The sequence below is a fragment of the Diadema antillarum genome, unplaced genomic scaffold (genome assembly GCF_040938485.1).
Source record: "Diadema antillarum isolate AM-2024a unplaced genomic scaffold, OU_Dant_1.0 seq00001360_RagTag, whole genome shotgun sequence".
Taxonomy (NCBI): domain Eukaryota; kingdom Metazoa; phylum Echinodermata; class Echinoidea; order Diadematoida; family Diadematidae; genus Diadema; species Diadema antillarum.
This window is the reverse complement of record NW_027272123.1, coordinates 1-144,179: the sequence shown is the minus strand read 5'-3', so window position 1 is coordinate 144,179 and position 144,179 is coordinate 1. Positions and strand designations below refer to the sequence as shown.

General features: G+C 37.8%; 5 protein-coding genes across 8 annotated transcripts; 3 read left to right on the top strand and 2 right to left on the bottom strand.

Annotated features, from left to right (window-relative positions):
- Positions 1–5,696: 5,696 nt before the first annotated feature.
- LOC139708641 (protein FAM228B-like) lies at positions 5,697–13,215 on the bottom strand. The gene is made up of 6 exons (XM_071620580.1): positions 13,051–13,215; positions 11,869–12,084; positions 8,153–8,230; positions 7,247–7,438; positions 6,588–6,756; positions 5,697–5,974 (listed from the first exon to the last, which is right to left on the bottom strand). Exons 1-6 carry the CDS (start codon positions 13,156–13,158, stop codon positions 5,697–5,699), a joined length of 1,041 nt encoding a protein of 346 aa, XP_071476681.1. The 5' UTR covers positions 13,159–13,215.
- Positions 13,216–21,527: 8,312 nt separating this feature from the next.
- LOC139708638 (profilin-4-like) lies at positions 21,528–37,977 on the top strand. The gene is made up of 5 exons (XM_071620577.1): positions 21,528–21,723; positions 30,861–30,989; positions 33,812–33,946; positions 36,982–37,087; positions 37,949–37,977. Exons 1-5 carry the CDS (start codon positions 21,622–21,624, stop codon positions 37,975–37,977), a joined length of 501 nt encoding a protein of 166 aa, XP_071476678.1. The 5' UTR covers positions 21,528–21,621.
- Positions 37,978–49,877: 11,900 nt separating this feature from the next.
- LOC139708640 (chloride intracellular channel protein 2-like) lies at positions 49,878–81,824 on the top strand. The gene is made up of 5 exons (XM_071620579.1): positions 49,878–50,232; positions 72,502–72,637; positions 73,533–73,713; positions 77,964–78,174; positions 79,549–81,824. Exons 1-5 carry the CDS (start codon positions 49,948–49,950, stop codon positions 79,684–79,686), a joined length of 951 nt encoding a protein of 316 aa, XP_071476680.1. The 5' UTR covers positions 49,878–49,947; the 3' UTR covers positions 79,687–81,824.
- A 17,878-nt stretch (positions 81,825–99,702) lies between these two features.
- LOC139708637 (uncharacterized) lies at positions 99,703–118,264 on the bottom strand. Of its 4 annotated transcripts, XM_071620576.1 has the most exons (8): positions 118,176–118,264; positions 115,739–115,915; positions 114,684–114,919; positions 112,887–113,005; positions 111,995–112,039; positions 109,555–109,674; positions 108,727–108,837; positions 99,703–100,258 (listed from the first exon to the last, which is right to left on the bottom strand). In XM_071620576.1, the coding sequence occupies exons 2-8, from the start codon at positions 115,861–115,863 to the stop codon at positions 100,160–100,162; spliced, it is 855 nt and encodes a 284-aa protein (XP_071476677.1). In that variant the 5' UTR covers positions 115,864–115,915; positions 118,176–118,264; the 3' UTR covers positions 99,703–100,159. The 4 variants fall into 4 exon arrangements, with proteins under 4 accessions (XP_071476677.1, XP_071476674.1, XP_071476676.1 ...); XM_071620573.1 differs by lacking the exon at positions 108,727–108,837; XM_071620575.1 differs by lacking the exon at positions 109,555–109,674.
- A 247-nt stretch (positions 118,265–118,511) lies between these two features.
- LOC139708639 (ubiquitin carboxyl-terminal hydrolase 16-like) lies at positions 118,512–143,547 on the top strand (the record flags this gene model as incomplete). The annotated part of the gene is made up of 9 exons (XM_071620578.1): positions 118,512–118,618; positions 123,087–123,240; positions 128,262–128,347; positions 130,792–130,908; positions 133,086–133,189; positions 138,855–138,967; positions 140,486–140,595; positions 142,354–142,401; positions 143,401–143,547. Coding segments are annotated over exons 2-9 (831 nt in total), but the record flags the coding sequence as incomplete, so codon positions are not given.
- Between the last annotated feature and the right edge of the window lie 632 nt (positions 143,548–144,179).

Below are 144,179 nucleotides of genomic sequence, written 5' to 3'. Positions count from 1 at the left end.
TGTACTACACAAGCATTCAATTTGCCAGATATGTGCACCCTTTCCTCGTATCCTTCCGTCCAGAAAATCTACCTAGTAGACAGATGCTTTGTAAATTTTAGATGTTGGGGAGCAGAGTTAGAGTAGATGAGCATATTGAGGTGTGTGCTTGCTTGCCTGATGAGGAACATCAAAGCAACTGAAGTTCAGATTGACTGCATGAATTAGTGCATATACAGTCAACCTTGCCTACAATGTACGTCATATCAATTTGGACTGAAAAAAAGTAACTTCAACTTAGAGAAAATTTGATTTTTAAGGGATTAAAATCAATTAAACATAAAGAGAAGAGGACTCAAAAAGACCTTCTACTGAGACGATTATTCGACTTATGTGAGGTCATCTTAAGCAAGGTTGACTGTACTCTCCGATGCAAATTCATGCCTGAATTCTTGCAGGCCTAACATTCCAATTGCACATGTTCTCACATTCCTACTTTATAGTATAACCTTACCCTCTTTATGCCTGGGACTTTAAATGTTATTGGGTTTTCTGTGCCAATCGCAGACCTCCCAACCATACTGATTTTGGAGGAAGGAATCTGACTTTTGACCATTCCAAGCTCTTGTTTCAACAGGAGTTTCCTATTTTTCTGGATGATTTTACTACACACTGCTATGGGAACTGCTCTTTCTTTCCTACTTTTGAGCAAAGGTTTGGAGTTCTGCAATCGGCACCCAAAGTACAGAGAGGATTGATAATTCCTTTTGTCTAGACTCATGCATGATGTAGTTGAAATAGGGAAAAATCCTTCTTGAGTGTTGCTATGTATCTTCTTACTGATGTAGTTGTGTACCAAGTCCACTGATTGGTCTCGATAGTATGATTTTTGTGTTCTGTTGTGCAATGAAATCTGATGTTGTATTCAGTCCTGTGATAAAATGTTGCAAAGCACTGTATTGCAAGTTACTTTTGATGCTCCTGACAACATTGTAAGGAAAGCAGTAATGAACGATATTGATGTTTGTAAAGTGTCACCCTTTGCGCTCAATATAAATCTTTGCTCCAACTCAGCTTGATGAATCATTCTCATCAATGCAAAGTTCTTGTGAATACGAAAACTGCTGACATTGTGTAGCAAAGGACATTATCAGAATTGAGTGATTTTAAAAGTGATGTAAATTAGAGTGAATGTTGCTAATACTGCAATTTAAAAACATCTTCATTCAAAGAGGAAAAGAATGTGTGTGATCCATTTTAAACACTTTTGCCTTTTCTTATTACAACAGGAGTATACACTAGTAAGGAAATTGTAAGAGCAGAAAAAGAGCTACTAGATACAAAACTTGCTGCAAACTTTCGTATCGTGTATTCATACAAACAAAAAATGGAGAAATATAATGACTGCCCTCTTTTCTGTGTGCATTTGTTTTGTAATTTATAGGCAAGTTGATCGAAACTTAATTAAGAAATATGAATCCAGTTTTTAATTAAATTATACTTGATGATTCCTCAGTATTTACCAAAAATTTGGAAAACATGAAGTAATCATCTTCGATCTGTTGTATCTTTGCATTTTCTGCATAGTGAATGTGCTGTAAATCATCATAGAATGTCTAACTGTACAGAGAATTATAGAGTAATAAATTATGGCTGACTAGTTTTCAACATGCAAGTCATGTCTGCTTTTTGTCATTTTTCTTCACTTTGCACGATCAGTTCTGTAAACACAAACCACACTGTACCCGATCACCCTACCCACCCTTCGAGCTGCTATGATAGTTACCAAGAAAACAAGCATTATACCAAATGGCCTATTGCCCTCTGACTCACCTCCACACAACATCTCAACTTTTTAACAATGGTTATTCAGGAAAATACTGGTTGAGATCATTAGCAGCAGCACTTCTCCTAAAATACTAGTCCATTGGCTTTGAATGCTTCATCCAAGTATTGAGTATTCAAGATAGCATCGAGTTGAATCATTTTTTTGGATGCATCGCATGACACAAGGAATGCCAACTTTTGGCAATCTTTGATCCCTGACTTTCTACACATGGATCTTTGAACCCACATGAGTTTCTTGTCCTGCCATAACTTACAATTGCATGTAGTTCAATTCCACTGAATTTGTGTAAAGTTGGAGCCAAAATTGGAAGGAAAAAAAATGCAAACAAAACCAAATGAAATCTATCTTTCTATCATACAGAGGAACCTCAATATAACAAGGACCTAGAATCCGTGACAATTCCCTTCAGTTCTCCCAAGATCCATCTGCGAATGCCTGAAATGCCTTATCATGTCATTGTATGTGTTTGTATGTATGTTGGCGCAAAATTGTTTTGATTTTCATGAAATGCTCCTCCTCTACTACATTATCACATTTCTTGTGAGTTGTAGGGCTTGAATTTTTTCCTTGCTATTGTCACGGATATATACATACACAAGTTTCAATCCCAATACCAAGCTTTTCTGGTATCTTGGTCAAATGCTAAACTAAACTTGCATAGACAGACAAATGAAATAACAAACAAAAAACATGCAACTCCTCTTGCACGACCAAAGAGAAAGGAAAGAAAAAAGAAATACACAGAATGCAGTATATCTATTTCAATCTGGCATTTTTTTTAAGTGAAATTTATTTTCATCTTGTCCTTGATATGTCACACAATGTACAAAAGAGTGCAGCTAACTTTACACATTCCATCTAAAAGCACCTTTTTCTCTTGTATATAATACAGAAATATTGCTATCAGGACGGCAGAGCGAAAAGAAAGTCTTTAAAATCCAGAACCATTCAAGATTATATTGATAACTTACGTTTGATTCATCAAACTTTTTAATTGAATGAGAATATTCAGTTGTGTGTGGGTGTGTGTGTGTGTGTGTGTGTGTGCTTACAATCACTCCCAATTCAAAACATTTGGTTTACACTGAAGGTGCATTTTGGTGTCTACATTACTTTTGTATCACAGAAGTCAAGTGGACGGATTTAATACAGAATCCATAAATTACTAACTCCGACCTGCTTTTCATGAAAGACATTTTGACAACATTTCTCTGAGTAGGAATTACGGTAATATGCCATCTATTTTGCGGGGTTTTTATTTTCCCGAATCTCGCGAGTTGGGAGCTATTTACCAGGCATTCAGTTACTAACTCTCCTGGAGGAGTCTACGCCACTGAATGTTTTTAAACAGACAATTGGCACCACACAAATGCTGTAAACCATCATCATCATCATTCGTGAATTTAACAACACATGAAAATATCACCTTTTATTCCAGTACGAATGTAACATGCACATGTGCATATCTCCATCCATTTCTGTACTCCACACCATCGTAAATTTAAATATTCGCGAAATTGTTGGGGAGTCCTGTTTCTCTAAAAATTTGACTAGTTTGTATATATGGCGTATACAGTAATATATGGTCTCTCAAAGATGGTTTGAGCTTCATGCTCATTGTATGAATGTCTAACGCCGGTTCACTTTGTGAAATGTCATTATACTTAATTCATACATGGTGTCATAAAATCTTCTCACAAAATCTTGATTGCCAGCAGCATACGAAAGTGAGAAGATCATCAATTAAATTTCTAACCAATAAACACAGCTCAGCATTTTGTGGTGAAAAATACACACATCCTTCTAGATTTCCTCTTCTACTTCTGTAAAGACTTTGGAAAATTACACAATTATCTCGTCAGTGATCACAATTACCAATGATCCCCCTTTCAAGTGAATAACATGTTACTGCACAAAAGTAATGTTCAATTCTGATTTGTATACTTTCTAATCAAAGGTATCAATATACTTCTTTCATTGTGCAGTCTCTGACATCTTACCCTAAGCTTGGTCTGCAGTGAAGGCTATGTGATATATCTGTAATAACATTCAAGAAGTTCAAAATAATGACAAATGCTGTCTTTATTAATGACCCTGTGATCTCAACAGTATACATGTATGTCCCACACCATCTATATTGCTTTGTGTTGAGTAAAAATGTCCACTAGCAAAATGCTGCTAAGTCGTACAATGTATACCACACACCTCTGATTTAACATTAATAATACAGCAAAAGTCTTTGATATTGACATAAACAATTCATATCAGATATTCAATGTTGAGCAGCTTGTGTATTTTCATATTAAAATATGCATAGTAGAAAAACATGTACTCCAGAAGTGTTGACTGCTTTTGCATAATTCTGTGTTTCAAAAAAAAAAAAAATCCTGTCCACTGTAAATACATGGCACTTTCAATGACAAAAAGGACACTTGGACATCATATACAGTATTTGGAGGTGAAAAAGGCATATGTTCAGGTAATTCTAAATAGAGACGTGCTGATTTTGTTCTTTTGGCTACATAAAGGAATTTTTCTCTTCATCCACAATGAAATGTAATTAGCATCACATTTTAAGACTCAAGATTGGCAATAACATATCATTTACACTCTTTGTTTACTTGTGCAGACTGAGTAAAGAATGCTGTAGAGGGCTTGAGTGTTTTACAGCAGGTCTCAAAGACATGTAGTGATAGATGAAGAATGTGTAATTATAGCCATGACAATGAATGATCCTCATCCATATCAATCAATTAACATTTTATCGACACGTGCTAGGGGACACAGTGGTATATTTCTAATTTTATAGCTGATCTTTCAGCAAAAAAGCACACAGAAATATAACCTTGAGTACCAGTACACGAAGAAATATCTAATGGCAATGGTATCAGTAATACCAGAACAAGGCTCATTTTAATCTTTCGCTTGATAGTACAGCCATGTTTGCAAAATGAACCATTTTAGAGGCATTTTACACATGTGGGATTCCCATGAAAGGAAGAAGACTATACATGAAGCACAGATATTTGAAAATGACATCATTTAGCACATGTTATGAATTCCGAGAAGGTATTTTACTTAAACTTACATATATCTCGAGTTTAACTATAAATTTTGTACCATTTACTCTTTATATTACATAGAATATTCATACAAAAAGCACATGTGTATGATCATACATACAGAATGTAATATTTACACACCAAAAAATAGTTATAGAGTGCATATTAAAGTTGATTGCATTTGCATAATATTTCGAGTACAAAACTCCACCTATTTGTTCTGCTACTGATTTTTTTTTTTTTTCGCAAAGAACGTACCACAAACATGGACACACTTACATTGAAAAAATGAATGCATCCATGGCTTTGCATAGCCAAGTGTTCAAAAAAGTGCACATTTAAGTAGGCTTCTCACAGTGCAGCATATCTGCATAGAGCAATTTTTCATCTCCAAACACATTCTTTTTACATCACACAGGAACATCAATTTGGCAGCTGACCATTCAGAAAAAAAAAAAAAATGTCTCAAACTGCAGAGTAACACATTTATCACTCAACAACATCTAGACAGAAAGAGACAAAGTAAATTCACTCCAGTGTAATGTGCTTGTGAGTGTTGTGTCTTTTCCACTGGAATGGCTTCAAGAACACGCACACAGTGTACATGAGTTCTGGCGATAAACAACTTGTGGTTTGTCTTGATTGAATTAGTCTCATCGTGTCAGCTACAGAAACTTGTGCCTTCTGAGTGGTCGTGTCAATAGAGGAATAAAATCAAGGGAAAAACGGGTCAGGATGATGGTAATGTAAAATTCATCATTTCAGAATAGAGGGATGAGGAGACAGTGCCCATGCTGTTGCTATGGTTACGTTGATACCATGGCTGCCTGTGGAGGACTGGATGGCTGTAGAGAATTCTCCAGCAGCCGATTCTCGGGGCTGTACAGCGGTTGTGAGAAGTCGAAATGGGTATCGTTGAAGGCAGGGTTCATCCTCCGCCGACTGGCTAGCCTGACCGGACTCTCGATGTCGTGGAGAGGCATGGCCAGCCACGTCGCACACTCGGTACCATGGCGACCGAGAGGAACCAGCGGCAGCGGTGGCAAGCGATGGCGCTCTACAGCCTTGTCCTGCAGAACTTCACCTGAAATGGATGAAGAAAAGATTACGACTTTGTCATATTGAACTCATATACTTACCACACAAAAATAGAATAAAGCCACTATCATAAGCTGTGTCTGAAATTCCATGCAATACTATATGAAAAAGGCATTACAAACTGCTTTGCCTTATACATATTTTCCTTAATTTTAAAGAATTCATTCTTCTGTTTTAACACAGCCACAGTTATCAGAACACATGCTCAGTGTAATTCTTTGACATGATAAAAGGATTCATTTTCCTATATTAACCAAAGCAACAAAACATGAAGTTTTACTCTGAACAAGTATGGCAAAGTGGTACAACATTAAAAGTCAAATGGGGGAGGGGGATGCAATCTACAGATCAGAGTTCCGTTTCATAAAACTTTTTATCAGAGACAACTCCCATATTCCTGTGACAAACTTGCTCCATAGCCAATCAGATGCAAGGATTTCAGTAGCTTGTAACAACTATGAAAACTTGTCACTGATAACAAATTTTATGAAACGGGGCCATATAATACCAGAGGAAGATAATTCTAGCAGTCTATTCACAAAGAATTAGAGCATATTATGCTATTAAGCCAGGAGGACCAGGGGTAGTAGGACCGTTACCTGTTTGGCAAGCTAGGATGGTCCTGTCCTCATTGTTCCTCTCCCTCTCCTGGTGCAGGGTTGGGTCTTCCTGGGTGTTTCGGTGAATTTTGAGGGGAGCTGGCCTTGGAACAACCAGCTTCATGGGATCATATTCTTCCTGGTCATAGGTGTCCAGGAACACAAAACCCTGGAATGGCAAATGAATAAAATGGTCAAAATATGAACATTCTCAGTTCCATAAGAACAACAGAACAACGAGTAAAAGAACTTTCAGTGTTAAAAGGCATGTGATCATATGGTTATGACTATAATATATTACATAAACATAAGCTGTGTGGTCTTCTTAAAGCCTGAACTTCAATATAGTCTCAGTTAACTTTGATGAATAGCGTACGGTCATACTAAAAGGCCAGCAAAAGTCTTGTCAAATCTAAGGCAAAAGGTTACAAAGTTACAGGCTATGAAGTCTACTGTTCTGGCAGATGTTGGTTGCAGATATGCCAAACAAATGAAGCAATCATGTTATTACAATATTTGTGCAGTATCTGTGCACTTTGTTTATGATGCTGCACAGTGTTTATCATAAAACCTGTCACTTTTTATGTTACTTTAGGATAAACTATTTAAAAAAAAAAAACATGTTGTCTTGATCTGTTTTCCTTCTCCTCTCCTCTCACCTTCCTGTTGCCATGGCGAAGATATTCCTTGTAGATGTTGCGCTTCCTCCGGTCCACCTTGGGGTAGTTCTTCATCTCGCGGTAGATGCTGCCGTCGATTGGCTCCCAGATTCTCTCGCTCCACTTCTTGTACAGCATTTCCTTTTTGCGCAGGTCCAGGAAGGATTTGTTCATGAGGTAGTGGTCTACGTCCTGAGATGAGGTGATCGGGAAAAGAAAAACAGGATGCATCATCAGTCATGAGTCTGGATAACAATTCTTAGGATGTGGTATCATTGCTTTGGAATCCATAACTAAGAGAATTACTGTAAAACCAGAAATGTTCGCACGCATTTTAATTTCCTGAATTTTGCAAGATTCAAGACTCGGGAAATTAAAAAGCACTGAAAGTTTTTGTCTACACTGTAATGCATTGGATGCCAGTGGCAATTCGCGAAAGTTTCATGCTGCCAAAAAGGCTGATTCATTTCATTTACATACAATCTATTATATTCCTTCTGGCATGATAAGATTTGCTTCTTGTTGTTGTTGGGTTTTTTTTTTCCAATATCACAAATAACCCCTGGGCATACCATGGGGGGCATTATCTGTTTTATAATTTTCCAGGTGTTGTGTGTACAAGCATGATATACCACTTCACTTGGGCTGCACCCTGCTCTTTGAGAGAACTGAAGTGGGATTTTGTGCATTCTTAGGCTCTTACTCTCCTAAAAGTATTGCAAGTACAGAGTACAAGTACATCTGATAAATTTGAGAAAACACACTGTGTACTGTAACTTTGCACCCGTGAAACATCCAGTATAGAAAACAATGTAAGCGCACAATTGGTGTATGTTTTTATCTGGTGTGGAAGTCGGAACTTGGGACAACATGCAGCTTTGCATGTATTGCAGTTATGGGACTTACTTTGACAAATGTCTTCTCTGTATTCAGCACATCCATGTACATCTTCTTCGTTTCCTTGGATTCAGGATCTGCCTTCTCCTGAAAAGATAGTCATGGAAGAAAAATAGTAATTGCATACAATGTTAACACTTCAAACAGTAATTAAAGACTTCTAAATTGAAAATTCAAGTTATCATGAGAACATATGGAACTGGGATCAAAATATCAACTAGATCTTACCAGTCCCTTTTATACAAGGCAAATAATTCTTTTCTTAACAGAAATGAACCGGTTATCTAAACACTTAAAAGCTGAACATTCCCTTCAATTTTTGGTCCAACAACTTGTTTTGACTGGAGCCTACTTTTAATATTCCCTACAGGGACTGTAAAACCATACACTGTTTTTCTTCCTTTTTTTTTTATTCCATAAGCAATAAATAAATTGCAGATGCCAGACACACTCTACCCAGTAGTTGACAATATAACCATGTACCGTGTATCATATATACAGAATCTGCACGCTAATTAGTGAGCAGTTCATTACACAATGGGTTGCTACGACAACCGCAGAGCAGCCATACATCTGACTGCACCAAGGCTGCGTTCATTAAGCCACTGAACTACTTGTAGACTCTAGTGCGTTTGCAAACAAACCTACACCATTAGTGAAGTAGACAGCAGAAGAGTAAATAGAAAAACATCACCTACCCTCCAAGGACCCTGTATACCTTAGTAGCCACACATGCAGATATTCATGAGGTATCTCTTCTTAGTTTGTTTAGAAATGGACCAATCAATTATACAACCTTACCAGGCAATAAACCAGAATCAGTAGCTTCATATCCCTCAAATATAAACCTATTTTACGGGAGGCCTGTTATAACTCAGCAACCAAGGACACCAGCAATAAATAGTGGCCTATTCCCATGATCACCATTAGAATCCATGTTACCAGGAAATGCCAATCCTACACTAAATGTCTCTCTTATCCATGCTTCAAACTATTTGATATTTCCCTATTCTTACAAGAAATATCCTCATCCCTCCCCCCATCCCTCCCCCCATCCCTCCCCCTTCTACAGTTGTATTTGCTAAGTTATCTTTGATTTGCCTATGTACTGTGAACTTCATACTGAGTTCATGGTCATGTTTGTGACCTGCATTTAAAGATAATTCTACACAAAATATGTACACCAACACAGATAACATGTCTCCTGCAGATAAATTTGCTCAAGCTGGATGCGTGCCCTCCTCCTTGTTTCTCACAGCAACAGAATCCTTTGACCCCTCCCCTCCCCCCCCCCCCCCCCCCATCATCGCCGTCACAATTGTTGATCTCCCTTTAACAATGAGCTCTAATATTGATTAATGACCCAATCAAATGAATCTCGACTATTGTCTATGCTATAGATTGGTGGATTCTCTTGTACTGGCAACCTCCATCAATGTACAATCCCTATCCTCTGATTTCGGATTATCATGGGAAGATCTTTCTCCAGAGGTAAAAATATTGATTTTTCAAACCATGTAGAGAGAAGACGGTCTGTCTAGGAGTCATAACCAATGCAATGATGATTCCTCAATGGAGATCTCATTAAAAATTCAGTGAAAAGGCCTGTAGGACTCATGTGAACCAGTGTCCAACTCAACAAACAGCCTGTTTTCTGGCCTTCACTCAGATTACAAGCGTATGTAACACTTATTTGTCAGACCTGTGTGACATTTGAATAGCATCATCAGCAGTTTTAATATCATCTCATCTTTCATTTCTTCAAGGATCTCCTGAGTATGAAGAGCGGATAAAGGAATACTAAGGAACACACTAGCAAGCCTGTGGTTTGATCTTGATATCGGAAAACACAAGAAACTAGTGTGTATAGTAATTACAAGCAAAATGTGTGGAAATTTGAAAGGTTCAAACCCAGCAAAGATCTCTATCGCACAAGTAGAAGTGTGACATATTATGCCGATGACATTTCTTACACGTATAACAGCTGTGTCTTGAAACTTTTCCTGCTTTCAGGATTCACAGAGCGAATTTATGTACACGTATTCTAAACTAAAAAACTTCAAACTTTACGTGAAACTTCTATAGAATTGCTTGTCCTTGAAAAGTACAGTGGGGCTGAGTGAGTTATAATGAAATATTTTAGGCAAGTTGAATTGCAATGAAAGAACTGTATTTTTGATGACTACATAAAATTGTGCAAACATATGTGCCATGTCTTGAAAATACCCTTCTCTAAAATGTTACTCCTATCATCAAATCTTTTCATCTTCACAAGTAGATCCTCCCACGAGAAGGCTACAGAAATTTTAAGCCCACTTCCAATCAAGTAGCGTCAGAGAACAGAGGGAGAGCAATGGAGTGTTGTTCATGAAGTTAATTGTTTGTGAAGAGTCCTTTACAAGAAGGTATCTGATTCTTCCCTCCTAGAGCAAACAAAGAAGCAACAGCCATATTGTCCTATGCGACAAAGGAGAAAGATCTTTTGTAAGTTGGCTTTTCACACCGTGTAGAATCAGGGCAAGCTTGAAAATTCTTCTCACTGTGCAGTCAAATACAGTTTATCATCAAATACCAATCACTGAAGTCCTGGTGGTATTGGACAGTGCTGTTTATTGGAAGTATCCGCTTCTTTAATACTCACTCTCAAATATTTCCTATTCAAAAGTGCAATGTTGTCTGGCTCATTCTTTGGGATGAAACACTTCAAGTTTCAATTTGTACAGTGTACCTCCTTTAAGAGTTCTGAAATCTGCATCAAGTCGAGTAACACAATTGACTTGCTGTCGAGGACTCAAGTTAAGAAAAGGAACTTCGATTGCAGTGAGTACAGTACAAAAACTAAACATTGCAATTGTTACTACACCACTACTTATCACAACAAGCTGACACATGTGTGCCAACTGAATTGTCTTTGCATGCAATGCAGTTGACAGTGCTAACAAAGGCCATCAAAACCTCAGATCAATATGGGCCACATGAGAGAAATAATGCTAAATCAATGCCCACTGCAATCCAATGACAGGCATTCCTCTCCTTTTGTTTTGGATTGGATTTGTTGATTCAATGTAACCTATTCATCTGGCCTTTTTCATCTTTTGTATTATAAACATTCAAACTTGCATCTTTTCACTTCACACAGTGTTGTTTTTCTTTCTGCTTTCCTCACCCCTTCCCTTCCTCTTATATTTGAAAGTTTGATCAATTGATCTCTGTCAGCCCATCTGTCTATCCATCTACCAAGAAAAGTGAGAAAAATATGCTTTTCTGCATACCTTCCTACTTTTGCATTCAAAATCACTAAAAGAAAATAGATCAACAACATATTCTTTTATGAATGTGATCTTCTTCATATAAAAGTGAATATAATACATTTATTATGTGAGAGCCATATTCAATCAAATAACTTCATGTGACAAAACAATCCATGATTGACAAGATCAAAGAGCAGCAGAGGTTCATTCCTTAAACAACCATGTTACATAGGGTCATAAATAAGTTTGTTTTGTTTTTTCTAGGACATTATTTTACCAAAAACGCATGTGGTACGCACACATGTGTAACCACAATTATTTGCCTTACAAATGATTCCTGCCTTGGATAACTCTTTTTTCATAAAGAAAGGAAAAAATAAAAACATCTAAAGACTAAAGAATTCAAATGTTATTGGTGTCCTCTCTCATCTCAGCTAAAGCAAAGCAAACCTGCTAATAATTTAGTCAACTCACCTGGACATGTCTGACAGCCTTCTGGCAGAGCCAATTCTGAATGTTGGTCGTCTGGTCCAGAGCAGACCGTGAGCTGCCTGCTGAGGCCATGCTGGCCCTACTCGGGACCGGAGTGCTCCAGGGCCGCCTGTCTACCAGCGCCTGCGGGGATGATGCTGGCTCTGTCTGCTCAGGTAGCTCCTCTAACTTTCTTCTCCAAGCATACCTCCTGGTGAACTGTTAGGTTTCAAAGAAGGAAAGCCAACATTGATATTTCACAATTTCTTTAGTGAGGATAACCTTTTACATAGTCACTTGCAGAGTCTGAAACAGAATTGTCAAGTGGAATAATCGAAATCCTCCTCATTTAAGAAACAGATGAATATTGAGAAAAGAGGGCTGCTTTTTTTAAAACCAACTAGACATCTACTGTATATACAATACATTATATTAGATGTAGTTAATCTAAATGATTCTAATGTCAATGGTAGATTAGAACATGGAAAAAGGAGAAATAAAAGAAAAGAATAGGCCCTAGACACTAAGTATGTATAAGCCAACATATCATCAGATAAACTCATATCACGGCCATAGTCAATTGGTTTAACGAGTTAGATGACTGGCATATCATCAAATGTGTGCATATAAATTCTACTTGGACAATAATCAGGTTAGTTGGGTTCTTGAAATTAAATAAAAAACAAATCTAATAGTAATAGTAACAGGCCCAGGCCTAGGTCTATAAAACTTCTAGACCTAGTCTACAGTGACAGAAAGGTAGGGCCCATTTCAGAACATCAAACATTAACCAAGCAGCCCCTCAACTTCAAGTATTAAAAAAAAAAAGTGGCATAAAGTAGTCTATAAAGAGTAAAAGCCAATTATAGGAAGGCTACAGTCACAGGAACAAACCTCTGCTGCAGGCTTCACACTGATCAGAAGTGTCAGAATGTCCATGCACACACACTGCCATTCACACCTCACTTCCACCATTCAGTCGATCACTGCTGTCCGTGTAACCGCCCACACTCCACCCAGTATTCCTTATCAAAAAACAAAACTAGTGTCCATATCATACTAAATGAGAGCTCTAACTATGACTATCACAATAAAATTTGAGGAACATTGACTCTAAAATCTGAATCTCTTCTTACCCGAATTTTCGGGCATTCTGGTTACATTTTAAACTCTGTGTGTACTTACCACCTTCTGGGTATCGTTTTCTCTCGCATCATCCAGTAATTTGTCGCGCACTTCGGGGGAATGAATCCTCACATTTTCCAGTCGATCCCTTGCTTTTACTGTCTGCATTTTCTTTTATATTATTTGATGAGATTCTGTATCATCAAAGAGTTCACTTCATTCTACTTCAAGACTTAGATTTGGTATAAACTGTTCGTGGTATTTCACACACGCGACGTCTCGGCCCTTCAACTTGAAGAAGCTAGAAGGCATATAGGCACGCACCCACCCACGAAGCTACCTGTAGCACAATACCTCGCCGGAATTTCTATTCACGGGGACGGGCCAAACTCGGGTAGTTGGTGCTGGTCGCACCGATGGTAAATGTCAGGGCTTTTCTCCACTGTGTGCGGTGTGCTATCCAGCACTGTTGTTTACCGCTCTTGTTGAATCACCGCTTGACAACAACACACACATGCTTCCGCGTAGCATGCAATGTGGTCGTGATCCGGTCTATTGTTACGCTACAAGTTTTTTTTTTGAAAGTACAATTCTACAGATATTTTCAACAAAGATACCTTTTTGAATTAACCCTAAATTAGTCTTTGTAAAATACGTGACTAAATATTGCTCAGCAGGTTAGGACTAGAAATTAAGCGAGGCTAACCATAGAACTAAATTTTTAGGCAGTGGAACAACGCAGCGCTTCGCCCCAACTTTTTTGCGTGCGATCTCCTTGGAAATAACCTTTGACCGAACGGCCAATTCTGCGACCACCAACTTCCGAGTGTACATGAGAAAATGCTGTCTGCTGCATCAATTCTCTATAGAAGCTTTTCAAAACTTGGGCTGTTGTCAGGTTGCCAGATATATTGATAACAATTTTGTCGGTAAGTTTGATGTGAGGTTTCCAATTTTGTGTGTCTGTAGTTATACTACGGCAAACAGTTAAATCATATTGTTCAGTTTGTCGAGTGGAAAATGATAGGTCTTGTTGAATGTCATGGGCAATCCATAGAGATCTGTGTAGACGTTCTATGGATGGAGCTGCTAGCTGCAGCATGTGCAGGGAGGTGCCACCACCGGCTCCTGCCTACTAGTACTAGTATTATGCTGTGGCTGTTAGTGTGACCGAGCGAGAGCGAGAGTTGTCATGCCCGGGCGCGCTGCCCGGGCTAAGTAACTGGGGGGCTGGGCCCAGTACAGACAGCTAGTGCTGGCCCCGTGTGAGCTGCGGCACTCTTTAACTGACTTCTAACATACCCACTACTTCTAACTTCTGAAACTGCGCTGTAATGCGTAGCGAACTTTTTTCTTTCTCTTGGAAAAACAAGGTGCGGCTTATGTACTGTAGCCTACACGGCTACGGAGTGTAGACTAGGCTGTAGCAATGTAAAACTTTATGTGAGACTATATCTGGATGATGCCTGTGACAAATTGATATAAATGATACCATTCCCCATTGGCAATGGGTATTTATAATCCAACTTTGGTCCAAGGCTTTCAGAATTACCGTACCAATCACTACCATATAATATTCTAATTTCTATGACCACGTGGTAGGTATGGCCAGGTTCCACGGCAATGTGATGCCTTTTAAAATGACGTATATGATGACCATGCATGGCATGCATCCATTGCTTGATTGCTTTGACATCTACTTTTTATTGATATTGATTGATTTTTCAATTTGAATACTCCAAAAATAATTCATTGCTATTCTTTCCTCTGAGATAGAATTGCCCTTTATTTCACTTCTTTAATGTTTAACAACTCTATTATTATACAATCCTACATTATGAATGTCATACACATGTATTTTCAAGTGCTTGCTTGATACATTCTTATTAGAAATCGAGGTTTAGAGTAATGCATCTCAAGGCTGAAAACTTATTCATGTGCAGTATATAGAGTTGGCAAAATGTGTTGGCAGAATAGTTTCATTGGTATGGCTTCAAAATGTTTGAAGGATCTGTTTGGGTGGAAAAAAAAGAAACTTTGTATCCACTTTTGGTATGGACGTCCAGCTACCGGCAATTGTATTCAAAGAGAAGTGTTGCCTTTATTTTTGCCTCCACTTGCCAGGGGTCGCACTTAACTTTTTTTTTAAACTAGCCAGGCGGACTACTTAGAATCAATTTTGACACTGAAGCAATATTTTGGCTAGCCAGACGGACTAGTTACTTCAGAATTTTATGATTTTTAGCTAGTCCGACATGATTTTGGGTGGCCAATGGCCAGCGGACCATCGCCAATTTCGAACCCTGCTTGCATACTATGCCAAAATGTTGTCATGCGATTTACCCCAGAGGAATATGAGATAGCAATGGAGATTACATTCTAATGTGGATACTGTGTGTGTACTGCATGGGTCTGCTGTGCAGCATCTGCATTCACAGGATAAATCTGCATGCAGTTCAAGCCTGATGTTGTAAAGTGTATTTGATACCACCTTGGTGCTAAAATAGAGGGCAAATTTACAGTGGGAAAGGACAGCAAACATTGCTTCTTTTTCTTTTTCTTTTCTTTTCTTTTGCTTTCAATTGTATGTACATTGTAGGATTAACTATCCTGCAACTTGGGAGATGTGTCACAGCTTATTGTTCTACAATTAGTGTAGGCCCTAATTTAAGTGCAAGAGATAGGTGACTTGAATTTTTAAAGTTATTTTATGACAAATTTCAAAGCATTTTATATTTAGTTATCAGTCGATGACATCACTGCTTGAAATGTTCCTTCATGCTTCCTTTCTGACTCAGTACAATCACAAGAAGTTGTCCTGACAGTGTTGTAACAGAGAAAAGAGATTTCTTCTAGGCATGATATTTGTGATGCACATGTAGTGTACAAGTCATGAAGCAAAATTAGAAAATTGTTTAGAGAGATACAAAAATGTAAAATTGTTTAGTGAGATACAAAAATGTACAGTATGCAGCATGTATGCTATCCCCAGGTCCCACACTCCTACATTATAAGTAGATGTTTTACTGTCTTCAATTGATGCACAGCATTCGACAATTTTTACTGTCCATATTCCCCCAACTTATTGTGTGTGCTGCCACAAAGATAAAATGGAATTAAATCATTAAATTTCTTGCATGTTTACCAACATTTTCATTTGAGAAAGCAGTAGAATCCAGGCTGCTTATGCAAGCAGCGCTAGCATGAATACTAATGAAATCTCTCAAAAGTGGTAGTCTACCGCCAAATACGGTAAAGTTGGCAAACTTGTATGTTTCATGTTCGATATGATTATTCAGAAATCTCAATTGCCATTCATGATAACATTGATCCTGTTATTTTGAATTGAATGTATTTTCAAGTGATGCATTAAAAGTGTGCCTTTGCAGTTAGTTTTCAAAAAGATGCAAGAAAAAAATACACCTAAATGAAAGAGCATTATGAAATTATGAATTAAGATTAATGAAATTTTTATGACTTAAGATAGATTTAAAGTACTAGTAGCTGCCTATTAGGTCCTTCAGTATCCTGCAACAACAGCTGGCACCAAGTAATGTCAGTTACAAAGTAAAGGTTGCATTGGATACTGATTCTAGTGTAGTGCATGATGGAGAATAACCCGGGCACTCCTGGTCACAGGTAGATGCATTTTAATATGTCATCAAAGCTAGTTTATTATCACAGCCATGTGATGTCCAGCTCAGGCCCTATTAGGCATTTTAATATCATACATTCCCAATACCCTTCGGAAAAAAAGAAAAAGAAAAAGGAAAATGAAACAAAACAAAGAACAGCGCAAAGGACCTACAGGTGTAGTGAGCATGTGTTTCACCCTTCCAAGTACAAACTGTAGGACACACCAAGTAAGAGAAAGCATTTGGCCAGAATTTTGCCCGTATGTATACATCTTTTCTTTTTTTTTTCCTGGGGGGGGGGGGGGGGGGTGGGTGAGATTGTTTTGTTTTGTTTTGTTTTTTGTTTGTTTTTGTTTTTTGTCACACTGAATCCAGAGCCCATGAATTGTGATGATGCATTTGCTTTAAGGCAAGGAAAGTGCATTGTGGCACACACACCAAAACAAAACCTCTGTCATGAACAGATTTTCAGACTAGTATATTTTTAAAAGTTCCATTTGTATGAAGACATTACATAGCAAAGGTAGCAAAACAAAGCTGAAACAAAGAGAAATTAGATAAAAGAGAAAGAAAACCCTGAGGATGGTTCCTTGGACAGCCTACATACTGCAATTTATATCAAAACAGGGAAAAAGAGAGACTGCTAGAATAGAGTTTTCATTGGTAGTGCATGACAATTTTGAACGAAACAAGAAGAAGAAAAAAAAAAACGCGGCTCTTAGCTGTGATGGCAGCAGGGTCACAGTTTGCCTATAGGTCTTTATCAGATGGAAGTTTCAAAATATTGTCCTGTTTTGTGGTGACGAAACTAAAAAAAATCTTGCTGTCAGATTAACCCGCTATTTGTTTATTGAACACGCAAATAGCGCACTATTTGAGCAAGTAAATTTCTCACAATCTTGGGCTGGTTTGTGAAATAGCATGCTAATTTGTGAATGAGCATGTCGTTTGGTTACCTCTTCATTGGGCTGATATTTTCTGGGTTTCATCACTTGAACCACAATCTGAGCCTTCAGAACTCTATGTAGAGACTAGAGTTTTGACGCAAGTCAAGCCGAGAAATGATGCATAGTACGCATGCGTCAACTTCGGGCTTATTTCCCAAAGTGAGCTGTATCGCTCGCTATTCTCCTACACCACAAAAAAGAAGCCAGCTAGTTTGAACTTTTGAAGTTTGATGAAGACACACCTCATGATATTTGCAAACGAAAAGGTAGTATTCTCATTTTATAAACACCAATTTATTGCTAAGGTATATTTATACTTCTAGGTTTGCAAAGTATCATAAAGCATGGAAACTACACATGTATCATCTCCTGAAAGTGAGTGAAAGTTGTTAAAAGTTGTAAAAACAAATGACACAGATTAGCAGTTGCCTTATTTCTTGAATTGCCATGCAGAAGTCTTATCTGTATATCTATCAAGGATTTTTTTTTCAGAAGTGCCTAGTATGACATGTACAAAATGTATGCCAGAAAGTACTAACTTTTTGTCAGGCTTTGTCAGTTTTTGTAAACTCTTATTTGGTCTCTAACGCATCCTCCTAGAATCTCTCAATTGAAATTCCTGTGTTAGGATGTAAGTGCCCCGAGTCATTATTAGCTTACTGACAATAGAGAGCTCTAATCCGTACTCTCTACCTGGGATTTCTATGGTTGCAAGAGATTGCCAAACTTCAAACTTTGTTAAAGGAATGATCAGTGAAAAGAATGCCCCTAGCAAACATTCTTTTTTTCTGTGGTTTATGTAGTTCATGCATTTAGGTAGAGAAAAATACATTTTTGTAAGAGGAAATACATAAACTCTGACTTTATCCCAGGTATCAATAGCATGCTTCTTTCTTGTTTCTAGTAAATGCTGATAACATTGTTGACATTATGCTTTTCTTAGTTACAGTGTTTTATATCCAGCTCCTTTTTAGTTTAGTAAATCTGAAGAGGACACAATTGATATTTGTGGTGACACATAATCTTCCAAATATGTGTCATTTTTATGCTGTAATGTGCATTTTAATTAATGAGTTCTGTGATGTTCTCTTATTGAAAAGTTTGGAAGTATCTCAGTATGTCTTTTGCAATACTTGGTTTATTATTCAGTTGTGTTACTTGCTTTTGATTATGCTCTTTGGCATCATTTATGAAATAAGAAAAAAATATATTCCACAGTTCCTGTGAAAAGTTGTCTTCAGTGTATGAACTTAAGTCTGTTGTAGTGTGGTGAGTCAAATTAACAATGTGAAGATAAAGATACCTGCTTTTGAAATTCATTTGTACTTCTAGACTGCATCCAACCTTTAATGCTTGGTAAACAGTGATGTACAGAGAGAAGGAGTCCTGATTAGGGCTTTGTGTTGGAAAACTTTCCAAAGCTCTTTCCATCACTTAGCTGTACGGCAGCTGTCACTTGGAATGGCAACCGAGTTCACCAGTGGTTGTTGTTAGGTTTCAGAAGATGTGCCATCACAGTTTGTATCACGCTATCAGCTAATTTACTGCTAGCTTTCCAAGGACCTCAGGGAGTAAAGAAACCAGTGACCAGTATAAAAGATAATTTGTCATCATTATTACCTCTGCCATTTGGAGTTGTATGAGATCTTGTATCAAGTCAGATATCTACCAAGTTATCTTCATTCGACTGTCCAGAGTGAGGAGATTCAAATATTACTTGATATCCTTCCCAGGCAAGTTGGTGGTGGTGACAGAATTTCTCCATTTAAAGATTGATTGTGTTTAATATGAAAACATTGGAGGATGACAGTGGAGATGATGAAATACCAAATCAGTCAGATATGAAGTGGCTGGATTCAAGTTTGCCGGTAAGATATGTTTCGATGTATTGAACTACATATACAAGAATTACATGTGGAATTTCATTGTGTAGTATGATACAAAAGAATCTGAGTTAAATTATTTTTGAAAACTTGTGCTTTTTTATACCCCCGCCAAACGAAGTTTGAAGGGGGTATATAGGAATCAGCGGACGGTCGGGCGGTCATTCGGGCGGTCGGGCGGTCGGTCCGTTGCAAATCTTGCGTCGCGAACTACTTCCTCAGTTTTCAACCGATTCCCATAAAACTTGGCACAGATGTGTGCCTTGGGTTGTAGATGTGCAAGACGTATTTTTTGACAGTACCCAAAAGTATGTCGCCATGGTAACGGCATATTATGGGCAAAAATGGGTACAAATCTTGCGTCGCGAACTCCTCCCACAGTTTTTGATCAATTTTTATGAAATTAGGTACAGATGTTCATCTGAATATGTTAATGTGCAAGACACATATTTCCGCAGTGGCAAAAAGTGCGTTGCCATGGTAACGGCATGTTATTGGTAAAATATAGGGCAAAATGCTTCATGGCAAAACTGCTTCATCAGTGTTCTTCCAATTCTCATGGAATTCATATTGAATGTTTGTCTTAGGATATAGGTCAGCATGACACATTTCTTGACAGTGACAAAAAGTATGTTGCCATGGTAACAGCTCACATATTATGAGCCAAAATGATGGAAAATTTTGTGTTGCAAACTACTTCCTCAGTTTTTGCCCAATTTCCATGAAACTTGGTACAGATGTGTGCCTTTGGTTGTAGATGTGCAAGACGCATTTGTCGACAGTACCCGAAAGTACGTTGCCATGGTAACGGCATATTAATGGCAGAAGATCAAGGAAAGATCTTGCGGATTTAACTACTTCCTCAGTTTTTTGACCAAAGCTTATGAAATGTTGTTTTGACCAAAGCTTTAAATGTTGTTTGGCGGGGGTATAACCAGTCGCTGTAGCGACATTTCTAGTCTTTACTGCAACTGCAAAACTCTTTAAGAGCTTATTGAATCTAGAAGGAAAAAACTCTAAAAAAGTAAAAGTCCTCTAGAAACTAACTCTCTGATTTCATCGAAACCCTCTGATTTCTTAGAAATTAAAGAAACTTAGGTTCCACTTTATAAGTGATTGTGTGTGTGTGTGTGTGTGTGTGTGCTCGCGCACGCACGTTTTTGGTTGGATGTCAGTAAAGATATTGAAATTCACAGTTTCTGTATAAAAGGGTCAGTACTTGCCCTTGTTCTTTTGTTTCTTGTTTTAGTTATTTTTTTTTACATCCATTCTAAAATGGGTTTTTAAAATGTTCAATTTCATAAATGATTTTACAGTTCTAAGGGAATGTTTTAACCAATGGGAAAGGATTCCTATTCCTTTTTCTCAAGTTTTGATCATTTTACAAAAAATTGCATAAAGATGGAAAGTCAATGCATTAAAATCTGATTAATTACCAAGATGAATCTAATCTACAATGTTCCTGTGAGTGTCAATTTATTTGTTGAGTGAGAACAAAACTTTTTGAGAGCTGGGTGCTCAGTGTGTGTCATGATGCTCTCTGATTTGAGCTGTAGATCTTGTATGTAATACTTTGTATATGTACTTCCATGAATTTGAGGAAGCCTGTTGCTGTATGATTTTTGCAACACCACCTGGAAACACACACACACACACACACACACACAATTTAAGTGTGTCATATGTTATCTAGAAAAGTTATTTTCAGACACTACTTGAGCTAATTTATGGAAAGATTGATGTTCACTCCAACATTTCAATATCTCATATTCAACTAGTTCCTATACATGCCATAAACATCCCTGTAAATTGATACATCCATATCTGTGGCAAAAGTTTGTGAATCAAGGGTCTAGAGGTCTGTCATATTCTTAGGCTTTTGAGGTCTCAATTACAATTTCTGTAGAGCTCCCCCACTCAGGAGCAAGAGTGGAGGAGGAGACAATAGATTCCAATGCGAGGGGAGCTCAACCGCACAATGACCTATTGAACCGTGCTGAGCGTATCGCCAGGTAACTGCAAACAAGTACTGGAGCAAGTGGGTATACATGGCAGTCGCTCCATGCTGAACACAAGTGGTGGTATAGCAAAGTGCTAGATGAGTGGAAGGCATGGCATATAACACAAATCTAGTGTGGGAACATTGATGTTGTTGTGGAAGTGACGATGGTGGAGAAATCGGCGTATGATCAGCTGGATAAGATCCAGGAATTAGTGAAGCTTGTGATAAACCATGTTGATCCTGAAGTACCTCACAGACCAGCACAGGTATATACTTTAATACCTTTGTGTATACTAGCATGTACACATTGCCTACACCGTGTAAACAGAGTAACCATATCAGAGGTTGAGTGTGAAGTGTGTGTAGGAGGTCATAAACTACAGGTTGCCAGCTGAGAAAGAATGCGACAAAATGCTAAAATAATTTTACCTGATGTAAATCAGGTAGCTTAATTGATGTTTTTGTGGAATGGATACAGCAGGTCGATCATACAAAAGTGTAGTGTTTTTATGTCTCCTTTGTGATTTCATTTCAAGAAGCTAGTCCTCTCTGTCTTATGTCAGTTATAGTATGATTAATGGCAGAATTTCTAAGACCCTACACAGTAGGTCTTTAAGAGTCATGCAGGCCAGGTGTGCCCTTCTGCTTCTAAACTGAAGATATGGTATTGTCACACACTGTTGGTTGATTAAAAGGAATTTCTCTTCTACCAAACACTAGCATTGCTAAATGTGTCACTTGTTTTTTAGTTGAAGGCCCAAAACCACTATTTCGGCGCAATTGGTCAAAAATCGTGTCGCTTATGTTCTTACTCACCTAGGAAAGATAAAAAGCTCTTTCAAAATGCCCCTGTGATTTTATGTGATGCCAAGGGACATATAAACAAAAAATGAAATCATTTCGAAGGCGAAATTATACCAATAAGCCATTGGTGGAGGGTTAAGTTCGGCCAACAGGCTTAAAAGTGCATGTCGCCAACGATGATTTTTTATGTTTTCTCAACTTTGTGGGAAAATATGAGCATAAAGAGGAAACTTATTCACGGTTTCAGAAAAGTGGCTTAAGGTTCTATGAAAACCTAACACAACTTTTAAAACTAACCATTCTTTATCAACAAAATAACTGATGGAAATGTGTCGCCAGATCCGCTGAAACATACGTTACCATCTTTGTACTGCCAACCTGGTTATGCTATTACAGTGAGTACTACACAATTGTATTGTTTTTCTGACCAAAAGGGGTGTAAGTTTATGTTAAAAGATATTTCATCACTCAGCTTCAAAAGACATGCGACTGCTAATCTCGCAAATATAGATTCTAAAAAGGTAGATTTAAGAGAAGTAACATACGTTACCATCTTTGTAAAAAGTATGAAGGTGCATGGCTCTGAATGATTGTTCTAGAGTTGAGACTAATGGAGTAGATTGTCGTCATACCCATGGGTGGCAAAAGATTCATTATTATGTTGCTAACTTATACGATTTAATCCACAAGTGTAACATACGTGATGTAACTTACGTTACCACCAAATGACAGAAAGCTTAATTACACCATTAATTACCACCTAAATGTACATTTCTCGAATCTGTGCCGTCGATTTGAGGTCATGGGATAGCTCAGCAACTTCTTTCAATGGCATCTTGAGCATTGGCAGCGCGCAAAATACCTTTACATGATGTGTTGAAAAAATGAGTAAGTATTTGATTGTTGGAAATGTGTTGTTGTTTTTCATAGAATCATGCTTTACATCTGTTTATTGCGTCTTTATAAAGTCAGTAGATTCCACCGTAAATATCCAGTTATTGCTTTGCTGTACAGGTTTATTCTTTTGAAATAAATCACTCAATTTATTACGTAACGTATGTTTCAAATTTTGGTAACGTAAGTTTCAAGATGTTGTCATGTTGATAACAGACAATCCACAGAAAAGCCCATTTAATTTGAGACAATTTAATTGTTGCAGTTATGATGTTGATGAGTTTCTCCGTCAAAACATATCAAATTCATTTACAGCTGTATGTTCTTGTTTGTTAGGAGGATGCAGTAAAAGGGGACATAATCATAGTATCTTTGAAAAAAATCGTTTGGTGGGCGTTGATGTTCAACTTGGCTTTAATGATGTCATATTCCAGGTATAAACAATGAATTTAACATTGTTTTAAGAAAATTCAATGAATAGCTAATAAACTTAGGGATAACGCAGATCTCTACTTCAAAACTATTGGATCAGGTCCCTGCATTAATATAGTAACGTAAGTTTCTAGTTTTGGTAACGTAAGTTTCATCAATTCATGTCATTGAAAAAGGATTATTTTAGAGAATGTGCGTGGATAAAAATAACATTTAATTGTTCTAGAACTATAGTTGAAGGAATTCCATAGGGAAATAAGTCTTTTCAATTATATTTATCTTCGGTTATCATAAATCAATATGGTGACTTACTACTACCTGACTATTTTTAACTGAGAAAATTAACTCAAATTTGTGTCGTTATATCGTTGATGATCTCAAAGTGAAGAAAAACACACTTTGAATGAAAAAAAAGGTAACAAAAATACATGTGCATTATTAAAGAAATGTAATTTTAGCTATTACTGAGTATACCATCATAGATCAGGCCTACATGATAATAATAATGCTAATAATAATTATAGTGATGTATGTTTCAGTAAGATATATGTTTAAGACATCAACATTTTTTGTTCTTCCTTCTCGTTGAAGTTAATGCAGTTGCAATGGGGAAGAGCAGTGCTGAGATTAAAACCCCATAATTATATAGGGAACGTATAAGCTGCAATCAGATTGGCGAAAAATCATATCTCTAAGCAAAGATTCAAGAAAAAAAAACATGTACCCGTCGCGTAGTTGACAAAAAAAAAAAGAAGCAAAGTCACGCATCTTTTTTTTTTTATTTACCCTATACCAGGGTAACTATAGGGGAGGGGGTTCGAGGTCCCCCGCCCCTTTGCCAGCAGTCAAAATATAAACAAAAGGAAATAAAAAGAAAAAATGAATCGCAGAATCCTCCTCCCCAGTTTGAAATAAACAAATAAAAAAACATGAAATTGGGCTTGTACTGGCAGCATAGAATTAAAAAAAGCCTTTCTTTATATTTCTTCAATTTTCTTTTTTTTTTTCTTGCTTGTCAGTCGATGAAACCCGGTAAAAGAAATGAAACAAAAGAAAAAATGGCACAGGAGCTTTTATTTTTCTCCCTGTCAGGTGATTAAAACTGGAAGTATTCGACTTTTTTTTAACTCTGACCCCATCCCCCACCCCATGAAAATCCTACTTACGGGCCTGCCTGTAATCATTATCAGTATAGTCCAAGAGCATTAGGTCAAAAAAGGCCTAAACCTGGACATTTTTGGTAACAAGCTGATTTTTTCAGGATAGGTCCAGAAAAATGTCTAGAATAACATACTAAAAGTCCTCATGAATCCTCTTTGAGCGTTTTCCGCAATCCAAGATGGCGTCCAAAATGGCCGCCATTTCCAAAAATTCTTATAACTTTTCAACCAGAGAACCCAAATACAAAATTTAAATGTCTAAATATATGTTTTGAAGCATGAAGAACTCAATAAAACACATATCAAGAGATGTTGATGCACGCAAGTACCGAAATCCAAGATGGCGTCCAAAATGGCCATCATTTTCTGAAATTCTTATAGCTTTTCAGTCAGGTAACCCAATACGAAATTTAAATGTCTAAATATATGTTTTGAAGCATGAAGAACTCAATGAAACATATATCAAGAGATTTTGATGCACGCAAGTACCGAAATCCAAGATGGCGTCCAAAATGGCCGCCGTTTTCTGAAATTGTTATAGCTTTTCAGCCAGGTAACCTAAATACAAAATTTAAGTGTCTAGATATATGTTTTGAAGGATGAAGAACTCAATGAAATACATAAGATGTTGACGCACACAAGTACCGTAATCCAATATGGCAACCAAAATGGCCGCCATTTCCTGAAATTCTTATAACCTTTCAACTAGAGAACCCAATACACAATTTAAGTGTCTTTACAAGTTTCGAAACATGAATAACTCAATAAAATACATATTAAGAGATTTAGACGCACGCATGTACTGATTTTAACGCTCGAGCTCTTCCTAATATGGAAAATGGGGTGCAAAATGTCACAATTTTATCTCACAATTATGTAAATAAATGTCAATATATTTTATAAGAAACTTTTTATTTAAAATATAGTTCTTATGTGTAAAGTATATAAATAAAAGCATTTACATGTTAACCTCAAGGAGTGTGTCCTTGTTACGAGAGAAATATTTCACTAACAGATTTGTTGCTAAACAGAAAGCCTACTAGAAGGCAATATCTGTTTACCACATGGTCTATTTTCGTCACCTTAAGCACATGAGATGAAAATTTAGCGCTAGCCCCTTTTTATTACCAATGCATTTGATGTCTACCATGAGGTGAGTTCCAGTTGAAACTGTCAGCTATCACTTGAGATGTAAAAACAATTCTTTGAAAAGTAAAGTTACTGGTACATGGAGGAGGGATAATCCTCTACCACACGAGGGACCTTTTTTCTTTCTTGTTTTTACTCGAAAGTGAAATACATAGTGCAAACGTTTGGTAAGATATTGAATTATTTCCATCAAAGAGTAGGAAATTGGATATAAAGTAGTATTCAGGGAAATGGGCAATATGATTATGGAAGGGTGTGGAAGGGGGGGGGGTCCCCTCCCCCTCCCCCCCCCAACATGAGGGAGATGTTGCATTTTCAGACCTGATATTCAGACATCTGATCAAGGAGCTACGAGCTCCTTGATCTGGTGCACCCTATTGGTGAAATATTAGATTTTTGTTTCCATCAAGAAAGGAACAAAAAGATATACAATCATGGAAGTGCGCGGTTATAGGGTTGCCTGCTCCCACACGAGGGAAAATTTAGTATTTTCGGACTAGAAATTCACAGAGCTGTTGCATCCATTTTGTGAAATACCCGATATCTTTTTTCTACTTGAAAACGTTAGGAAAAATATATATTCAGGAAAGCGTTGGGGAGGGAGAAGTGTGAGAGGAGAATACTCCTTCCCATACCTCGGAAATTTTTGGATTTTCCAATTTGAAATTCAGAGATTTAGCGCACTCTTTAGTGAAATATCTGAGATTTGTTTTTGTCCTAAAAGTAAGAAAATATGAAGAGTTTGTTCGCAAAAACCGATAAGTCTATATATTTGCCAAATGGAGATATTTGCGATTAAAGGTCAAGAAAAATAAAGAGAATAATGAGAAAATTTTTGCTTCTTTTTACCATAACTTAAAAAATGTACCTTTATGTAGTCACCAAAATATCATTTAAAAGGTATTATTTTGTACTTCATTACAGAGACCGTACCTCAAAATCTTCAAAAATGGACTTATCGGTTTTTGCAAACAAACTCTTCATATATACTTATGGAAATATGCGGGGGAGGTGTATGAGGTGATGCACCTTCCCACAAAATGGAGATTTTTTTTTTTTAGGTTACGAGTTTCATGGTGCGCTCTGTTGGTGAAATACTAGATTTTTGTTCTATTAAAAAGTGTAAGTAGAATAAAGACTAGAATATTCAAGGCAATGAGCTAGTAGATGATAGGGGGTGGGGTCACTTTCGACTGGAGGGAGTTTTGCATTTCGATGATCGTCATTAAACGGCCTAATGCACCCTTGGTGTTATATAGAGAAAATTATCCATCCTCGAAGAGTAGATAATAATAGTCTCAATATCCCCATCCCCCACCGAAACGAGGGAGCTTTTACACTTGAATAGAAATGAAATAATTATATCATTTACACACATTAATTTTGATGGAATATTTGGGAATTGTTAATCAAAAGGGAAATTTAATATTTATTGGGGGAAGTGAGCGGTTGAAGAGTCAGGGCAAATTACCCTTCAGTATGAGGGAACTAACTTTTGCATTTTGTAAGTGAAAGATCTAGTTCACACTTTTTGATGACAGATTCGGAAATTTGTTAATCAAAAAAGTGTACAAAGTCTATGGAAAGGGGCCGAGCGAGGGACGTTTAGCATCTTTACGATTGCAACTGAATGACAAAGTGGTGAATGACAAAGTGCAAATACTTCAGGTTGAATACTTGGAAAATAATGATTCTACAGGCCACCACCTTCCCCAAGGAGGAGGGGGGGGGGGGGGGGGGGGGGGAGGGGGGATGCATCCAACCCAACCTATACCTGTTTTGTGCACATTTAAGGGAAAGATGACACTGGACCTTCTGAGTTTTTGAATCTCGAACATTATGTTGAATTTCTTTGTCTCTTGAAACAGGCTAAAAACAGCAATTTTTGATAAACAAACGGCGGCCATTTTGGGCAACATTTTGTTTTCGGGAAGAAGTCACGTGGTTTTATTTGTACTTATGTGCCTCATGATCTGTAAATAAGTATTTCGTTGGGTTCCTTATGTCTTAAAATATATATGTATACATTTAAGTGCGTATCGCGATTACATAGGTGCAGGGTTATGAGAAAAACAGGATATGGCAGCCATTTTGGACACCATTTTGGATTTCTGAAAGTGCTCAAGTGCTTTATTTGTGTTTCAAAATCTCTGAATAAGTATTATATTTGGTTCCTTGAGACTCAAAACGTATATTTCGACATTCCAAGTGTGTACAGTTGAAATCTACTTGCAAAATTATGAAAAAAAAATCAGGAAATGGCGGCCATTTTGGACGCCATCTTGGATTACGGTACTTGTGAGCTTCAACAACTCTTGATATGTATTTTATTGAGTTCTTCATCCTTCAAAACATATATGTAGACATTTAAATTTTGTATTTAGGCTACCTGGCTGAAAAGTTATAAGAATTTCAGAAAATGGCGGCCATTTTGGACGCCATCTTGGATTTCAGTACTTGCATGCATCAACATCTCTTGATATGTATTTTATTGAGTTCTTCATGCTTTAAAACATATATTTAGACATTCAAATTTTGTATTTGGGTTCTCTGGTTGAAAAGTTACAAGAATTTCTGGAAATGGCGGCCATTTTGGACGCCATCTTGGATTGCGGAAAATGCTCAAGGAGGATTTATGAGGACTTTTAGTATGTTATTCTAGACATTTTTCTGGACTTATCCTGAAAAAATCAGCTTGTTACCAAAAATGTCCAGGTTAAAACTAATACTCTTGGACTAGTACCTTTGTTGTGCATGTATAGCAACTTGTCCTTTCACTTTTCTTTTGAAAGATTCAAAAACATTTTTCCATGCTGGAGACAATTTCCAGATACGGCAAGAATTATTAATGCAAGACTTGTTATTCTTGTTATCCTTGTGGATTATACTGTCTTATGCATACATAACAAGGACAATCGAGTACATCATTTCACTAATGACAATTTCATTCATCCTACCCAGTATTGTGCTAATATGCAACTATGTAATTTGACGTTATTTCATCGACCTCATTTGCTATAGCCAACTTAGTAAAGTGGTCATTTATTTAATTAACAAAGAACATTTCTTGGTTCCTTCTGTCCCTATCTCTTGTTTACCGAGTTCAGAAATTTCAAATACAAGCAATACGGCGTTATTGTTCATTATGAAGCACTTTAATAGAGTAACCATCTCGTTTCTACCGTTTCTTGTTTCATACAGGTGTTAAAAATTTTGTGAAGACTATTGTATTGCAGCTGCTATTTTCAAACTGTTCCTGCATAGAATAACTGTTGCGACAGCAAAGTTATGGAGTCTGTAAAGTTATGGATTCGAAACATATCTTTCAACAGCATGAAGTGACAGCTGAAGATAACAAGTTACAAGACATCAATATGAAGATAACACGTTACAAGACGTCAAGCATACGAAAACTTCCATTATGAGAAGATTGAAGTGAAACCTACGTTACCCACCACTCGTTTTATATTACACGTACATCACTACATCATGACAATATTTTCGTCCGTGAAGGCACGTGAAAGTATGTTCCCAACTCTTATCATCTCAATGCCGTAAATTCATAAGTATGAAGCCAATTGTCTTCAAAATATCAACAGTAACGGATTAATGTTCTACTCCAGAGTTTATACACGGACATGTTATAAAGTCTTGCAGTTTTACAACTATTTCAATTGTAATTTTTGAGAATTGTATCACCATGATATTGCGACATCTTGTTATAATATACGTTCACTTAGAGTTGACGAGAAATTAATGTAAGAATATATACCAAAACCAAAAAGAAAAAGTACCAAAATCAGTTGCACATGTAGTAGTATTATCTTTGTAACTTACGTTACATTAACGTGAAACATACGTTACGTGGAATCTGACGAATATATTTTTGCGCACATAGATTCACATGTTTCATCGATGATACTCAAGAATTGGCTGGCAATTTGGGACTGATAAATGTTGAAAATATTTTCTGAAGAAAGTCTGACATCAAATTATCGAGAAAACAAATGAACATTACATGAAATAAGATTTAACACAATAGGACATGCTGTGTTCAGTATAGCATAGAGGTCATTTGCCATCCTTCCCATCTGCAGGCAGCATTTACGAACATGGCAGCCGATGGTATACTTCACATCTGACGCATAATTATCTCAATCATAGACTGTAGTCACCAATCTTAAAGCATTTGAAATAGAATGACATTGGTAACGTATGTTACATGATGAAATTTACGCCCTATGAAAGAAATTATCACACCACAAAAATAAAGCAAGATTGTGTGTTCATATTTTTCAACTACAAACTTGAATATTTGTGTCATGGATTGGTATAAAAATGAAACCTATTCTAAAAACTTTAATTTTCGCGTTTTGCGATTGTCCAATTGTGCCGAAATAGTGGTTTTGGGCCTGAAGAGCTTACAGACCATGATGGCTTACTTTTTGTGAGGACATAAGCACACATTTTAAGTTACTGGTACTGGCAATGGTGCACACTGATACAAATGACAACACATACTACGTACAGGGCACGTGTGTGTCGCATTGTAATCAATCTTGAATATTCTTCAGAATATGCCTTTACGTATGTTGTATTTATGTGCTGAAAAACTTCATCATCAAAGCACAAATTTCCTGTTTTTGACAATCATGTCTTTCCATAATGATAGGCAATGGCGTTTACCTACACAGTATATGGAACTTTCATTCTGTTACGTGTAGATATTTACAGAAATGCAAAATTAAATTAACATTTGATGCATTATTTCACCATCCTAAGGTTTGATTGCTAGCATCAGGTATACAACGTGTACTTAATGTGTGCTCTCATATTTTTTTTCCTGTTTTTATTAAGATTGGAGGCTTGTTTCATGATGTTGTTTTTCAGGTATTATAACCTGCCAGCAATACAATCTTCCTCAATTGTTTTATCCTTGTTTTGTCTGCAATGTACTTTGTCAGGACCGTGTCAAAATGAACCAACTACAGAATCTCCTCCATGATGCCCTGATTGCGACGGGCCACGTGGAGAACTGCGCCATCATCAGACGGAAGGACATCTCTTTGCGGGCCAGTTCAGCAGGCTTCACGGTAAAGACTCCATCTTCTTTAGAGTGTAGTATAGTGTCCCTGGCTTTTTGCCCTTCAAAGTAAAGAATCTGGTACCAACCTCTACAATGTATGTTTTGCCCCTCTTCTTGGAAATGCATTTTTGTAGTATAAACCTTAGTGTGGTATTGAAACTATTTGTGACCTGTCGCCAAGAGAGCCTCCTGAATCACTAAACTCTGATTTATTTACTTTTTTTTATAACATTCTCCAAGTTTTACAGAAGCTTTCAAATGATGTATATATATCTCTGACTTTAACCTTTAAAAAATACAAAATACAGAAAGCTGTCTTGCAGTTTGAGAAAAAAATATAATTGAAATTTAGAAGCAGTTAAACAGGCAGCTGGGGATTCCGTATCTAAACATCATAGATCACTTACTTGAATAACTCCACAGATGCAGACTTAAAAGAAAAGCATATGACAATCAAAAATATTCAGAGAATTTGAGGTTTCCACAGGAGGCAGTTGAAATGCCAAAGCTTGATTTTTTTTTAGGAGTGTATCAAGTTCTTATTTTTCAGCCAAGTTGCCTTATTTTACATGCTCCTGATCTGCAGTGTCTGCGTCTTTTCTCACAATATCGTGTTGGAGGGACAGACACCTAATTGGGATAGATGCAGTCCCTTTTTTAAAGTAAATTACAGTGGAAATATAAAGCCCAGAGGAAAGGGTTACATACTTTGCAGCTTGTTAGGCTTTCTTGTAGTACTGTCTGCTTGAGAATTATACTTTTTAATTGTCATCTTCATTTCCAAAGCATCCTTGCAAAGTTGGAATAGGAAAGGACTTACTTTCATGATTTTTATGCCTCCGCCACGAAGTGGTGCCGGAGGCATTATGTTTTCGGGTTGTCCGTCCGTCCGTCCGTCCTTCCGTCCGTCCGTCCGTCCGTCCTTCCGTCCGTCCTTCCGTCCGTCCTTCCGTCCGTCCGTAATAAATTTTGTGGACAGGGTAACTATTAAAACCTTTTAAGGTATCCTAATGAAACTTGGCATGTATGTGTATTAGGGGGTGAAGTTGTGCCTATCAACTTTTGGGTGCACATGGTCAAGGTCAAAGGTCAAAAGGTCAAGGTCAAATACGTAAAATTTCACTATTTCCTCCATATCTATGCAATGCCTGAAGATATTTTCTTGAAACTTAGTGTATACATGTATTACCCAATTAAGATTCTCTGGTGAAAGTTTTGGGTCATGAGGTCAAAGGTCAAAGGTCAAAAGGTCAAGTTAAAATATTAAAACTTAGCTTTTTTTCTCCGTACCTTGGAAATTGTTCAAGGTATCTTCATGGAACATAGTATATAAACATGTACTGACTGGCAGTTATTATCTAGAGAATCTAGGGTTCATAGGGTCAAAGGTCAGGGGTCAAAGGTCAAGTGCAACACTTCAAATTGTTACTATTTCCCTCATATTTATGTAATGCCAGAATTTTTTTTTTTTTTTTTTTTTTTTGCACTTGGTGTATGCATGTATAACCTAGATTATCTGGAAAGTTTCTTTTTCTCTTTTTTTTTTTTTTTTTGGGGGGGGGGGGGGTTTGCCTCAAAGGTCAAAAGGTCAAAGATCAAGGGAAAGTGCTGAACTAACTTTTTCCTCCATATCTCAGAAGTGGCTCAAGTTATCTTGAAACTTACTACATATTTATGCATGTTCTGCCTGACAGTGATTATCCTATGAATTTTAGGGTCAAAGGCCAAAAGAAAATGGTAACAGTGTACTTTTCAATACAGAAATTACACTTTTTCTCCATACCTTGAAAATTACAGTATTCATACACTTATGAATGGGTCAAAGTCAAGTTAAAGTCCTTGAATCCCCAAATACATGCTCTCCTATTCATCTAATTAAACCTAGGTAAAGGAAGGTGAACATTCAACACATTTGTGACAAACATGTAATTTCAATATTTTGCCAATATTGTGAAAATGTAATTATGCATTGTCCACATGTACTATAGACCTATTAGGAGAATCGTGCATTATGGCGGAGGCATAGCAGTCGCCTTAGCGACATTTCTAGTTTTTTTTAAATTTCATATATTGCTGCATCTCTTAGAAAATATCTTCAATGTACTATGTGTATCTAGTGTACAGCTGTTAAAGTAGTGTAAACTTTTTGTCCAAGTGGTCTGCAGGATACATTCGTGGAATATATTTGTATATAAGACTAAGAGCCACAAAACTCTTTTGCAATTTTTTACTGCTTGGCTTCCCTGCTCTTTGAGCAAACATTTTTGCCTCCAGGGTTTATTATTTCCTTAAAGGGGATGGCTAGTAGCTGATCAGTGGGAATCAGTGGGAATGCTGGGGGATGATTGTTCCAATTCTTGTGGGATTCATTTAAGAGTACATTATATATCTATTGTTGTGTGAAAATTATTTGCTTCAGAACGGTCTCATATTCAAGTAATGTGCAGTTTAATGCCCCATCACTGCACAGGCATGCTAACCTGGAAACATTAAACTGCACATTACTTGAATATGAGACCATTCTGAAGCAAATAATTCTGAAGCAGATATATAATGTACTCTTAAATGAATCCCACAAGAATTGGAACAATCATCCCCCAGCATTCCCACTGATTCCCACTGATCAGTTACTAGCCATCCCCTTTAAACTGGTATACCCAAATTCATGACAAGATAAGAATAAACTGAATACCAGGTTGCTCTGTCAAAACTGTCTGTATATCTCATCCACTCTCCTTTGCATTTTCCTCTCCTTTGTGGACAGTGTGTTAATTGGCCATTGTACCGTTTTGTTTTTTTTTAATTCCTCTCCTTTCTTGCTGGGTGTAGTTGACCACTGATGAGATGCAGAAATTGATAGATGCCTTCAAGGACCCACCAAGAACTAGACAGGATGGTCTCTACTTCCACGAGAGACACTACAAGTGTGTGCGGGCAGATAAGAATTCCATCTACGCCAAATGTGTGAGTGCACCAATGAGGTGGTAGGGTCAAAGGGAGGGATACAGTTATTTTGTCTCATCAATAGGCTGAGACCCCAATTTATCATCTAGTTGGATTCCTGGCCAGATGTGTGGAATGAAGATTGAACAGTCTTTCAGATATTTCTTTCATATGTAACCCTGCATCACAAAACCACCAATAAGTTACTCGACATAATTTTTTAGTCAAGGGCAGATTCTGAAAGAGCAGATTCTAAGCTTTAAAATGATGCAAAACTCAATAAAAGTGGAGTTTCCTCCCCAACCTATTTATTATACCCCCGCCAAACGAAGTTTGAAGGGGGTATATAGGAATCAGCGGACGGTCGGGCGGTCGGGCGGTCGGGCGGTCGGGCGGTCGGGCGGGCGGTCGGGCGGTCGGTCGGACGGTCGGGCGGTCGGGCGGGCGGTCGGGCGGTCGGGCGGTCGGTCCGTTGCAAATCTTGCGTCGCGAACTACTTCCTCAGTTTTCAACCGATTCCCATAAAACTTGGCACAGATGTGTGCCTTGGGTTGTAGATGTGCAAGACGTATTTTTTGACAGTACCCAAAAGTACGTTGCCATGGTAACGGCATATTATGGGCAAAAATGGGTACAAATCTTGCGTCGCGAACTCCTCCCACAGTTTTTGATCAATTTTTATGAAATTAGGTACAAATGTTCATCTGAATATGTTAATGTGCAAGACACATATTTCAGCAGTGGCAAAAAGTGCGTTGCCATGGTAACGGCATGTTATTGGTAAAATATAGGGCAAAATGCTTCATGGCAAAACTGCTTCATCAGTGTTCTTCCAATTCTCATGGAATTCATATTGAATGTTTGTCTTAGGATATAGGTCAGCATGACACATTTCTTGACAGTGACAAAAAGTATGTTGTCATGGTAACAGCTCACATATTATGAGCCAAAATGATGGAAAATTTTGTGTTGCAAACTACTTCCTCAGTTTTTGCCCAATTTCCATGAAACTTGGTACAGATGTGTGCCTTTGGTTGTAGATGTGCAAGACGCATTTTTTGACAGTACCCGAAAGTAGGTTGCCATGGTAACGGCATATTAATGGCAGAAGATCAAGGAAAGATCTTGCGGATTTAACTACTTCCTCAGTTTTTTGACCAAAGCTTATGAAATGTGGCACACACCTTGATCTTGGTGGGAAGATGTGGAAGACATATTTTTCGGACGTGTCGGAAGCTGCGTTGCCATGGTAACGGCATATAAATGGCAGAAGATCAAGGAAAGATCTTGCGGATTGAACTACTTCCTCTGTATTCGACTGAAGCTCATGAAATGTGGCACACACATTGGTCTTGGTGGGAAGATGTGCAAGACATATTTTTTGGACATGTCGGAATCTGCGTTGCCATGGTAACGGCATATTAATGGTGGAAGATCAAGGAAAGATCTTGTGGATTGAACTACTTCCTCAGTTTTTGACAAAAGCTTATGAAATGTGGCACACACAATAGTCTTGGTGGGAAGATGTGCAAGACATATTTTTCAGACGTGTCGGAAGCTGCGTTGCCATGGTAACGGCATTTAAATGGCAGAAGATCATGGAAAGATCATTCCTTGGGTAAGACTGTCGTCACGGGGCGGGGGTATTAATCACCTTAAGTGATATTTCTAGTTAAATAATGGAAAGAAAGTTCACACTCTGGAAAAGTATTTACCATACTATTAAAGGACAAGTTCACCTTCATAAACATAAGGATTGAGAGAATGTAGCAATATTAGTAGAACACATCATTGAAAGTTTGAGGAAAATCAGACAATCCGTTCAAAAGTTATGAATTTTTGAAGTTTTTGTGCAGTAACCGCTCGATGAGAAGACTACTCCAGTGTATGAATAATTTAGATGTCACATGCGTACAACAATATAAGGAAAATATAAAGAGAATTTCACAAAATGCCATCTTTTGAAAAAAGTACACATTCCCCTGACTCGTTACCGACAAATGTTATGGGTAATATTATTCCCCCTGCCTTTAGAAAGAGGCAAGTCAAGAGCTCTTTTATTATACGAAAAAAGTGAAAATATGTTGAATTTTCTTTTACATTTTCTTTATACTGTTGTACGCATATGACTCACAAGCTGTAGTAGTCTCCTTATCCAGCGGTTCCAACACAAAAATTTTAAAAATTCATAACTTTTACATCGATTGTCCAATTTTCCTCAAACTTTCACTGATGTGTTCTACTAATATTGTTGCATTTTCTCAATCCTTATGTTTATGAAGGTGAACTTGTCCTTTAAGAAAAGAGCCTCTGGAATTTAGGGTAGCCTCATCCTCATCAAGCTGCACTCTGTGCAATGAATGGGACAGAAGAAAAAAAACAACAACAACAGATGGAAACCTCCATAGTAACCACAATGAAAGGATTTGCACACTATATAAGTACAGTATTCATGACTGCTATTAACTTTAAAAGCAGTAGCAGCACCATTTCAAAAGTTATTAGAGTTGAAAATGGAGAGTGTACAGAGGGATTTTAATAAGTTTTTAAAAGAAAGAAAGAGGGTTGAAAGTTTTTAAAGGGGCCAGTACAGCATGCATAATCGTACTACTCAACAATAAAGTGTTGTAGAAAAACTGCAAAATTCACAATTTTCCAATCAAATTGTGATCCCAAAGTTTACAATTGTGCAGAAGGAGTGCTCTTTCAGAAAATATCAAAAACTATTGCTTTACCATGTCGTAATGTTGTGACCGAGATGTTGATTATCTGTTAGCGACTAGTACTTTTCAGATCATCCCACAACAGCTGATTAGGGTGATGTTCAGATCATTCCACAAAAGCTAATAGGTCAATGTTCAACATATTTCAATGCTACAACAAAATACCAGGTATGTCTTTGTTGCATGTTTATCTACAAAGTCAGTAACATTCAATTTCAGTCAGTTGCTTCATACCATCCCAGCATGTTATAATTCAATGCATGCTAATAGATCAGAAGATCACATCCCAAACTTACCTCAGATAATCTTCATGTCTTAAAAATCCCAATGCAGGACAAAGTCGGGATGGTCCTAGTGAAGACAGCCACACTCATCGTCATGGGAACGTACTCCGACAATATGTTTTCCAGTGTCTGTGTGGAAGCCATTGAGAAACTAGGTAAGACACTGTGCCAGACTAGTTCCCAAATTTCCTACATTTTGGCTTTCATACAATTAAAGCTTGAACAGGAAATTAGAAAGCCCTTACAAAGAAAAAGAAGTCCCAATATGTACATGTTATTCTGAGGCTTTTGTTTTTACCATAAATCTTGTATCCCTGGTATGTAGTGTACTCCTGTTTAAAGTGCAACTCTAAACATTTCAAATGGCAACAGCTATAGCAACAGGTAGGTAATGACCCAGTGAGCTTTTAGCATCTCATTTGTTCAAATGTTTGCATGCCTCTACTGTGGAGTTGTGTAAAATTCACCATAAAACTTTACCAGTTTGCTGAAACAGCCCCTATCATTCAATCCAATGAAGTGCTGAGAAAGGTCAATATTTTAGTGTTATACTAATCCTACATAATCATTTTATCAGTGTCATTTGTTACAATAGATCCTGAGAAAGCAATTGTTAGTTCTTTTATACCAGTTGTTTGGAGTGCCTGTATGTTAGAGGGCAACAGAGCAGTATACATATGACCAGCTCTGACTCAAACAAGGTGATCTCTATCCATGAGATAGATTTGGCATCTTTTGCATATTCCATTATATGTGATAAGAAAGCTGATAAGAAAAGGAAATACACTCCCCAAAATTTAATCCTTATACATTGGTTTTATTTTAGCTTCTTATTTTCATTTAGATAGTGGTGTAATCCTCTGTATGTACAATGTATGTGTGTGTGTTTGAAAAATCTCTTTTGTGTAATGCGTTTAGAAAAGTCAAATGGAAACCAATGACTGTGTAGGATAAGTAGGCCCTACTCCAAACAGTAGTGATTTAGTTTTTTGCTCCTTTTCTTCTCCCCCTTACAGCATCATACTTCATAGAAAAGAGCAAATGAGGATCGACTCTGGTCCTTAAAAACCTGACGTCAGATCTGCTGGCAGCTCAAGCTTTGGAAACTCCTCTTGGTCTGACCACCAGAGTGAAGAGATTCGTCTGCAGAACAGATCCGTCTGTCATGACACACCTTGCAGCCTGTTGGCATCATTCCGTCCGGGGAAACCTTCGCTTTAGAGAGGGAGAGCTTTGCATGGAAGTCCTCAAACGGAAAATGAGAGATTATCCAGGAGATGTTTATGATGCAAGAAATTTTGGCATGACTCTTTGCGCAGATAAATGACTGAATGATTACAGAGACTCGACACTTATCGGCAAAGTTGCTTCATAGCAAACGGCACACTTCTCTAATGGAGTGAATTGAGTCTTCTCAAGAACCTAGACTGTGTCAGAGACTTTAGGGCTAGGAAAATGTACTCTCTGTATAGGGTTTCTCATCATAATGACAGAAGAGAAAAAGAAAATGATAATGCTGTTTTGACCGACAGGCAAATCATATATTTACAGAGCTGCGGAATACTGTGTACTATCACATGATATGTACAGATGAATGAATGCTTTAGTGATCATTAACACATACTAGTATGTAAGCATACTCTTCATTCAGCTGTGTTGGTGCTGGTACAGATAGTCTTGACAACTGCACTTACACTATTGATTGGTACATTCAGTAACCCTGCTTGCAAAAAGTTACAGCTGTCTTTCTACTTGCTTGTAAACTGTGTGTATGCATTTTTTTTTTTTTCAGTAAGGGTAAAACATAGTTTCCATAGCCTGCAGAAACTGTCCATATTTGCTTTGTAATGGACACATATGCATGAGAAATGTGTGAAATAATGCTGTCATAACATGATTTTAGATGGGTAACAACAAAAATGTGAAATACTAGCCAGCAATGTACGCCAATATTATTGCAATCTGATATGTCCGATCGGTGTTGCAAAGTTCTTATGTTTTATAATCGATAAGCGGTAATCTACAAATCAGGTCATAGCAGTATCCATCAGTCTTCGCTGTGAGAGTGAATCACATGCAACTTGTTGGGAAATATGATTGCTAGGGCGTGATCAATCATCTCGTAACATTCTTCCTACCCACTACTGAATGGAGAGAATTCTTCAGGAGAGTCATGTACTACGATTAAAATCATTTTACACTTTTGATTTCAAAATACTCTAAAATAACTTGGGAAATAGGGTCAAAAAGAGGAGATTTTTGATAGACCCATTTGATATATTGCAAGCAAATTCCAAATGGTGGAAGATGAATTTTGATCCCATCTGAGAACTAAGTTTTACCTTTAAATGTCTTCTCTCCTTGGTCTTATCAGACCTGCATCAAGAAGTTCAGATAGCAGTAACTTTTGTGTATGTGACAGCTCAAAGCAGTTGGGACAGTTCTTAGCCTTGTCTCACACATTGATTGCTTATCACATCTTGACTTTCCGGGAGGGGGGGTTGTCAGCAGTGGGCAACCTGACGGACTTTCAAATCTTTAAAGAACATAAACTTTGTGCCAGCTATTCTTTCAATGCATCAAACCACTACTGCAATGAAAGCATTGAGTCAGTATTCCACCTTGGATTTAGAAGGCAACATTAGTATGACTTGTGGTTGATTTTGATAATTTGATGTATCATTCTTTTTATACCCAGTTTAAATAAGTTACACCAAAAATGGAGACGCCGAAAGTTCCTCATTCCATGGGTTGTGCAAATGACGTAAGCTGTGCTAAACTGTTGATTGAATCTCAGTCTCAGTGTTAACTCTTTTTAACCACAGGCAGGCATTTGTCAATTTAGAGTTGCTCATGAAAAAGCTCTGTACTACTAATCTTTGTTGATGTTTGACAGAGGGAAATTACTTCTTTTGCAAGTTTCATCTTCAGCATGGTTGTGTAACCTCTGAAGAATACTTTTGTACAAATGTAATTTTTAAAAAAAAAAGTTAAAGATGTGCAATACGAGATTTCTGGATTTACTGCTCCAGCATCTCAATCAAACTTGTAAATATGGTCATACTACCTCCATCCATTCCTTGACATTTTTATTTGCAGCACTTCACTCTTTCACATCTTGTATTGATATGACATTTCAATCGATCTTACTTAAAGCAGTATGTGCTCTTTTTCAATTTATGGCTTTTCTTTTGTGAAATATGTGTTATTTTGTCAAAGAAAGAGAGAGTGTATGTGCTTGTAATGACTTTTGCAAAGCAAAAGAACCTCTAATGAAATGAAAATTGTTTTTTCTTTTCATTTCAGACAATACTGCATCTATATGTCTTTCATTGAGTGTAAATGCAGTTGTAATATGTTCCACATAGGATACTAAACTTTTTTCGTAAAGCCATACATGAACATAGACATATCCATATGAAATCTTATCAGTTTTCTCCAAATACGGTCCTCTGATACTCACTGTCATTTGCTGTGCAATTGGTGCACTACAGTGGACTCCCATTATAACGAATTCCTCGGGACTGGCAGTTTTCTTTCGTTATATCAAAATTTCGTTATAACAGAACAAATAAACAATAAAAAAACATATATGGATAATGTTTCAGCCTGAAATTTTACTTCATTGTAACCGGAATTTTGTTAAAACCGTGTTTATTGTAACAGGAGTGTACTGTGCTGTAAAAAGAGGAATATTCGCATGCATTTTAATTTTGTGAATTTTGTGAGAGCCAAGATTTGCACAATTAAAATGTCCCTACAGGAAAGTTGTTGCCTACACTATAGGCATTGAATTCCAGTGGCAATTAGCAAAAATTTCATGTTGCAAAAAGGCCATTGGCTCCAATTCATGAAAATTTCATGCCATGAATGTGTATCATGTTTTACAGTATACAATATGCAGGTGAACCTTCATTGTATTTTTTTTTTTTCATTTGGATATTGTGAGGTTAAATGTGTACAATATATTAGGTCTCTCTCTCTCTCTCTCTACCTACCTACCTACTATTCTTGTCTATTATACATCAAAAATGTATATAATTTCCCTACATGCATTTACTGCATATTCGCGGCATTAACTTTTCGCAGATTGGAGCCAATGGCCTTCTATCCGCAGCATCAAAATTTTCATGAATTGCTACTGGCATTCAATGTATGAGTAAAGTGTAGACAAGAACTTTCATGCACATTTTGATTTAGCAAATCTTGGCTCTCACGAAATTCGAGAATAAAATGCACACGAACATTCCTTGTTTTACAGTATGAGCATACAGAAATGATAGACACGAACATGAACAGACACGCACACATATACACGTAGTTCATCTGGCCCATGGAAAAATTAAAGCCATTGAAATGGTAGTTGTCAAGTATTTGGAGTCTTCCATGCACATGTGTGTGACCTCATCAGTTTGTGTGTGTGTGTGTGTGTGTGTGTGTGTGTGTGTGTGTGTGTGTGTGTGTATGTTTGTTTGTGGTATTGGCGGTGTTAATACCTTTTAAACAATCCGAACCATATAGATCATGCGACAATAGGCCTATGCCGTTTAAAACCATCAACTCATTTCATATGTGTTTCGGGATTGACTCGGAACTTTAAATGAAAATTCACTTTAGGATATGGCTGACTAGTAGCTGAGGAATGGAGATCAACCAAATAAACAGAACAATTGAATGTCCAAAAGGAAAAAAATAACAACAACTAAGTAATGAAATATTGACAGTTAAACACATCAAATTTTCCATAACAGAGGTGTGCAAAAAAAAGAAACTTATCTTTGAAATGCCATAACTCTCATATATTTAGACCAGTAATATAAGACTAGTTTTATTATGCGAGTTTGACTTACCCTTTAAAACATCTTGGGCAAGTAGTGGGCTTTCCCTTTAAACTCTGAGCCCTATGTTAACTATAATCAGTATAGTTTGACAGTATACACGCCTCCAAATTACTGGTGAATTGTGCAGTAGCAGCTGGTAGAAATAATCCCAATTTCTAACAAATTCTTGTAAATTAAAAAAAAAAAATACTTTGAACGTGCTATATGGACAGCAAAGACAAAAAAGGCCCATTAGGTTGCATGTCATAAGAATGCTTAGATAACAAACCCACATACAAGAACACACGAGTACGTATTTATTCACGCATTTCCATTTCAAGGAATTACTTTCTAATGGAAATAAAACATATTGTGCTTTCTCGGCAATATACCGACTTAAAGGTTTTATAGACACTCGGCATTCAGACTGTCCCCTTTGCGATGTTGGTTGTGCTGAAGTTTCGTTAATCCTAAAATAAAACGCGGTTCGTTATTCCGAAGTTTTATTTTTTTTTTTCAGAAACACACAAGTTCCATACACCTGCAGGTTTCCGTTAATCCGAAAAAGAAGTACATTTTACAACGTTCCTTTATCTGAATATTTGTGGCGTTATTCCGAAGGTTGTTTTACACTCGAAAGAAGGTGCGATATTTCAGGGGTTCGTTATTCCGAAGGTTTCTTAATCCGAAAATGAAAACAAACAAAGAAAAATAAGTGTTTTATTTTACTCATTTTCGGAACTGCGGAATTTCGATATAACAAACCTTCAAATAACGTACTCAAATCTCGTCCCCCCCCCCCTTGAATGTAATGTTGTAATAATAATACACAATATCTAGTCATGTATAATTACATTTTCGTGATTATTATCAATCAATAAATACCTTAATAAGTTTCGTGTCACTGCCCTTTTTGTAAATTAATCCCAGGTGCTATCTTTGTGATTCTGAAAGCTCCTAAATCTCACTCGATAAGAACAGTAGGGCCTAATATGGTACGAGTTCCCGTTAAACTGGACTGACATAGAATGGGGGGAGGGGGGAATCCTGTCTGTTTGCTGAAGAGTGTGGTGGAGTCGAATGTGCAGGCAGAGCTGATGATGAAATTACAGCTTAAAATAACATGTTTACTTAGATATCTAAAGAACGCAGAAATAACTCCTGGTGCTCTGCAAGCAACCATGCGGATAAATTTCGTCCGCTCGTGGCTCAAAGGAAACAAAATTCTATGGTCGTGAGTATACAGAAAGACCTATATCTGGATTGCGAAAGAAAATGTTAGCACAAAAATGATCACAATTCCAATAAAGGATACTTCCTATCGAGAGCTACCGTATTTCTGAGAATACGCGGCTCTGTTAGCTGTAGGCACTACTTTCGTTAAAAAATGCTTTAAAAGCACTGTTTTAGTCATAATAAATGTACCAAATGATTCATAAAACTATATAGGAGTTCAGGCCTATACAATCCAATTAACCGATATTATACAAATTTGTCAGAAATCTCATTCCATAAGTCGTATTTTATAGACATGTAGGGTTTATTTATATTGCTCATGAAATTATCATAAAATTATAGCTATGCATGCAGATAAGGCTAGCCTTGCCCAGCCCTATTGGTAAACTCTGGGCTGTCCGTCGTCTTAAGTACCCTAAAGTAAACAATAACGGCACGATAAGAACTAATTGGCTGTGATTTAAACCGCTCCTCCTCTTCAAACGCCTCAACACACTTCATGAACTACATTTTGTGTGCATCGAGGACACGTCAATTGAATTTTTGGGAAAATCGGCCAATAATATTCCGAACAATTGGTTTTGGTACCGCCATCTATGTCACTGCGCGAAAATACATCATTTTGCGACGTCACGTTGAAGAATATAAAAGAGTAAAAAAAAAATCAAAATATTCAACTCTTCAAGAATAATGAAAGAGGACGTAACTTACCTCCTTCAGAAAATAAGAATATGTCAGTAACAAGTCAAAGGAATGTGTATTTTTCATCAAAAAGGAAATTTCGTCGATTTCTCTCATTTTCTCATCCACCAATATTGATGCACCGGAAACTTTAAAAATGCATAACTAATATTTAAAGGCATGGTACAGTATTGGTGGAGATGAGAATTGGGCGATACCAAGAAAACACTTATGATATAGTACAGAACATACCATTTTAAGAGGAATTCAAATCTTATTTGAAGAAAAATCGTGTTTGGAATGACTGAAACATCCAAAAACAAAGTAAAACAAGGCGATCGTAATAAAGTGTGGGTCCCACACTTTATTAGAATCGCTCTTTGTTGGATATCTCAGCCATTTCAAAACCAATTTTCATCAAATAAACGTTGAATTCCTCATAGAATTACATGCTCTTTGGTATTTCATAAGAGGTTTCTCATTATCTCACCAAAAAATGTTAGAAACCTGAAAGTCGGTCCTAAACAAAACCATGCGGTCCCTTTAAGTGATTGTCAGATTTTCGACAAACTTTATCTGATGTATTTTACTATAATACAGCTGTTTTCATTCAATGTTGCTTTGCTCTTTGATTCATCACCTTCAACTTGTTCTGTGTAGATCAAAATCAAGAACAGAAACTGAGTTTCACCCGGGTCTCAAAAACCTCTGACTGTATTTCCAACATGCGGAAGGACCCAATCGACTTAGCATGTTGCAGGACTGAAAAAAAAAAAGATTTAGTTGCTTTGATGTAAAACTTAGAAGTTGTAGATCTTTGGCGCCCTTTAATCAAATGATTTATAAACAATGAATACGAATGAATACGCGGCTCTGTTATCTATAGGCACTACTTTCGTTAAAAATGCTATATAAAGGCACTGTTTTAGTCATCATAAATGTACCAAATGATTCACAAAACTATAGAGGCCTATACAGTCCAATTAAGCGATATCATACAAATTTGTCAGAAATCTCATTCCATAAGTCGTATTTTATAGACATGTAGGGTTTATCTATTGCTCATGATTATCATAAAATACAACTATGCATGCAGATAAGAATAGCCTTGCCCAGCCCTATTGGTAAACTCTATGGGCTGTCCGTCGTACTTAAATACCCTAAAGTAAACAATAACGGCACGATAAAAACTAATTGGCTGTGATTTAAACCGCTCCTCCTCTTCAAACGGCTCAACACACTTCATGAACTACATTTTGTGTGCATCGAGGACACGTCGATTGAATTTTTGGGAAAATCGGACATTCCGTTCAAAAGTTTTGAATAATTGTTAGTTTTGGTACCGCCATTCATGTCACTGGGCGAAAATACATCATTTTGCGACGTCACGTACTATGGACAAAATAATTATAATAATATACAAAAAAATCCAAATATTCAACTCTTTCAAGAATAATGAAAAAGGACGTAACTTACCTCCTTTAGAAAATAGCAGGAATATGTCAGTAACAAGTCAAAGGAATGTGCATACATTTTTTCATCAAAAATGAAATTTCGTCGATTCCTCTCATTTTCTCTTCCACCAATATTGATGCACCGAAACTTTAAAAATGCAAAACAAATATTTAGGGGTTTGTCAGATTTTCGACGAACTTAATCTGATGTGTATAATATAATACAGCTGTATTCATTCAATGTAGCTTTGCTTTTTGTTTCATCGCCTTTAATTTGTTCTGTGTAGATCAAAATCAAGAACAGAAACTGAGTTTAGCCTAGTTTACCTTTGACTGTATTTTCAACATGCGGAAGGACCCAATCGACTAAGCGTGTTTCAGGACTGAAATATAAACAAAAGCAAAAAAAAAAATAAAAAATGGCTGCTTTGATATAAAACTTAGAAGCTGTAGATCTTTGGCACCCTTTAATCAAATGATTTATTAACAATATTTATGTGTATCATGTGTCTTCCCTGTGGGGAATTTTCTGATGTCACAAAGTAATAATGATGTCACTTCAGAATCTCAATAATACAATTATCATTTTATAATACTGTATACGCCGTTTAATTGTACTGGTACTGGACGGGTATCCAGTGACCAACTAAACACACACACACACGCACAATGCCTTTAATTTTTGTAGTGGTGTGTGAACCCAACTGACTGACATGTCGGGTAACATTTTTTTTTTTTTTTTTTTGTTATCGATAAAGCTTTCCTTTTCTATATTTTGCCAGTGTTATTCATATCGAATGGCTTGAAATAAAAATACGACTAACAGAAGTTTGAATGCCTCATGCCGACCACTATATAAAAGATAACTAATGATGGCGCTATTGACGCTTTGCTGGATGAATCATGCCTGGGGAGTGTTGTAATGGAATGGAATGCATTCGCGGTATAGCGACCTTTTAAAGATTAAATATTCTTGTAAATGTCTCTTAAACTTGGCATTGATATTCTTCTTTCTTTATTCTATTCTTCTTCCTCCACAGTTACAACAATATGATTGTGATTGATAATAATAACTTCATGAACTGTTAGTATCGTTATTCTATATAATAAGCGTGCACCTCTCGATAAATTATACTTGTAGGCCTATCAACTCTAAACGTGAAAGTAAGATGGTTAGGACCGGCAAGAATAAAGGAGAGATTTCATGTTCACGAGATCAAACTTGTTAACCCTTCAAGATTCGTATTATTATGAGAAGTGTATAGACCTTATTGTGTAGCTATAGGCCTACTCCCAAGCAAATTTAATTCGTTCCTTTGAATGAATGAAGCATGATTATAATGATATAGAGAAAATTAAGAGTTTTATGGAATTTTGAAAAGCATAATAGAATATATTTCTAAACATAACAGTCATTTAGGTTAGCATCATACTCACACACACAATTCACAGCTGAACAAACAAACAAAAACTTATTAGTTCGATTTATAGCAAGGCGGGTGCTAAATCTCCCGCTAGGATCTATCCCGTCCTCGGTGAGATGGTAGCCCTCTGTTCGATCCCTTGCATGGTTGTTGATCTGTATAATAATGAGGCATTCATCATTTTCTTGGTGGCCAAGTAAAAAATTGCACCAATGTAAGAAGAAAAAGTACTAAAACATTTTTGTAAATGTTTGAGCCATAACTCCCTATACTTAATGTTGAATAATAAAAATTGAAAAAAGTTTTGATATTCATGCAGGATTATTATGAATTTCTTATCTACTGAATGGGAAAAAAAATGATTGAGGGAATAATTATGTGTGTATAGTGCAAAAGCTAATTTCTATAATTATAAGATTATTCAACGCGAGCTCGTGGCTTATTTCATGTACGTGTGACTGACGTGATGTGGCCAGGAACTTTATCTTTGGAAAACATGAAACGGGAACCTAAAAACTGTAAGATATAACTGTCTTATTTTAGCTCGATTGTTTGATTTCATCATTTTAATCAAAGTCAACTTTGATAAAGAATAATCCCATGATGATGTCAATAGCAGTCACCACCGAAAACTTTATTAGGGCCTATCCCACTAGGGCCTGTCCCCAAAAGATATCATTATTCCTTGTTACCAAGTCGAAAACGATGGAGTCAAAAGGGGGACCGAGCTTTCCATCCTTTATAAGCATCACAATCTTCGTCACAGGCACAAGGATAAACATTGTAGGGAAAGGTATTGCGTGATAATGAACCGCACATACAACGAGCACAGTCTGAGGAGGGTGAAGGGACACAGAACATGACTAATGAAAACAAAAGGGATGGGTTAGAAGTCAAAGGCAGGGAGCCAAACAGGTAAGGAAGGTGGATTATTAAAAAGCAAAGGGGTGAACAAACAAAAGGCAGAGGTAGGCCAGTGATGATCAAAGGAACCACACAATATCGGGGGCAACTTGTGTCTGAGAAAGATGAATAGGGCGGCAACATCAGATAACTTATAAGGAAAGTCACCAAAAACAAATAAGACTATAAGAAAGTGCCCGTCTAATATGCCAACCATTGAAATAATAAATTGCTGCTAATGAGGGGAGAGGAACTGAGCATGCTAAATAGGAGAGGCAAATCTGCGCGAGATAATAACCCCGGCTTGAATATCAAGTTGTATAGACTTCATGAAAGATTTTCGAGCGTATGAAAGATTGTGGGATTCCTAAATCCATACCTGTTCTTTTTTTTTTCTGTCCCCCCCCCCCCCCCCACAATACGGAATCTGATAAAACGGTGGACTCAAGTATGTCCTGAAAGAGATTAAGGCCTATACTTAAGTAGGAGGTTCGAGAGATGTTAATAGTCTCTCCGGTCTTATTCCCAATTTTGATCCCATGTATGCCCTCACTCAGAAAGATATTGGAAATTATTATGTGTCAATTAAGCTAGCTATTATAGATGGATCTGCCCCAGAGAAAAGAAGACAATGGATTCACGTCTCATTGTATGTCTTTATGATGGTAATTGTCACCATCCCTATATACCCAATAGTGGCAAATACCACGGGGGTGCGCGAATAAGCCATGCAGTTCGGGGTTCCACTTTGAGCATGAGCAGAAACAGGTAATTTTGTACCAGCAGAGCATGTTGGTTTTAAATCTACCGAGATAAGCATCTGTGATGTAATGATTATTCAAGTAATCCTTAGAAGTATGCTTGCCACCACATCCACCTGACAGCAAAAGCAGTATTTGGCAATATGAATAGAATATGATTGTTAATACATTCACAATGCAAAGAAATGGATGCTTTCCAAAGTTGTCAATTGATTAATCATTATCACCTGATCTACGCAAGTTCATCCTTTGTTTGAACATGACTGATGAATCCCACAAATTTATACGTTGGGCAAGCTAATGCATTCCGTCGCTTGAAACTGGTGAAGTGCATAATCAATTGAGAAAGAAGAAAGATCATTTGTACCCAATTGCACATGAGCTAACCCCGAACTGGCTTATAGAAACTGCCCAAAATTGCTGCTAAAAATCAAGACTCAGATACACCTCTATGACTTGGGATAGTCCGGACATTCATCTGACAAATCCATTTATTAAGCCCTACGTGAAGATTATCACGAAATGTGATCAACATTATCAACACTATTAATCCGAAATGCTGAATGTATTGACAAGTTTAAATCAATGCTGAAAACGTATTCATTTACTCAATCCTAATTTTTGTTGGTGTTATAGTACATAATGTTGTATTTTAATTTGATGTTTTCTGTATTAATGCGCTTAGAAACGTCAGTACTAAGTGCTATAAAGGCCTAAGTGTTATTTTTATTGATTATGATGATGATAATGATGAGGATGATGATGATGATGATGACTATTATCATTATTATTATTATCAGTTTCATATGTCGGAAACAATCGTAAAGTTGACAGATTCTATACACTTTTACAACACGCAACTCAGATTCACACTTCTGTACTGTATTTCTTAGCGTGATTGACTTTGGTTTTATAATTTTTATATGTACAGCCTGTTGATATCAAAATATATTCTACATTAGGGTTATGAATCTCCAGACTGCTTCTATAGTTGGCGGTATCGAACGGAGCCCGATAATCAAAGACAGAAATGCATCTGTAACATTTTCTGTGCATCAATAGCAAACTGACAGCCATTTGAAAAATGTTAGCCCAGATTTAATTGATAATCTCAAGGCTAGGGTTGTACCAGGGAGGTGGGAAGAGACGTCTCTTGTGGTAATATCTATTCGAGTTTACACCGAAAAAGTTCTAAACTTTGTTGGTGTGCATGTGCATGGTTGCGTACGCGTATTCCAGCCCTTTCTGTCCGTTGATTGGCTTCAATGGCTTCAATGGCTTCAATGCATGTACAGTGTACTGTAGTGGGTAGTAGCAAGAGCGCACAGGTGAACAAGCTCACATCCATCCAGTACTTTCTTTGATTGTGTGCGTACGTGTCGTCGTGTGATCCCAGAGAGATTTTCTCTGATCCCGACTAGAGTGCGTGGGATGAAGTGTATTCCACACGCCTACACACTCACGTTGTGCACAATCTACTACTCTCTACACACTTGTACACTGTGTGTACGACCCACCTTCTCTCCACAAAACGTGAACATCGGGCGCCGTCGGTGAGTGGGGTCGAGCGTACACAGCTCAGCCATCCATTACTACTGCGAGTGACGACTGCTAGTACAGTGTGGTACTGGTATTACGCGCGACGGAGGCAGAGCTAGAGACAGCATTTCAATTCTAGGGATTGTTGTCGGAGAGCCAGCTTTTCGTGGATAACTTTAACGGAATAAGTCACCATCATGAACGGTGAGGACGTTGAAAACCTCGATAGTTTGAAAATCGAGGACGGACACCAAGATGAACAGACAAACGGAGCCCCAACGGAAAATTCGGAGGATGCTACTGTAGAAGAGCAAGCACCAGAAGCAGAGCCAGAAGAGCCAGCAGAGCAGGTGGAAGAGGTGGAGCAAGAGGCAGAGCCAGAACCTCAACCTGAAGAGCCGCAATCAGAACCTCAGCAGACAACGGAGCCAGAGGAAGAAGAGGACGAATCGACAGATCAACCCATCACATTGTACATTAAGGTATGAACTACAAACTAATCTCAATGTCACACAACTCACAAGCTCCACAGTGTATTTCTATATTGGATTGGTAAACTGTAAAGCTTTTAAAGGTCCTACTATAGTACTAGGATCTAGTAAAGTTTAAAATTAAGTAGTGCTTATGCGCTACTTTGTAGGAACACTTTAAATTGTGAACACCACACCTCATCGTCCGCCGGGAAGCCACTCATGAGGGGGGCTCCCGCTCATGGATCCCTTCTCCTCATGAGCACCCCAGCCACACTCATGAGGCCCCCTGTTCAATTCTCATCCATCTCACATCTATCATACAATGTATAACGTAAGCTGCCCGTATTTTGATCACAACGCCATCTAAAATTCGACCACCTGCTACATGTAGGGTCTAAATTACCGTCTATATAAAATTTCAACTGAAACCTATTTAAATAGAAGTCTAACAAAGTGTTGATAAAGACTGACTGTTATGTGCTTTTGCACGTAACACTGGAGGTCAAATCTTGGTGTGCGTGCCAGTAAATTGTCACAAGTTCGCACAGTGATAGTTTGTTACACACACATGTCCATTCCGTCAAATTCTGTCTGCTTTTTGACAAAAATTAAGTTTTAATCAACCGCCAATGTGCAGCAACCCACTGAAACACGGGCGCCAGCAGGTTTGCTCAATGCAGGGCTGCCGTACCTATCGGCCGGATCCAACCGAAATTTTTGGTGCTTTTTTTCTGGGGCTTTCACCTCTCCACACACGAATCAGCCCCATGAAAGTGAAGTCTGACATCATTTTACAAATATGCATTTTAAAGAGAAAAATGAAATAATCTCGAACTAAATATCTAGGTGGTTTCTCACCTTTATCTTGTGCATATATTCCAAAATACTTTTCCACACTGATAGAGTATCCATGACTGTATGAGACGCACATTAAAAATCAAGATAACAACAACAGGGCTGCCAACTCTCACGCATTGAGCGTGAGACTCACTCATTTTGGTCCTTTCTCACTCTAAAGCTTTATTTCATTTGCATGCATTTCTATTGATCTCACTCATTTTGACTCCTAAATTTAGCATTGGCCTATGGGGGTCTCAATCTCAACTAGTTTCCAGTGTTGGCAGCCCTGCAACAACATGTTGATGGATGGGGTAGGGGATATCCATCTCATTAACAGTGTGTAGTTTACACTGAAAACAAGGGTGCAGTGAGGGGAAACATGGGTGTGGTGGCTCTCTGCGAGTTTTGTGTATTTCTCTCTCTCTCTCTCTCTCTCTCTCTCTTTAATAAAGAAGTAGGCCTAGGCCTACATTGTATGTTGTAGCTAGTCGAACTCTCTGGCCCAATAAAGAGCATATTTGTAGTTTTCCATCTTATACGCTTAGGAACACAGAGTTAGAGGTCTACAGTATTTCTTTCAGCAGTAATCTCCCCTGTCATTTCTGTTGGCATGTAGGTCCTCCTACTGCATTGTATCAATCATAAATGTTGACAGTACTAGTAATAGTAGGGAGCTTTAGATTTTCGCGATTGGGACGTTCAGAGGAAAAAAAAATTCTGCTCATGTGCAAGAACGCGCATCAAGTCGATCTATTTTTAGCTCGTGCCTAAGTTTTTCACTACGCGCTCTGGGCTATTTTTACGTCCGCTCAATTCACGACGCAGAGAGCCACTTCATGCATCGATCAAAAGGGGGCGCCATATTATTTTTTATAGGTTGCGTCCCAGCATAAATCTAAAGCTATTTTTCTGCACGACGCAAGGGGAGAGGAGAACGTCCAACGCACTTGTCGTCTCAAACGTCCGCGCCACAAATCTGAAGCTCCCTAATATTATGCTGGTACAAAATGCACTGTGATATTTTATTGAAATGACATTTGATTGCAATGAGCTTTGGCATTGCATCAATTGATTCTTTTTAACACTGAGCAAGAGACTTTCTACAATGTACAGTGTGAATTTGTTTTTTTTTTTTTCATTTTACAGTATACTCTAGTCATCTACATGCACAGTAACACTGTACTTGAAATGTGAATACAAGTCATGGACTTCATGTAATCATTCTGGTATTCATGCAAAATGGTTTGCACTGTTATTTTAATCTCATGTTACTTGTCATACCTTCTCTGACATAGTGTACAGTTGTAACCAGAAACTGAACCAATCAACATCAAATTTATAATTATATGGTATTCCAATTGAAAAAACAAAACTACAAAGGTTTGAAAACTTGTATAATTTGCACCTATAAACTTTATGGCAGTCAGTGTCTGCAGGGGAGGGGAGGGAAAGGGAGAAGGGGGGGGGGGGGGTAAGGTGGTATTGGAATATATAGCCCACATGTCAGTGATCAACATACAAATGTATGTCTGGATGCTTTGAAATAAAGATGATGGTATAATAAGATCATTATTTTTTAACTACACATGTGTGTGAGCCCTATTGGCCGCCAGCAATCATTTCATACTAAAGATTCTATGCACACGTGGTATATAATTCCATGAATTAGATTTGTAGTGGTCACAATGCACTGCAAGTACTGCATACAGTAATCAGCAGTCTAGACCAACAATCAAGCTACCGGTACACAGTGCAAGTACTGATGATTTATTGGTCATAGTACAGTGGTGTACAAATGTACTGTACAGTTACAACTGTATGTAACATTTGCCTTCCATATTCACAGTGTACGTGTAAATAATGTACAATGACCATCACTATGATAATAACAGACTTTGAGTTTTTCATACAAAATATATTCATTGTAAAAGGAATTGTTTCTTGCCATTGTCACTATCTAAATGCAGAAGATGGTACATACATTAAAAATATAGGGCCTATAGACTCCTGTGCCCTTGCTATAAAATGTTTGGTGTACATCATGCATACAATGCACTAGTATGCATACTGGGTTGTACAGACTCATCCGTGTTGGAAAGTAAGTAATTTGCACTGTTACCTGTACAACTGTACAGTGGTCTTGGACTTTAATTGTTGAATTGAAAGCGTTCATTCCTTTTTGACCCAGTTTAATTACAAGCTGTACAAGTCATGAGGGAGCAATTGAATTGTACATTGTAGGCCCTACACACTTCACATGCTGTAGAAAGATTTTGAGTAAACAATGATTTGTTGTCACTTGCAAGTAATTTTACAAATCAATGCTAATTGTCAGCTATTCTGTACATTACATACAAGATGTATCCCGACATAGTACAAGTGTGTGCAGTAGTATTCATACTATGTGTACAATTTCTGTATGTTGCTGCATGTAAACTATTCAAATGATACAGTACAATTTTTTGTACTGTACAGTTGTAGGTGTGACATGTCTCTGCCTGAAGTCTGTAAGCAATCAGTCTATTTTCATCACACTGTAGCAAGTCACAGTACATGTATCTTTTATGTGATCTGACCATAGGGGAGGGGGCCTTCTGTTTGCTCAGGACTTCAAATCAGGACATTGTATTGACAGGTCAAAGGTTCTCCTCATGTAAATCATGGAATCGGCACAGCCTTTATGCCCCCTCGGGCCATTCTGTAAACAGCAGGAGCGAAGATCTGACCTGGCCTTTCAACAGCACCTGAGACGAAAAATAAACTGAATTGTCTCTTCTGGGTGAAAAGAGAGAAAATACTGTTTAGTCCTTGAAACAAACATGCTCCCAGTTGTAATGTGTCTATAAACTATTCACTGTCCAGATAACCTTTCTGTGGAGCCATGGTACTGATTCTCTCAGTGCCTCCAGTATCAAATCATAGCCTAAGACAAAACCGACACTGCATTTTAGATGCTTGTTGCTTTTTCAAATAATGGTGAATATGGTTTATATATGCAATTAATGCCAACATACATACAGTTGTACTACATGTACATTGTAGCTAAAGTTTTGCTTGGTAACTTCAGTATGGTATAGAGCACAAAGAAAGAAATCAATAATACAATGTCTGTGAACACATACAGTATTGCATATACAACGTATACAAGGCCTTGTATGTGTAAACTGTAAATGCGTGCAGTGTAGGACTACATAAAAGTAGCAGATGTACAGACAAGTATGAACCGAAGAGTAGAAACTGAAAGGATGTACGGTAGTGATGAAAATCTCTTTCAAGAATCATATTTTCGTATTTGTGTGAAAGATACAGTATTATACAGATCATACAGAGATATACAAATAAGTTGTGCAATTACTACTGGGTAAACCCTGACCTTCATATCTTGCATAGATTTCAGGCAAAAGTCTCGATTTTGTATTCCTTTTTAAGATCTGACATTCTTTCCACCCCAGCACAGTATAGTACGGAAGCCAAACGACATGCGATTAAATACTAGTGCGAGCTTGTTAGGTGATTACAATGTCATTGATTTACCATGGCAACTAATGCTTTTCAATATTACAGAGTTGTGACGTGATGGTATCTAAGATTCATTCATAGAAAACAGTGCATGTTAAGATTGTACAATGTAGTTTCAACCTGACATTGTAAAGAAATATCTGTATGCAAGGTTCATGAAGAGTACATGTACGTTGTATGCGTTACAGTATTGTACATTTAGGTACTGGATGCTTAGTGTCACCCATTAAAACTGAGCATTTGTTGAGAGCATGAGACTATTTCAATTGAACATGTGGATCATTCACATTTTTTTTTTAAACTGAGTATTCTACCACAATTTTATCATTATTGTTATCAGCAAAACAGAATGGGAAGTATTCATTTTGATGCTGTAAAGAGATGAGTACCTGTAGTAAGGCACTATAAAATCACTGACTACCAATTTTCAAGTTGATTTACACCATGTAAAACCTAAGATGAGATTTTCATTTTGTCATATAAAATTTAGAGATAATGGTCTTGAGTTTCATGAATACACTTTACAAATACACATGTAAAAATATTAATTTTGACAAGCTCCAATTCATCTTTTTAACATTCTAAAAGACTTCAATGTGCACAAACTATGAAGTGGGTGTGCACATTGTACACTGCATGGCATGCTTATTGCTGTATCGTATGCATGGAGTACATGGCTTGATTGAAATACTGTACGTTGTAGCGTAATTGTACAAATTGTTTTCAAAACCCATGTACAAGGTCACATTCCAAGTCCCTTTTATGGTCTGACTGCAGAATGATTCAGCAGCCAAATATTGATTTTGACAATTATGATGATGATCATACTGTACAAACTGTTTTAGTTTACAGTCCTGGCTTTGATAGTTAAAAGTTCAATAATGCACACAATGGTCTGTATAAAGAATAATCAAGGATGCTTTTTCTTGTATGGCATTTGTTATCAGAGATTGTTTCTGACAACCAGAGAGCTTGTATTAAAAAATATTTTTCAACACACATAAGATTATAAAGAAGACAACTACTGGTACAGTAGCCTATTGCTTACAAACTGGATTCTGAGTATAAAAAACATATTTTGTACATTAAATACATTTACACAGTGTAGGAACAGATGCGATAGATACATTGTACAACATTGTTATTGGGTCTTCAGGGAAAAATGTCCATAAATTTCTTTGGCAAGTCGTTATTGTACAGTTGTACCAATCTACACCCTACATTGTAGTACTACACATGTCAACTGTAGCTGAATGTAAAGTACAGTACTTTGTTTAAATACAGTGTGCAAAAACTAATGACTGAAGGATGTTTCAGGTGCTGTGATATTTGCATTCCTCAAGTACATAAATTGCATTAATTTAATACATCTGTACACTCATACAGTTTGTACATGTACATGTAGTGCAGAGATTGTCGAATACTCATGAATTAAAAATACTTCTATTAATTCAGCATTCCGGTTGTGCTATGAAGCACTGATAGGTATTGCACATTGTAACCATGCAAGGAGACATTAATGTACATATTGTATACTGTAATGTTTCATTTGTTTTCACACTTGTTATACTCGTACACTGTATGTCCAATAGGCCAACTCAGTAGGATGCACTACAGGTACAGTATGGACCGACATGCACATGGATGTAATGGCTATTACTTACACTTGTAATAGTAAATGCTTCTATTTATCACCCATGTAGCCCAGAAAGAGATACTAACATAAAAATGATCTTCACCGTCAAAAAGTTCTGTTTCTTGTTGTCAGTCATAGCTGTGGTAAATACAGTTGTTAAGGAGAAACAAGAAGAATTGGAAGAAGGTATTCAACAGTGAGAGAAATGGGTGTGTGCCTTTTCAAAACTTGTCACATTGGGAAAAGGTTGCAGTATCACTGATAACGACATGAACTTTAGCCCCAGGTATGTCGTTTAGTCTTTTGGTAAAAGATAATGCAGACCCTACTATCTTTATAAAACTTTTGCTGTATATTTGTACATTTGTATCATACAATATGGGGTACAACTGTAAATATCTGAATAAGTCTTGACTGTGCATATTTTGAAATGCTTGAAGAAACAATGATAGAAAATACAGTGTACAATGTATGTCATTCCCCCCCCCCCCCTCCATCTCTGTGTCAATAAAGAGATCGGAGATAAATAATGAAATGATAAGCAACACTTTGAGGGGGGAGGGAGCAACTTAGAACTGACTAGGAATGTTCCCTTTTTCTCTTTGTAAAAAGGTGATTACATTGTACGTATACAACTGTAGATTGTCTGCATTCCAATAGATACTCAGCAATATTTCAAGTGGAGTGTTCAAGACTTTTGATTGCACAATCAGAACATTCGCCATCATTAAATATGCATCATAATACTAGTACTTTACACGTATCTTGAGAAGTTTATGAGGTGCTCATTTATTGACTAGTTTCCTGCAATGAGAGATCGTGTGATAATGGCACAAGGGGCGGCTCTACATGTACCTCTTCCAGTAGATTCCAAGCAATGTTCTCTGTTGCATGAAAAATGGGGTGAAATGAAGAGCAAACAGCACTCTAGTCACATTTTCGTGCAACAACAATTTTACATTCTTGCGCCGCCAGGCATGGACAGCATACTAGGTTTTCTCGTCTATTTTGAGCACCGAGGTCAGATAAAAGGTTGAACTCTTGTAACGTGATTGTACGGAATCCACCCTGCAAGCAAGGAATCAAGACAAGGCATTGCTACATGTACATGAACTCCTCTAGATTGAGATGAGCCATGAGGGCAGAGTCTTCTTGCGCCCTTTACTACTAAAAGCATCCTGACACCATTGATGCTTCAGCTACATCAGGCCCTGTTATCAACCCATTGCTATAAATGGAAACTGGTTGTACTGCATAGCAAACCTTGAAAATTACAATACCTTGGAGGCAAAAATGGTGGAAAGTCATAAAGCGGTATCAAAGTTAAAGTCTCGTCCACTGAAAGATTTATATAAAGATAATGTCATACAAACATGTAGCATACAGTTGTATTCATTATATGTTTGTAAAGCCACATCTACACGTAGTATGCACAAATTATCTTTTTGACCATTTTCCATTAACACTGTATTGCTAAATAGTTAAATGAATTAATTTCTTAATTCTCTGAAGTTGCATTTTCATCATTGTTGTTGGTTAAAGTCTGCTTTGAAAGGGGTGACATTTCACTAGCAAACAAGATCTGTATTAATCAGTAGACACAGAGCTACAGATGTAACCAGTACATATTGAATCTTCCACCTCCCTGGTACAGCATTCTCTTTGAACCCCAGCCAGAGCCCCCAGTTTCATGTGTGGCCTGTGTTTTGTGTTGCACGGAGGTCGGGATGAAAGCTATTGGGTTAACTTATTACCGTAAAGTTCCGTGTATAAGACGCACTATTTTTTCGTCGGAAAACGTTGAAAATCGGGGGTGCGTCGTATACACGGGTACAGTCGAATCACGGAAAAAAATCCGTCATGTACACCCAATTTTATAAGGCCAACTTGGGGCCATGTATGCCCATCGACGTTTGGAAGGTAAGCAATCACTAAAACTTACGGATAAAAGAGCGATCTTTCAATCTGGACACACACAAAAGCTGCAAATACTAGTACGAGATAAACTTACATCGGCCTTGTGCAGTAACGATGTATCAATCTGGCCATAGACAACACTAATCAAAAGCTGTAACAGCACTGCTGTATGCTACCGATGTCAGTCTACCAAGCTACCAACAGCCAACCTAGTAGCTGGAATACGCGATGTACAGGTATCATTACTAAATTACCGATACCGTAAAACTTATCAATGTACTAGTATCAATATGGCCATAGACAAAAGCTGTAAAATACGGAGTAGGATCGACACTATGTCACCGTAAATATGAACGATGTGTGAAGCATGCATGCACATGTCGTTCGTATGCTCTTCATTTCACGAGTGCGAGGCCAGCTAGGATAGCACAGCTAGACTGTAGCTAGCTAGCTAGCTAGCAAGCCTTTGGCAAAGGCAGCAGCTGCAGAGAGAGGCTTTTGCAATGGACTCGCGTGCACACAGCGATCGGATCGAAGCGCGCTTGCCCGTTGCGCGCTGTGTGTGCAAGTCCGTTGCTCTCTGTGTGCATGTGCTGAAATTATAGCGAGCTGCCTTTTGCAAAAGGCTAGCACTGTGCATACAAACATGGTACAAGAGACACACATGTTACTGGTAACAGTGCATGAGTGTAATTACCGTACGCACCGTACGTCTTGCCGTATGATCCCTCTGCTACACTTGTTGATGTTTTTCTTATTTCTCGTAATGAACCTTCCAGTCTGACATGCGTCAATATGCGAGACACCCTCTGCTATGTATGACAGCAAAGATCGTACTTTACACTCATGAGTACGATATGCATGACACATGTACCACGATTGAAAGGCGAAACAATAGCAAGTGAGTACCGAGACAAGTCTCGCATTTTGCGTCTTCCATATTTTGTTGATGTCCGATGAATACCGTTAAAAGAAAATATAAAAGGAAACGAAAAATAGAGCAAATACATGCTGCATTCTAGGGAAATTTTGAGCTGAAATAATATGTATGACACATGCAATATTTGCGTGGACATTTTCGTGTTTTTTTTTTTTTAATTTTAGGTCCGAAATTAGGGGTGCGTCTTATACACGGGTGCGTCTTATACACGGAACTTTACGGTAATTATGTGTGTTTCAGCAGAAAAGATAGTACTGTGAATGTGGTTGCCAGGTGGAAATTTAACACATTTTGCAAAAATGATTATGTCACAAAAATATTGAACTACTGTGAAGGGATCCTTGATTCTACTGTATGAATGTGCAAATGCCTTTTATAGTTTCATGATATCTTGAGCAAGCAAATTTCACTGATACTGGCACAGTGTGAAAAAGTGATCATGTAGGCATAGGTACAACTTGTACCTAGATGGAAAAGGTGTTACTTAAAATTACAGTATAAAGAGAGGCCACCTCTCCCCATCATTCAGAGTGTATTGTGTCTCTCAGGATCAAGAAATTTTATGAAGTGTATCAGACATACATTTTAATGTTGTTTTATGTTGGAGATAGAGAAAGAAAGACAGAGAGTGAGGGGAGAGATAAAGCGTTGTTTGTGGACTACATCTGTACGTAGGTTGGGCAAATTTTCATGAGGGAATAATTTCTCAACAAACAATGTAGTTTCAGACCAGTGGTTTCAATCTGTGCAGTTGTTTCCACATTCCCCCAAATGGGGTGCCCTGTGCGGATATCAACAACTTAACAAGGGAGGATTATGATTTAGAAATATGCCAGCTGTTTTGTAGCTTCAGGCTGGTGAAGATGCGTCATCCGTCTAGCATCACTTGGTATAATAGTTTGGGTCTGACTAGAAGTCTTGGGGCGCGATACTAAAATTTTTTCTCTGGTGGCCAGTTCGGACCACTAAAAGCTGTGTATTCTGACATTTTGGTAGGGTGAAAATGATACAGTGTACATTATACTGTATGTGGTGCCCCAAAACTGCTCTAAGTTATGGATTGTTATGTTTGCTTAGAGTCTAAGCAAACATAACAATCCATTTTTGATCTCGTTTGCCCCATCAGGCCGCCAAAGATAACCTTCATTGTAATCTGGTGGCCCAACATCAAAGTTTAGTGGCACTAGGTCATCACTTGTGTTGAGCCATAAGTCTCCATTTACCTGTACTCTTTACATTTTAGCTTTGTGAAGGAGAATCTACAGTGTACTTTATGTTGCAAGGAACTGATCGTTCAAAATACAGTGTATTTGATGAATGACATATTTTGATATGGACTGTCTGAACTGAGCCAAAGAATGCATTATTTGAAAATAATTTGCTCTTCAGATTGGTCTTGAAGAAAGATTTGGAAAAATTGTGCAGAGACTTTGCCAGTGCATACAGTAGGAATTTTATGATGGAGATGGTATGTGTATTTCACATATTTGCAAGTTTATATTGTAGACTATGCTATGCAAAGTAAATCAAGGCCTTAAAGATTATGTTTAATACCATGGTATTTATGATGCTCATTAATTGTACCATATTTGCATTTTTGCTGTGGTTCATAAGTATTTACAAATTCATTGTTTGGTAACAAAATATTAGCTCCAAACAGCGACACGCCCAGGCATGCAAAATTTCTATCTGGCTTTACTTTATTGACACAATTTGTGTACACTGTACTCCAGTCAATGTGCTGAAGGTGAAATACAAGTTCTGGTGCCAAATCATTTATCAACTGGGAGCTGCATGTACATAAATGCAAAACATTTTGAATAAAAGTCACAGTATTTTACAGTCATATAGAATGATATGTTTCCAGTATACAGTAGAAAGTTCATCTACGTTTCTGCAAACTTCATTTCATGTTTCTGTGTAAAGCGTGTGTACAGTAGGGCCTATATCAGCATTCTCCTCTGTTTTTTTTCTTTTTTTTCTGTTTTTGATCAGTGACTACAATGACCTGCTTGGTGTGCTGCTGAACACTTGTCTCATGTTTCTACAAGGTCTCATGTATCAATTGCTTGATGGGATATCAGGTTCCATGCTACAGGTTCCATGCTACAAAGTACCATGTTGTAGTTGGCAATGATGGCATTCACAGATAACCAATGCTTTATAGTAACATGAATGAGATCAACAGTATGTCTGACATCTTCAATATCTATTTCACACATCTAGTAGGATATTAAAGGACAAGTTCACCTTCATAAACATAAGATTGAGAGAATGTAGCAATATTAGTAGAACACATCAGTGAAAGTTTGAGGAAAATTGGACAATCCGTTCAAAAGTTATGATTTTTTGAAGTTTTTGTGCAGTAACCGCTGGATGAGAAGACTACTGCAGTGTACGATGTCACATGCGTACAACAATATAAGGAAAATATGAAGAGAATTTCACAAAATTCCATCTTTTGGAAAAAGTACACATTCCCCTGACTCGTTACCGACAAATGTTATGGGTAATATTATTCCCCCTGCCTTTAGAAAGAGGCAAGTCAAGTGCTCTTTTATTATGCGAAAAAAGTGAAAACATGTTGAATTTTCTTTTACATTTTCTTTATACTGTTGTACGCATATGACTCACAAGCTGTAATAGTCTCCTCATCCAGCGGTTCCAACACAAAAATTTAAAAAATTCATAACTTTTGCATCGATTGTCCAATTTTCCTCAAACTTTCACTGATGTGTTCTACTAATATTGAACATTGCATTTTCTCAATCCTTATGTTTATGAAGGTGAACTTGTCCTTTAAGACAGATTATTCAGATACAATGTAGATGATGCTTATGGTTGACAATGAATAAAGGAGTAACATGCTCTATCTGAATCCCCCCAATAAAAAACAATAAACATACAAACAAAACAAAAAATGAAACTTTATACATTTTGTATAAATTTGCTTGACTTGTCAATAGCTCTCATGTTGTTTGTAAAAAGTTCTATGCTGTTTCTCTATGTTTGGCCTTTGATGTCACTGTGGAATGCTTTCAAAGGTAAGAGAGATACATTGCATTGAGAGTAAAGATTATAGATTGAAGGAAGTGACCACATACTCTCCTTTTTAGACAGAAAATTAAGTGAAAATTCTGTTTCAGTTGAAATAGGCCTCCACTGCGATGAAGGATTTGTGATGACACTTCTTGCTTTATGAAGCTCAGTGACATTAATAATTTGAGCCCTGGTGCTCGTAGTGATTGCCCATCTATCTTGATGCTCTTGAAAAGATCGTATACATGAAGTTTAGTTAAAAATTATTCTTTCATTTAGTTTTTTTTTAGACTGCTCCAGATTGTGTCATTTTGTTTTGATTTTGTTTTTTCTTGTTTTGCTTTGTTTGTTTGTTTGTTTGTTTGTTTGTTTGTTTGTTCTTTTTTTTTTGGGGGGGGGGGTCGTTACGGCTACAGCCAGGGCTCATGACATCTTGATATCAAATAAACAACGAAGGCAAAGAGGGCTTTACAAATGGCACCAGTGTTATGATTTGATGTTGTACAGTGTACAGTACACTGTACATGCTACAATGTACACTGTACGGTACACATGTAATCAATGCTACATGTACAGAGACTCCAACCCCAAGCACCTTCTGATCTGGAGATTCTCCCGCCTGAAACCCCCTGAAAACGGGAGACTCCAACTTGATGTGCTCGAAGTTCCTTGAGGCCGGGGTCCAGGGCCCGCTTGGGCCCTGGCAGCTCTAATAATTAGGATTCTTGATGCTCTCTCTTGCTATCAAAGGCTTATTTTTCAACATACGAAGACAAAAAGTAAGAAATCATTTCAAGCGGGAGACACAGAGCCAGGGCGGGAGAAATTACCTCTCAGGCGGGAGAACGGGAGATTTTGCAAAAATGGGCTTTCGGCGGGAGATCTCCCGTCGAAAGCGGGAGAGTTGGAGTCTCTGCATGTATTATTGGTTTTGACTGTTCTTCCTTTCAGTTCCCTCCCCCCCCCCCCCCCCCCCTAACATACACATCCCCATATGGTCAAGCTGCCTGTATGAAAGGCTCTGTTTAGAAAGTTTAGGTGTGGGACTGAATGGCCCTATACCGCAGTACACAGAAAGTCCCTTTTCAGGTGTACACAGCATTCCAATGCAATTGCTCTTCACCGCATCAGATGGGCGTGCACCCAGTTTCAGAGTGCGTGTACTTTTCCTAGTCTCCTAGTTCAGACTCTTCTGTATTATGTTCCCTTTTGAAACTTCTGCTGTACAACTGCATGAATGAGCAAACATACATTATGTATACTGTACACATAGAAGACTGCAAAGCAGTGCTGATAACATTACACAAAACAATGTTTAGTGTACTATTTAGAAAGGAGATTTTAGAGGGCAGAATTCCATGGGTCTTTGATTGATGTCGCGATCTCCGTGGAGTACAAACATGATGACAGTTATGTTTGTATTGTTTGCCTAGTATGATCTGCATTCTTTCCTGACTGAAAACCACAGCTCTTTGGTATCCAGCTGATGTACATTTACACTGTATACTGACTCATTAGGAAAGAATAAAAGACATGAAAGAGAGTGTTCCATTGTGTTAAATCAATTAAGGAAATGAGTAATATAGGGGGAAAAAAAAGTTGTGTTGCCACTGTTGGAGACCCAATACTGGAAAAAGGTGAGAGGGCTGGTATATGAGACTACACCACCCACCACCATTGAGTATGCAGGGGAGGGTCATACAAAAGATGAAGCCAAGTATGACTGGAGTACCCTCCCCTGCCACAAACCCTGGCAGGCTGACAAAGTGCCATTGTGTCGTGTTTGTAGGTCCGGCTTTGTGCAAGCGGAGTCGTCCTATTCAGGGGGCTTTTTCGAGTGGGGTCAGGTATGCAAGATGGAATCAGCATCGCTCGGCTTCAGTTATCATGGGCTCACTCTGCCACTGCATGACAGCACACTTTTTATACACAGTTTATAACTCCTAAACACAAGTTCTGTTCACATTGGTGGTCACGTCTGGAGGCTGTAGATGTTGCATAAGATTGTTGTTATTACAAAACAAGTCAAAGAACATTTTTATAACTGTGACTTTAAGTAAATATCAAATCCTCTCCTAATGAATTTAGTACATTATGTCAGCAATGTCGAAGATAATGAAATAGTTGCAAGATCCAAATTGCCTATGATTAGAAAGATCTTGGCTACCAGTAAAGTGCACAGACTCTAACGACTACCAACACTGGTGTGTTGACCATATTAGCTTGGGACTACAGTTAAAGTTTTCATGTGAGCAATTTTTCATGCTCGGCCGGATAAGATGAATTTCTATTGTTTATAATTTTGTGAAATCAAGACATCAACTACTGGAAACTGTATGCAAGCAAAAATATTTGCGTGCTTTTATTTTTCGCGCTAGTTCCTGGTTGTGAGAAATGTGCAAAAATTTCAACACGACAAAAATGTCCACCTTTACAATACTCAAGAGTTCGTTATACGATTGTAACATACAGTGTGTACATCGTAGCATGTGTACCAGCAAAACAGGACTGCTTACCACTTCAATGTGCAGGTACAAGGCCTATTATATTGCTGAGGTAACATAAAGAATAATGCTATTAGTATTGCTATGAGTAAAGACAGAAAGCTATACAGTTATACATTTCACATTGAAATTGTATGGATACATCTGTGTTTCAGGTGCGAAATTAAAGACACACAGAAATAATGACTCTGATCCCGATATGAATGTCACACGCATTTCTCCGCTCAGGAGAGAACTCCACGATCGCGAATTTAACCACTTGCGAAATTGTTGGGAGGTGGCGATTCACGAAAATTTAGACTCACTAAATATATGGTGAATGTGCATTGTCTATGCTGATCTTGTTCTCCTTGGATTCAGAATCGCAGAATTATTCAGTCAAAAATGTTGACAGAATTTGTCATGCTCTCATTCCCTAGACATTAATTTTCCAGTGAGTGAAAAGAATGGCATGAATAGTGCTACATACAGGGGATAGGATAATTTTTTTTTCTCATTCCTTCCAACACTCCCCCCCCCCCCCCCCCCCAAAAAAAAAGGAAAAGAAAAAAAAAAAGAGAGTCCAGATACTGTTGAACAGTCTGGTTCTTCCAAAACCAACAGTACGTCCCTTGGTTATTTCGTGGAACAGACAATGGACTGAAAATTGCATCCTGCACTGGGCTGAAAGAAAGTCATTATAAACCTCAAATTGCCCAGGGCGGGCTGCAGTACCTACAATTTGTACAATGCATTGCAATATGACTGGAATATGCATTTATATTAAAACTTTATGACAAATGAACATCATTTACATTTCACATGCCAAATCATACAATACAAAACAGGCTGGCCTGGGAAACACAGAATGGTGGTTTTAGCCTACAGCACCTGTTGGATATGAAATGGCATGATACAGTATGCAATTTGTAGACAGGTTGTTTGGTTCAAATGTTCACAGTTTGCTGGGTGTTTATAGAGAAGAGGTCATGTGGGTGCATGCTGTTGCCAATTTAGGGATAGGATATGTCATCAGTGCAATGCTTTGGCAAGGTTTTGTCACCAAGGTGCCAACTGATATCCTTTTCCTTTGTTATATATATATATATATTTTGGTGTTACACTAGATCAGCATATCATTTGTACAGTTCATTTTGCCAAAAAAACTGCAGGCTTCATGGAACATACTGTTTTGCCCCAATATTATTGCTAAACTACAGCGTGTACATGTATCTCTTGCAGCAAGAAAGATTCAAATACTGTTTTTCCACCAAAAATAAGCCCCCCCCCTCCCAGAATACTACAATGCTCTTCCTAATCTTATTAAAGGTTGACACCCCTATTGTTTTTTTTTTGTATATGTGAGAAGAAATTTAAAATTTTGATGTGCAATAAATATCACATTTTCATCTAATGGCTGCAAGATAAGGCATTCATCACCTGATTTTTGCAGGATCGAATAGCTCAAAACATTGCAAGGAATTCATTGTTCATTCTTTTTTTTGGGGGGGGGGGGTGACTTGAATATTTTTTTTTCTTCTTCATAATACATGAAATCACACACTGACATGCCAAGATATAAGTTAAGCAAACAAGAATATGTCTGCATTGTCTGTTGCGATGTAAATGTCTGCAGATGTCTGCAGACTTACAACATGCTATGCCTGTTTGTACATGAAGAGTTTGTTCGCAAAAACCGATAAGTCCATATTTGCCAAATGGAGATATTTGCGATTAAAGGTCAAGAAAAATAAAGAGAATAATAAATTTTTTTTTTGCTCTTTTGACCATAACTTCAAAAAAAGTACCTTTATATGTAGTGACCAATATATCATTTAAAAGGTATTATTTTCTACTTTATGACAGAGACCTTACTTAAAAATCTTCAAAAATGGACTTAGCGGTTTTTGCGAACAAACTCTTCACATGTATTCAAGGTGTTGTAAGTAGTGACCCTGTGTACAGCTGAAGTCTCAAAAGCAAGCATAATAGTGGTGCACATAGGTCCTACAATCTGTGGCAGCAGTCTCTCACTTTCTATTTTGTCTAGAAATATAATTAGTTAATTTAGAAGCAAGCAAGAGAGTTTTTTTTAAATTCTCAGCTGCGATTTATAGACACTTAAAAAACTTTCGGAGCTTGTGATAACAAAAAGAGTCACAGTATCACAGCAACCCTTTTTTTTTTGGTCTTCTCTATATTCATATTGACCATTCACTAAACTTGAAAGTAAATACACAAGATTTTCATTTTTTTTTTTCTTGTATAACATACATAACTCAGCATTCTGTCGATAAAAAAGAAATGACAGTGTAGTATCTGTTTGAATGGAGCTATGACTGCACAAACTATAAAGTGTGTACAATGTGGACTGGCCGTGGTTTGTCTTCACTTGTGGTCATGTGACCAGCAGGTTTCAACTCTCTAGTGTGAGAGGTAACGTGGGTCAAAGTCCTAGCTCTGAATGGGGGCAACCATGCAGGCGGCTGCTCACTTGTTAGGGCCAGCGTTTGGCTTGAAATAGGCTAGGTTACAATGTAAAGTACACACTTGATGAACAATGCTAGTCGTCTATTGATTTGGTACTGAATCAGCCTTTGTGCTGTACACACTCAGGAGATGTGTAGGAAGAAATTATTGAATTATTTATTATTAAATTATTTTTTTTTGACAAGGTTTTGACAAGGAAAATTTCTTTCTAGTGATACACATACAGGGAAATCTCATCAGGAATGGTTTATAGTAATAGTACATTCATTTTCATTTTCATTTTTTTTTTTTTGGGGGGGGGGGTATAGGGGTGGCGAGGGGAAAGGGGAAACTGCAAAATATGGTGCATGGAAAACAAGTATCCAAGACATGTTTGCAGTACAAAGATTTTGTACATCTGTAGGGATGAGGGTGTGTGTTTTAGCAATATGATTTATTGCTTCTTTGCTATGTACAACCACAACAATAAGATTTGCCTAAATTAAAAAATAATTCTTTCCTTGAAGTTATGTTACATTTATTATGATTATGATTATGATTATGACTATAACTATGATTATGATTATGATTTAATGGGATTATGATTATGATTATGGTCATTATTTTTATTTTGTATCCACAAGCCTAAGGGGAGCACAGCCCCAGGCCATGAAACTTTTGGTACATGTACCATTCTGTAGCTGATTGCAGTCCTGCCATTTCAAATTTTGATCATTCATTTTGCTACCAATTTTTAGTCAGTGCATATTTTCAGATCTCAATTGTTAAATCTTGAGTCACTAAGCCTCAGTTTACTTTACTGCAACAAGTCATTCATTAACGCAAGAATGTGAATGGGAACTGACATGCACTCTCTTTGTAGCAAGCCACACAGAGTTTGTGCAATGTGCACTTGACCTAACCCTCGATAAGTAGTCAATATTTGTTTTATGATATTGCATTCTTGCGGGGTATTTGGCGGAGAGTTCAAGGAAATAAAATAGTGCCTGATATTGCAGACACCAAATTGATCTATTGTACATTTGGAACTGGTGACTGTACATGTAAATTGCATTTCTTATTTGACAAGGGTATGACCTGGCATTACAAAACCAGTAAAAAGCTGCCAGATATTATTTAGTGGAGGTCAAATTGTGAAAGAGGAGATCCTGAGCTTCATCAATGTTGTATTCTATTCCCTGGCATATGTAAATCATGCACTGATTTGTGCACAAATATGTGATACACCAAATATGTATCCTTGACATGAACTAAACAGGATCTGTCTGTTTGATTAAAACATGTCTGCAAAAACTATAGAATTTTATAACCTTCATCCATCTGAATGTATTGAACATTCACTATTCAGTTTGCCCAGCTGTATTACTCTAAATGAGTTATTTTGTACACTTGTATCATTCAGGAGTGTACATTTTGTAGTACATGTATCTACTGCATGACTGTTTATAGAATTTGCCATTACATTTCTTTTGTATGGAGCATATGATTGAATATTTCTGTGTGGTACATATCATTTGCTGTTTTTCTAAATTCAGTGATCTGCCTGAAATATGTACATATGTTTTTCAATGCCCTGGCCTATTAACCCATTGAGGATGAGTCCTGAGTAGACTCAGAAACGCGTGTTGTAGCAAAATCAGTCTGTCCTCAGCGTGTTAAAAAAAGAAAAAGAAAAAAAAAAGATTGCTTTCTTAGCCTAGTGTGCACTATACAGAAAGCATGTAATGGCTGACATCAATATTAAAGTATAGGCCTGGCGATGCATGATTCACTAAAATGTAGGATCAGATGATGTTCCGAGAGTCAGGGACAACACTCACTATTGTGCATCCGTGTCTGTATCCCCGACATACGTTGTACGATGTAGCCACAGTAGCACACATGGAGCACGACAGTATGTGAATCCATGCTCTCTTCATTAATGTGCCCACATGGCCAGTGTACACGCAACCAATAGGGGTGGGTGTAGTCTCCTCTTGTGCATCCCATGTGTAATGTCACACATTCATCTCATAATGTCTGTGTGACAGCGATGTTCTATCACTTGCCAAATCATCCAGGTTGTTGTTGTTTTATTTCCGGTGTACAGTAGGTGATGGCAGGTAAAATGTACATCATACTTAATGAGGGCATTAATGGCAGGATCTAGTCATGTAACTGATTGGGGTCTCTGCTGAGATGGCATCCGAGCCTTTGTAGCTGGTGATAACAGTGTGATTGCACAACAGAAAATACACTTCATTTTAATTTAAGGGTCCATTAAATGTCACATGGGTTATACCGACTCCAGAGATATGAAGTTGTATAAATGATGGCCAACTGTAAAGCAGACCTTGTCGAAACCTATTCTGGCAATTATCATGGTTTATGTGTTTGGTCACAGATATGGCTCAGTGAAGAGTTATCAATGTGACATACCAGAGAGAGGTTGGTAGATTAAAGGGAGTGGAGAGAGAGAATGTGTATACCCCACATTGGTATATATATATTTTTATGCCTCCGCCACAAAGTGGTGCCGGAGGCATTATGTTTTCGGGTTGTCCGTCCGTCCGTCCATCCGTCCTTCCGTCCGTCCGTAATGAATTTTGTGGACAAGGTAACTATCAAAACCTTTTGAGGTATCCTAATGAAATTTGGCATGTATGTGTATTAGGGGGTGAAGTTGTGCCTATCAACTTTTGGGTGCACATGCTCAAGGTTAAAGGTCAAAAGGTCAAGGTCAAATACATGAAACTTCACTATTTCCATCATATCTGTGCAATGCCTGAAGATGTTTTCTTGAAACTATAGTGTATACATGTATTACCCAATTAAGATTATCTGGTGAAAGTTTTGGTCATGAGGTCAAAGGTCAAAGGTCAAAAGGTCAAGGTCAAATACGTAAAATTTCACTATTTCCACCATACCTATGCAATGCCTGAAGATATTTTCTTGAAACTTAGTGTATACATGCATTACCCAATTGGGATTCTCTGGTGAAAGTTTGGGTCATGAGGTCAAAGGTCAAAGGTCAAAAGGTCAAGTAAAGATATTAAAACTTCACTTTTTTCTCCGTAACTTGGAAATTGTTCAAGGTATCTTCATATGGAACATAGTATATATGCATGTACTGACTGGCAGTGATTATCTAGAGGATTTAGGGATCATGGGGTCAAAGGTCAGGGGTCAAAGGTCAAGGGCAACGCTTCAAAATTTTACTATTTCCCTCATGTTTACGCAATGCCAGCAGGATTATTATTTTTCTACACTAGGTGTATGCATGTTTAACCTAATAGAGATTCTCTGGAAAGTTTTTTTTTTCTTCTTTTGTTTTTGCCTCAAAGGTAAAAAGGTCTAAGATCAAGTGAAAGTGCTGAACTGATTTTTTCCTCCATATCTCGGAAGTGGCTAAAGCTATCTTGAAACGTACTACATATTTATGCATCTTCTGCCTTACAGTGATTATCTTATGAATTTTAGGGTCAAAGGCCAGATGAAAATGGTAACAATTTACTATTCAATACAGAAATCGCACCTTTACTCAATACATAAACATATGAATGGGTCAAAGTCAAGTTAAAGTCTGTAAATCCCAAATACATGCTCTCATATATAGGTCAAGGAAGGTGAGCATTCAACACATTTGTGACAAACTTGTCATTTTAACATTTTGCCAATTTTGTGAAAATGTAATCACACATTGTCCACATGTACTATTTAGACCTATTAGGAGAATCATGCATTATGGCGGAGGCATAACAGTCGCCATAGCGACATTTCTAGTATGATTTGACACTGTGAAATAGACCAGGCATGATGCAAATTTATGGACTCTAACAAGCCTGACAGAAAGTTCTGATCTCACAAAGCTACCAAATTAATCAAAGGTTGATAATTATTAATGATCCACAAAATATTTGTACATCAACTGGTTTTAAGTTAGATTTTATTAGTGACACTTTCAGTTCTGTTTACTTTTAGATATTTACATAAAAACAACCTTTATTCTTTACCTTCATGATGCAAATGCATTTCGCATCATGTGAAGTCATGTGCAATATTATGGAAAGCCAATAAATAGTACTTGTTTGGCCTTTTTCTGGAAGTGTTAATAGCACTTGATGATTGCTGTGTCCTTTGTTGGAAGTGGTACCACCCACACAGAGGTTTGAGTGGCATTGTAAAAACCATGATATTCACACAACAGGGAAGCCACAAAGATTTCAGCTCAGTGGCCTGAGGATTGTGATTACATGTATTTTTGCTGGACCATAGTTTTGATGAAATGAGGGGAGAGCAATTTTCTTATGCATAAATGTCTACTCCACCCACCAACCCACACCCACACACACACACACACACACACACATTTTGTATCTATAGTACATTTGTGTACAAGTTGAGCTGCTGTGAGCCGTCATTACAGAAGGGTGGACATGCAAAAAGTATTTTTATCTGTAATAACGCAGCATATGATGACATTTGTTTGATATTTATTCCATACTGTTGCTAACATGCTTTTGATGTGCCATACATGTATGTGGAGTAAGCTATTACAATTGTACATTGTATTAACATGAAATATCGCAGATGATTTCTTTCCTTAAGTTACCACTTGACTTGCACATCAATCACATTTATTTCACATGTTGTCATCTGTTTTCAACTGTATGGAAAAGAGAACAAAGATAGAAATTGGTATTCACTTACGTGCAGTCACTCAAATCCTGATAAACATGATGTTGTCCTGAGAGTGAATTTAACGCTTTCATTACATCTCTGCTTGCCTTTCACTAGCATTGTGTGTGTGTGTGTGTGTGTGTGTGTGTATGTGTGTGTGTGTGTATTATAAGTAACCTTTCTGATTTCTGTGCCCTCGATGTTATAATGACTTTATTAAAATCATTTATTCTTGTAATTTGGTTTGGGTGATGTGAAATTTTCTCTACCCATATTGCATAGAGATGTTCACACTTACAATGTACATCTACCTGAGTATTAAAGCTGGATTAATATACAATCGTTGATATCATGCTTTATGCACAAAAGTCCTACGATCATATCATTTTGATAGTCTACAGTATTATAGTAAGATCATACAATGTAACAGTTTCCTGGATTTAAAACACACTTACATACTGTATACTCCGAATATTTCGCGAGGTTTTCATTTTTGCGAATTTTGCGAGTCAGGTGCCATTCGCGAAATTAAAGACACACAAAAATATTGACTCTGATCCCGATGTGAATGTGACGTACGCGTGTACACTTCTCCGTTAAGTACAGGGCTCCATGATCGCGAATTTAACCACTCGTGAAATCATCGGGAATCCTTGATTCGCGAAAATTTAGACTCGCGAAATACATGGCGTATACAGTACACAAATGTGCATTAAATTATTTTCATATCCCTCTTGTTTATTCCTAATATGCAGGCTGGCGTAGAAAACAAAATAGCAGACTGCCCTCTGTGTCAGCGACTGTTCATGATCATCACCCTGAAGAACATTAGATACCAAGTATGCACGGTCAACAAGGAAATTCTACCGGCAGAATACAAGAAAATGTTAGGTAGGTTTTGACAATGAAATTATGTAAGTATAATTGTGTTTCCTTTAGTTTCTGATTGAAAAATTTGGAGGTTACACTTGACTGGATGAATGATGATCCACATCACTTCGTAAATTATGTATATTTTCTCATGCCAAGCACCTCATCCTAATTGGATTCTGCCTTTTATGAGTTTGTGAGAAATTATCCTTATTTTCCCCATGTCCAATGAATTGGATGGACTCACAACAGGATACCACTGGCAGATTGTGCAGGCCATACTGGCCATGTATTGTACAGAGTTTATAATTCTGTACTTCCAGTGTATACCAGTAGGTGTAGGTGAAATTAGATGGTAATGATGATGATGATGATTGTGAAAATGATAACAATAATGATGTATGATACCAACAGCAATAAGAAGGAGGTTGAAGAGAAGGGAAAAATAAAAGCTATACACATCATTCAAGGAGTACCGACATGTTGGCATGAAATGCTTTGGTGACTTTACAACCCTTGATGAAAGAGAATTGATTCCTTGCGACTATGGTGATGTTACATTTCATTGATCACAATGATCACAAGATTTAGTAATGTTGCAGTCATATAGACAAACCTCTTATCTTGTCCTTCGGCAGGGCTGCACACTAAACTCAATATCTACTAGTCCGACCTATCTGTCAAACCAGTAGGCACCCAGTTTTTCCAATTTTTACCGGTCCATTCAGGAAAAAAGTTCCTGGTCCGACAGTGATTTTTACTGGTCCTGGACCATCGGACCAGTGCCAATGTGCAGCATTGCATTATGGGTTTGCTCACTGACATTTTGGACTATCTTTAAATTGTTGCTTGATCGAAATGTGAACATACTGCCGCTGTGAATGGAGCATGGCTAACACTGTTGTTCATCCTGCAGGGAACACACCGCCCCCAGTGCTCATCGACCCAAACGTTCAGACCGAGAATCCACAGGGCAAGGTCATCGATGACATCATCAAGGCAGAGCACTACCTGGAGATGGTGTTCCAGCCCAAGCTGGAGAATGGCAACCCCAGGGCCAAGCAGGTTGGCTCCAACATCTTCAGCAAGTTCTCTGCGTGAGTGTGGCAGTCGATTCTTAAACCCATTCCATACAGAATTTTGAAACCCCCATAGACTTTAATACACAGGCCACCAGGTTCCTGTATGGAACGGGTTTCAATTCAGTTCAGTTCAATTTATTATACCCCCGCCAAACGAAGTTTGAAGGGGGTATAGACCGATTCAATTTCGATGACCTATTCACCTACCGCCGCTAGCGGCGCTATAACGGTCGCCATAACTGGGGGCCAACGGGGGCTTCCAACGAGCTAGCTACCCAGCGAGTTGCACTATTGCAGCTCAGCAGCCTAGCGTACCCATCGCGCATAGTTAGCCGGGCGCAGCCGATGCGCCGCGGCCGGCGACCGCCGGCGCCGCGCTAATATTGTGATTGTTTACTCACTGTGGAAAAGTTATTCAGCGGCTTTTAATGCCTTTCTTTTGGACAAATTGAGTGATTCAGACATATTGATCTACTTTGAAAGCTTCAAAGGAAGGATCAGGAAAACACATTGTGCAGTTGTTGGATGCATAAATAACACACAAAAAAAAAATGGAAATGGAAGCTGCACGTCAGTATGTGAAATTCAGACACCGCTGACGCATGATAAATTAAGGCAAAATTAAAGACAATTAAGTGAAATACAACGGTATAAAAATGCACAGATTTCGAAACAAACTATGTCTATAATAGATTCTCTATTTAATTAGGTTATCACTGCATATTCGTAAAATATGTTGTTCATGCGAATAGAAGATAAGTTTAGATCAAGAATTTGATAATTCACTGATTTTTTTTTTTTTTTATCCTTGGTGTCCTACTTGCCAAAGTTAGAATACACTTCCTGGCTAGACTTTATTATTATGACAAACATTTTACAGCCTACACTACAGCTAAATAAATGTTTCAAGATGCGTTAAATTCTTATATTGTTTTCACTTCTTCAATGTTCAGCACTGAATTGACCATAGGCCTATTCAATTTTGGCCTGGAACTCTGAATTTGACTTTTGATAAAGTGATACTTATAAATATTAAACCATGGATGGTGGCAAACATCCGTTTCATAATCATACTAAGAAAGTATGATTTAAAATCACTTTTGTAGAGTATGATATTAGGCGTTAGCGTGATGTTATGCAAGGTTACTTAGACCTAAAACAGTAGAGGTTTTGGTTCTAGACATCAGGCGACGTAGTCGTTACTTAAGTTTAGGCATATACGGCCTAGAAACGCCTAGATTTATATTCCGTTTGGTTTACTTAGGCTTGCCTGAAGTTATCGACAACCAAAAATTATATATGATGTAGGGTTCTAGAAGTCAATAGGTCTAGATCTAGTCTGGACTCTTGCCTAGATTTCTAGACAAGATCTAACGTTAGACAGATTCTACCCTGCTGGCCCGACACTCCCGAGTAAAGGCAAAAGCCTGCCCTAAAAAGGTTAAGTTAACTGATAGCTTGCAATTTTTTGCGCCATATCTAGCTCAAGATTCTTATTCATTATTTGTATTTAATTACATCAGTTAACTTGTCAACAGCCTAGGCTTATTAGCAAGACGTCTGCCTGCCTCAGCCGTTTTTATTCTCTTACACAAATGTGAATATACAGGGCTTACATGCGAGTACCCAAGTCATCGCCAAAGAAATAGAGTCTACAAACATTCACGGATCGTACCGATATTTACCTTGAAATTCAAGTCTTTGGCTACAGCTGTATGTCATCTACCCATTCGCTCATAGTCGGCATAAGTTGTTTAATTTTATTTATTTTTAATTAGCTGGCAAAAAAAAAAAAGTAGACTCTAGTTGTCACAAAGCCAGATGCGTCGATCGCTGCCAGCGCCAGAGATAGCTAGCTGGCCGGCTGGTGCCGGGTGGTAATGTACAATGTAAGCACTGGCTGCCGCTGGCACCCTTGCCACGCACGCAGGGCTCTTGTCGACCCGGCCTGTTTGGCCCCCAGTTATGGCGTCGCCTTAAGAGGGCGCACTTCCATGAACAGTCGCTTGAATTGGTCTATAGGAATCAGCGGACGGTCGGGCGGTCGGGCGGTCGGGCGGTCGGTCCGTTGCAAATCTTGCGTCGCGAACTACTTCCTCAGTTTTCAACCGATTCCCATAAAACTTGGCACAGATGTGTGCCTTGGGTTGTAGATGTGCAAGACGTATTTTTTGACAGTACCCAAAAGTACGTTGCCATGGTAACAGCATATTATGGGCAAAAATGGGTACAAATCTTGCGTCGTGAACTCCTCCCACAGTTTTTGATCAATTTTTATGAAATTAGGTAGAGATGTTCATCTGAATATGTTAATGTGCAAGACACATATTTCCGCAGTGGCAAAAAGTGCGTTGCCATGGTAACGGCATGTTATTGGTGAAATATAGGGCAAAATGCTTCATGGCAAAACTGCTTCATCAGTGTTCTTCCAATTCTCATGGAATTCATATTGAATGTTTGTCTTAGGATATAGGTCAGCATGAAACATTTCTTGACAGTGACAAAAAGTATGTTGCCATGGTAACAGCTCACATATTATGAGCCAAAATGATGGAAAATTTTGTGTTGCAAACTACTTCCTCAGTTTTTGCCCAATTTCCATGAAACTTGGTACAGATGTGTGCCTTTGGTTGTAGATGTGCAAGACGCATTTTTCGACAGTACCCGAAAGTACGTTGCCATGGTAATGGCATATTAATGGCAGAAGATCAAGGAAAGATCTTGCGGATTTAACTACTTCCTCAGTTTTTTGACCAAAGCTTATGAAATGTTGTTTTGACCAAAGCTTATGAAATGTTGTTTGGCGGGGGTATAACCAGTCGCTGTAGCGACATTTCTAGTTTTCTCAGCTTATAAATCATGACAAGTATAAGTACAAAGTAAAACACAGTTCACTTTGTCATCACGAACTCGGTTTTAATAAAATGCAAGTTACAACAAAGTAAAAATGAGGTCCCCAAATTATCATTTGTATTAATCATCCTTTACTGTACATTGTATGGCTATAATGAAATTTTGATAACATAGGAAAACTTCCGGTGCCAAGGACTTTGTTATAATGGGAGTTGCTTTCATTGTGAAGTTAAGTATGCATCTACACAACCTTATTAACTCTTTATGTGCCATGGTGGAAAACCCCTGTGTGCCACATTATTCAGAGACACCAACATAGTCATACTTCGAGAAAACATTTTATTTTTCAAGTCTTTGTAACTTTTACAAATTTCTGTTGAGCTGGACGTGTGGTGCGCAAAGTTGTAAAGAAAATGCCAAGCTTTGCTTTGATGTAAATTGCATGTCAAATCTATGATTGATTTTCTTTCAAATGACCAAGAGCTACGTTACTGTAAAGGCATGACTTTTGCACACAGAACAGTGACAGAAACTTAGAATTTACACCCAAATCCAGTAGGGAAAACTGATTGCTAATCAATCACCACATGAAATGCAAGCTATACATGTATATCAGAGGAACATAGTCATGAGAGAAACACTTTCATTGTACTATGGCATTTGGGATAGGGTTGCCGAAGTACAATACTTGGGACTCGTCCTGAATGAGTTAAAGCAGCCTACCATTCAAAAATAGTGATGGATGTACACATTCTTTTGAAACCATCTATGCCCTGGGCATTAAAGGGCTTCACCGTCCTGTGAGTCTCCATTCTCACTGTCAACTGCTGCCATAAAGTGCTACTGAGGTCTCAGTTTCCTCTGCTTTAAGTGGCACTCTGAAAATTTGCTAGGAAGTGCTATAGGGTAGTCACAGGCAGGTAAAAAAAAAAAAAATTAAAACCAGCTTTCAAAAAGTGCAAAATTTTGCAAGGAATTCAACCCTGGTGTTTTGTGAGGACACTGACGCAAAACATCAAGCACAAACATTTTGTTAATGAAAGTCTGGTTAATATCTATGAGCAGTGCATGGTCACCATCAAGATCCTTGGATAGGCATTATAAGATCAGATCACATTTGAGATTTGAACCAAAGACCTTGTGTGAAGCGAATTCTGTACTACTGAGCCAAGTCAACCCCCAGCAGAAAACCATGCATCATTGAATAGTGAAATTCAAAACATGAAACTACTTATACATCACTCTCTTGTTTTCCATAGCACTAACTGTCTTTGGAGATGTGCAGTGAATCAATCTTACAATATGAAACAAAATCTTAATTTAAGAGGACCAGCCTATCTAGCAATCACTTCTCCTTTCTTCTAGTCTTGGTTTCTGAACCTTTTTCTTTTTCTTTTTTCCATCACTGACAGGCTGATGAAGAACCAGGACAAGGCCAAGCGAGCGACGCTGATCAACAGACTACGGTCAGAGCTCAAGAAGCTGGACGAGTTTCTCAAGGACACGTCTGAGGATGATGAGCTGAGCCCTGGACTCTTCCTTGAAGGGGACAAACTGACCCTGGCGGATTGTGACCTGCTGCCCAAGCTGCACCGTGTTGATGTAGCCTGCAGGCTCTTCAAGGTAAGCTCTGTCCGCTGCTACAATTGTTCCATGAAAAGGTGGGTGCATTGTTCAGGAAGCCTACCCCTTGAGAGATTCCTCAGAGATGTGCCAGCACTTTTGCATCCTGAGTCTGATTGCCGTAGGAGATGGACACGCACTCCCAAGAAGTGCATTCCCGTCATAATGAATATGGTTATGACAAAATTTTGGATACAACAAAGTAAAGTTTAGGCCCCAAAATTATCATCAATATATCTCCATACGCTTTATTTGTTTGAATGTATTGAAATTTTGATATAATGAAAGAAAACTGCTGGTCCCGAGGACTGTGTTATAATGGGAGTGGCCTGCACTTCGAAGTTCTGTGGAGATTGACCAGCACAATGTAGCCTATGCTAGGTTGTGCCTGAAGAAGATGAGTGCGCAGAAATGGGTCAGCTCTCTGCACTCCTTGCTAGGTTGTCCTGAGAGCAGATCTTCACACGTTCCAAGAAATTTGTCTCTGAAGATACCTAAGATACGAGCTCATGCTAACAGTGGTTGAGGCTACCCTCCATTTGCAGGGGAAGAGAAACTACCTTTCATAGCCTGTGACAGCTGTCATACATTTTGTAGTACAACTTTACTCGGATGAGTAGTTTCCATGGCCTGTGTGTTGCCCACTTAAGAATTAATCATGTCTGGAAGGTGTACAGACAGACAGACCTCCAACTAGGAACAGGAAGCGACATTAGTATGATGGGCCACCTATGTCTTACCTTCATAAGATGAGAAGTTGGAAGGGCCTTCTACATACTGAGGCTTATCACTAACAGTTCGTCTGTACAACAAAAAGAAAAGCAAAGAACATTCGATACTTCATTTGGCTGATTATCTGTCATGTTACAGATATGTGGTACATTGTAGATTCAATGTGCATACCATATTCTATTGTAATTAACTGATTGCTTCTTGTAAAGTTAACACGACTATTTTTTTCTTCATTAAAAGAATTTCCAAGTCCCGTATGTTATTATAAGCCATTCATGTCATAAACCCTAACTAGGTCGGGCTACATTTATGTACTATGTATTTGTGAAATCAGACTATTTGCTATAAATAACTATTCAAATAAATGTCCAAAAAGGCATATTTTTGGTGTACATATTCTTTCTATTGTCCTTGGCAAGTGTAAGTGAAAAAATTGTGCCACGAAAAAGATTTTGTCAGCGACTCTGTTCTAAGCAGAAAAATATTATATTGATTGGTTTTAGTAATTGAATGCTTTTATGAAATTTGACTGTAAGCGCAATCTGCATTGAAATTGTTTATGAATGCACATTTTTGAGCAATATTTGGTCCGACATTTGAGCATCGCCACCACTTTATATCCCCCCTCTAATTTCCCTGCAGTTCCCAGAGGTGATGGAAGGTATGGACGCTGTCCAGAAGTACCTGGAGAACTGGCGAAGTTCCAGCGTCTACAACCTGATCAAGTACGAGGATAAGGAGGTGTGGCACACATACCACAGGGTGGTCATGAAGTCGTAACGCAGTACAGAACATCACGAAAAGGGAAAAAATCCACCATGCAGCAGAATGAGTGAAGGGGAGAGGAAAAAAAACAAAAAACACAGCAAAAAAATCGGGAAACCACCCACTGGCGAGAAATCAATCGTTTTGTGTTTTCACTGTGAGATAGCATCGAAAATTGTATACGCCTTGTGATTTGATGTTGTGATACTTTTACCCTTGTAGTCCTTGTGATTGTGACTCAAAGCTTATTACTTGTGTCATTGTACCACATATTGGCATGGTTAACAAATCGCTTGACGTCGATATGAAATTGCAAATATTATCATCGACCACTGTAATGTAACCACCATTCTTCTTAGCCTACAAAGAGGTTGTCGTGTGAGTATAGGATACATTTCAGATTTTCATGGGGGGAAGATGCGAAATGACATCACACTCTTGCACCAACATCAATTCTTGCTGGCAGTTGCTTATTTGAGGATTTTTGTTTTCACACAAATATTTATCTAAACTCAGGCATGCCTACTTAGTGAAACACAACGGAACTGACCCTGTGTGACAATATTTAACAAATCTTTATCCACCATCCCCCCCCCCCCCCCCCTCTTCATGACATAATATTCCTTTTTCACTTACAAGAATTATGCTGCCTTTCTTCTTAATACACCTTACAGCCAGCTTGATTGAAATGATAGGACAGTGGGTTTTCATTTGGTTATTGGGCTTTTTTTTTGGGGGGGGGGGGAGGGCTAGTATTTTTGGAATGCATCAGCAACTGGGTATATAATATTACAAGAGAATCCTTAAAAAGCACGCTTTGGTTGGTTCAGTGTCGTCTTCTAGTTCCAAATGATTTCCATCAGGCATACTGCACACCATTCTAGTCATATATCTCAATGAATACTGCTGATTCAGAAATGGGTCTTAGTAAGAACAACTTGTCAGTGTATCCATGCCTCATGTTGTTTGTTTCTGGACTTTCCAGATGTGAGTAATGTACTCCTTTGCAAAGGAATTTGAGAAGACATTGTGATAAACATTAAGTTTCCTCCTGTATATTTTGTAAACAATGACAAAATCATAAGGCTGTGAATTGATTAAAAAAAAGAAGAAGTAGAAAAAACCTCTGATCAAAAACAGACCACAACAGTAAGGAAGGATATGCCCTCATATTTGTGTGTCATCATGTACTACAGAAAATATATCGAGCAGGATCAGCTCTTATTTTCCCATCATTTCAATATTTGATTTCCCCATTGATATTACAATATTTGTGGACAACATTCAGCGTACCGAGTATAAGAAAATTGCTCGCCTTTGGCAGTGATCAGTCATTTTGATATGTGTTTTCACTGGCAGTAAAATTCTCCTGTGGGTTATTAGGTTATCTAGACCCTTGGATTTCATCATCAAAGGAAATGAAGTGCTTCTGAGGAGTTTTTTTTAAGGGCTGCAATTTGGGATGTATTTGTTGTTGTGCACATTTGCATGATTGGTCTGGACATGGAAATTATTTATCAATAGTTTTTACTCCTCAATTCAAAATTGTTCATTACAGAGTCCTGCTATTAAACAAAGAGAGTATTGTAAGGTATTCTAGGAGGAGAGGAAATGGTATTCATCATGTTAACCTGGAAAAAGAAACATACTTATTTGTGTGTTTCATGTATGAATTGTTAATGTACAGATATCCATAAAAATTGATATGGGGAGTATATCATGTTTATAACCACCCTCCCACCCCTTGGGGGAAAAAGGTAAAGTGTGTATGAACAAGGAGACTGGAGTAAACTATGCTACTTGAGTGAACTTGGTCATTACCATTGATGACCAGGCTGCCAATGCTATTTTGAAGAAGTGGTTGTGAGAGCTTTAATGAAGTGATGACAGATACTCTTTTCTTCTCTCTCCTTTCTGTCATCTCCATCTTTTTTCAGCGCCATCTTCTTCTATCCTTCTTTTTGTCTGTATGTTCCTTCCTTAAGATGAGTGTCATTGATACAAAAATATATATATTTGCAGTCTATCAGAGAGCAAATGTGCCACAACATCGCCAACAGATGACAGTGCTATTATATCCAAAAACAAAACCAAACAAACCACCACACACTTCCCTTTCTTTTATTAGTCATCCTTCAATGCCAGTAGACAGATGATGCTTGACAGGGAGGGGGGGGGGGGGGGGGGGGGGGGTTAGTCAGGCCACTTATGGGCAGTATGCTGACACTAGTACTTATAACTCCAGTATATTTGGCATAAATACTTTTAATCGTCTATTCGTTCACTTTGTTTTTTTCAAGCTGCAGGGCATAAAATATATCAATCAATGTAATTGCTAATGCAACACATACTGCAATGTATTCGGCATAAATCATCATAAGATTTCTTCAGTTTCACTCTCTTGTTCTGATCAATCACAGATGTCACTTAATGCAATCAGGGGGCTCCCAGTCCTGCTACAGTGCTGTTTTCACATATTTAATCCAACCAGTATTGCAGTATGTACTGTGCACTGAGCACCTAAATTGTAGCACTTCAATATCTATATGGCTTTTGACTATACGTTTTCATGGCATAAATGTGTGTTGTTATATTTTTTGCTGTGATGACCCAGTGGACTGCAATTATAGTGACTTAAGTTATGAAGAGTTGGCACAGGGGTCTTATTACCCAGAATGCCTCACAAATCATGTGCGTTGATGTTTGTTAACCCATTGAAGATTAGTCCCAAGTATGATACTCGGGCAGGTGTCTGTGGGAAATGCATGTTAACAGCAAATTCAGCTCAGCCTCAGTGGGTTAGACCTGATTTATTTAGACCATGATGCAGATTTAATCACTAATTCTTCTCTACTATGTCTGATACTGCAGGGACAAAAATTGAGACCATTCCAAATGATGTGTGAAAGGTGTTATTGTGTTTAATCTCTGTTTATTTACACAGTTTTTTTTTTTTCAATTTCCTGTCCACCTTCTTTTGGTTTGTTATACAAAGAAAACAGTACGTGATATTGATTATTATTTTTTTTTTCTAAATGCATTTCAACTCATTGTAATAATGCTATGACAGTCAGGAAGGGTGCACATCGTATTCAGGTATTTTCCTTTTGAATTCTTTTTTTTTTTTCACTCTTCTAAGTGAGAAAGTGAAATGCAATCATTTGGCATATTTTGGTAGTAGAGTGGAAATCAATGAAAACAGAAGGAATTTCTTTTTTGTTAGTATCAAATTTGCACCAGTGGTATCGACAAAGTCTTTAGAATGTATTTCAAGTTATTTAATGGAAAGGAAGCACACATGCAAAAAAAAAGAAGAAGTATAGTCCTCTTTTGTTTAATGCTTTAATAGAGCAACTGGTTTCATGTCACCCTTTAGTTTCTTCTGTAGTATCAGCACATAGTTGAATAGCAAATATTATTTCCCACCACATATTTTAATAATGTCTTTATATGTTATGTTGTGTCCGAGTCCTGATACATTTGTGTGTATCGTTATTGTCTTTTGTTTGGTCTTAAACATATCGATAGTTTATTTGTATTTTATCTTGTACAGATCACAGTGCACATTGGATATCAACAGTCACATGCTGTACTGAACTTTATTTGCACAATCCCGGTATTTGAGTGTGGATCAAGTGGATGTATAATGTGGGATATCTTAGTATTGATTATGATTAATTGCATTTTGAAGGAAAAGAAGATCACTCAAATGTTGTGAGTAGCTATGAAATGATTATCATTTATTTTGTATAGCTTATTGTCGAGAAGGTAACTGAGCAATGAGTGGAGAGCTATTAGATACAGGGCTGTTATGTGCAGAACAATAGTTTGTGTTGCTCAGAATATCATGTGCTTTTTTTTTCCTAATACAGAAATGTTTAATGTAGTTTTAATTCTCCAGGCAGTGTCAAATTGGTCATAACTCCCTTGTCACTATATACACTACAAGTTAGCAAAAGTAAGCATTACCTTGGAGCATGTTTAAATAATACTTGTAGAAGCAACTAATATGATTGCCTGCTGGCTATTGATATTAAGCAATATATATTTGCTTTCTTCATCATCAATGCTCAAGCTCATTTAAACTGATGAAAAAACAACAACTTGTGTTTTCAAATGTTTCTACTGATTGAGAGCCCCCTAGTAGGTTAGAAATTTGACCCATTCTTGATGTTCCCACACAAAGCTGGTTCTAATCGTGCCTTTGCAATGTCTTGGTGGCTTTCTTGTAGTGATACCCAGTCAATCCAATGTCTTGATGCTTCTAACAAGACCTGGGGTGGTATTCTGAAATCCTTCCTAGGAAGAAATTTCTTCCTAAGTCAGGATTGTTTCCTAAGTGGTATTCTGGAAATCTTCCTAAGTTTCTTCCTAAGTAGACTTAGGAAGAAACTTAGGAAGGGGGCGGGAATATGCAAATTTCTGACGTAGAAAGAAGTTGGTATTCTAGAATGCATTTGGGAAAGAATTTTAGGAAAATATTTAGGAAAGCTCCACCCCTGTCCTAAGTACATTGTTAAGAATAGCAAACTGCAAGCATTGTGATAGGCGCGCTTGTCAGTCATTGCGCCCACATGTACTTTGATGCGGGAAATGAGCGTGAGAAAGGGGACATGCCGCGCACTCGTATATTTGACCCTACGTCATAGTAATATGCGATTGTCATTGGTTAGTTCCTTATGATACGACATTTCATATTGGCTTAGGAAAGGACGTGGGCGGGGATAAGGATGGCCTTATTTGCATTAAGAAGTGCCTGGGAAGAAATTTCAGAATACCAATTCTGTCTTTCCTAGGCACTTCTAAGTTTCTGACTTAGGAAGAAACTTAGGAAGAAACTTCGGAAGATTTTCAGAATACCACCCCTGGATCGTGTAAGATGACTGATGGACAAGAACAGAGGAATGAAGTAATATCTATCTTCTTAACAGATGAGGGAAAAAACGCAGCCTCACGTACTTACATCATCCATGCTACTTTTTTGTGTGATTGAGCAGATGGTACTGTATCTGATTAGAAGCAAAGTGGTTGCAACACCAGGACATGGTAGGGTGTTTGGGTTCAAAACTTATGAATGTACTTGTCACAGTGTACTCAACAAGTCAGTACTAAAGGTGATCACCAAATTTTCCATTGAGATTTTCTTTGTTGTATGGAGAGTTAATTATTTCAACATGGGCCTTTCTAACATGCATGAAAGTTTGTCCTCGTTTGAGATTAGGAATTGATGTGTTGACATCTGTAAAGTCACAGTCCATTAATTGCTCCTTTGTATTTGCCTTATTAACTAATCACTTTTCTTAAAGAAAGAAAAAAGAAACATGTATATGTAGTAGAGTAGTACTATTATTGTGTGTTTGATGTATCTTCATGACTATACATTACATACTCTGAGACAAGGCAAATGAAATGTGGTATAGAACATATAGCAAAGTTATATTTCCATGATTAGTTCTTCTCTGTAGAATTTTCATCTCTTTTGGTGGTGTATTCATCTTTCTTCTCACTCTATCTATCTCTTTTTTTTTTGTTTTTGCTCACGACTTCTTGATTTTGTCTATAAAAAGTAGTAGTTATCCCTGCGTCATCGAAATATCAATAAATCATGCCACTTTAACATGTATGCCCTGTGTTTTGTGTTGTAATTGCATGACTTTTGTCCATCCGTTCATGAGCAGAATATTATACAAATATACTTTGTCTTGAGAATTTCTGGTTGAAACTTTGGGCAGAGGTGACTCCAAAAGAACTAGTCACCGAGTGGCTCAGCCCTGAAGTGTATAGTTATTTTGGAAGCACTGAGGCTTTATAGTTTAACCAGTAACTCGAAATTAGGCAAAGTATATTTGCTTTGTATTTTGGATCAAAAATTTAAACAAAAGAAGGGGAAAATGGGGGGAAAAAAATGTGAGGCGACAAGTCGTGCAGTGGATGCGATGTTGTGAAGGGGCCTACTGACTCTGAGAAGCAATGTACAATGTCAGAACTCTTTTATGATATTCTACCACGTAATTGTTTTCACAGAGTGATGGTTGGAAGCAGTGCGCGATGCCAGAATTTCATTGTAATGTCACAATTGTTTTGTTCAAAATTGCTACATTTCACAGTGTGATGGAACAAACCTGTACATAATTTCAGAGTTGCTTTGTTACATCATTTTGCAAATAGTATGCCATTTCATCATAGAAGTGACATCATTTTACAGATAGTACTCCATGGAATGTCAAACATGGCAACATTCTGACATAGCTGAAAATACGTACCTATAATCATGTGAAGCTCTTTCAACCAATCACTAGAGGATACATTTTTTTAAAAATTCAAAATATAAATATAAATATTTTTAGATATGTATGAGCTTTGATTCCTGTGAGGTTGACTGTGATATTGATTATGATGTAACATACAGGGAATACAGGAGGCTGAGAGACGTACTGTATTTTCTTCGTACCCACTATGGATGTGAAACTTTTAATTGGGAAATCTAGTTTTAAATGAAATGATTTTTACGTCAATAGACATGTAGCTTTAAAAGTACCTGGTACTTATTGCCATTTAGAGATGAAGATAGAGAGAAAACACCGAAAGAGGAAGGAAAAAGACGGTTTAAGAGAGAGATGGTGAAACATATGAAGAGATAGAGATAGAGATATAATGTGTGTGTGTGTTTGTGAATATGTGTGTGTGTGTGTGTGTGTGTGTGTGTGTGTGTGTGTGTGAGGGAGAGAGGGAGAGGAGGGAAGGGAATAGAGATGGAGACAAGGAAGTGATATGAAGACATTAATAGGTAATGAAAAGTGGATCACCTCCAAACATTAGAATGAAACTGAAAACGAAGCAACTCTCGGAAGGATAGATATGACAGGAAACTCTACAGTGTTCACAGTGCTGGTGACATACATGTAGGTCCCTGTGTATTAATGACAGCATCAGAGCTGTGCGTTGTCATTTGCATAGTGAAATCATCATTTGCATATTGAAGTCATGCATATGTGTGTATATGTGTATGTGTGTGTGCATGACATTGTGTTTGTGTTTTGGTTTGTGCGTTTTCTTTATTTGTGTGTTAAATGCAGCTGGCAATTGTGAAGGCTAAAATGTGATTGAGTGAAAATGGTGAATTTACTGATGGGGTAAAAAATGCGACATGGACGGAGGAATGGCAGAAAGTAATTTATGAGTGATACGTACCAGACTCGTATGACAATGGTACAAGTAATGGTGATGACCATACTTGAGTCACATGACACCAGTAGTTTTGTTTTATGAGTGTGCATGTGTTCTGAAGAAAAAAAAATAATGCTTTCAAATGTACCCTTGAACATGTTTTATACTGACATCAGTTGCCATTAGGTCTCATCAGTAACCTTCGCTTTATTACACAGGGTAATGGACCCATTAATACAAGGGATGTATGCATGAGATTTTAATAGAGGAAATTTTATAAGCCATTGTGGGGACATCAGAGAGAGATAGTCAAACCTCACTTACGTACTTGTGTTAATGGAAAGAGATTCAGGAATGCGATACTCAAAGGCTGCTCCGTGTATGATGGGGCCATACTTCGTGAAGAATCTAGATGCAATCTGCCGAAAGGAATGAGAACTAAACTATATCACCAGTTCAGTCATTACTTGCTCATCACCCGATGACCTACATGTCTGAAACTTTCAGTGGAGACCAAGCTGAAGATTGCAATGAGAATTCCACTGGGAGTATTTCTTCAATTTCTTCATCAAATGTCATGAAAGTTTGGCTTTCGTATTCATGGGGGCTTAATATGTGAGGTTTATCTTGTGAATATTGTTTTGATAATACATGTGCACTTCTAATAATTGCCCTGTGGAGCCACAGTGAACAACTTTTGTCTGATACAGAGCCTTAAGGTTCTGTATCAAATTATTATATAAAAACAAATCAAACAGAGAACAATTGTTCTCTGTTTAACTAAAAGTGATTCAACATGCAAAATTCTGCTTGTACGGTAGCAGAGATGGACCCAGAGCTGCTAGGTTTCCCTGATTCTGAAGAAATAAACTGTCTTTGTATCCACATGCAAGAGAATTAATGTTAGAGCCACCCATGTTTGTGGATCATTATTTGCCCATGGGAGAATTTCAACACACAGTGATGGTGTATGTATACGATGTATCTCCTTGATTGCATCAATTGCTTTCTTAAACCGCCCTGAATTTAATAAGTGAATTTTGATAGCCCTTTGAATTCCTCGTATGAATTCCTCCTTGTACTTTAATTGCAGACTAGGCTTTTGAAATCGCCTTGAATTTAATGTGTGAATGTTGATGGGCCCTGTGAATTCTTCCATGTACTTTGCAGAGGCAAAATTGAAGCTGAATTGAATTCTACTTACATTTAACAGCATGAAAATATGCATGCATCACTCTGATGGCAAGAGTTGATACAGCATCTTGGACCTTTAGGTGCCATTTGGCATGACAGTATGTATGAAGTATCAATGTTTCAGAGAGTCGTGGGATTGTCTATCAGACAGGAGTCTCCCGCTTGTAATTACCATGTACATCTGGCAGATACTTTAGAAATGAGGAGAGGACTAGTAACTTTAGCTTGTGTTTTCATTAAAGTATCATTGGTATAGTCCATCAGAGAGAAATCAAACTGATTTGCAGCTGTGAAGATGGCCTGGTTTGCATGAAAGGGGACATAATGAGACCCTTTGTAATGTTTTCGTTTGAGGACCCACCCAAGATTCCCTGCAGGGTTCACCTGATCTGGGAGGGAAGTGTGGGTTGATGCAGGGAGGTGCGAGGGAGAGCCTCTCACTTCTCAGGTCAATGCGTGCAAGCTGAGATGGGTGTGGTTATCAATTAACCCCACAAACACGCTTCCCTCCATCTCTTCATTTCTTCCTCCTTCCCCCCCCCCCCACCCCTCCCTCTCTGGTTACCCTCTCTGCCTCCTCCATCTCTCTGCCCTGCCCTCCCTAGCTCTCCTCCTATCATATCCCTCTCTCTCCCTATCTCACAACCCCCCCCCCCCCCCATTCCTCTACATTTATATTTTTCTTTTATTCCCTCTGTCACTCTCTCTCCCTCACACACACACACACACACACACACACACACACACATAAATATACACTTAAAAGAGTAAAGAGAAACTCCGATCTGTATCTAAACTGACTTCAGTAGCATGAACAGAGTTCGATCAAAGAAATAACAGTTTGCTTTCATTCATTCTATCAAAATTTGACCAAATAACCCCCAGCATTCACTGAATACTGAGGACCAGTGTATGTACCATCATTTTTACATTACTAAAATGTCGGTCACAATTCAGTTTTGCAAATTTAGTGAGATGATATGCCATTGTTTCACAGGTCTTCTAGTAGTTATATATTCACATTGGTTGTTAACTCTGCCGAATCAGAGAGTTGTGAAATAGTGACATTGTCACTGCATCTAATTTGCATATAATGATCGTTGTCATCAATATTTACTCTCTCATAAAAGATACAATATGTGAACTTACAAGGTTAATACCATTTTTTGTTTTTTTTTTTTACAATAAAAACCGAAAACTTTTATCTGAAAGTAAACTGGACATTAATTACTGTCCCTTTAAACCTAGTCGGAGCAAAAAGGCAAGATTGTAATAGGCAATAACAACTGAATTGTCAGAAAAGGGAGGCAGAAAAAGGGATTTTTTTCCCCTTCTTTTAGATATGTTGTAAAGAGTGTTTATACTAAATTAACCTTCACTGGCAATTCTTGTGTTGTGGTATATTATACAGAAGTAGACTAAATTCAACTTGGCATGACAACCTATGTGCAAAACATATGACAATGCTCTGTTCGGACCACCATGATATAACATTTGTGAGATTGATTTCAGCACTCTTGTCTCTAATAAAGGGATGGTATGGTTTGGGTTGAGATGGGGGGGGGGGGATCAGATTTTAAATTTTTGTGAGATAATTAGAAACTACTTATGAAATATTAAAGAGCATACAATTTTAGGAGGAATTCAAAGTTTATTTGATGAAAATCTGTTTTGAAATGGCTGCATGAGATATCCAAAAACAAAGTAAAGCAAGGTACATGGTCCTACGAGGTAGGTCCCACCTTTTATTAAGCCTCGATCATGTTTCATAAGAAATTTCTCGTTATCTCACAAATATAGTTGGAAACCTGCATGTGAAGCCCCATCTCGACTGAAATAAACTATACTATTCCTTTAAGGGAAACTAGAAAATGCACCTTCAGCAGGCATTAGACAAGAGCTGATTGTACCAGCCTCGTCTATGCAATGCATTTACCCTATTGCAGTGGCCTAATTTGAGCAGAATTTGAGTGCAAGCCATGTAGATCTTTCATATAATACAGTGTATATTCCATATTTATAGACTGGTATTTGCTAGATTTCCAGGGAGTTGGAGCCTGAGTGCTTAGCTGCTACCGAGCTCCTTCAGCAAAGGTCATTTGGATCACACCCACACCATGCGCCCTGAATCAAATCAAGTGGGCACTGCATTGTTTGTGCAACGTCTTAAAGCCTGGCTGCGTTCTATTCTCAAGCCAGATCCACTGAACAATTGTCACAGGCCAGGATTTGTCAACAGACGGTGTCAATATAGAGACCTGAGCTTACGTTGTCGAATGAATAAATAAGCAAGAATAACACACTGCTAAGGCAGCATTATGTAGAAAGAGCACTCAGCACCAGAGTGCAAAAGAATGGAGGTCAAGGGAATGGTAAGAAAAGTATTGGGAAGAGACGCTGAGAAGTTATGAAGGGCATACACTTTTGTCGATATGGAGGAATGTGACAAAGAATAATTAAAACCCCACACTGTGTTTATCATGTCTCCATGAAACAGTTGTACTGGTTTAAAAAATACAATCACTCAAATAAACAATGTGATTATTGTCTTACCCTCACAGTTCTCCCATTACGTTATTTGTAGAAAGACCCAGACCCCCCCCCCCTCAAAAAAAAAAAAAAAAAGTTCATTGACTGATATGACTCCCCTATAATCTGCAAAGGTGTTCTATCAAAATTATGTGACATTGTTGCAATATAAGTCTTTGTAGGATGTGATTTCGTCTTATCAAATATATGTCAAATTACCCCCCCCCCCCCCCCAAAAAAAAAAAAAAAAAAAAAAAAAATGAATGAGCTATGGCATGGGAGACCATTGACGTCACATTATCATCACCTTTAGAACCAAAAAGGTATAATTGCAGAATTTGTGTGGAGATTATACATATAGCATCTGTGTGGTTGTCATTGGCAAATAATCATCACCTGATAATCAAAAGGGCATTAAAACCTTCATATTCAGGGGTTATTGAGACATGCAGTCATAGTAATTATGACTGTGTAACTATTTTCTCCTTGTCAGCATATTATATCACTCATATATTATGTTTTCATTTGCATTTGTTTGTTTGTCTGTGTGCAAAATAACTCAAAAACTTGTTAATGGTGTTTTTATTGTTCCTTGCATTTTTCACTTTCTACTGATCGTGCTATGAGAAAATTGAAGTCAAATTTGGCAATGAGACACAAAGACTTTAATAAAGATGTCCTTTCTATTTTGAACCAAAAGTGAATGTGCTTTAAAAGGAACTGAGCTATTATCATCATGAAGGAAAATTAATGGTGCTATCTCCACTATGAGTGATTACCAGCGCTCACAGTGGATGATATGATGTTTTTGCATTAAAAGAATAGTATGCTTAAAGGGATGTATCACAATTACCACAGCAGTAGCAGTGTAGTGCCATTATCTTGAAGCATTAATAGGAATGAAATAATTAATGTCATTAAAAATATAAACTTAACAGAATTTAATGTTGCAGCAAAAGCAAGCATCAAGACTGAATTAATAAGGCAGCTTTTGACTCAATCGCTATAAACTACTCTGTTTGACAATTACTGACATAGAAGAAAAATGAGTCTTTTTAGGAGACTCATGCATAAGAAGAAAATGGTGAAACTACACAAGAGAATAACAAAGAAAAGAAAATACAAAGATTTACTCCATTTGCATCAATCACTGATATGTACAAAGTTACTCACAAGAAGGAGAGGAAGAGAAAATTGATTTAAAAAAATCCCCTCAAAAGCATTTGAGAACCTACTTTGAAAAATTAGGGAAGAAGATAAGTTACTGGATTGGAGTTAATCCAAAACTCCTACTACTACTACTACTACTACTATTACTACTACTACTACTACTACTACTACTACTACTGATGATGATAATAATAAACCAATTGTGCATAAAACAATAACACACTGGTTATAAAGAAGTATATTTTTTACCTTTGCTGAGGTAACCCTCAACTTTTCCCATACAAAAAACAAACAAACAAATAAACAAACAAAATCATATGGCAAGAATTGATCATGTTGACTCCTCTGGCTGGCATTGAACTTGTACCAATCATTGTTACCTAGCAACCACATGGCCTCTTGCCAAGCTGAATGGTCCCACGCCCAACCCTCTGCACAGCAGGACTCCACAAACGCCTGACCTAAGCACCTCTATCACTCTCTCCCTCAACCACCCTCCATCTCCCCCCCCCTTATTCCTCTCTTTTTTTTTCTCTCTCTTTCTCTCACTATCTCTTCTCATTTTATCCTTGTTTCTCCATCAATCTCTCTCTCTTCCCCCCCCCCCCCCATGATCTGTCAATCTGTCTATGTGTCTGGCTCTTTGCCATCCAGGGTATTATATCTTCTGTGGTTGTGGGATGTCTGCATGTCTCCTTCATCCAGTCTGTCATATATCCATATTACACATGTGTGTATGCATGTATGTTTGCATGCAGGTACAAATCCAACCACATATATAAACATAAATATATGAATACATGAATATATAAATATATAAATATATAAATATATAGATATATAGATATATAAATATGTAAATATATAAATATATAAATATATGAATATATAAACATCTATTAAAGCACATAAATATATAGATTTGTATTCACATAATTGCAAACATACATATATATTCATACATACATACATACCTATACTATTCATACATACATCACACATATATGAAGAGTTTGTTTGCAAAAACCGATGTCCATTTTCGAAGATTTTGAAGTACGGTCTCTGTCATAAAGTACAAAATAATACCTTTTAAATGATATATTGGTCACTACATATAAAGGTACATTTTTGAAGTTATGGTCAAAAGAAGCAAATATTTTCTTATTATTCTCTTTATTTTTTGTGACCTTTAATCGCAAATATCTCCATGGCAAATATGGACATATTGGTTTTTGCGAACAAACTCTTCATATGTTCATACATACGCACACACATGCTACAGTATATCTAACTAGGGAAGAGGTATACAATCAACATACAATCAAAGGGTGCTCTGGGGTCAGGTCTCAGCAAGCAACTTCAAATCTCTTACCTAAGACGGTACTGTTCTAGCCCAAAATAGATTTCAGTTTGATATTAATGGGGAAGGCTATCTCCATGTATAAGACCTCTCTTTGTTTTTGTTCTTTTACTCAAAAACATCTGGTAATATAACTTGCTTGCTGACAGATATCAATTTTTTGAAAACAGAAACTTGTGTTCAGCAAGAGTTTGCAAATGGATCTTCATAAGTGAATGCATAGTCAGTCCTACAGGGCCACCTGTTTCCATCATTTGCTCTAAAACACCCCTAAAATCACCCCTCCCCATCCATTGTTAAAGGGGAATGAAATTCCAATATACATGTGGCTTTAATGCAGAAATATTAGGAGAACACAGAAGCAAAAGTTTGAGGAAAGTCGGACACTGTACAAAAGTGATAGATTTTTAAAGTTCTTGAGCAGCCATTGCTGCTGGATGAGAAGACTGCTATGGTTATTGTAATGCTACATATGTCGAATTATAACAAAAATACAGAAAAAAAATCAAAATATTTTTGCTTTTCTAAAAAAATGAAATGGCACTTGATTTTGATGCCTCTTTCCAAAAGCATGGTGGAATAATATCACCCTATTCTGATATATGTCAGTAACGAGATGTGGAAATGTGTACTTTTCATAATAAATGTTAACAATGTTGAATTTTCTTTTATATTTTCCTTATATCATTGTACATTTGTGATATCACGAACATTAGTATCCTTCTCATCCAGCAATGGCTACACCAAAACTTTGAAAATTTTTGAACAAATTGTCTGATTTTCTGCAAATAAAAATTGATATGTTTGTAATACATGTATGTTTAGTATAATAGTCATATAATTGGTATGAGGAAAGTTTTTTTTTAAAAATTAACCAGAATATCAATAAGATTTTTGTATTGAACTCTAAGACACACCACAGTCTATAGCTTACCCCACCCACCCCCTATACCTGTACACAAAATTGATTATCAAGCTTTTCCTAATTTACGCAGTGAGTGCAAATGCATGTGCTGAAACGTAACTTTGTGCACACCTAAACTTATGAAGAATGTGCATGGGATTTTCAGGCATGTGATGAAGGGAATTGTCTGATCTTATGGCTACAATTAAAGCACACACAACATGCATACAAACACAAACATCCATCCAAGCAATCTTGATGAGTGGATGAATTCCAATACCCAACCCCAATCTCATTGTAAGGCTTTTCTAGGGCTTACCCACATATCTTTCTGGTCTGCTAGTTCCCAGGTATCTGCCAGCTACGACGGGTCTGAACTTATTGCACACTTAGAACACAAATACTTTACACACAATACGCTGAAACAAAACGACGGCTAGGAAGTTGTGAGACATTACAGTAGGGCCTACACTGTGGAATCATCCCACTGTGAAATAGTGAGTTGTACATTGTACTGTGTTCAAAATAATGTGTGATGGAAACAAAATATAATCAAACTATTAAGAGCTGATCAACTGACATGTTCCCAAGCAAGCTAGCACTAAAAAAACAATGACATGAAACATAGAATAAAAACAAACAACTGACTGGGAATGTCTACATGAATGTACATTGTATGTATGCAAACTTGCACACATACAATGTACATTCGTACAACATTCATTCTAGCTGGAGTCTTACATTATTGCATTCATACTTGTATGAATGCAAATGTACATTCCAGCAAAAATGAACTCAATGGAACCAGTGATAACACTGTGTCATACAAAATCATAGTGCAACATTTTTTCATGTCTATGTAGTAATAACATGCTCTCTTCTGGTGTAAGTTTCTTCAATTTGTCTCCCTCTACAAATTAATTTTTTTTTAAAGATCGCAACTGCTGATCTGTAAATTGACAAACATGTCGGAAAAAAGGAACCAGTGGGACTTGAACCTGTCATCTACTACTTTCTGGGCAGTGACACTACCACCAAGCTGTCCCTGGTTGCTGGCAGTGACACGATGAGGTTTGTGTTCCACTGGTTCCTTTTTTCCGACATGTTTGTTAACCTGTTGAGGACGGACTGAGTTTGCTACAACACGCATTTCCCACAGACACCTGCCCAAGTATACTCGGGACTCGTCCTCAACGGGTTAATTTACAGCTAGTAAATCAGGGGGGCGTTTCATCAACGAGTTCGTCGGAGGTTTTCACTATTTGCTATCAGCCAATCAGACACAAGGATTTCAGTAGCTTTTAACAGTTGTCAGTGTAAATCACTGACAAAAAGTTTCATGAAACCGTCCCCAGCAGTTGCAATCTAACAAATTTAATTTGTAGAGGAAGACAAATCGAAGAAACTCAAACCTGAACCTCACCCCTCTGAATAATATCTTTCTTTCATTTAACATGCTCTCTTGATGTGAAAGAAAAGTTGAACAGGACATCAATAATGACTTTGACTGGAAGACATCTCTTTATTCATGTCTTGTATTGCTCACAAAAAAGTGCACCAGTCTGCCAAAAATCACTCTGATGATTTATTGAAACTTACACAGTGAAAGTACAGTCAACCTTGCCTGAGTTGACTTATAGACATGAATTTCATCTTATGCAATAGAATTATCACATTTATATCTATTTGAGGTTGAATTTTTTTTTTTTTTTGACTGAGCCACTTTTTTACTTGTGAGAATTCGGCATCTGCAAAGTTGACTGCATTCACAACAACTAAAAACGAAAGAAAAGAAAGGCAAGTAAATGAAGTGGAATTGTTTCAAAAATTAGTCCACTGTACTAAAGATTCCAACAGTTTTAGAAACTTTCCCTTGACTAATAAAAGATTTCCATTCTTTGTTTTTGTGTTTACTTTGCTTTTGGTTTCATTATATAGAACAAAGTTTATAACAGGCAATAGACTACGAACTGGGCTGAACTTACGACAGGATCAACTAAATTGGATGTACGCAATGGATGTATGCATTTGTATGCTTTGGTCAGAATTTACCCTCAGGAACAATACCTTTAAGAGGGCAGTATTCCCTCAAGTTCATTATACCAGACAGACAAAAGGAATACCATCCTCTGTTGTATGAAGATCGATCATACACTGTATAGTTCCTTGCAATTACTTGCAACTCTGAAGGACAAGAGGGAAAACAAAGGAATGGCAGGACATTTAAGCAAACGACACACCCTCTGAGAAAACTAGCTTCTAAAGTGCATACATCATCACGCAGTGCAAAATCAAAGTGCAATTGAGAAGAGGATACAATGTCAAAGTCCTCTTATTCTTTGGGTGTGCCTACACCATCATGGAAATTTTAATGTCCTGTCTGATCTTAGTGATATCCATGAGGTAAATTGCATCACTTATATCCCGCATTTACACTGAAATGCATACACCATCAAGCAGTGCAAATTCAAAGAGCAAGTGAAAAGAGGATACCATGTCAAAGTCCTTTCATTCTTTGGGCGTGCCTACACGTCTGATCTTAATGATATCCATGATATGAGGCAAATGGCACCATTTATATCCCACATTCACACTTGACCCACTGGGTGTGCCTACACCACCAGAGAACTTTTAGTGTCCTGTCTGATCTTAATGAAGCAAATTGCACCATTCATATCCCATATCCACACTTGACCCCACGTCACAGGGACAATCAGGGTGGCATTTCATGAAGCATTTTGTCCGACAAAGTTGTCGGACCAATTTGCTCTCAGCCAATCAGATGCAAGGATTTCAGTAGCTTGTAACAGTTTGTCAGAAAAATATCTGACCAAAACGCTTCATGAAATGCCCCCCAGGTGAGGGTTTATCTTTATTTTTTACGACTGACTGTCCATATGATTACTGTATCTCCACTGTCCCTGAGTTGTGGGGGGCAATCAGGGCTTGGGGCAGGACCTGCCACTTAGCACTAGACTTTGTGCATGTGCACATTTGATGAACACAGCTGGGCACTATCAATTACGGCCCAAAGTCACACCCCCCTTCGAAATGTGGCCCCTGACCCCGACAGGCTTCGCGGGGATGGGGAGGAAATCCCAATGAGTGTCCACACTATGGTTTTGGAGGGTGGGACCCAGTGTGAACGCAGGGTGAGTTCATCTCATGATCAGAGCAGTAAGGTTCTGAAAAGGAAACTTTCTGTCTTCATGGTCAGAGTAAAGCTGCGTTTACACCAAATCTGGCACGGGTCACGGAATGGGGTGTTTGCTAAGGTGCGCCAAAAGGAACCATGTCTGCTTCTGTTACAGTGTCACTTCCCCGCTAATAATTTTGTTACAAAATTAATCTCATACTGTTGATTTTGTTGCTCTTGATTTTGACATAAGAATAACATTTTGGGTGATTTTGTATCAAATTATTGATTCTTTTTAACAGAACCAGACATGACATTTTTTGGCGTACCATAGCAAAAACCCAGCCCGTCGCCCGTACCGTGCTCGGTGTAAATGCGCCATTAGACAGTGAGGTGATGTACTGCTTTACTTATATACATGGACACTTTCTTGATTAAATGAATAAGCCTGCTTGGAAGCACAACAGTATAATGGAACAAAACAAGCATTTAATGAAACCTAACTCTACACAGTCTTAATTGCACTTGTCCCATGTCAAACATAACTAAAAAAATAATAATAATAATGATAAAAGAATGGGCAATTGTAAGTATGTGATGAACCTTTGTACTTGTACTATTAGATATCAAATTACGATGGTTGGCTTGAGTACTGCATTTAGTCATACCATGGACCTACATATCTGCTCCTACAAATTTGACTGAAAACACATATCAGAATGACTTAAATAGTTGGCTGTTGTGAGGAAGAAATGTGTTGTCAACATTGTTAGAAAAGAACTTGTAAGCAATAGTCAAATATGCTCTCATGTACTTTTTGTATCATATACTTGTGTACATCATTATTTTGGCACCATACCAGCATAATTATCTTAAATACTGTCTAGTGGTATGATTCCCTACAGTAACATACTGCACTGTACAAAATCATACCTAGACAGAAAAATCTGTCTGTCTGGAGGAGTCTTTTATCATTTTGTGACTCTATTGTCTCAGGGGATTCTGTGAAGCCAGACACAGTCTCCGTGGAACATATCCCCCGACAACCAGATACAGACCGATCTTTCAGTTAATATCATACCATATCTTACTGTACTATACAATACCATGTCATACTGCAAATGGAAAGTTATTTCTGCATCAGTATTCTACTTATACCATGGAGTGGCTCTATGCTTACACCACACTTTAGACTTGAAATATTTGACAATACTGGACACATAAACTACAACTTGAAAATTCTTGAAAAAGGTCAATGAGTCTCATAAGTTTAAAATGCTTGGATGACCATAATGATGTCTCAATCTTCAAGAGGACCTTTATCCAAGTCTACAAAAAACAACCCCCCCCCCCAAAAAAAAAAGAAGAAGAAAAGTTAGTTCTATACTTGAAGAGTTCTATTGCAAAATGGTCTAAGTGCCATTTTCAAACATTTCAAAGTAAGTCCATAATCAGATAGAGCAAAATTAAAACTTTCCAGTAATATCTCACTTGGATCATAACAAGGAATATTCTAGAAGTTATGATTAGAAATGTCCTGTATTTTCTTATCATTTTCTTTGTTTTTTTAGCAGATTCAATCACAAATATCTCAGCTTAACAAGAATGGATTCAACTTGGTTTGCGATAAAACTCTTCAATTACATCTTGAAAAGTTACAGAGCATGACGCTGTTGTGAATATATCCTCCCTTTTTTGTCTGTAGGATTCACAGTAGTAGAAACATTGAACACTTTGTAACTTGAGTTAAGTGTTAGTCTAAAATGTACTTCTGATATTTGAAATTCATATTGCAACATGGTAGACTAGTAGCAGTGATGTTTACTGGAAGAAAAAGAAAGAAAAACAATAAAAAAATCCTATAAATCATGATATACTATGAATTCCCCTTAAGATACTTTCATAAATATATGAATATTACAAAGCCCATGGTAAAATAATGTTCTGGCCTTCAAATTTACACTGTCAATTCACACAAGTCTTCTTTAACACAAGACATTCTCATGGAAAATCTTGCAAAAGGCACTTGAAAAATATATCACACATTGTATAACAGTGAGGGATTTATATGACAATGAATAAAAGTCCCATTGCAAAGCTTTATGACTTATATACACACTCACATGGCACAGAATAATTCATCAACTTGGAGTATGCCATAGTGAGATAGTTCCCTTGATTCACAGGCATAGCAAAATTGCCTTGCTAATCTTGATCTACCTGGAATTAGCCTTCAGACTTTGAAATGCCACATCTCAGTTAATTCACAATTTGTGAACACCACATCATTGGAATAAAGAGAATAAATTTTTGTTCTCTGTTTAATGTTGAACTTTTGTAGACACCATGTGGTAACTGACAAACTGATAGAGAAAGTCCTTATGGCCACGATTGAAATGCAATGCAAGTTGCAGTGGACTTGACTGGTGCGACAAGTTGATGGGAAATTATTGAATGCCGTCAACAATGACATGGAAGGGAATGCTGATACGATTCCGTATCATTTACCCCCCCCCCCCCCCCCAAAAAAAGAAAAAAAAAGAAAAAGAAAAAAAAATGAATATCCCTGAATTAAATCAATCCCCTACTTGGCCATTACACAAAAACATAGCGAGGTCACACATTTTTGCACGGTTGGGACTGAGTACCTCAATGGTGGATCCAGAGGGAGGCGCACCAGGCGCGCCCCTGGTACCGTACTAAGACTTCATGATGAACAATGGTTATATATGCAAACCCTTGGAAGCTACAACCTTCAGGATACAGGAACTCACTTCACACATTTTGAATAAATCACTTCAGTTTTACCTGGTTGCTCACACAATTACCCTCGAGATTAAAATCAGGGGAGAACACGTACAAGAAACAAATTCTGTCCTCCTATTCCAGTACTTCTCAACATTATTTTACAAGCTATCCATAAAAGATTATTGCTGCAGAAGAACTTCTGTTTTCCTTGTTTTTTTTACTCAGTCATTTGTGAATGACAAAGGCTGATGGAGACTTGTCCCACGGAGCTGTCTACCTGTCATTGGTCATGTGGATAAATCTTTTTCAACCAGGGTCTCGCCAGGTATCGTGAGCCATCGAACGCCTCAAAGTATTCATCGATCTGGGAATGTTCAACCTGCCAGACGAGAAACAGGAAAATGTGAAGAAAATGGAAATCATCTTGGCATTTTAATACAAATAAGAGATGCATATATTGAAAAAAAAAAAAGAATCACATGTAGTGAAAGCAATTGCCAAAAGAAGAAATTGATGAGAGTAAAACAAGAAAAGCCCATCTGAAAAATCAAACCTGTCTCCCACAGAAAAAATAAAAAATGGTACGCTATTTTAAGATACAAGACCCAGAAATGTTGCTTAAAAAACAACAAAGGTAAACAGAAGAATTGGTATCAAACTGCAGCAGCACTGGCTTGAACAGAAAGGGGAAAAAAATTCAAAGGATGATCTTAAAATAGAATGTAAAGTTTTCTTTTCTTTCTTTTTTCATAAGATGACTGAGTGAGCACAGAAAAAAAGAAATGTGAACATTCTTTAGAGAACAATGAAAGCAGTTCAACAAGTGAACTATGGAAGAGCAAGACAATTATATCATTTGAAAACACTTGACATATACTTTACTGGGTATTGTAAGGTGTGTACAACGAATGTTTGCACACCAGAAGCATGCATGCATGTGGAGCCTCTAGCATTGCCTACAACAGACATCACTTAATGCTTCCAGTTTGGACATCACGAGTGATACACAGTCCTATGTGCTTACAAGTATGTCTGATATTGTATGAAAATTAACTTGTGTACACCCCAAACAAACAACAACCGACAACAAAGCAACACACACACACACACACACACACACACACACACACACTCAAACATACAAACAGAAATCAACAATAAACAAACAAACAAATAAACAAAAAGCAAAATACTGTTAACATTGAAGACTTAATGCTTAAAGACATCAAGCCCTGATATTTTCATCTCGTCATCACTGAATCGGCACTTTAAGGTACATGCTCTCTTGGATAAAGAATACAGGAAATCACATAAATTTCATTAATTGTGCACAAAACCAGAAAGAAATTTACAGCAATAAAAAAAATAAGACAATAAACTTTCTATGCTAATTTGAGAGAGGACCAAGAAACATTATTCCTCTAAAATGAGCGCTGATATGGGCATGTAAATGGTACATCTATTTCACACTTGTTTTAGTCCATGGACGAAACTAAATTTAAACCACATACCAGTATTTGACTCACATTACCTTTGCACAAATTCGGTTCAATGGGCTAAACAGCATTTTTATTTGAACCCACAAGCCCACTTGCCAGAGGCATCAAAAACTCAGTAGATGTTACATGAATGAAAATGCACAGCAAAGTTCTCCCCCACTTCTATCAACTTTGCCCCTAAGCCAGATACTATATGAGCCATATCATCTGTGATTATGATATATTTCATGAAGAGATAATTTTCAGACAATTTTTTGAGTGGTTAGATTTCGGTTTCAAAACCACAACGATGAAATGATATACATATACGCAGCAACTGTCTGTTACATTGCCCGAGGCTACAAATTGAACAAAATCTCACTGCTAAAAGGGATCTGAACCATTACTGGCTATTGGGCAGAAGGTCAGTAGTCTAGTGGATATGATGCCTGCCTAATAATCAGGAAATTGTTGGTTCAAGTCCAACCCTGGTATGTATGTACCCATGATATTTTATCATCTTGGCTACTACTAAAACACTGAATAAGGGTGTTTTATAAACATCTATGTAGGGCAATTTGACAATAAGTTGCAAAAAACAAGAGACCTGGGGGTCACGCGCTCACCTGAGTATCGCAATTTCACCTTCCATGCATTCTTGCACACTCTTACCTGAGAAAATTGGAAACTTTTAAGGTCTGCATATGGATCCCCCCCCCCTCTCAATTTTAGGGTGGGGGGAGGGGGGAGGGGGGCAGGCAGCCCTGGATCTGCAATGAACAACCTTGGAACTAATGTCATCAATGTACAAACTCATGGTATTAACTTTGCTTTATCATTTCTGGTTCTAGAGTATAAGATTTTAAATATTCTTTAATGTAGGGGGGGGGGGGGGGTGGGCCCCCTAGGGGCCTCCCAGAGGGACATGGTGCCCATTTGAAGGAATTGAGATTCTATCCCCCTAGGGATGCTACCTGCTAAGTTTGGTCAAAATTCATCATGAGGTTTTCAAGAAGAAGATGAACATGTACAATTCAGGCCCCATTAGGACCCATCCCCATCCCCTCTCCTGGTTCCCAAGGGGGTGGGGGCACCCCTGATTCTGCCAATCCCATGAAAAACTTGAAACTACAGTCATCAATGTACTAACTCATAGTATTATCTAAGCCCTATCACTTCTGGTTCTAGAGAAGATTTTTAAAGATTCCTTAATTTTAGGGGGTTTGGGCCCCCCTGCCCCCCCCTCCCTCCCCCAGGTGGGCCTAGTTTGCAGGCACAAACCCTTGTTGGTCGTATAGGAGTCTGCATGCGCCGAGACTAATACACGCACCACTACACTGCAGCCTCTCCCAACAAGGGTTTGTACAGACTTCAAAAAACAGTTTCTCACGGTGAAAATCAAACTCCACCCTCTACCCATGTGATTGGTTGCTTTCCAATGTCCATCACCATCTCTGGGGACTTGGCTAGCAGCACCCAATAACTGGATAATTAGGAAGACAGATTAGGCAGATATCACCAGTCCATGGGTGAAATAAAAACAACACTGGTCAGTGGTCAGACAACCCTTCCTCCATTGATACCAGTACACCAGATTCCAAGGGGTGTATTAGGTGACCGTTTCTCCCTACTTTACTCAGTACAGTCATCTCTTCCCTGACTCTTCTGTAAACCATGGAGCAGCATGCAGACCTATGCTATGTGGATTCATGGTGTAAACCATGAAATGACTAAAATGTAATGAGATATTTTTAAGGGCATCATCTGCTTTTCTGACCCAGATTTCAAGGCATGTTTTAACTTTTTGCAACAATTAATGAGAACCCACTTATAATATGACTATCAAAAGAGCATTGGCCCCTACATACTATTCTATTGCAATTTCATTTGACGAAAATCAAATTTGAGATGGTTGAGATATCCCAAAACAATTGGTCCTAATGAAATGTGGGAACTTTCTCTTAATTATATGGACCACTTTGCTTTACTTTGTTTTTGGATATTTCCAAATCTGACTTTCATCAAATAAAATTTTAACTACTCTTTAATATGTCAAGCAGTTTCTATCATGCAAAAAGTTAAAAGTTGAATCACCATCTCAACCAAAACTACCATCCTTTCTTTTACTCGCTGGTATACTGTGTAGTCATGGGCCCACTAATTAAACACAAACCTAGGTTCATTGTAAGTGTACCAACCTATGTGATAATTTAAAATTAATACCCTTGAATTTCATTATGTATATGTTCTGAATAAAACCTTAACTTTGAGAAGATCAAGGTTGAAAAGCAAAGAACAGTTCTGGTGCCTATATGCACGAACCAAACCCAGAAAAACATTACTTCTATAAGAGGTTTTCTACTTCTAAGAGTAATCTTTAATAAGTAGAGTCAGAGATGGTCTTCTGTATACTAGTAACTTCTCTCCCTAGTTTGATCTCTCTCCTATGGCAAGTTCCGACAGTGTTTCAAATTCACTGTTAATTCCTCTCTATATTGGTCTGATAAAACAATGCATTTCCTGAGTGAATTAATACATACATCTTTTAAAACTTGTGATAGATATCAATGTAAAATCTCCTGGATGCTGCAGTTAATCATAACTTGCAATTGATTATAATTCTCTATTCTATACTAGTAAAAATAAGTTGCTGGTTGCAATCAATTGTTTTCCATCTTTATTGATTGCATAACACTGAAAGAGCTAATACTAACTTGTCATGTGTTCACTCAAAATGAGTTGAATCTGCTGTGTCGTAGCTGTAATAATCTAATAAGTGCTTTTTGGAAATGAACCTGCAGTCTGTTGGCAACAGCGTAATATTTGTCACTGTTGACCAATGTTTTGCCATGATAACAACATTATTCATATTTTTAAAATCATTTACAATTTTGTGGATCAAACTTTTTCAGTTTTTTTTTTAACCATTTGAGTTGAAATTTGGGAATCATGACCGCTCGATATAGCAATGTGATTTTGCACAACACTTAAATAATGCATATAGATGTGTATAGAATTTTCAATATGCCTAGTTCCATTGAACATTAGTATTTTTATGGATAAATACAAAGTCACATGAATTGACCTAACTCCCTCGCTTTTTGAGCATTAGACTTGAAATTTGGCACATGTGACCACCATTGTCGGCCTATGTTATACTGTATACAAATTTTATCTTTCGTCATTGTCGACAGTGTTCGCCATGGTAACAGCATTTTTATCAGAAACATTTGTGGAACAAACTGCCCACTTTTTGAACATTTGATTTGAAATTTTAGAGACTTATTATCACTCTTACATGTAGGGCCTATTTTAGCAAGACATTTGTGTGTGTATGTGTGGTTTTCAGTCTGTCTGTTGCCATGACATGAATATTTTCTTACATATATGTGGATTGATCAACTGTAACTCCCTCAGTTATTGAGCATCATATAGAATTGAAATTTCGCATAATTGGCTGCTAAAATGTAAAGTGAAGATATGCAAACTCCATCTCTTGTCATTGCTGACCAAAATATTTGCGTGATAACATACAAATTACTAATTGATTTAGCTAAATCCAGCAGTTTGAAGGATTTGACTTGAGATTTGACACATGTGACCAATACACATTTCAAATGCTCAAAGCATTTCTTTCCTCAATGTTGAACAATGCATTCCCATGGCAACATCTTTTTTTGATAAAAGGTGTCAACAAATATTGTGGATAATAATATAGGGCTTACTCCCTCAGTCTTCGAACATTTGACTTGATATTTGGTACATGTGACCACTATAGCATGTTGATGCTTAAACTCTGTCTTTGGAGTATGGCAAATCTGTGTTGCCATTTTATAGGCATTTTTCATGAAAAAAAAATTCACTTCTTTCGTCATGGACGGACAGTATTTGCCACAAAAATTATTAAGTTTTTGAATAAAAATCAATCATACAAAAACATTATGGCTTATGCTATTTTCCTCAGTTTTTAGAATGTTCATTTTGGGGGACCATTATAGATTTATATGCATATTGAAAAACTCATTTTTTGTCAATGTTGAATAATGCATTGCCACGGTAGCAACCTGATAAAAAGAGCACTAAAACATTGTGTACTGAGCTAACTCACTCAGGTTGAGGTCCATGGGGTATTAACCACATTTAGTGATAGTTCTAGTCTGGATTGCATGTATTGTTCTGCCAGTCCTCGCCTGTGGTACATTCTCTTTATTTTCTGAGCAACACATTTTTGCTTGTTTGTTTGTTTGTTTTAATGAACTTCTGTTTTTCTTTTAAGAAATGTAGGTAGGCTAAGTTCTTTAAACTCTTAACTGTAACCATTTCTCTTTGAAAAAAAAAAATGGGCATATATATTCCTTGGTAATGTAGCCCATATTATGTGTGGGACCTTGATATTTTAACCTGGTTATAGAAACTTCAAAAATTCATAACTTTTTCTTTATCTAATTTTCCTCAAACTGTCACTGATATGTTCTAATAATGTTGCTGAACTCCCTCAATCCACATGTATTTCAACGTGAACTTGCACAGTACATATCACTTTTACGATATCATCAAAATATATATTATTTCTTTTCTTTTACTCCCCGAAAGCATTTTACTTCAGTTATGCGTTCATGGCTTTATGACAATGCAACACTGTTTTATAGAAATATCAAAAAATCGCAGGAAATATTTTGATGATATCGTAAAAGACAAATTCACATTGAAATACATGTGGATTGAGCGAATTCAGCGATTAGAACATATCAGTGACAGTTTGGGGAAAGTTAGATAAAGAGAAAGTTATAACTTTAAAAATTCATAACTTTGTTATTAAGCTCTATAATATCATCCACAATATTTGTAAGAAACAGTTTAGGCCTAAATGCATGACAATTACAAATTTGACTTTGGTGTCACATTTTTACTTGAATGGGTTGATCCAGGTTACGTTAGCTAATTTTATATCTCAGCTCCTATGGGCCCATTGGCAAGTATTTCGTTGAGAATTCGAAAACTTGAAATCGGGTATATGTTGGTACATCTACATGTACCTCACATTAGCAATAGCACGAGCAAGAAATTACGTAGGCCTGAAGGGAAAGGTCATCAAATCATAAAGTATAGTAATCTATTACCGTACTGTAGATGAATAAACCTTGGTACATTTATTATCAAAGTTTGAGTAGGCAAATTTGACGAAATGCATGATAAGCAGGCACTAATGCATAAATAGGTGAATTAAGGTTTTATGTAGACTCGCATTAAATCAGAATGTCACATACAAAGCGACTTATTTCTTTTTAAACAGATAAAGGTTAGGCTCGTAAAGACAAATAGTTTGGTATAATCTTGATTAAGACTTAGGTATGTTTATACTATAGCTCTTCATGAAATAATAGAAATATATGAAAGAAGGAGTTTGAATGCATTTTCAATGTACAAAAACAGAGAATGATTTATTTAGTATTTCTATCACAAAGAGACTTGAGAATTGAGAGAAAGGTGAAAATAGAGGGAAAATCATGTTGGTCTTGACATGATTCGGTAATTATAAAGAGTAGACAGAAAGAAAGAAAGAATAAGATCTAGTGAGAGCTTGAAAAGAGAGAAAAGAAGAAACAAACCGAAAGCAGGGAGGTGGGAAGAGATTCCCACCTCCATGCAGAAAGGGAATGGCTGGGATATGTTCCTTGGTTCCTCATGTGCAAGGAGGTGGTCACCAAGAGAGATCTCTTCCACCTCCCTGGTCACTTATTGCAGAGGGAGCATTCTTGCTCTAGAAAGTACATCCCAAGTCTTACATAACAATTCAAACCGCTATCTGGTTTTCTACTCAGGTTGACCTTTATCTCAGTGGGGGTCAGCCAGACAGCCCCCCATTGGACATGTCAATCACAGTTACCATGACAATCCTCTCAGAGTGAAGCTCCGCCCAATAAACATGAAAAGGTGTTTATGGACCCAAAGGTTGTACAAACCCTTGTTGGGAGAGCTACAACACAGGGCCTATGGGACAGTGCCGAAATGGTGCATATAGTAGTCTTGATGCAGACTCCTTTACGACCAACAAGGGTTTGTGCCTGCAAACTAAGGTGGGCCATGGTGCCCATTTGAACAAATTGAAATCCTATCCCCCTAGGGATGCTACCTACCAAGTTTGGTGAAAATCAGACATGGGGATCTCAAAGTGAAGATGAAAATGTACAATTTAGGCCCAATTAGGACCCCTGATTCCCCCATGAACAAATTTGAAACTACAGTCATCAATGTACTAACTCATAGTATTAACTAAACCCGCATTCACATTAGTCCCCGCGACGCGGGGACAGCAACAAGAGATCTTATCTTTTTTACGACTGACCGTCCACACTGCTATTTCATCTGTCCCCGAGCTGTGGGGGCAATTGGGGCTTGGGGTGAGCTCTGCCACTTGAAACCAGGCATAGCGCATGCGCACATTTGATAACCACAGCTGGACGCTATCAATTGCGCCCCAAGGCCACTCTCCCCTCCAAATTTTGTCCCCGTACCCGACTTACTTTGCGGGGACGAGGGGACAAGTCCCAGCGAGCATTCACTTTATGGTTTTGGAGGAGAAAGTCCCGCAGCGTGGGACTTTCCCCGAATCGCGGGGACTAATGTGAATGCGGGGAATGCCCTATCACTTCTGGCTCTAGAGAAGAAGATTTTAAAAGATTTCTTAATTTTAGGGGGTTTGGGCCCCCCCTGGGGCCCCCAGGTGGGCCATGGTGCCCATTTGAAAAAAATTGAAATCCTATCCCCCTAAGGATGCCACCTGCCAAGTTTGGTGAAAATCGGTCTGGGGTTATCAAGAAGAAGATGAACATGTAAAAAGTAATATGCACGACACACGACGGACGCCGGATGAAGAGTGATCGCAATAGCTCACTTGAGCCTTCGGCTCAGGTGAGCTAAAAAAACCCAAACAAATAAACAAACAAACAAACAAACAAACTTGATGCTAGAATCATTGAACATGAGATATTGTACATTGTAACTATTATCCCTTTTCTGGAGAAAAGCAAGTGATATTCCACCTTGAAACTAATAATACACCGTGCATTTGTTGCTGTAGGAATTGTTCATTTAAGAAAATAAAAATGCAGCAAATCACACTGCATAATAGTGTTTAGAGGGAGCACTTGACCATCAATGCTAAAATCTACAAACTTGTAGAAGGCTCTATCAAATCGGCTTTAGTGATGTTAGTGAAACACGCAAAATCAGCATAGACAGAAATTATTGTCTAGGGCCTGGACTGAAATCAGGCAACTATTTTCTCCAGACATATTTGTCCCAGCAGGCATGACAAGCTCATCCTATGAAGCATCATGCTCAGCTGGGCCGGCTTGGCTGGGCCTACCTTAACATTTTCTACGGATTCCAGAGCCTCTTGAACGACATAGGCCGTGGTGAAGCTCTGCCGATCTTGACCATTGACCAGAATCATGTAGTTTGGCTGAGACAAGTAACGCTGCAATTTAAGGGAATGGATTAGCAAAAGTCTTTCTCGCCTTCTTCGACTTCCAAAAAAAAAGTAAATAAACATATAAAAAAGACAGGAAGAAGCAAAAAAACAGCACATGATTTTAAAGCTGTATAGAATCTGAACTATAGTGAAAGCTGTGCCCTGATCTATTTCATGTCATGATGATAAAGGAAGATTTATTGTCACAATATAGATCTCGCATTGTACACACGGAATTGAACAATGACCTTTGGCAGTCAGAAAACAAAAACCCTACACAAATCTGTATGATTTGTTGTGTATGTACATTACTTTGCACCTCTCCCTCTAGGCTCCATATCTCTCGAATTTAGAAAGCTTTGATAAATGTTCAACATAGGGGAAAAAATCTCTCTTTTTCTTTGCACTAACTACAACATGGTGAAATACCAAAATATCCACCTGCTTGGTTTGCTTTTTGATGTTGTTGAATTTTTGCGACAGACACAAAGACAGATTTCCTTGCAAAGGAGAACACAGGAGTCCATTGTTCAGCAATTAAACTCCTGATTGATTAAACAAACTTTCTTTTTAAAACTCAAACTCTTCAATACAAAACATGCTTTAGCCAATTACCCCAGAGGTGTAACCATATCATGAATGCAATGTATAGGGCACCACTTTACACCGTAGTCCAATTCTCTACAGCCTTAAAACGATTTCAACATCACATACGGTACTCACCAAGGTGGAGACATGCATTAATTCGAGGTCCGCCTCGCTAACGTAGCTAACAAGGAAGATTGGGATGTGAACATCACGCAGATCAATCAGAATGGCATAAAAGGGGTGTGAGAGGGTGTGCTAAAGGGGTAAGGGGGGGGGTAGAGAAATGGAAGAGGGTGTGTCCAAGGAATGCATAAGGGAGGGAAAGTTAACAGAAGAGTTAAGTATAACACAAAAGTGTATCATGCATATCATTCAACTGGTATTAAGATGCGGGCTTTTGATCTGATGACAATGCAAGTGACCCCAGCAGGGGACTATGCAAGGAGGGATATTGGGGATGAAACATGCAAAAGCCACAAAAGAGGAAGAGGGCAATATAACATCAAATGTATCATGCAACAAAAAAAAAAAGAACAAAAAGAAACGACAGGGTTATGGAGGACAGAGATTAATCTGCAATTCAACACCATGATGGTTATAATGAGCAATTTTGGCCCAAATCAGGATACTGAATGGAAATTCATTAGTTTTTGTTTTAATACTTTGCTTATCTTGGGTTGTTTTTCTCCTTTTTACAGACAGTGATATAAGTAGCAACCACATATGTCAATTGAATGATAACACAATGGCCTTCAACACATGAACAGATATTACTCACAAAATTACGTACACGTATGTGTGCAATTCCTTTTCGCTTTCTTTCTAAAATTGCGGCATAACTAAAAATAGTTAAGGCACTCATCATGCATGCAGCAAAGAGAACATGTTTGATGAAAACGTGAAGCATGAAAGCTATAATTAAATCAACACAATACCACATCAATTAATGTATGCAAAATGAATAATCACCCATATTTCATAACAACCTGAGAAAGCATGGTTCTTAAAATGTTTGCAGAGTGAAGATGATATGTTTCAAATTTTCAAAAGTTCTTCATTTGGCTGCCATACGGTGAAACATTGCCCTAGTAAATCAATGAATCAATTACAACATAGTAAATAATCTCTTTTAATATGCAATGGGACAAAATTTTGAATCTTGTCAAAGATGAAATGGTCTCGTCAACTTAGCTTTGCCTCAATGAATAGTACTTCTCATCTTTTATCTTGTGTGAAATCTTGTATCATCACCTGTGGCCTTTCACTTTTGCATACTATTGGCACTCGAGAATAGATGTTACTTTAAGGGCAACATTGATTGCATACTGTAGGTAAATTGTACTTGTACGCAGAGAAAAGCGCTATTACACTGTACTCAAAATAAATTTCACTTAGATTCCTTTTGTTGGAAATACAATTTTTAAGTATTCAAAAGGCAATATGAAGAGTTATGCGCTTTTAAAGGTACTAGCCCACATTTGTAAACCTGCAGCAATTGGTCTCATAGTTAGCATGGAGTTTGGGTATGATTGCAGTAACACCTGTGCAAAATTGCGTTCCAATTAGTCCATTACTTTCATAAAAATAAATGAAAATGCACCGTATGCATGCGTATAACGCTCGCTAGCTCCGGTCCACGTACGTACTACTTGCATGCGATACATGTGTAAGTTACATGTACCTACTAGTAGCTAGCCCCGGAGACCGCGCCGCAAGGCGCAGTCCTGGCGGCTACCTCGCAGCTGAGCGGGAGCAAAAATCACTGCCACATTCACGGCGACTTCACAAATAAAGCACGGCTAAGTTTCTATCATAAACACAGTGACAATTAATACATTACCTTTTCGACTTGGTTTTTCTCACCCATTTATCTAGAAACTGCAAAATTTTCTACATTTTATTAGGAGTAATAAGCGGCCTGCCCTAGTGCAACAGTGGAGAGACTTGCTGCTATATCCATTAGTACGCATTACGCATGCTCTCAATGCACTGCACTGCATGCATGCTGTGCGCCTGTGCAAGTGATTGTGAGTTTCAGTGAGCATCGGTGAGCTGAAGATATTCGCGTTATAAGACAACATTTTCTGCATCATAAGCAATGAAATGCATCAAACAGTCGCCGAAATTAATCATTTAGGTTTAATCGACCCATGTAAGTATTCCTAGTAGTTTTTGTTGAAAAATTAAGGAAATATAGCGCCGAAACGGCACCCGTTTTGTACAACTCCTCGATCTGAATGCGAAAACAGCACAGCCCCAACGCTGCACGTTGGGGCTGGTCGCAGTTACGTTGTAGTACGTAGCTAGCCCGCGCTCGTAATTTGATTTTGGGTTGGGTTGACCCGGTTTGAAAATTGATTTTAAAACGATGATTTTCTCTCTTTTATCGAATGGTATAGACAAAGAGCAACAGGTGAGGTATGTTACTGTTATAACTTGTACTTGAAGTCATATTGGACCTGTTTTATGCAGTTTTGATTTTCGTGGGTTTGCAAATGTGGGCTAGTACCTTTAAGCATTTTCTCATACGTGTCATTCATCTCACTTCATTCGTAAAATTTCAATTAAAACTTACTTTATTTTCCGGTGGTATATGTTCTTTTATCCACTGTTCAGGTGCCTAATAGAAAAAAAGGTGAGAAAAGCATCCTACAGCTGTACATGTAAAACAAAAAAGTATAATTTGAATCTATATCTTACAAACAAATTTATAAACAGTGAGCTGGTCATGGAGGAAAACTGCTTTTATTTTCAGTATTTTTTTTTTCAAGTTCTTTAGTTCAAGTTCTATTTTCTTCTGATAGCCTCTTCAGTTTCTGGATGTTCCTACACATTCTGAACGAAAACTTTTTTTTTTCTGTCTTGAAATGAATGGCTTTTCTTCATCAGAAGGCCTGGGAAAGACACATTAAATTGATTACATGCCGATGTATTAAAATCAATGACTTTTTTTTTTTTCACACCAGTTCATGAAAAAGCATTTTTTTAATAGGCCACTTCGCTTAAATAAAATTTACTTTTCTCTACCCTAGAACCTTGAAAAGAGCCTAGCACAATGCCCTTTTTTGCTTATAAATGTAACCAAATTTATGGATATCCAACCTTTGAGGGCGTGGTAACAATTGCATTCACTTGTACACAATTAATGAATTTCAGTGTTTGGAATGCACTTTACATGCATTACTCGTTGCTATGTCAGGCAAGGATTTGGGCAATTTGTAAAGTTGTCACGAAAAACCTTTCTTATACAGGCATGCAGAAAAATTGAATATGTACTGGTTGATTCACAAATTTAAAAACTTTGAATGCAAGCTGTGGCTACAGTATGTCAGACAAACTTTAGACAAGTTTTCTGATTGTGGGAACGTTCATAAAAAGGAATCAATAATCGGTGAGGAGGGCAAGCTGCTGACCAAGGAGACATTTTTTTCTGCTCCCATCTCCTTGGTCCAGTGCTAAATACCTACCTTTACTGTTAAATCCCATCCTATGATGACTCCTCTGTACCCCATCATTTTGTTTCGGACGACCTGACCAACTCGAAATTTGACATGTCTTGGTCGAGGACTTCTTGGTTCCGTTGAGCCTGAGGGAAAAGGAATAAGTATAGATTTGTAAACAAGGTGTGATTGTTAACCGCGATTTTGGTGAAGCATGCAAATGTGGAGAAAACTGTTGGCACCTACTTGAATTATTCCACAGTATCTATTCAGACTTTACAATAGATCAGTTCTGTAATGTATTCAGATTTTATGCAAGCTTTGTACACAAAAGTTGATCTTAATAACCAAAAAGCTTGTGGGAGACTTGCCCGGCCTAGCAACAACTGAGCGAATTCCTGCCTACAGACTTAACCCTAACTAGGCTGGGGGGGGGGGGGGGGGGGGGGGCCTCCGAGGCCCCCCCTCAACGTTTCGCGCGATGTATCGCTATCGCGAGAACCTATTGCTGCGACGTTTCATGAATTTTTTCTTTCGAGTCTCCCGCATCTTTTGACACCAAATTTGCGATGCCCGGGCGCACGGTTCCGAAGTTGTGCATAAATATGCATGTGCATGGCAAACCAAAAATTGCTCAACAACGTGAATTTGTGTACAATTTCAATGCAAACTGTGTTTACAGGCAAATTTCATAAAAGCATGATGATTTGGGGGTTTTATTGATTAAAATCAACTACTAACATATTTTCTTGTTCGGAACAATGTCGCGGACAAATTTCATCGAAAAAACAATGAAAAACATAAAGTCGAAAAAACAAAGAAATACATAAGAAATTAAAAAAACAATAAAATACATAAGAAATAATTTCTGATTGCGCAATTTTTTTCTCTTACATTTGCTAAGGACATTAAAAAGAATATTTACACAAAAATGTGCCTGTTTTTAGCTTTATTTAGTGATTTATACCAAATTGTCTGATTTCATGTGCGCATCATTATGCATAAATTACAATAATTTAGTGTAAATAATAATTTTTGAAAAAATTGACTTCATGGTACTTTAGATTACATCATAGGCAATGTGTGTGCCAATTTTCGTCGTGATCGCGCGGTCGACGGCCGAGATCTGGAGGGGGGGCCTGGGAGGCCCCCCCCCCCCCCGGCTCTATCATCTACCTAAATAGCCCGGCCTAGTTAGGGATAATGGGAGGGAGCACGTGAATGAAATGCCTTGTTACTAGGCTGTAACACAAGAAATATCCATGATGACATCATAGCATACAATGCAAAGTGCTTATGTACTGCCCCTCAAAAACAAAAACAAAAACAAAAACAAAAACAAAACACACAACAATAACATGCTAAATACTGTAACAACATGAATACCAAACGGCATAAGCATATGGCACAGGTGTCAGCCTGCATGGATATTTTTATTTAATCCTATGTTCAGCTGTACTTGTTGATATGGACTGGGGAAAAAAAAATATGAAGATAATCTAGTCACAAGTCAAAATTAATGCAGAGACTCCAACTCTCCCGCTTTTTTGATCTCCCGCCGAAAGCCCCTTTTCGCAGAATCTCCCGTTCTCCCGCCTGAAATGATTTCTTACTTAATTTCATTGTATGTTGAAAAATAAGCCTTAGATAGCACGACAGAGCATCTAGAACCCTAGACCACAAGGAATTTCGTGCTCGTGATGTGCGCTTTGCACACATCAAGTTGGAGTCTCCCGTTTGCTAGGGGTTTCAGGCGGGAGAATCTCCAGATCAGAAGGTGCTTAGGGTTAGAGTCTCTGTTAATGGGAAATTATGAAAACTCACTTCCATAGTACCCATTGCTCTGCCTAAATTTCAGGACTTCAATGGCAGGGGATTCCCCTTCCAGATCATCATCGATGTCGTCATCTGTCACCGGTCCGCCGTGCAGGATCTTCTCCCCGTACTTCTCAAAGTGGTCCATGAAGTTTGAGAGTGTGTTCCAGGCATTCTGGCCTCTCCTCCGCCACCACTCAGGGTTGAAAAACTTTTCCTTCCAAAGGTGTAGTTTGTCGATCAGCCTGCGGAGAGAACAGCCCCCAGTCAGCAGGAAACAGATGATGAAGCAATGATTATTTAATGCACACTGCTGCTTTCTTTCAAAAGTTGCATTGTTAAGAGTATTCTGGCTAGGCTATCAAATGCAAATTATCATTCATCATTTATCATTACTCATTTTCCAGTGTGTTTACCTCTCCCAAATGCAATCAAACAAACAAAGGAAAAGAAACTCAGCACTGTGTCATCAAACGAAGGTATTTTAATGCACATTTCATTTGAAACATGCCAACACAGAATAAACGCAGGGAACAAACACTCTGAACAATGCTTGTCTACCTATGCTGAATTAAACTGAGCAAAATGAATTTAGGATTTTTTTTTTTTTTTCGGGGGGGGGGGGGGGGAGGGGGGTGTGGGGGAGGGGTCATAGGACCTGCAGCTTGCAGGGCTCCTCCATCTCTCTAGGACTACTCAATGAAAAGAGCGTTTTTATTCTCGTGCCAGTTTCTGGTTGTGCGAAAATTTCCACTTTTATTACAGTATAAATCATGTACAGGCACACTACACACAGAGACCTTGTATTAAAAACACACCTTTATTTTGTGTACCATGTACCGTATGCAAAGCAATTTTACAAAGTTTTTCTATATATTACTGAAATTAACACTGAACATAAAGTTATCTGTGCATCTGTGGGAGTCTGCCCCCCCCCCCCCCCTTTTTTTAACCCTTTGAGGACGAGTCCGGAGTATACTTGGGCAGGTGTCTATGGGAAATGTGTGTTGTAGCAAAATCAGTCTGTCCTCAATGGGTTAACATTCCATCAAAGGTTAACATACCCTTTGACCTCAAGATTCCTTTCAGTGGTAGATATGGGCTTCCATTGTGTCAGAATGTACTGGGCTGGGACAATGAGTAGAAGTAGGGCCAGCTGAAAGATCATGCCACGATTTAGCGCTGGCATCCTGCTACTGTCTGCTGCCAGCAGAGATGCTGTTCACTCAGTATCCAGGAAACTGCATCATAAATAAACAATATTGATCTTAAAATAACAAAAAATATGACTTGGTATGAATGTACATTGTATCAAGGCTGACATGAAAATTAATGCAACCTGACCTGCATTGACCCTGTCCCACCAAACACATCTCCAGGGCTGCCAACTCTCACGCATTGAGCGTGAGACTCACGTATTTTGGTCCTTTCTCACTCTAAAACTTTATTTCATTTGCATGCATTCCTATTGATCTCACTCATTTTGACTCCTAAATTATAGCATTGGCCTATGGGAGTCTCACTCTCCACTAGTTTCCAGTGTTGGCAGCCCTGCATCTCACTGCATGGAGAGTTGGTATTGATGACATTCTAGCCGCCTGCTTTCCTACGGTACCACAGATCCAGGGACACCTGCAGCTATTATGTTAACTAATTTTAAGCATGATCAAGGAATCACACAAGCAAACAACAACAGGGACTACCAGTACCCTGTAAAATAATTTAAAAAAGTTACTATTCACACAACTCAGGCTACCGGTATGTGTTTTTGTTTTAATTCATAAAATGGGTGAAGTGAATAGTGCTCCATTATATTCCCCCTTCAGAATGGAAGTTATACAGATATGTAGCTACAATAAGTTAAAATTCCTTGTTGACACTAGTGACAACCATGAATAAAAATGACATTGAGCATCAGCATGTAGTCTGAGTGTACACTTCAAGTTAAGATCCTTTCTTTTGAATTCATTAAGGTTTTCAAATTTGATATACAGGCACGGTGGAAGTATTAAACCAGAATTGGGAGGGCATTACAAGACTATAGATTGCTTTTTTTTTTTCTCTCTCTCTCTAGGAGCCTGACAAGAGAGACCTGTGATTACAGGTGAATGATTTAGAAAAGCACATATTGCACTGTTAGGAAATTCAAGAGTAGTGAATCAATATTATATGCTACAAATTATAATCTTTGTCAAAATTCATCATAACAATTACAGTAGGCTATACTAAGTAGTAATCATGCTAATGACGTAATGTCCATGCTGCCCAAGAAGAAGGGAGAGAAGTGAGGAGCGTTAAGGAAGCGAAGGGTATATCATATCATCGGTCTATCTACTGACATACTGTGACTGTGTGTTAAGTACTGTTTAAGTCATGTTACCTATAGTGTTATTTCACTAAAAAAGTAGGCCTACTCATTGCGTTGGCATTACAATCCTGATATAAGCTAAAGAGTTTTACAGTCCTGACTGGAAGTCTGCCACCCACTGGCTGTACAATCACACGTGCACAGTCACACAAATTCACGCACACAGACACACACAAACACCTTTTTTTTTTGAACACACACACTCCAAATTCAACATGCTCCGGGACAAGTCCACCTTCATAGACATGTGGATTGAGTGAAGGCAACAATATTAGTAGAACACATCAGTGCAAGTTTGGGGAAATCAGACAATCCGCTCAAAAGTTATGAATTCTTTATAAGTATCTGCGCAGTCGCAGTCACTGCTGGATGAGAAGACTTCCACAGCGTATGATGTCACATGCATACAACGATATAAGGAAAATAAAAAGAGAATTTCACAAAACTTTATTTTTTGAATAAAGAGCAGTGGATCATGTATGCATCTGTTTGACTTGGACTTGTTACTGATGTATGTACTTAAGTTTAATATAATTCCCCATGCATGGCCATGCCTTCTGAAAAAGAGAGAAGTTGAGTGTTCTTTTGTTAATTAAGCGAGAAAAGTAAAAAATATGTCAAATTTTCTTTATACTTTCTTCATGTCATTGTACACATGTGACATAATCACAAGCTATTAGTAAGTTAGTAGTCTTCTCATCCAGTCGTGATTGAGCAGAAACTTCAAAAATTCATAACTTTTGAACGGATTGTCCGATTTTCCTCAAACTCTCACTGATCCATTCATTGGCAATTGCTGCATTCACAAAACCCACATCATGTCTATGAAGGGGAACTTGTCCTTTAAATCACTGGCCAGATCTGGGGTATTTTGTCCACTTAATCGCCTCTCCTGCCACTTCCCTGCCTGAATGTAGTCTACGCATGATTATGCACTGGACTCGAGCGAGCTGAGTCTAATGGTTAGATTTTACTGCCTGGAGATTCAAACAGAGGATTCAAAAGACACACGATTTTCAATTGATGGGACTGAAAGCTGTGATTCTCAAATACCACTGCAGATATGGCGCAAAGGCCCTGCCATTTCCTGCAAAATAACTTTAATGTCAAAAGCAACGGATGAAAATATTTACCTCTACGGAAATTTCGTGCTGTCACATCGGTGATCGTCTTCACTAAGCATATCGCGTTAATTTCTCTACAGACGACAACGCTGTCGCTGGTCAATCAAATTTTGCCACGATCGCTTAAACTATCATCCTCATTTATCCCTATTATTATTCTTTTGAAATATTTATTTTTTTATTTCACTAACATTGACTAGTTTTATTTTTTGATTTATTTTGTGAAAAATGATATTATTACTTATTGAAAAAATTCCATAACCAAAATGTAAATGCTTTTTTAATCTAGATATTTCTTGATTAAGGAAAGAAATGAGTATTGTATTGCTTCCGGTTTAGAGATCGTGAGAAATTATCTTCTCGCAAGTGGTAAGGAGAGGTGCCAATGTGGTCATGTTTTGATACTAGAATGCAGTGTGGGATCAAAATATCTCAGTCTGAGCTATAACCAAGTAAGTATAATCTACGGTTTATCGAGATTCGTGGTGCTGTCGTGATTTACATTTGATGACACTTTTATTGATTTTTCAGAGAGGGGGTGTGTACAGGTAGAGACCTAGCTGACGTTGTCGTTAGGTTAGAGATGTGGTGGATCGGATGGATGATCAGTGCACTGGCATGGTGTGTGGCCGTGGGACACGAGCATGGATGTGTATTAGTAGTGACACAGATGTAGAACTTCAAGCAAGCTAGGCATGCACTGATGGTATGTCACGATCACGCTGGGAGGTGTGGTGCACGGTGGTGCGGTGGTTTATAATACGGCTATACCCGCGTTGGGTGGTGGCTGTGTAAATGTGTGGTGTTGATATGACTGTGAATGTGAACAAGAGATATATTGCCTATTGGAGACGTACAATGTATCGACTGTACCTAGAAATATCCCGTTTGCGGCAGTTTAAGCATTGTTAAGGGTTTTTCCAACTTGTAAACAAATCAGGCAAATTATTTCAACCATTTCATATATCATAGACAGGATTATTCATTAACGCAATTGTTTTCATAAAAGAAATTTACCATTGACCAACGCAGTTTTCATGATTTACCAGGGCAAAACCCGGCACAATTTTTGCCGATAAGGGCGATATGCGACGTACTATTTCTGCTTGCGGCACGATGTACAATCCCTATTACGCGCGTGCTCCTCGATCTTTAGCTGAACGCCTTCACATGTCTTGCGAACATTGCGTAAGCGCCAATTCCCATTGCGAAAGCACATGAAAATAGCGGGCGCACATGCATTGGCCGCAAACAAGATCGCACAGGCCTCGAATTAACCGACGGCCACCGACGGCCATGGCCGTCGGTGCCCCTCTCGTTGGCCGCAGTGCCTTTTGTTTTTTGATCAAAGTTACGGCCAAAAAAAATGTGCCCTTTTTCTTGGGGCCGTGGTGCCCTTTTAGAATGAAAGTTATTATTTATGATGTATGATATGCCCTTTCTCAAAGTCTCTTTAATAAGCTTGAACAACTTTCCTGATCTCAAATATCATACCTTCAGTTCACTCGCGTCCTGCCTGTATATCTGATTCAAACTCAAAGTATCTTTCCGAGGTACGAGACGACGTGTACGTACATGTACGCCCGACCGGCTTTTACCGTCCCGACTGCCTCCGCAGCGCAGCGGCCGCGAGTATGTACTAGCTAGGCAGCGCATATTCAGATAGAGTAGTAAAGAGTGAACACCAAGTTCACCAAGAAAAAAGAAAAATCCCACGATGCCAAGGTGTGCCAGACTGGGGAATGGGGAGGGGTGGAGTAGAGACCAATCAACAGAAGAAATCGCGCGTACTGGCGCATTCTTGGAGGTCATGAACTGTCTGTCACAGACTAATCATAGCAATCTACATGCGCACGCAAATTCCTTTGCCTTGTGGTTTTGCCAGCCAGCTGTCGGAATGTGCTTTGAAGTTTCATGGCAGCCTGGCCTGGCTGGCCTGAAAGGGTGTCGAGTTTCAATCAATACCTACTGTTGTTTTATTCCTGTTTTAAAAAATGTCGTTTCACCTGATAGAAACGTGGAGATCGGGAATGTGTTACAGCTGTAGGGAAGAGGTTTTTGTTGTGTGTTGCACTTTGTGTGTGTGTGTGTGTGTGTGTGTTTGTTTGTTTTTCTCGGTTTGTTTTTCTTCTTTCTTTTTTCATAAACACCAAACATGCCCTTTCCAATGTGGCCTTGGTGCCCCTCTGACTGACTTAAGTGCCCTGGCCTCTTGGAAAAAGTGCCCTTTTCTAAATGGCCTTGCCCCTCCAAAATCCTATTTTGAGGCCTGTCGCAATTCTGGCGGTGTTGTTGATGTCTTTCTCGTGTTTTTCAGAATTTTTTCGATGGTAACATCTACTTTCCGAACAAAAATGGCGGCCCACATCGGCTCGCGAAAGTTCTATTTTATGTGAGGATATGTTTTCAAAATCCATGAGCATCAGGAAAACGACAAAAAATCAAGTTTCTTGGACCATTATTTCTTAATTGTTATGTTAAGAAGTACCGAAAATTTTATTTTGGATGCGATATGTTGTCATTTAGGTGAGAAAATTTCACTTTCGTCAGAGATTGTGCCCATTTTATCGCTTGGTTTTTGTTGATTGCTAGTGTGTTAGTATATGTGTAGTGTGCATGTAACAGTGCAATGCTGTGTTTAGCGGTATATTATCGTGTATGTTGTACCTGCCGCGAACGGCTGCACGGCCGCTTACTGCCGCAGTTACTCTATGTACTACCAGAAGCTAGACACCCCCCCCCCAGTTGATTTTAGTATAGATTTGTGGCTAAGTGTCCGACACAGCGACACAACACTTTTTTACATTGAAACCGATACCCCTCTATTTACAGCATTGCGTGTAGCGTAAAGAACGAACTTTCATGCGTGAGAATACGCGCAGTGGTTTTGCATTCTTCACTTGGGATTTGGTGATGTCAAAATATTTCTGAAAATCCCGATAATAAACAAGATCAATAGCAAAACAATGATACAGTAGATTATAAATGCACCATTGGCAGATGATTGGAAAAGAATGAGATTTTCTATGTGCATTTCACACATAGAGTCTATTGTCAGTGGCGGGTAGGGGTGTTGGTTTCAAATACGGCGCAACTGAGTGTGTCAAAATAATGACCTGCACGTTTGAAGCATTTTCAATGCGCACATTGTGAATTCAGAGTATTTTATTGACATGAGAGTAAAATATCAGGCAAATTGTGAGATATTCTATTTTTAAAGGGTGTGTACAGTTCTGGTCGAGGTGAAGATTTAGCTTTTAACGTTTTGCGAGATATTCAGAAACCACTCTATATGATGTCAAAGAGCATACAGTTCTAAGGGGTATCAAAAGTTTATTCGATGAAAATCGGTTTTGAAATGGCTGAGATATCCAAAAACAAGGTGAAACAAAGAGATCCTAATAAAGTTGTGGCATGTTGCCATTTATTATTAGCACTTTTTTGGATATCTCGGCCATTTGAAAACCAATTTTCATCAAATAAACGTTGAATCCTTCTTAAAATTACATGCTCTTTTATATTTCATAAGAGGCTTTTCGTTACTTCACTTAGGAATGTTCAAAACATGAATCCCTACCTCAACCAGTGCTGTACAGTCCCTTTAAGTATCTATTTTGTATTGACCGAAATACAAAGTTGTAATAGGGTGCCGATGTGTTGGACACCCAGCCATACTACTCATTGACCTTTTTTCAATTAAAATACCTTGTATCTTTAATTTCCCTCACGCCTCAGGAGCTACCTATAATTAGATATTATTAATTATTATTATTAATTTCACTCAACTTAAAGTTAGAAAATGATTTACCACAGATTCATATCCAAAGCCCATGCCAGGGCTCAAATTGTTGACTCTACCACACGTGCAGAATTCTCAGTGACAAACGCAAGTGACTTTTTTTACTGTGCACCGGTGCAAAGCTCATCACCCACCATTTTACTTGACTGCCCATTCTCCCATTGATGAAATTGAAGCATGTAAATCTAGTGTCAGTTAATCGCAAAGACATTACATGTAGAAGTTTCTACAGTCTATTAATTAGTAATGAAATTTTCTTCAATTCTTTTTCCTCCTGTTTCCTCTGGTTATTTACGTGTATCCTCTAATTTCTCTTGATTTGTATTCATGTTAGAATGTTCCAGCGTATTTCACCCCGTCCCACGCGTACTTTAGATTTTATACACGAGAAGGCCATTGTGCAAGGGTGGTCGATCTAAAAATAGGTGGTCGATGAGTAGTAGACTTTAAGGACTATATGGAATGATGTGATATGCATGCTGCAGTGACAATAGAATGTACTGGCTTATGATTTGTGATAAGTGGCTGAACTCTGGTTGGTGGCTGAAAACTGGTGGCTTTACTCTCTAAAGTCTAAATATGCATGCATAAAATTTAGTGCTAGATTTTATCTATACGCTGTGTTCACAGTTCTTGTACCAACCACCTTAAACCTGTATAGACAATTGTTTATCATCATGGATTGTTTCCACACATCTTTTTTTTTTTTGGGGGGGGGGGGGTGTCATAATTTTACAAGAGTTTTGTAAGCTCTTTCATATGATGTGATAACTTTTTTTTTTTTTTTTCCATTGTTCAAGTGCGCAAGCCTGAGGGCACTTCTGTCTGGCAGGTGATGATATGTGTGCAGATAAGGAAATTATATGATCAGTTTTAAATTGTTCAGACTCAATTTAAGAACCTGGCTTAGTGATGGGTGTATTGTGAGTTTATTAAACTCAAGTGTTTGTTTGCTTTTTTGTTTTGTATTTAATAGCAGAATATTGTTTAAGCATGAAGACTACTGTTTCACCTCACACTAAGTGTGACAAGAGTTAAAAACTGACAAAGCCACACTCTTTTCAAATATCTAGTATTCACTGGCTTGGAATTATTTCAGCTCGTCATTCTTTTTGCTGTAGATGCCATACAGTTTTTAATCGAGTGATGTGACATTGGATATTGGCTCAATGCGAGTAAAGGAGAACACCACTGGATCTTCGGATATGGGTAAGAAGCGCAACAGAACGAAGCAAACGGACTACCACAACACTTCAGATGAGGAAACAACCAAAGGTAGGTGTATTGTTATTACCTCTGCGAAGGAGGTTGTTTTTGTCGGCATTGGTTTGTTTGTTTGTTTGATTGTTTGTTTGTTTGATTGTTTGATTGTTTGATTGTTTGATTGTTTGATTGTTTGTTTGTTTGTTTGTTTGTTTGTTTGTGTTCAAAATAAATCGAAAGTTGTGAACTGATTTTGATGAAACTTGCAAGAAAAGTTGATAATGGCACAGGGAACAAATGATTAGATTTTGGTAGTGATCCGGGATTTTTACATTAAGTTTTGAAGGATTTTTATGCCTGGTTTACATGCTGGTTGTTAGTACACATCAACAATTGTACGCATGTTAGTCTTGCATGTGACATCCAAAGGGTATGATAAATGTATTGCACTGTGCTGCTAATTTAGGACAGTTTGAAAAAAAAAGTGATTCTACAATCAAATGCAAGAACATTAAGTGACAGGATGCCAAAAATACATTGTGCCAGCTTGCTTGTGAAATACCAAATGTTTTCTTGTGGGATAATGGAATTTTATCAAGGGTCTGGAATGTTTCATTGGACTTAGCCTGCTAGCTGCAATTACTTGAGAATGTTCATTGTGATGCTAGGGTAGTGTGAAGGTAACAACATCATACTGTATACGCTGTTATTTTCACGTACTGATATTTTCGCGAAGGACGAAGTCATAGACTTTTTTTGTGAGATGTTTTCGCGAGTAGACGCCGACGCTTACATGAATTCTCTATTCACAAAGCATATGGAGACATTTTCATGTGTTGTAAATTCGCGAAAAATTAAACCCTCGCGAAAATAACACTTTATACAGTACTGTACAAGCTGAAATTTTCGCGAATCGCCTTTGAACCGCAAAAATAACAACACGCAAAAACAACGCAGGGAAATGAAAATCAAGCCATGCCATGTGCTGCAGGATCGCGCCAAAATTATAGTGCCGTACAGTACACTACTGGTACTCGTACATGTAGCTAGCTACGTACGTAAGTCTAGCACACAGCTACTGTAGGAGGATTGACCAAGCTATGTACGCAAAGCTGAGGCAGTGTGGATTATTATTGCATGGATTACAACAGCATGCTGGCGTGATGCATCCTCTTACCATTTAACAGAAAAGTAAGTAGACCATAATAATTTTGTTTTATTTAAGCATTATAAGCACGTATCCATTTTCATCGTGCATGTTATTTTAACGTCCACTTGCAAACATGTATGTATCCCGTCCTGCGCTGAGCCTACAAAATGTAGCTACATTGTAGCCTTCAGCTTGTCGACTGTGCATGCACGTCGCACAGTACAGCTAACTATACAGTCCTGTAGCTGTTTAAAGTGCGTTCAGTCTACTCTTGCAGCTGCATTCTTGGTGTTTGCCTGTCGATGTCCGGCATGAATTTCGAAAGTCCTTGTAAAGTATTACTTTTTGATATTTGTTTTACTTTCAAATTGAGAAAGTACTAGTACTTACACGTATGAGGTACTTTTAGTTGTAATAGACAACTATAGTTTTTTTGTGACAACACGCGAAAATGTCCTCCAAGTAGCAATTCGCGAAAATATCTGTACGCGAAAATTTTAGCTCGTACAGTGTATACAGTACCTGATATTACAAATCTTAGCAAACAGAGTTTTGTATGCTCAGAGCCATATCTAGATCTACAATATGTATGTACAAATGTACACTGTATCTTGTCCAAAAAAAAAAAAAATCTTCTCTTGGACTGAGCCATCATACAACTGAACATGTAGTACAGCATTGAGTGAGCAGTGAAGATGAGTTTCAGTTTCAGTCTAATAAAAGCATGTTAATCATAAGGGCTGGGCTGATGCAAATGTAGAAAAAATAACCAATATATTTAGTATTTTGTTACATTAGTGCTTTGGGGAAATACTTTATGAAAGTACTTTGAATAAATTTCTTCTTGGAGTAAACATTATATCTTTGATAGGTGCAGTTTGGTTCACATTTCTAGGAATATCTAGCTGAACTTTGAATCAAATTATCTTTCAGAAATTTATAGTACTGGACAGATACAACTTTAATTCTGGCAGGCATTTGCATCATAATGCACATCACCCCATCGAATGCTAAAATGGGGTCATGTACTTGTGTATTTCCAGCTAGTATCATTAAAGTACACATTGCAATATATTGTCTGGGGAGGATTTTACCAACAAGATGGTCTTTAACTACCTAGTAGATTTCATAAAGGAGTAGAGAAGTACACATGTATACATTGTTTATTCCCACATCCATGACTTGTGAATATGAAAATGTTTAAATGTTCTAACTTCTTGACATTGTGTACATAATGTTTGTTGTTTAATCGAGGTTATGAATATTCAGTGTCGATCATCCTGTTATTGGCATGTTTTTGTAAAAGAAGTATAGTTGTTGACACATGTATGTTGTGGGCATGTTTTTGTAAGAAGTATCAATTTATGATTTAGCTTGAAGGAATGGTATAGGATCAGTGGAGATGAGGATTGAGCTTTTAACTTTTTGTGAGATACATGAGAGACCACTCATGAAATGTTACAGAGCATACCATTCTAATAGGAATTCAAAGTTTATTTAATGCAAATCCGTTTTGATATGGCTGAGATAGTAAAAAACATAGTAAAAGAGAGCAATCCAACCAAAAAATTTAGAAGGATTCTTTAGTTTGGATATCTCGGCCATTTCAAAGCCAATTTCTATCAAGTAAACATTGAATACCTGTTGGAATTAAGATGCTCTTTCATATTTCATACTATTTGAAGAGGTTTCTTATTATCTCACCGAAAAAATCAGAGACTTGAAGCCAGGTCTCAACTTAAACTATACAGGTACCATCCCTTTAATGGGATCGTATAGTTTTGGTTGAGACCTAACTTCAGGTTTCTAACATTTTGGGGTGAGATAATGAGAAACCACTCACGAAATATGAAAGATCATGTAATTCCAAGAGGAATTCAATGTTTATTTGATAAAAATTGGTTTTGAAATGGCCGAGATATGCAAAATAGTGCAATCCTAATAAAAGGTGGGTCCCACCTTTTATCATGATCACTTTATTTTACATTGTTTTTGGATGTCTCAGCCATTCTAAAACCGATTTTCATAAAATAAACTTCGAATTCATCTTTAGAATGGTATGCTCTGTACTATTTCCTAAGTGGTTTTTTGGTAAGCCTACATTTGTAATCCTTGCCTTCACCAATACTGTACCATCCCTTTAATGGGAAGTGAGTCCTTGACATTGTATTCTTGAGCTTTAACCCGTTGAGGACGGTTTGATTTTGCTTCAACAGGCATTTCCCATAGACACCTGCCCGAGTATACTCGGGACTCGTCCTCAATGGGTTAAAGGCCCGTTAATAGCATGAGGAAACATGGATGGTCAAATTGGATTGATCTTCATTCGCTGCCCACTGGGTTACATTTGAAAACCATGTACTGTAAAAGTGGATATTTTCGCGCTTGGCCGGGTGAGAAGGGTTTCGCATGTTTTTAATTCCGCGGAATCAAGGCATCAACTACTGGCTCACATGGCATGCAAAAATATTCGCATGCTTTTATTTTCACGCTAGGTTCTGGTTGCGCGAAATGCGCGAAAATTTCAACACCGCGAAACTTTCCACTTTTACAGTATAGCGCCCATTAGCCACGTGTCAGCAAATATGTGCTTTGAAGCATATACTCATCGGTAACGGTCGACTCCAGTTGAGATCCTTCGGCTGTGTGTAATGTACATTACATCTAGAGATCAGTAATAAACCTGTACCTGATTCATTACAGGGATTCATGAATATAACTGAACTATAGGCCAGCCTTCCCACTACTTGGCATCCCGACACTACTGGTTCTTTAACATGACTGTCATACTATAGCATGAATGACACTTTCTCATGTAAAGCAGTACACCTGGGGAAGAAAAAGAAAATTCTGATAAACAGTCAAGAGATGAATGAATTTTTAGATTTTTTCGTTTTTTTTTTTTTTTTTTTTTAATCAAAGAGGACAAATATCAAGGAAGTTTGCATTGCCATTAGAATGTCAATTTAGTCTTTATGAAATAATGAAATATTGCTAAGTTCACATTTTCTCAAAAGATTACTTTATCGCTTCTATTGTTGAATATAAATTGAGGACATTTTGTTCCAGTGTACATGATCTAACAAGAGGGAGTCATAATCTTGGATTTGTAGGATTTGGAGGTCAATGCTAAGCACATGGTAGACCTACACTATTGTATTTAGCCGTTGTGTACGTACAAAAATAGCTCAATTAAGTACAATCTTTATCACAGTTATCGATTTATAGGCAAGAATATGAACAGCAAAGGGCTTTGAAGTGAAAGAAAATGTTTTTAAATACTCAGCCCTACAAAATACATTGATTCTAAGTAAAAAATGATAAATAGACACAGCAGCAAACTATAGAAGTAATGTTTTGCTACTGTTATTAAAACATCTGCGTTAGTATACAGTAAATAGCTGTTTTGGATATTGTGTGTTATGATTTTAGCAGTTATCATAACAGTCCATTTTCTTCACAACAAACTCGTCAAGCACATTATGCACTTTATTGGAGTCTATTTCCATAGATGTAGTCATTCAGTCAGACTGAACTGAAGTAGAAGAAAATGAAGAGAGATTTTATATTGCCACATATTACAGTAATCCGCCATATTGAAGAAAGCTTTTAATGCCTCTGTTGAATGATGAATAGTAGTCATGACATGTCTGAAGCTTCCAGGGCAAAATTGCCAATACTACACAATGTTAAAAAGCAACTGATGTACAACTGTTAGTGTATTATGCTCCCTGTAAAGAAATTAGGATTTCCATTGCATGCTATTAAAATGACATCTCCCGATGTAAGGTTGTCAGCTCCTTTGACTGATGTTAGGTCATCGGTATCACACGTTTGTTTATGTTGATGTAGCTCTGCACTTTATCCAGTAAAACTTGGACTGTAGCTCATTTGTGCATGTACTGTATAATGAAAAGATGTCTTTCTTTTGATTGAATCCAAGGCAAAGGATGTACTCACCTGGAGAAGTCTGTGAGCTTGAACAGTGTGAAGAAAGGCCTAAAGAACTGTGGCTTTGGCCAGTGTACAGTGAGTACCAGAGCATCGTAACCCTTTGAGTCTCGGGGGAATTCCCTGTAGAAATCACCATTGTGTCATTATTACATAATATATCTTTTAATAGCATTTTTAAATTACACTGCATATATACAGTTGTATATCTTGTATTGGAGGAAGATTGATAAAAGTTACATACATTTGCTCAATCATTAATAATGTAGAAACTAAATTTACAATGTAGTTGATGAGGTGACGATATCGTGGCCTCACAAGTTTTCCGATGGCCTGCATACAAATACAAATGCAATAAATTTCATTCTTTGACAAATATAAAATACATTTTAATATCATGTTTGCCTTATATTCTCTGCATACACAGTATGAGTGTATGTGTCATTTATTTTGATTGTGAATTTCTCGGAGAATGAGTCGAAGTTGCCATATTAGTGAACCAAAATTATTCAAGGAGAGCATGAAATTGTGTAATTGGCATGATTCCTCTTACATGTCAAAATGTTCTTTTTCTGGATGTCTAATTTTTTTTAGACAATAGTTTGTACTTACACTGTAGAAAGCAGTGTTACACAATGTTTGAGTCAGCTTTGATATGTAGCCATTTCAAGTGCACCGATTTGTCAAGATTTCATCAAAGTCAGACCTAAAATGAGGAAGTTGTGAAATCTTTTAAGTTTCATGTGTGTACGCTTTCATAAAAGAGTAATCACCTTTCATTGTACACAAATTGAATGATGTCATCATCTCACATTTTTACCACCAACTGGTTTCATAATCTTCATCAAATTTCCTTTTGTCATGAAATCATGCAAATATGTTGAATCCTTCACATCAAATGTTGTCTAAGTAATACCATAACCCACTGAAAATGATTGTTAACCCATTCCATACTGAATTCTGAAATCCCCATAGACTTTAATACGCAGACCACCAGGTTCCCGTATGGAACGGGTTAAGGGAAATTTATGGCTGTGGTTATCAAAATTACCAGCCAAAGCCATGATTCTATGATATTTATGTGCAACTTTCTTCTCTTATGTCATGTTTTACTGACATTACATGTAGTCTCATTCTCCTCTGATCATCATAATAGATTACCGTGAACATAGTGAGAATCGCACTTTGATATTGATCAGCATACGTCATGTGTGTACCGTTATATTCCTGTATCTTCAGCAGTTTGCTAGAAGATTTCCTATAAAACAGTTAGAATGTGTAAAGATCAGGCAGCAAATTCAAATTTATTCAAATTGATGAATCCAACCAGAGTACAGGTGTTCAAATGTATGCCCATCATTTTTCATCCTGGCTACTACCGAAACACTGAATAGATGAGTGCTTGATATTCATTTGTGCCAATGAAATGCAATTTGTCACTCAGATACAATGGAAATTCAAATTTATTTGAAAATGCAGCAACCTCCATGCAAGACTCCAGAGACAGAGGGCAAGAAAAGATTTTTTTTTGCCATGAACGCACTGTGAACCACAACCGAGACTCTAAAAATATCTCGCCACTTGAGTGCCGTGTGCCGAGTGTGACAGCTTGCCCCAGTATGCATATTACATGTAATTGTGTGTATTGTATACACACTGGGGACGCAAGTGGAAAGTTTGTGGATGTTTTGAGCTGTGTGTTGTCATGTGACGTGTTTGGTCGGGGGCGGCACTAATTGAAGAGATCCTGTAGCAGGAAACTAAGACACTGTACAGTTTTACCGAGAAGACTTTTACGGCTATAGCATGGTAATTTAATGGTGCTCACAACTGCCAGTGTCAGAGAATTTGTAGTTCTGTCAAGAGAACCCAGTTTAAAAGCATCGTAAAGAGTCTAGCAACACAACAAGGTAAAGCAAGTGGTATGGTTTCACATCTTTTAAGTGTTTGTAGGGATTAGTTTTGTTGATTGTGCACGCGTCTCGTGGTGGTGGTATTATACGTAATACGGTACATGATTTACAACGTTACGTTCAGCAAAGTTTCCATTCACATAGATTGCATATGAGCCGTCTTCGCTCACAGATTTCTGTGTTTTATAGCTTCCCTCTTGTAGCACCAGTGGTTTTGTGTTTAATTGGTAGTAATATCTTTAAATCTGTATCAGAAAGAAATTTCTTCAGTTCAAATTAAGAGTTTGATTTCACCTTTGTGAGCTTGCACGTAGTGTTTTCTGCCGGCTTTGTCACTCTTGTGTTGACTCAATGTCAAACGAATAGCAATCAAAACCTTTTTTGCGAACTGAAGAAATTTGCTTTTGATATCTAGAAATTTACCAATCAGATTATTAACCTCCTCCAGGAATGTTTACATCTGTTTTGGTTGATTTTCTTGGGTAATACTTTTGATTTGCATGACTGAGCTGCATAATTTACTCTTGAATAATGCAATGACAATTGACATGTGAATACACAATATGTACACAATGTGTTCTAACACCACAAGTCCATCTCGATACGCAGCCATGTACCAATGATAAAGGAGGAGGCGGTAGCAGTCAGCGAGTGAGTTGTGCAGATGAGGTTGACGGAGAAGTTTTCGAACCTGTGATCTGGCTCTGCTTGCAATGTGGACATCAGGTTGGTGTAATCCTAGCGTGGCACTTGTGCCTCCTTGAAATTAAATTCTGCGCGTGAGTAGACAAAAAACATAATAAGAGTTAGTAAAGACCTAATGACACACAGAGTTGAAATGAGTAATGTCATGGACTTGAATGGTTTCTTCATGTTGCAGTCAAAGAACATTGCAAACATCGAAGGGAGCTCATACAAGATGTACATGTAGGCATCTGTAGAAGGCATGTTGGATTATGTACAATGTATGTATTAGTGGGTGATATCCAGATTTACAACTGTTTTGTTTTAATGGTAAAATTTAAGGTCAGCTGAACCATCGCTAGCTTCAAACTGGTCTATGTTTGCCATGCTGGGATGATACATTTAATGTAGATGAAGTGGTACATTTGTATGCATTATTTCCTCAGACATTCAGCATTGCACATAAATACATATGAAGTGAACATACGTTATAGAGAGCAGTGAGTTGCACTCTAATTTCCTCTTGTCAAATTTATGAGGTACATTGTAGATAAAAGTGGCTGAGGTACACTCAAAAAATATGTTTAAGAATGACAAGCTCTCAATCTTTTGTTGTTTTTTATTCCTCTTTTCCATTGGCGACTCGTGTTTGCCAAAGTCGGTCGCCCTTGAGAGGTGGAATGAATTCTGTTCAGTTTCTTCACATTCATTGATCAATGTTTATGGTGGTTCAATTACATTTGGAAAATTGCTGTCATCAACTATAATTTCAAGAGAACTACTGTCCCTTATGATTTCTAAATGGATGTGAGCTCAGTAACATCCTCTTGTTTTTATGCCTCCGCCACGAAGTGGTGCCGGAGGCATTATGTTTTCGGGTTGTCCGTCCGTCCGTACGTACGTCCGTCCGCTTTTGTTTATGCGATAACTTGAGTAATATTGACTGGAATTTTACCAAACTTGGTCCAAGTATAAAGTATGATGTTGCAATTATTTGATAAGATTTTGGGTGAAATCGGCCAAAGGTCAAAGGTCAAGGTCAAATCATGAAATTGTATCTGTTTACGTGATAACTCAAGACTGGATCGAGCAAATTTCACCAAACTTTGTCGGATGATGTATGATGGGGTAATTACTTGATAAGTTTTTTAGTGAAATCGGACAGAGGTCAAAGGTCAAAGATCAAGGTCAAATCCTAAAATTTATCTGTTTACGTGATAACTCAAAACTCTATGAAGCAGCTTTCACCAAACTTGGTCCAAGGATGATGTATGATGGGACAATCAGTTGAGTAGATTTTAGTGACATTGGCAAGAGGTCAAAGGTCAAAAGGTCAAGGTCAAATGCAAAAAATGTTGCTATTTCCCCCATATCTATGCAATGCCCAAAGGTATTTTCTTGAAACTTAGTGTAGACATGTACTACTGCATAAAGATTCTCCAAAGAGAGTTTCATGTTATAAGGTCAAAGGTCAAAAGGTCAAAGGTTAGGTGAAAATGTTGCAATATCACTTTTCTCACAAATGGTTCAATGTATCTTCATGAAACTTGGTGCATACGCATGTACTGACTGGCAGGGATTATCTAGGGAATTATGGGGTCGTGGGTCAATAGTCAGGAGGGTCAAAGGTCAAGGTCAACTCCTCAAAATTTTACTATTTTCCTCATATACTAGTATATGCAATGCTTGCATTATTAGTTTTAAAACTTAATATATACATGCGTTACCTAATGGAGATTCTCCAGGAAATTTTCAGCCAGAAGGTCAAAGGTCAAAGGTTAAGGGTCAAAGGCCAGGTTTCAATGCCCCCCCCCCAAAAAAAAAAAAAAAAACCAAACAAACAAACAAACAAAAAACAACAACTATTTTGTACTGTAATTACACTCTTTCTTCATACCTTGGAAATTACTCAATGCATAAACTTATAAAAGGGTCCGTCAGAAGTCAAGTACAAATTCTCAATTCCCTAAATATGTGTACATGCACTCTTAGACAATTACACGTATAGCAAACCCTGTTCAAGGAAAGCGAACATTCAAGATATTTCTGTCAAACCTGTCTTTTCAATATTTTGCCAGTTTTATATGAAACTGTCATCACACATTGTGAAGACATTGTACTATACACCTATTGGGAGAATCATGCATTATGGCGGAGGCATCAGTCGCCATAGCGACATTTCTAGTTTTTCTCTTGTGACCATCCTCATCTGTATGCAGGGTTGCTGTCGAAACAGTCCAGCCCAACATGCTCTGAAGCACTTTGAGACGCCCCGGTCTGGTACGCACGCTCTCGCCGTTTGCCTGGCCAATTGGAACGTATGGTAAGACTTAACTCACAGGCTGATCATGCACTATTTCATATTTCTCTCATATCTCTTTCTATTTCTCTATCTATTTATCTCAGTCCTTCCCCCTCCCTCTGCACAGTAGCCATTTCATTCTTTTCCCCCTCTTCATCTCACTCTTTCCCTCTCTTTCCCATTCTCTTTTTCTTTCTGTGTTCATCACACATCGGAGCAGATAGCCTTTTCTTGTGTCATGAAACTTGTGGGAAATGCCAATCATGAAAAAATTACAAGTGTGTTACATGTACTGGATTTTAGAGACAAAAACTTTCGCATGCATTATATGTATGCTAATCGCAAATCATGGCTCCTCATAATATTCACGAAAGTTTTACGCATGTGAAAATTTCTGGTTTTACAGTAATTGATATGCACTGTCTGTGTGTTTTCAAAATATGCTTTTTGATTTATAGTCCCACAGATACACCTGTAGTTGAAAGTGTAAGCACAATTGAGCAGGTCACACCATTCTAGCATTCCCTATTTAAGGCATGACTGCCTGCTACTGTGATGCTTCATGAATTTAGTTTGGTTTGCCAAACATAAATGTGTACAGGAATCATTCTTCTCCCACAGTTACACTTTGACACTTGTTTGGAATTGTGATGGTGCTTGTGCAGTCAATACCTTGACATGGTTTATGAAGGCAAGTTCTATTAAAACCAGAAATACTCACATGAATAAAAGTTTCACAAATGTCATGGGAAGTAAAAATTTACGAACAGCTATAAATGCAAGCAAAAGTGCTTTTTTACACAATGCATTGAATGCCAGTGACGATTTGCGAAAGTTTCATCCAACAAAAAAAGGATTGTTGGCTCCAATGTGCAAAAGTTTCATGCTGCGAATGTTTTTGGTTTGTAGTTAATATCATGTACACTCTTTTGCGCGATTCATCTTGTATTTGTGGGAAGAGAGAGGTAGCATAATGATGTCTACATAGGCACTTGATACCACAGTACAAGTTGTTGAACTCAAATGGGTCCACCATGTTGCAAGGTTCACTCTCTTGTCATCAGTGTACACAACCCATAATGTATGATAGGCCCGTTTATTCTGACAATTGGAGTCAAAAGGGGCCTGAACTTTCAATCCGAGCATAATCTTCGTCAGAGGCAAAATGACAATTGCCATTAGGAATACAGATAGCAGCAGTTCAAGGTCAAAATACTGTCAACTTTAATACTAAAGGCTGCATTCAACAAATGTTTCGATTCTACCCCTTACAGGAAAGACAAGTGATAATTGTGCATAGTAGCTGAAACTTGCCCTACATACATTTTTTTTTTAGCTTCCTCGTCCCTGAACCAATGATTGTGACATGGTTAAATATCATGCGAATGGCAGCCAGAATTCATGCCGCTGTTACAGCATCCTCTTTAACCCAATGTGTGCTTTGAATGGTGATTAGCACAGAGAGCTCCATAGCATTGTATACATTATCCAAAGTCCCTGGCGCAGAAAGGGTTAAGATACCACCCGCTGTGGTTAAGTATCTCTGAAGGTCAGTCTCTGTTGGGAGGGAGGGGCTTCAAGATGTGATGTTGCTCCTTTCAGAAGTAGAAAATAATGACTTGTCTTTTCATGGGTTTAAAAAAAGAATTGCCACCTGTAGACCATGAGGAATTGAGTAACAGGAAAATATGTCTGAACGAAGATGATACATACTTCAATTTTAAAAAATAGAAATACTGTACCAAATACAAGACATTGCATACAGTGTAGGATACATACTGTACATTGTGTCATCAAAGCGCCTTTTCCAAGTGGGGTACATGCACCAAAGGCTTTGTGCTTGTTAGATATGATGAACAAACAAACAGACAAAACCAAAAGCTTGATATCAGTTAAAATTTAGTGTCTCTTGCTTCGCTATATTTCTGATATAATAGCTTTTCATATGAATAGGCAGCAAAGTATGCAGAAATGCATATGAGTGTGTAGGTAATAAAGTGTGTCATTTTTCTAGGCTAGAATTGTAAGACCACTCGAGTACTGTACCTTTGCCTGATAGCAAAAAAAAAAAAAGAAAAAAATCCAAGATACCAAATATATGTGTACTTTTTTGTGATAATCAACTCACAATACCCATTTCCAGCGAAACTTGACATCTAGGGTTTTTGAATCTTAATTCCCACAGAGAATAAAAAAATATGGTTATTTTCTGTGTGACAAAGCACTATGGAAACTCAAAACCCAAGGATTGACAAAAATAGAAAATAGAATTGAAAAGCTCTTTGTCAGAGCTTCTTACAGCTTTGGCATGCGATCTTCATTCGTGTTGCCAAGTACTGTACTGCACTGCACATGCACTAAAATGTTGTAATGTAAACTTGTTGATGCATTGACATGCACTTTGAGGTCCTGTTGCGGTACAGGTAGACACAGTATCGGAGCAAAGCAAATCAAATATCAAAAAGTTAAAGAGCATTCACCTTATTAAAGGCAGAATCCTTCCCTTGTATACGGTTAATATTTTCTTCTTTTTTTGTGTGTCTTGTACAGTGAATATGGCACTTATAAATGTAATGTTCATATTGATATAGATCTTGTTCAGAGTTAATTTGTACTGTATTTCCATGTTCTAATATTGTCCTTTTCTTCTTGCATGCTTAAGTGTTGTATGTCCACAATTGAATAATATGGTGTGAATATTGGGTCATTATGTGGAATTACCTCCTTAAAAATCTATGGATAAGTGCTCACCTCTTGAATCATTAAATCATGCCAGAATTTGCCCAGTTACCAAATCAGAGAGCCCTACACTGTATGGTATTATGGGTTTTCATTGGGATGGCTACCAGTACCAGCAGTCCGACTGGCAGTATGGCAGAGTTGTCTGAAAATCTTATAAAGTGAAGAATTTGAACTGAAATTCTATGCATATTTCTTGACTCTTCTTTCGATGTTGTGGACAGAGTCTTGTCTTGTATGGGTCAGCTCTCTTTAAAGAGTCCCATTTGGAATTTTTAGCCTTGTAGCTACCTATTAGAACAATTAAGTGTAACCCTGCATCCCCCCTGACTTGCCAGGAAGTGAATCATAAAGAGATAGGGCAGCACTTTAACTTGACAAAAGTAGCATCACTTGATAAGTCCCGTGAAGCAGCAACGTGTGGGAGTACTGAGTCGTGCTGCATAGCCCCTGAATCATTTGAATAACTCACTTAATCTCACTGCCCTTCTAGTACGGTGGCAAGCATCATTCTATGGGTGCATATTGTGGCAAGCGAAAGTATAAAGACATACACGGTGTATCTCAAGAGCAAAACCAGTGGAGTATTCAGTAACAATGAATTTTGTCATTGGATAATGGATAATTGTTTCAACCCAAGGGAGGGACACTTTCACTGCTCCAGACACATCAATTACTGTATGCTTGTCACAGTGAAGTGGATGTCAACATGACTTTTACACTCTGTATAAAACTGTTCCTTTCATACAGTCCACACACAGGCAACTGATCACAAATTTGAAAGTGTGTAGTGCTGACAGATTAGTAGACACAATGCACATGATCATATTAGATATACTGAGGGTGGATCCCTACCACCAGTGAGATCACAATTGGACAATCATTTCTCTTTTATGTTTGTTTAATGTACAGTATCAAGTCTTGCAGAAATTTGCAGGCAGAAATTATTATTTTTTCAAAATCAAATAATTTGCAGCTCTGAGTTTCACTGAATATCCTGTAAGTACATTGTACTGCAAAAAACTGGTCCATTTTCGTGTGTCGTTCATTCCGCAAAATCAAGATAAGAACTACCGGAACATTAAGCAAGCAAAAATATTTGTCTGCTTTTATTCTCATGCTAGTTTTTGGTTGTGTGAAATGCGGGGGGAAAAAAAAAATCACTTTTACGGTATAAAAATTGATAAAAGATGTACAGCAAGTTCATATGTAATGGAACTGGCTCAAAATATGTTCCAGATCAGAAATGAGTACAACTATCTGCCAGTATTGGACAGAATCTGTAACCTAATAGTCTTCTAAAATATTTTACTGATTCAAGGATCAGTTATGAATGTAGCATCTTTATTAAAGCTTTTGCTGGTTCTCAAACTGACATACACTATGATCTGTGGCCAAACTAGTTCTTAAGGAGGGCAAGGTTTTTATTCTACCATGAGAAATACTAGGTAGCACTGAAGCAGAGCTCTATTAATGCTAACAATCATTAAAAAAAAAACTACCCAAATTGTTTTCCTTTGATTTGATAGGTTAAATCAGTGTATTTTGTAATTGTGAGCGGGTACTAAAGTCATGCGCAGATAAGATCAAGGTCAGGGGTAATTTTCACAATTACCTCCATATACAGTGTATGTTGCCAGACTTGAAAATCCTGTATTTGTTATCCTGTGGCCAAGACTGCATGTACTGTATTCCTGTTCATGTGTACATCATGTTATAAATGATAGCTTACTTGTTTTTTTCTCTATAGTGGCCTACTGTAAAACGAGGAATTTTCGCGTGCATTTTAATTTCGCGAATTTCGCAAGCGCCAAAATTCGCGAAATTAAAATGCCCTCGAAAGTTTTTGTCTACACTACATGCATTGAACGCCAGTAGCAATTCGCGAAAATTTCATGCCACGAAAAAGGCTGTCGGCTCCTATTCACGAAAATTTCATGCCGCGAATATATCATGTTTTACAGTATTCTGGCCGCAAAAATATTTTGATCTAAAAAGGAATGTATTGGTTTGAAGTAAAAGGAAATATAACAATCCATTTTGAATCATATTTGCCTAATTGGGCCACCAAACATTAACCTTTTTGGCAATTTGGTAGCCCAATATCAATTCTCAGTGGTCCTGGGCTACTGCTAATGTCGAACCTTGGGTAATGATACCTTCACATTCAGTAGTACTTGTTCATACATTTAGATTATGATGATCTAATCTTTTTCACTCATAAATGAGCTTTGAAAGTATTGGCCACAAATTAAAATTTCCCTTATAAAAAACGATAGTGTTCTGTGCAATGCTTACATTTTCCTGGCCCATGCAAGTGCACGTACACTGTGTGTGTTGACTGGATGTGGAGATTTGCGCAATGAAATAATGCCACATGATTGTTGCTGTGGGATGGCCGCTTTGAGTCATTCCCTGAGACTAAATTAAGGTCGTAGCCTGCTCCAGAGGTTTGGAGAGTGTCGCCATCTGATTGGTTGCTTGACAAGTCTTAAGAAACGACTCAGACCACATGCAAGATCTCATGATTCTTACGAGCATGAGAGAACCTGAGGCAAAGGTGCTGGTCATGGCAGTCCTAAGTAAGAGTGACCATGAATCAATGATCTACACCTTTACTATTGAAGGAGTCAACATTCATCTGTAGAGGTCAATATTTGTTGTCCTCAACTTTGTATACTTGTAGCAGTCAATAATTGTTGCAGTCGGTGTTTAAAGCAGTCTACAACAGTGTATGATTTGGAGCCACCAGTATCTGAAGCAGTGAATATTGGTAGCAGTCGAGGTTTGATGCAGTCAATATTTGTAGAAGTCAATATTTTTGTAGCAGTCAATATTTTTTTTGCATTCAATATTTGTAGCAGTAATAGTGGACAATATCTTTGCAGCAACCAGTATATATTTATGCTGTCAGTCTTTTTATGTTGCCACTGTCTATCTTGTCCAGGTGTTATAAATGCGATGAGGCCATTAATCCAGCGGAGAGCAAGAAACTTGCAGAGTGCATGGACTGGATCAAGAGACAAGCTTTGCAGCAGCGGTCTGCAGAGAAAGCCTCCGGTAAGCGCAATTTATGCAGTCCTCACTCAAACAGGAAGCGTGGAGTGACAGGGAGCTGTGTGCACTCTGACAGGATGTGGCATAATTTTAGAGTTCGAAATATGATGTAGTGTAATACCGCACTGTCAAATCAGCTGTCCTTGAGGGGAAGAGAGTAAAGATAGAGAAATGGATGGATGGATGGATAGATCTAGATAAACAGAAGGTCAGAGAATAGATAGATAGAAAACCAGAGGAAATCCAATTTCCCAATTCACCTCAACAATTCGATTACAGACTGAAATATGAAACCACTCTGTTATGTCTGCTGTATAATCTCATTCTTTTTTTGTTTTATTTTGTTCTGCAATATGTAGAAAGTTTGGGAAGGATTTCCGCCATTTTGGAATTATTTCATTATGTGATTCATCGTAGAAGGTGACAGCCCTCTTTCATAAGTTTTTCCGGTTCATGCAAAACTTTTTCCATGTAAGCTTGTTACAGCATGACTTGTTAGATTAGCACAATCTAGTTTAATGATATAAATGCTCATCAGAGAGAAAGAAAGGGATCCAGTGCTATCTTCCTACAAGTACTTGATAAAAATTGTGTATTATAGCATGTTGCAGTTGCTCTCCTTTGAAAGGCCTGACGCATGATATGACTATTAAGGTGTATTTTGTGAACTAGACACAGTTGTACGCATGACGTTTGACCTGTCTGTACGTCCTTTTCAAGCCAATATATGAACCAGGGCCTTGTTGCATAAAAGTTGCGATCAAACATAAATCAGGAAATCAAACATAAGTCTGTGAATACTCAATTCTGATTGGCTGATGCCTTACTTATGTTTGATTTTCTGACTTACGTTTGATTTCATCTTTTTATGCAACAGGGCCCATATCTTTCTTTCTGTAGAGCACTGACCCTTTGAATCACCCCTTCAGTATAATCTAGGGTCATCGTTTACTTTGGTCTGTTGTGACCTATGACATGTGAATTATTCGAAATCCAGTAATAATACCTAAAGCTTTGATGCAAGTTGTCTCTTAATCAATAAGCACAGGTTTATACATTACATAATTCACTTCTGTATGGTAGTCACATCAATCATTGATGCATGGGGAGATGTAAATATAAACACACTTACACCTTTGAAGACACTGAACACTGTAGACATTTTTGGAAGCAGTTTGTACCGATAACCCTCTTGTGTTGGCTCTAGATGGAAGATACTTATTGATATTGATGATAACTTTTTATTACATCTTTGTAAATAGTTACAGTGATCTATGTTGGGGTACTCATTGCACTCTCTCTGACTCTCTCAATTCCATGGGGACCATTTCAGCAAGGTGGCCGATTTCCGGCACTTGCTCTTTTAATTTAACTGCTTTGAAGATTATAGACACGATGCTACGCTGATTATGGCATTTTGTTTTGTTTCATTTTTTTGTCCACTGGCAATATCCTCTCATCCTTTTTAAGATTTGCTTTGTTTGTTTTGTTTCTGTGTTTTTAATTTTGTCTGGCCTGCAGGCAAGAAGAAGAGTAAGGACTTAGACAGCGATGAGAGCCATGTGCGGACCTCTGCCTCCCCAATCAGGTCCCCCCTCCTCAGCCGAGATGGACCCCTGCCAAAGGTCAAGGTATGGGCGTATAGTAATACTGTAAAAGTGGAAATTTTCGCTGTGTTGAAATTTTCACGCTTTTCGCGCAACCAGCAACTAGCGCGAAAATAAAAGCACGCGAATATTTTTGCTTGCCATGTGTTCCTGTGCGTGATGTCTTGATTCCGTGGAATTAAAAACACACGGGAAACTCTTCTCACCTGGCCAAGCGCAAAAAATTCGTCGCGCGAAAATATCCACTTTTACAGTACCTGCCAAAGGCGGTAAGGCCATAATACCAGCTAGTATGCTTTCTCGTATACCAGCACCCTGGTCACATGAACAAACCCACATTCCGCTTGCCTCCCTCAGTAGCACGCCACCTTAGTTGTGCCTTATATCCACTGCACAAGCACATCATCCTCCCGCAATAACATTAAAAGGGAAATTCCATCCTGATATAATGTTGCTTTGTATACAAATGTACAACAGAAAAGTCATAGAAGTAAATCAGTTTTTGTTGTTGTTGTTGTTGTTGTTGTTGGTTTTTTTTTTTGGGGGGGGGGGATACAGACACACAGAAAAAGAGTTTGATTTATAAAAGTTTACAACAGTAAGAACAGGTGAAAACCGTGTGATGTAAATCCCGAGTTTTTGTTTGTTTGTATTTAATAAAAAAATGTCACTAGTATTCATTTTTTTCAAGTAATTTGGCACAGAGAGAACATGCCCATCAAGGAGAACACACAAAATGGTGTTACTCTTATCACATACAAAGATTATGCCTGAAGAAAAATATTCTGAGGAGAAAAATGAAACTTTGTGAATGTCTGTGTACAAACCAAATGGAGACCTGCACAAAACCTAAATCACAGTTAGCAACTTTTCTTACTTTCTATTAAAACTTTTATAGATCATAAATCTTTTTATACATCTCATTTTGTCCTCTAATTTTCACTGATATATGTCTCTGATCTTCCTGTTTTTTTTTGCAATAAAAAAATAACACGCTTAATATCAGGATACAATTTCCCGTTAACATCCGACTAGGTATCCATGTATACCAGTATGTAACCGGGTGTTGTGTATAACTTGTCTTGCTGAAGGATTCAAGTGGTGTTGCGAGGTTTATTGACCTGTAGACCCTCATATTTAAAACTTTGTGTGCATCCACTATATTTTGAACACTGCAAGATCTATACTGGATTCACAAAATAGGCATAGAAGCCTGATGTGCCAGATGATGATTCATTCATTCGTTCGTTCGTTCGTTCGTTCGTTCGTCCATTCATTTGTGCAGCAGGATGTGTCTTGTCAATACAAGGCACATTGTGACCATGCTGACTATTTGCTGACTATTGCTAGTTACCTGCTGGAGAGTCCAGAGTCAAAATTCAGTTTGTGGGGAGAAATGGTTTGAGTGAAGGAGCTCTACTACCGCTGAAGAGCTCAGATGACAATTGTCTAACTTGAAGAAGTAGAAAAGAAATAAATTGATAAGGAAAAAGGGTCAATTCTACAGTTCGTTTGATTTATGTTTTCTTCAGTCCATGCCTACTGTCAAGAGAAATGCTCAGACTTATCATTTCTGACTGTGAATACTTGATCATGTTCCATTCTGCCTGTGATCGTAGAACCGCTGAAAACATGCAGGTCATTTATTGTCTAGGTTTGTGAACTTTTCTGTCTTACAAATTGTACTTATCATCTTGATTGTGACCAGATATACACTTGTATGCAAGACTGCACTAGATGATACACCTTGATTTCTCCTCTGGATTTTTTTTCCTTCTGCAGGGATTGAACAATTTAGGAAACACCTGTTTCTTTAATGCAGTTATGCAGGCAAGTTCAACTCTGTTTCATTTCAGAACTTACAATGTAAATTCCAAGTTGAGTGTGTAGAGACTACAAAATTATGGAAATCCTTTTGATAGTGACGTAACCTGTTTGTTTGAAAGTGAACAAAAATACATTAAAAATGAATACCCCCTTTATGATGTCATTCTCATATGTTGCATTATTTTGATATATTGATAGACTGAAACTCCTCTCTCTTGTTAGTGGGTATGTCTATGTGATGCTTCATATTCAAACCTAATTTTAGGTTTTGTGTTAAAGTGGAAGGCTACTAACTGATCAGTGGGAATCAGTGGGAATGCTGAGGGATGATTGTTCCAATCCTTGTGGGATTCATTTAAGAGTACATTATATATCTACTGTTGTGTAAAAATTCATTGCTTCGGTCATGGTCTCATATTCAAGTAATGTGCAGTTTAATGTTTCCAGGTTAGCGTGCCTGGTCAGTGACGGGGCATTAAACTGGACATTACTTGAATATGAGACCATTCTGAAGCAATGAATTTTCACACAACAGTAGATATATAATGTACTCTAAAATGAATCCCATAAGGATTGGAACAATCATCCCTCAGTATTCCTACTGATTCCCACTGATCGGTTACTAGCCATCCCCTTTAATATGAATAATATATATGGATATCCCATTCAGAGTACATTGTCTTTTGGTGCTTTAAATTATATTAACTTATACAAAAGATTGCACTTCTAAACAATTCTGTGAAAAGTTCAGAATTGAATGAGATGTTGAGATCAGTTCTTACACTGTGGACTTTATAGTTGTGATATTTTTGCTATTGTCAAGTTGCTATGACATACTCATGACATCATACGAGTGTCATGCAATTGAAGAAATTTAATGGAGGTTGATTCTGACAAATTTTATTGTCAAGCGACATTTGACCTCAGCAGACCGTGAGTTCCTCTAGATCCTAAAAATATGCCTCTATGACAAAAGATTTGGCTTATTCCTACTGCCTGTAGAACTTGACCCAGACCCACGTGCTTCGGTCTCTGCTGCATGAGAAGTGGTCGTCGGGGAAACAGGTGGACGTTCCCTTGGATACCCATCTCTCTGTCGCCACCAATCAGAACGGATGTGGCGGGAAGGACATTGACAAGGAGGCCCTTGTGAGTTTTGGTTTCGTTGTCGAGCTTGAGAGTTGGTTTCCTGCAGTGTTCACTGGGATATGAAAGTGATGCTTACACTCTTTAAAGGGAATGACCAGGCAGACACTGCTATACGATGACAAAACTCGGGTTTCGGTTTGGGTTTGGCGTGTTGGAATTCAGAGCTTAGATTTGACTTTGAGCTGCAGGATGATGGCTGGAGTTATACTGAAGAAGGTCAGGAATCTGTAACTGATGGCACTTCAAACACATCTCCAGTAATTGCATTAATTAGGATTTCAAATATTATTAGAAAAGGTTTCAGGTGTTTTGAAACCGTGGATGAGAAGGGTAAGTCCCAACTATGAATTACTACTATGATTTTACATGCTTGAGTGCATTCGTTGCTGTCACTGTCTCAAACTATAAAATTTGAATAATGAGATAGTTAAACCTCAATCAGAACCAGCTCACATCACATCACAAAAGATTGTACTTTAAGGGATCAAACTTGAAGTTTTCACAAGTTTTGTTACCAACAAAATTCCTGACATTTTTAAATCATAGATTATATTGAAAAGGAAAGTTCTAAGCAGTATTAAAAAAAGCTCCTTTACATTTAACCCAATGAGGACGAGACTCGAGTATGCTCG

Excerpts from the sequence above, each read along its gene's own strand:
- LOC139708641 (XM_071620580.1), bottom strand. The coding sequence starts at position 13,158 with ATGCAGACAGTAAAAGCAAGGGATCGACTGGAAAATGTGAGGATTCAT. Across the intron at positions 12,085-13,050 it reads AAAACGATACCCAGAAGGTG|TTCACCAGGAGGTATGCTTG; the intron begins GTAAGTACACAC and ends GAAACCTAACAG. Across the intron at positions 6,757-7,246 it reads TTCGCCATGGCAACAGGAAG|GGTTTTGTGTTCCTGGACAC; the intron begins GTGAGAGGAGAG and ends TTGCCATTCCAG.
- LOC139708638 (XM_071620577.1), top strand. The coding sequence starts at position 21,622 with ATGGTGGAGAAATCGGCGTATGATCAGCTGGATAAGATCCAGGAATTA. Across the intron at positions 33,947-36,981 it reads ATTCCATCTACGCCAAATGT|GACAAAGTCGGGATGGTCCT; the intron begins GTGAGTGCACCA and ends ATCCCAATGCAG. Across the intron at positions 37,088-37,948 it reads GGAAGCCATTGAGAAACTAG|CATCATACTTCATAGAAAAG; the intron begins GTAAGACACTGT and ends TCCCCCTTACAG.
- LOC139708640 (XM_071620579.1), top strand. The coding sequence starts at position 49,948 with ATGAACGGTGAGGACGTTGAAAACCTCGATAGTTTGAAAATCGAGGAC. Across the intron at positions 50,233-72,501 it reads CCATCACATTGTACATTAAG|GCTGGCGTAGAAAACAAAAT; the intron begins GTATGAACTACA and ends CCTAATATGCAG. Across the intron at positions 73,714-77,963 it reads ATCTTCAGCAAGTTCTCTGC|GCTGATGAAGAACCAGGACA; the intron begins GTGAGTGTGGCA and ends CATCACTGACAG.
- LOC139708637 (XM_071620576.1), bottom strand. The coding sequence starts at position 115,863 with ATGCCAGCGCTAAATCGTGGCATGATCTTTCAGCTGGCCCTACTTCTA. Across the intron at positions 113,006-114,683 it reads GAGCAATGGGTACTATGGAA|GCTCAACGGAACCAAGAAGT; the intron begins GTGAGTTTTCAT and ends CTTTTCCCTCAG. Across the intron at positions 108,838-109,554 it reads TAATGCATGTCTCCACCTTG|CGTTACTTGTCTCAGCCAAA; the intron begins GTGAGTACCGTA and ends CTTAAATTGCAG.